This window comes from Pleurodeles waltl, chromosome 12 (genome assembly GCF_031143425.1).
Source record: "Pleurodeles waltl isolate 20211129_DDA chromosome 12, aPleWal1.hap1.20221129, whole genome shotgun sequence".
Lineage (NCBI taxonomy): Eukaryota > Metazoa > Chordata > Amphibia > Caudata > Salamandridae > Pleurodeles > Pleurodeles waltl.
Genome location: NC_090451.1, coordinates 715,315,991 through 715,460,169, shown reverse-complemented (window position 1 = coordinate 715,460,169; position 144,179 = coordinate 715,315,991). Strand labels below are relative to the sequence as shown.

At 47.0% G+C, this 144,179-nt stretch overlaps 2 protein-coding genes across 6 annotated transcripts in view; both read right to left on the bottom strand.

The window, feature by feature from the left end:
• LOC138266963 (zinc finger protein 398-like) overlaps positions 1-48,545 on the bottom strand; it is a 49,372-nt gene extending 827 nt beyond the window's left edge. The window contains exons 1-7 of one of the 2 annotated variants that reach the window (XM_069215771.1): positions 48,391-48,545; positions 27,027-27,153; positions 25,604-25,714; positions 25,011-25,106; positions 24,596-24,706; positions 14,984-15,088; positions 1-503 (exon numbers count right to left, since the gene is read on the bottom strand). The exon at positions 1-503 is cut by the window's left edge and continues 827 nt beyond it. In XM_069215771.1, coding sequence (XP_069071872.1) covers positions 1-503; positions 14,984-15,088; positions 24,596-24,706; positions 25,011-25,106; positions 25,604-25,714; positions 27,027-27,153; positions 48,391-48,414 — 1,077 coding nt within the window. In that variant the 5' untranslated portion in view covers positions 48,415-48,545. Of the gene's footprint in view, positions 504-14,983; positions 15,089-24,595; positions 24,707-25,010; positions 25,107-25,603; positions 25,715-27,026; positions 27,154-45,103; positions 46,224-48,390 lie in introns of those variants that run through there. The other variant, XM_069215770.1, reaches the window with a different exon arrangement.
• Positions 48,546-71,094: 22,549 nt separating this feature from the next.
• Positions 71,095-142,203, bottom strand: LOC138266961 (zinc finger protein 418-like). 4 transcript variants are annotated; one of them, XM_069215768.1, is made up of 7 exons: positions 142,035-142,203; positions 120,337-120,457; positions 117,912-118,022; positions 106,371-106,472; positions 99,761-99,847; positions 97,462-97,554; positions 71,095-73,398 (listed from the first exon to the last, which is right to left on the bottom strand). In XM_069215768.1, the coding sequence occupies exons 1-7, from the start codon at positions 142,056-142,058 to the stop codon at positions 72,728-72,730; spliced, it is 1,209 nt and encodes a 402-aa protein (XP_069071869.1). In that variant the 5' UTR covers positions 142,059-142,203; the 3' UTR covers positions 71,095-72,727. The 4 variants fall into 4 exon arrangements, with proteins under 4 accessions (XP_069071869.1, XP_069071868.1, XP_069071867.1 ...); XM_069215767.1 differs by having other exon boundaries at positions 71,095-73,395; positions 99,740-99,847; positions 142,035-142,202; XM_069215766.1 differs by having other exon boundaries at positions 99,740-99,847; positions 142,035-142,201.
• Between the last annotated feature and the right edge of the window lie 1,976 nt (positions 142,204-144,179).

The following is a 144,179-nucleotide window of genomic DNA, read 5'->3' as shown; positions in this document are numbered from 1 at the left end:
GTGTGTCCTATAGTGCTCTACGAGCCGTGACTTTTGAAAGAAACTTTTCTCACAGTCGGTACATGCATACGGTTTCAATTCTGCCTGAGCTTCCGAATGTATTGGCATGTGTCTAATGAGCTCTATCCTGTTGCTGTAGCTTTGAGAGCATTCAGGACAAGTGTATGATAACTTCTTCGTTGGTCCACTTCGCATACCATTAAAAAACTGCAAACTGTTCAAGTTACTCTCTTGCTCCTTATAATGTGATATCCTTACTTCGGCCATGCCTTGATGTTCATTCAAATGTTTTAAGATGCTAAAATCATTTTCATAAGGGCCGGAGCTTGCTCCATGCATTTCATGGCAAATTTCTGGCTGCAGCTGGATTACACAGTTAGGTTCCCCGTTAGCGCTCTGGAATGCCACAGTTTTCTCTTCTTCTGATAAATCTATAATTGTTTCTTCAGTACGATCTTGGGACTCCCCAAGCTTCTCTTGAATATTCATAATTCCATGACCTACTGGATTTAAATGAGAAGCAGCCATTAGAATCTCAATTGCAAGAAACTGCCAATACATTTTTTTTGTTGATTTTGTATTTCATAAACATGATACATTTCACACTATAACAATATTTGTTGATATACATTGCTGGATGGATGCACAAGACACAATCACATTCATAGCATAGCAGGGAATTGAGTTCCTTGCCAACTGAGAATACAGATAGCCACAATATATGTGCTATACTGATGGCTACATCATGATTTGCACCACTGTGGGAGAGGCCTCATATGGCAGCAGCCAATGGTATAACTAAACTGGAGGGCCCCCTCTGCAAAACACATGGTGGGGGCCACCCTCTGGATCCACTCAGGCCAGGTGCTGTGCTGAGGGGCCCCCTACAGCTTAGCCCCCGTACTGCAGGGCTGCAAGGGCATTGTTACACCACTAGTAGCAGCCTCAATGTCAAACTCGTTTACTCTGTAGGAAAGTACATATTCAGGACACCAACCGCAGAAACGGGCTCCAAATCACAGTAAATATCTGTAGGAAAGTACCCACTTTCTAACTTGGTTACCCCCATTTCCTGCCTGTTGTCATTGTGTTTGACTGTGTTCACTGGGATCCTGCTAACCAGGACCCCAGTGATAATGCTCTCTCCCTTCTAACTTGGTAACTTGTACCATTTACACCCAACATTTGGCATACTGCTGCCCCATGTGAGTCTCTAGAATATGGTACCCAGGTACCCAGGGCATTGGGGTACCAGGGGATCCCCATGGGCTGCAGCATGTATTATGCTACCCATGGGGAGCCCAGGCAAAGTGTTCTGCAGGCCTGCCATTGCAGCCTGCGTGAAAGGGTGCATGCACCCTTTTTCACCTTAGGTCACTGCACCAGGTCACTATAAGTCACCTCTATGGCACGCCCCGCTAGCCCACAGGGCAGGGTGCAAGTACCTGCGTGTGAGGACACCCCTGCACTAGCAGACGTGCCCAACAAACTCCAGTGCCATTTTCATGGACTTCGTGAGTGTGGGGGCGCCATTTTATGCGTGTACTGGACATAGGTCACTACCTATGTTCAGGTACATAATGGTAACTGCGAACCTAGGCGTGTTTGGTATCAAACATGTTGGAATCATACCCCAATACTGTTGCCAGTATTGGAAGTATGATTCCATGCACTCCGGGGGCTCCTTCGAGGACCCCCAGCATTGCTCCTAACAGCCTTCTAGGGTTTTCTGGGCAGCCCAAGCTGCTGCCACCCCCTCAGGCAGGTTTCTTCCCTCCTACTGCTTGAACAGCTCAAGCCCAGGAAAGAAGCACAAAGGATGTTCCACTGGTATGCTTCGAAGGGCACATTTGGTGCTCTCCGTCCATAAACCAGTCTACACCGGTTCAGGGACCTCCAGTCCAGCTCTGGCACGAACCTGGACAATGGAAAGGGGAGTGTCCACTCCCTGACCATCACCACTGCGGGGTTCGTGCCCAGAACCGACAATCTGCATCCACGATGAAGACTCTGCTTGCAACACTGTTTTCACGGCTCCTTCCAACTTCCACAACATTTCCCCAGCTGTGCATCCTCTGAGGGTGGCAAGTCTTGAATCTGCATGAGAAGGATGAAGGAATCGCCCTTGGAGTGAAGGAGTGATTCCCCTGCATCCACAGGGACCAACTGCAACGATGACTGGCTGCATGGATCTCCTTTCAGCCTAAGCTGCATGGATCCTGCATCATGGGTGGTGGTCCAGAGTAGGCCTCTTGGTCCTCTCTGCCAGCAGTCCAACATTGGTGGAGGTGAGCCCTTGCCTTCCCATGCAGGACAGTACCCCCATGCACTGTGTCTCTTGCAACTGCCAAGGCTTGTTTGCATCTCCTCCAAGGGATCTTCAGGCTCCTTGTAGCCCTAGCCCCTAGCACTCCTTCCTGCGACCCACAGCCCTCTGCATGCTTCTCCTGTGGTGTGGGGCCCTTTTCCAGTTGTGCTGCGTTGGATTCTCTGTGACTCCTGTTTCCTTGTCCAGTGGGTCTCATGTGGGGGCTGTCTCTTTATCTGTGGACTTTCTGTGTTGCTGAAGGTCCCCCTTGGACTCCTCTTGTGGGTGGAGTCCTCCTGGACCTTGCTGGTCCCCGGAAGCTCCACTTTTGCTTCATTGTGACTCCTGCCTTTGCCAAGGATTATTGGTGGCTTTTCCACACCACTGACAGCAATCTTCCATCTGGTGTGGGACATTAACTGCATCCTCCAAGAACTCTTCTTCTGCTCCAGGGCTACATTCCTGACCGTCTTTGTCTCACTGCTGACCAACTCCTGCATCCACAGCTGGGTGGGTAGTAGCTCCTACTCCTCCTGGACTCTTCTGTGACTTCGGAAATTGGTCCCTTTTTTCCACGGGGCTTCCTCTTCAGGATTCCACTACTGGTTTCTTGCAGTCTTTTCTGGGTGTTGCATTTTATCATTTTCTTCCTTTTCAGTGGTTTGGGGAAAATCCAGTAACTTACCCTTTCTTCCTGGTCGCTGGGGAGCACTGGTGTACTTACCTTTGGGGTTTCCTAGAACTCCCAGCTCCCTTCCACACATTCCACTTACCTCGATGGGGGTCCAATGTTCGCATTCCATTTGTTTTGTATGTGTTTGGGCTCCCCCTACGGTCTCTATTGTCTACCTGCATTTACACTGTTTCCTATCACTTTCTTTGCCTACTGCTGATTGCTAGTGTACATATCTAGTGTGTTACTTACCTCCTATGGGAGTGTTGCCTCTCTAATACATTTTGGTATTGTGTCATAAAAATAAAGTACCACAGTGAGGGCCTGATTACGACCTTGGCGGATGGAATTATCCGGTCCCAAACGTGACAGCTATCCCGTCTGCAGTATTACAAGTTCCATTATATTCTGTGGAACGTGTACAACGGCAGGCGGGATATCCATCAAGTTTGGGATGGTTAATCTCCTCCACCAAGGTCGTAATCAGGACCAGAGTGTTTTCTTTCATGTGTGTAAGTACTGTGTGACTACAGTGGTTTTGCATGAGCTTTGCGTGTCTCCTAGATAAGCCTTGGCTGCTCATCTACAGCTACCTCTAGAGAGCCTGGCTTCTAGATACGGACTACACTTCACTAAAGGAGACACCCGGACCTGGTGTAAAGTGTAAGTACCTTAGGTACCCACAACACACACCAGGCCAGCTTCCTATAACATCTAACAAATAAAGCGAGCAAGAAATCATGCCTGGAACGTACCCATACTGTTCAGCCAAGCTCAATGGTGCGGCTGGATATGCTTGAGACACAATGAAGTGCAGCAAATACATAAAAACCCTGATACTCAACTTTAAAAATCATGAACACTGACAAAGAATTGTGAACACTCAGAACCACAGGACAGCCGGGGTCCTGTGAGCAACCTCAAAGATGAACAAAACAGACACAAGGCCGTGCCTACCAGGGCCATACAACCTCTTCCGAGCAGAACGAATACCTGCAGGAAGCTGTCCCAAATATGCCCCTCTAGCCCTCTAACAGCCATCCCATTGCAAAGGAATTATGGTAGCAATTACATTTAGTAAGTGCTGAAGGAGATGTTTTAACAGAATTATTAATGATTATTCATGTATCCTGAGTGTTGAATTTGCATAGAAAATGAAATAACATAGGAAATATAATGCACACATTTGAAAATGTGTCCATGATGAGTGGCTGTCAGTGTTCACGAAGCGCACTTATTAATGGCTGATTAATGTGAAACAAGGAGCTTTTGCTTGATTAATGTAGTAATACATCATATTAACGATTATGCATTATGTATTAGCTCTATTAATTGAGAGCCTTAACTTAGCGGAGGTCCTGGCCTAGTTGCACGTCCTCATGTCAAGCTGTATTTCTAAACCGTTTAATAAAATGTTTGCTTCGAGAATTACACTGTGATTTTCCCACTGTATTGCCCATGTGCTCGTAGCTAAAAGTCTTTCTCATGAGAACTGCTTGCTAGAAGATTCTGTTCTTGCTAAATGTAACAATATAAGAGGTAATGTGTCTAAGACTGACTTTCTCAGGAATAGAACAATTGAGACATTGACTAGAGTACAAGCTGCAACAATATTGTTAGCTGACGAGCCGGATGGATGAGAACAGTACCAGATGAGCCAATCATCGACATGTGAACCGTGTACTAATAGAAATATAGATTTGATCTTTTAGTTTTATTGGACAAAGTGTGAACATGCGATCCCTCCACCAATAGGTACTTGGGAAGTAGTTTTCGGACTGCACAGAGGACTAACTTAGCCGGACTGCACAGAGGAGAAGTTGCCATTGTGTATTTACCTTTTGCCTAATGTATTTGCCTATTTTCTATCTTGCTGTAAGGCTAGTACTTTTCTTGTGCATCTTGAGAAGAGACGTGCTTATTTTAATGCTTAAAGACTTTGCCTTTTCTGAACTTTGCCTGAAGCCTTGCTGACCGAGCTGATGTCCTGAGGACGAAGACTGACACTGCTTGCTGATCCACACTGAGGGTTAGGTATACAGATGAAACGACCTTTGTCATTCATGTTTGTTTTTCTTTCTAGGTATCAACCGCACTGTTTTGATAGAGCCATAGTTAGAGGTTTTCCAAATTTGTGTTTACTAAATTGTTTTTCATGAAGCCCAACATGCTGATGCTAATCTGGTGTTAGTTAAGGGATCCTCACTAATGAAAGTCTGCTATAGGGAATAACGTTGGATGCCTTTTCTTTGCTGAATCTAAATGTGTAAGGAAAGGCCTCCTTGGCATGGTTACCCCCTGACTTTTTGCCTTTGCTGATGCTAAGTTTTGATTTGAAAGTGTGCTGAGGTCTGCTAACCAGGCCCCATCACCAATGTTCTTTCCCTAACCTGTACTTTTGTTTCCACAATTGGCACACCCTGGCATCCAGGTAAGTCCCTTGTAACTGGTACCCCTGGTACCATGGGCCCTGATGCCAGGGAAGGTCTCTAAGGGATGCAGCATATCTTATGCCACCCTGGGGACCCCTCACTCAGCACAGACACACTGCTTGCCAGCTTGTGTGTGCTGGTGAGGACAAAACGAGTACGTCGACATGGCACTCCCCTCAGTGGGCCATGCCAACCTCACACTGCTTATGCAGTATAGATAAGTCACCCCTCTAGCAGGCCTTACAGCCCTAAGGCAGGGTGCACTATACCATAGGTGAGGGCACAAGTGCATGAGCACTGTGCCCCTACAGTGTCTAAGCCAAACCTTAGACATTCTAAGTGCAGGGTAGCCATAAGAGTATATGGTCTGGGAGTCTGTCAAACACGAACTCCACAGCACCATAATGGCTACACTGAAAACTGGGAAGTTTGGTATCAAACTTCTCAGCACAATAAATGCGCACTGATGCCAGTGTACATTTTATTGTAACATACACCCCAGAGGGCACCTTAGAGGTGCCCCCTGAAACCTTAACCAACTACCCGTGTAGGCTGACTGGTTTTAGCAGCCTGCCACACTCGAGACATGTTGCTGGCCACATGGGGAGAGTGCCTTTGTCACTCTGTGGCTAGTAACAAAGCCTGCACTGGGTGGAGATGCTTATCACCTCCCCCTTGCAGGAGCTGTAACACCTGGCGGTGAGCCTCAAAGGCTCACCCCCTTTGTTACAGCACCACAGGGCATTCCAGCTAGTGGAGTTGCCCGCCCCCTCCGGCCACGGCCCCACTTTTAGCAGCAAGGCCGGAGGAGATAATAAGAAAAACAAGGAGTCGTCACTGGCCAGTGAGGACAGCTCCTAATGCAACCTGAGCTGAAGTGACTCTGACTTTTAGGAATCTTCCATCTTGCAGATGGAGGATCCCTCCAATAGGGATAGGAATGTGACCCCCTCCCCTTGGGAGGGGGCACAAAGAGGGTGTAGCCACCCTCAGGGCTAGTAGCCATTGGCTACTGCCCTCCCTGACCTAAACACACCCCTAAATTCTGTATTTAGGGGCTCCCCTGAACCTAGGAAAACAGATTCCTGCAACCTAAGAAGAAGAGGACTGCTAAGCTGAAAAACCCTGCAGAGAAGACGGAGACTCCAACTGCTTTGGCCCCAGCTCTACAGGCCTGTCTCCCCCCTTCTAAAGACACTGCTCCAGCGACGCTCTCCCCAGGACCAGCGACCACTGAATCCTCAGAGGACTACCCTGCTCTAGAAGGACCAAGAAACTCCTGAGGACAGCGGCTCTGTTCACCCAAGACTGCAACTTTGTTTCCAAAGAAGCAACTTCAAGACAACTGCATTTCCTGCCGGAAGCGTGAGACTTGCCACTCTGCACCCGACGCCCCCGGCTCGACTTGTGGAGAAACAACACTTCAGGGAGGACTCCCCGGTGACTACGAGACCGTGAGTAGCCAGAGTTGCCTCCCCTGAGCCCCCACAGCGACGCCTGCAGAGGGAATCCCGAGGCTCCCCCTGACCGCGACTGCCTGTCTCCCAGATCCCGACGCCTGGAAAAGACTCTGCACCCACAGCCCCCAGGACCTGAAAGGTCGGAACTCCAGTGCAGGAGTGACCCCCAGGAGGCCCTCTCCCTTGCCCAGGTGGTGGCTACCCCGAGGAGCCCCCCCCTTGCCTGCTTGCATCGCTGAAGAGACCCCTTGGTCTCACATTAAAACCTACTGAAAACCCGACGCGTGTTTGCACACCGCACCCGTGCTGCTGAGGGTGTACTTTCTGTGCTGACTTGTGTCCCCCCCGGTGCCCTACAAACCCCCCTGGTCTGCCCTCCGAAGACGCGGGTACTTACCTGCTGGCAGACTGGAACCGGGGCACCCCCTTCTCCATAGAAGCCTATGCGTTTTGGGCACCACTATGACCTCTGCACCTGACCGGCCCTGAGCTGCTGGTGTGGTAACTTTGGGGTTGCTCTGAACCCCCAACGGTGGGCTACCTTGGACCCCAACTTGAACCCCGTGGGTGGTTTACTTACCTGCAAAAACTAACAAACTCTTACCTTCCCCAGGAACTGTTGAAAATTGCACTGTCTGGTTTTAAAATAGCTATATGTGATTTATGTGAAAACTGTATATGCTATTTTGCTAATTCAAAGTTCCTAAAGTACCTACCTGCAATACCTTTCATTTGAAGTATTACATGTAAATCTTGAACCTGTGGTTCTTAAAATAAACTAAGAAAATATATTTTTCTATACAAAAACCTATTGGCCTGCAATTGTCTCTGAGTGTGTGTCCCTCATTTATTGCTTGTGTATGTACAACAAATGCTTATCACTACTCCTTTGATAAGCCTACTGCTCGACCACACTACCACAAAATAGAGCATTAGAATTATCTCTTTTTCCACTATCTTACCTCTAAGGGGAACCCTTGGACTCTGTGCAGACTATTCCTTACTTTGAAATAGTACATACAGAGCCAACTTCCTACAAAATGTATGTGATATTGTTTGCACGATGGTTCTTGTTATTAATTTGCACTGTAACTTTAGAATGTGTAGTGGCTCAAGCTTTGATTAGATTACGCTTGCTTCGTCGCTTTGGACGCCAGTGTTGTTTCTATATGTTTATCATTTGGTATTGAGATTATATTACGTGGCATTAGCATTAATACAGGGAAATAAATATACGTGCTTTTTCTGAAGGTTATTCGTGGCTGAAAGGTCGTGGTGCGTGACAATTACTGACTCCATTGGTTACTAGTGCTATTATCAATTGATTATTATGATTGACTGACTATTGATTTACATGTACTGAATCTATGGTGGGAACATGTTAAATGCAAGTCAAAAGGTTCATTGACCTATTTCCGTCCCCTTGTAACTTTACTTATTAAGGTCTGACACGCTAACATAAGCAAGCCATAACTAATGGGTCTATATCATATAAGTACAAGAGATGTTTAACCTGTCGGTACATTCACACTTCAGTTATAAACATGCTCCCCGTGGGATTTTAACATTCAGGGGAGGTTCTCATGTGCTTTAAAGAATGTGGTCCAATTAGTCATGAATAGAAATGCCCCAATGGTGGCCATAATGTAGGGGGAAATGGCCAAGAATCACTTGAACAAATGAACGTTCAACCCCAGAGCCTCACAAACCCCAGGAGCTGAACATTTTTCAAGAATGAACCACTGATTCCAAGAGCTACAGTTTGGAGTGTTAAAAAGGTAACCTCAAGACAGAAAGACTTGTGAGTATGGGTGCAGCCAGCTGGTAGCACATTGAAAGGTGGTTTGAGCAGTTATCACTGCTTCTGTAGTAAGTATCACAGCAACTAAACTTCCACTCTCTCCCCTCAGGTGCAGCCGCTGCAATATTTCCAGCCCCACCACCCTTGCTGAGGAACTCGACCAATAAGGGAGTGACTGGGTTTTAGCCTTTGCAGCCTATACGAGCAGGGTCCAAGCATGAGACAGTGGTACCGGCTGGGCGGGGAGCCCATTACCTCACAGCCACACTGAGCCTATCCAAGGCAGGTTACAAGCATGTGACAGTGGTACCGACTGGACGGGCAGCCCTTTACCCTGCAGCCACACTGAGCCTATCCGAGGAAGTGTCCAAGCATGTGACAGTGGTACCGGCTGGACGGCCAGCCCTTTACCCTGCAGCCACACTGAGCCTACCTGAGGCAGTATCCAAGCATGTGACAGTGGTACTAGCTGGATGGGCAGCCCTTTACCCTGCAGCCACACTGAGCCTATCCGAGGCAGTGTCCAAGCATGTGAGAGTGGTACCCGCAGGACAGCCAGCCCTTTACCCTGCAGCCACACAGATTATATCCGAGGCAGTGTCCAAGCACGTGACAGTGGTACCAGCTGGACGGCCAGCCCTTTACCCTGCAGCCACACTGAGCCTATCTGAGGCAGTGTCCAAGCAAGTGATAGTGGTACCGGCTGGACGGGCAGCCCTTTACCCTGCAGCCACACTGAGCCTATCCGAGGCAGTGTCCAAGCAAGTGACAGTGGTACCGGCTGGACGGCCAACCCTTTACCCTGCAGCCACACTGAGCCTACCCGAGGCAGGGTCCAAGCACGTGACAGTGGTACCAGCTGGACGGCCAGCCCTTTACCCTGCAGCCACACTGAGCCTATCTGAGGCAGTGTCCAAGCAAGTGACACTGGTACCGGCTGGACGGCCAGCCCTTTACCCTGCAGCTACACTGAGCCTATCCGAGGCAGTGTCCAAGCAAGTGACAGTGGTACCGGCTGGACGGGCAGCCCTTTACCCTGCAGCCACACTGAGCCTAACCGAGGCAGGGTCCAAGCACATGACAGTGGTACCGGCTGGACTGGGAGCCCATTACCCCGCAGCCACACTGAGCCTACCCGAGGCAGGGTCCAAGCATGTGACAGTGGTACGGACTGGACGGGCAGCCCATTACCCCGCAGCCACACTGAGCCTATCATAAGCAGTGTCCAAGCATGTGACAGTGGTACCGGCTGGATGGGCAGCCCTTTACCCTGCAGCCACACTGAGCCTATCCGAGGCAGTGCCCAAGCACTTGACAGTGGTACCCACTGGACAGCCAGCCCTTTACCCTGCAGCCACACTGAGCCTACCCGAGGCAGGGTCCAAGCATGTGACAGTGGTACGGGCTGGACGGGCAGCCCATTGCCCCGCAGCCACACTGAGCCTGTCCGAGGCAGTGTCCAAGCACGTGACAGTGGTACCGGCTGGACGGGCAGCCCTTTATCCTGCAGCCACACTGAGCCTATCCGAGGCAGTGTCCAAGCACGTGACAGTGGTACCGGCTGGACTGGGAGCCCATTACCCTGCAGCCACACTAACCCTCACGGATGTAAAAACCGACATTGTACTTGTTTAACAGTTTTGTATAACAGAGCTGTACCAAAGAAGTAGTGTCACCCGCAACACAGGAAACACAGATGCATTCACTAAAGGATGAACAGTGTGCTAAAGACTGGTCAGAACTGAAAGAAAGTCAGAGGAGGGAAGCTGAACACCGTTGGTGGGGAAAGGGTAAGGTATAAAAAACTTGCGTGCAGCACCATGGAAAGTGTGCAGACAGCTGACTGATGGTTCCCCAGCCCTGCTGGATATCGAGGGTCATCAACAAGGGATAGAACAATTTTTGATTCAGCGCTACCAGCCTTTCAGAGGCACAGACAGGGCATGTGAATGACTTCACTCAACCCTTCTGACCGGCCAAAGGCACCAGGCCACCTTGAAGGGACTAAGCCACAGGACTGCTAGCCCCGACAAACACTAACAACCCAATCATCTCTTAAGTTCAAGACACACTTGCTAGATATAGAAACTGTTTCCCTATAATCCCACATATAGTCAATTCCTAGAGGTGCTGTTCTTGTGTCTTTTTTAGGTCGAGCATAGCAGTGCTCAAGCTTTTCTTTTCTGACTTGTTGGTATCTATCTGGGCTTTTAACAACGTCCACCTCATGCCCATCACTACCACTCGTTCAGGGGCTTGCCCTTCAAAAATCCTTTGATGACATTGGTAAATGATTTACATTTGTTCCTCCTTGGGGAGGTTTTGTTGCCACCTTGGCCATCGCCCCTGTTACATGGCTAATTGCACTTTTGGCAATAAGTTTGACTGTGAGCAAACTTCTTTTTCTTTTTCTGTCTCTCCTTCATGCTGATGCACACAGCGGCTGTGGCACTGTGAATCAGCTTGCTTATGTGAAACTGTTTTACTTTTCATTTTCAAATTATGTAGCAAGGAAAGTCCGGTTAGGACTTTACAACATTAATAACTAATTAAATGCAAGACCCATTGCACCGCAAATGCTTGTTTTCTCAACTGCTGCTCTGGTGGCCTTTCAGAGACATCAGTGAGTCATCTGAGCAGATCTGGTCCCACAACATCAGAATTCATACTTGTGCATTTGAAATATCTCGCTCTACCCCAGATGAGACACCTCTTTGGAGGAGAGTCCATAAGTACCTCAGGTCGCTCTCTATTGTGCATAACTGTAATTGTGCACCCAACATGAACACCTGGTGAATGGTGTAGACACTCGGGGTTCTACTTTAGGATTTAGCAGATATGATCTGGATCCTTGGGAAAATGTGGGGAGGAGGTGTATGGGCAATACAGGCTCTACTGTACATTATGAAACCAGTGTAGGAAAGTCATGCTTTTTGGCACGGTTACCCTCACTTTTGCCTGTTATCAGTGTTCTTAGACTGCTTTCACTAGGATCCTGCTAACCATGACCCTCTAAATATGGTTGCTTTGGTACCCCTTTATAACCCCCAACTGGCAACCCATGTAAGTCCCTAGCATATGGTACTTCGGTACCCAGGGCATTGGTACACCAGGAGTCCCCCATGGACTGCAGCATGTATTATGCCACCCAATGGAGCCCATGCAAACTGTATCTGCAGGCCAGCTATTTGTAGTCTGTGGGAAAAGGTGCATGCACACTTTCCCTGCTGGTCACTGCACCAGGTCACTGTAACTCACCCCTATGGTAGGCTCTTTCAGCCCAAAGGGCAGTATGCAGGTCCCTGTGTGTGAGGGCACCCCTTCATGAGCAGAGGTGCCCCTATGAACTCCAGTTCCAATGCCCTGGACTTTGTAAGTGTGGGGAAGCCATTTTACCTGTGTACTGCCGCAGGTGGTCCAGCTACAAAATGGTACCTCCGAACCTAGGCATGTTTGGTACCAAACATGTCAGAACCATACCCCAATACTAATGCCAGTATTGGTGGCATGATTCCATGCACTCTGGGGGCTCCTTAGAGGACCCCCCAGTATTGCTCCTACCAGTCCTCCAGTGTCTGCAAGCAGCCCCTTAGACAGGTTTCTGCCCTCCTTGACCAGCTCAAGCAGGGGAGGCAGAACAAAGGATTTCATGTGGAAGAGGGGTTGTAACCGCCTCTTCCTTGGAAATAGGTGTCACAAGGCTGGGGAGGGGTAGCCTCCCGTACCACTGGCTTGCTTTGAAGGGCACATTTGGTGTCCTCCTTGCATAATCAGGTTTACACCAGTCCACGGGCTACCAGTCCCTGCTCTGGCATGAAACTACACAAAGGAAAAGGAGTGACCACTCCCCTGTCCACCACCACCTCGGGGGTGGTGCCCAGAGCTCCTCCAGGTGGCCACTTGATTCTACCATCCTGGAAACATAATGTACAGAGGCCCCTGAGGGCATCTGGTTGATCGGGACAGGTATCTGACATCAGTCACCCCACTCTGATCGGTGGCACCCTGCAGAGTGGCAAAGCCCCCTGTTAGGGCTATTTACAGACTCCCTTGCATGTGAGTCCCCAGATTTGGCGTGCAAGACCCACCAGGACTCTCTGCATCAACCACTTATGCTCCTGGCCACTGGAACCTCTGCTGGACTTCAAAGTAGCCAAACAAGCCTGCAACTCTCGAGACAACCTCACCTTGCAACATTGTTTCCCTGGCTCATTCCAGCAATTACAACATTTCCATGGATGTGCAACCTCTGGGGTCAGCAAGGCTTCAGCTGCACTAAAGAAGCAAGAAGAAATCTCCTTTGGAGTGAAGGAGTCACTCCTCTATATCCACTGGCAGCTAAGGCAACGATGTCTGGCTGCTGAGACCTTCTGTCCTCTGGACCTGCGAAGATTCTCCAACACAGGTGGTGTTTCTCAAAGGTCCCTGTGTCCTCTTTGCCTTCTGTCCAACTTGGGAGATGGTGAGCCCTTGCCACTCCCTCCAGGACAGAATTCCTGTACAGTGCGACTCTTGCAGCAACCAAGGCTTGTTGACTCATGCTCAGGGGGATCTTCAGCTCCAAGTAGCTCTGGCCTCTATCACTTCATCCTTGCAAGAACAATATCCTCTCTGCTGCTCCAGCGACGTGGGACTCCTCTCCAGCTGTGCTGACTGGGCCTCAATGCAACTTACTGTGCCTGCTGCCAGTGAGTTGGCTGTGAGGGTTACAATTGTTTTGCTGGCTCTCCTGACTGCTGAAAGTCAGCCCAGACTCCCATCCAAGGGCCGAGGTCCTTGGACCTTGCTGGTCCTTTTCAGCTCTGCAAATCCTCCTCTCCCTGGATTTGCATTTGCCAAGGCTTGTTGGTGGTTTTCCAGACCACTGACCTGCCCGCGTCCCAGGGACCAACGTGGGACAACTTCTGCATGACTTCAGGGACTCCTCTACAGCTCTTGTGCTCCACAGCAGACCTCCATGTCCATCGGTGACCCGGATCTTCTTCCACAGAAGGGTGGGCAGTGGCTCCTGCCCCACTTGACCACTCCAGCGTGGTCTGGACCAGGTCACCTTCTGTTGAAGGTCTTCTTCATCCAGAATCCACCACTGGGTTCCACAACTTGGTCCTGTTCTTGGAGACTTCCTTTTCCAAGTCCCCTTGTGAGTCTATGGGAAGATGAGGTAACTTATCTCCGCTCTCTTGGTCGCGGAGGGTCATCTAGGTACTCACCTCCAGGGGTTCCAAGTTCTTCCAGCTCCCTCTCAACTACTCCATATCTTTGGGTGGGGGACCCGACTTCACATTCGACTATTTTAGTACAAGGTTTGCCCCCCAACCCCATACAGCCTCAGCTATGTTCTGCTATTTTTTTCAAATGCTTGTTTTTCTATGGTAATTCCTAGTACTTACAGTGTGCATATATAAGCGTATACTCACCTCCAGTTGTGAGTCTGCCTATAGTAATCTAGTTTTGTGTTACTGTAATAAAGTACCTTTAGTTTTGCAAGACTGTGTGGTTCCGTTCAGGTGTGATAAGTTACTGTGTGACTACTGTAGTATTGCACGTGCTTTACACTCCCCCTAATATGTCTTGGATGCTCACCTCAGCTACCACTAGAGAGCCCTGGCTTCCTAGACACTGTTGAATAACTAACAGGGGTTTCCTGAACCTGGTATAAGATGCAAACACCATAGGTGCCCACCACACACCAGGCCAGCTTCCTACACCCAGCATTACACAAGGTCTAGCAGGATAGAGTGTCTGCTTCAAACAACACAAATCACAGGTGACTAGAGAAGCAGACCAGAGACATTTCACACTGGAAGACTCACATGCATTATTCCAATGCCTCATTCACACACCGCCTAACAAAGTAACCTATTGCTCACGAAAGCTTGCAAGTAAAATAAATTGTTGGTTCAATGAAGGTATCCCTTTGTTAGTATCGATTAGCAATTGCAACTTATGTTACGAGTAGGTAAATTGTACACTGAATCTTATAACTGCATAGACTTCTTTGTCGACTACTAAACCACTTATAGATACGCTTATAATTAAACATTAATACCATTCAAATTAAAACATAAACAGGCACAATTTATATGTATTTGGAACCAGGCACTGATCCCTTTCGTCGGGTGGTATTGCCACTTTCTAATGGCTGAGGTCAAACAAACCTATTCGACAGATTCAAATGATTCTTTTGGACAAGTGTCCAGGTCATGACTGGCACCCGACTTTCCAGCAGCACATCCTAAGCAGCTACGCCCCTAGCCTAGATCTCCTGATATTTATTTAATTTTAAACAAGTGGATAAAAACTCTTTACCTGCTGGATCAATGGTGCTTTCTATTATTTCACAGTCCGGGTGATCTGTGGAACAGGTGTCGTCCTCTTCTTTTATGTTGACTATGATAACATCAGGGATGTGGCCTGTTTATGAAAATAATCTACATTATTAAAAACGCACAACATGCAGACATTGAAGATAATAAAGGCGATAGTCCCCGTCACCCATATAGGTCCCATCAGGGCGTCACTCCTGGGGTAAATGTCAGATGCTTCTGTGCTTTTGGCTCAAGGAGGCATTGCACAAAGTGGGGTCCGTTTTGAGATCCCATCGCACAGTACCAGCCTATAGGATTGTTGCTGCGAGTGGAAGGAGAGGCGACTGCTCTGCACAAATGTGTGAAATGCTCTTAATAAGTTTGCTGTGGTTTTGCGCTTGCTGCCAACAGAGTGGATATTTCAATCAAAAAATTATTCCTCACCCCTAAATTTGAAACTAGCTCCCCAGGATGCTCCATCAGATTAGGAAAGGAGACCGTTTCTTCTGAGGCAAAGGTCACATAATGTCACAAAAAGATTTTCTGGATGACTGCAATAGTTTCGTACAGAGGGTGATAGACTGCACATCACTATTCCTAAGGTTAACAGTGGGAATTATTTAGAGATGTTTTTCATAGGTTGCCAAATATTGGTAAATGAAACTTCTTAGGAAAATTGAACAATCAAAGTAAATACAGCTGGTTTATGTGGGCCTTCGGAGGAGGGCTACAGGGCAGATTACAGCTAGCAGCTGTTTTACACAGATTTCCTGGGACCCATCATACTATGGCTTTGCAAATACACCCTTTTGGGACTTGACTCTCAGGGCGTGGAGATTGAGCAGTTAAAGGATTCCAAAACAGAGAATTAGAACTCAGTCTAACAACAGACACAGAAAATTAAGTGCTTGTCCTTTTAGTAGAACAAAGTACTTTAATATCATATCAGAACATAACACTTCAAACTTGGACCATAACTACCCACATAAGAGTTTTAAAACTTCTTGTTCGTAAAGGAGCAAGATTGGATTTTCAGACTCTGCCCTCGCCTAAAGGGATTAAATGAGGACATCGCCTGGACCAATCTAGCACTTTCCACATCAACATGATGATTGGAATTATGGTGAAAGCTTAATCAAGGAGTTGGGCTGAACTTCAACAAACAGGAGAATATCCAACATGAACAGATGAACCCTACAGGGCATGCATATGACAACACATGACTTCACATCTGAGGGCGAACCCAGCATTATCAAGATCCTGATGGAAAGGATGAGCTCCGTACAAGCAAGGAGCAGCATTTTACTACGAAAGAGATGAGACTATGCAATCTGGACAGACCTCCACTACAAGACACACGTTGAGAGGTAACTGGCTACATCCCACCAACGTTTATTGATTTGGAGTTTTTTTTATAATTTAAAAAACAAGGATGGACTTGCACACATATCCCGTCACATTCTGTGGTAGCCGGGTTGATATAACAAGACCACACTTCTCATGGCGCTCCTGTGACGCCATTACATGACGTTAAATGACAACTGTGGGCTCGTTTTGACAATCAGTGATAACTAACGACTAGATCTATAAAAAAAGGACTTTCGTATATATCCACTTATCGTATTCAGTGATAGCCGAAATAATGTAATAACAAGACTACTCTTCCCAGGGTGCACCCTTGACGGCACCAGAGGGTGTCAGGCACCAATCTTTCCCCAAGTCGGACTTTTAAATCAAGATGAGAACCAGTTGCTTCGTCCTTGAAGTGGCAAGCCTGTGGACGATAACCGCGAAGGTAAGGGAAATAAATGTAGCCATCCCTCCCAGCCGCTACCTCTGGGGTCTTGGCTGTTACAATGGTTCACGGCGACATGTTCAGGAAACAACACTTTGGCGCTTCCAGGCGACTCGATTCTGGTGATCCCCCCTTGTCCCATGGATTGTGAGGCACGTCTCCGGGTTGAACTGCACCCATACTGTGGTCAGCATGCACAGTAACCTCGTGGTAAGGGGGGGTATACGGACGTGTTGACAACTATGACAGGGAATGGTGTCCCCCTAGTCTGTTTTAACAATAACAAATATACTTTAGAATGTGACCTTTGGTAATGTTTCAGAGATTTGAGTACTGAAAGAAGGCTCCAGACACAGCATTTGTATTGCCGAGAGCAGGTTCTCAAATTTTTTATGAGCATTTTGCTAATCTCACAAGGCTAAATATATACTGGTCCTTGAAATCATTAGGTTGAACATTACATATCCACACCAAAGAGAGGAAGTAACATTCTAATGGACACCTCTCATACGCATGTCCATGTACATCACAAAGACTGATATCGCAACAGATGGGATTTTCTGTTATGTTGTCTTTTAGTGGCAGCCCTTTTAGAACTTGCCAAGAAGTCTAGAGTTGAGGCTCTTACACGACATCTTGAGGGTAACTGTGTAAATGAAACAAACCTGTACACATACTGGGGTGTATTTACAAGAATAATGGCGCAGGGCAGCAAGGGACCGTGCGTTGCGAAATGCACTGTATTTATGAAATGTGGTGCATTTCTGTCCTTCCCCTCTGCGATGGCAACATCTTGGCAGCCTAGCCCCAATACAGGCTCCCTTGCGCCATGGTGCAAGGAAGCTGCTGCTGCAGGCAGGATTGTTTTTGTGCAGGAAAGGACATCCATGAGGCGTTTTCCTCTTTGTAGACGAGCTGCACAATGCAGCACGCCTAGAAAGAGGAGAAAACTAGGAGAAATAAACATATTTCTCCTTGTTGCACCTGCCCTACGGAGGCATAATGTTTTGACACATTCCCAGGTTTACACATCCTTCTAAATATGGGAATTTGTCAAAACCCATGGGTGTTTCGTGGGAACACCCACCCCAACACCCATGGAAAACCTCCCTGATGCGGAGTAAGGCAACGCAGCGACTTGCCCTGCCTTACTCCATTTCTATGATGAGATGGAAGCCGCACAGAGGGACTGTGTGTGGCCTCATAGTGACGGGTCTGCACCGCCAGAGCGTAAAAAAAGTAAAACTCTGGAGGCTCCAGGGGCTTGGAAATATGCCACACTGCTCGCTGTGACGTTGCAGTTATCACAAGAAGCACCGTGCACTCTTTAGAGAGCGTGTGGGTTCCATTCCTTGTGTCACAAATGTATTCACAACTATGTAAGATTTATAAAAAGGATGTTGACTTTTAAATATTGTGCTTACTTTTCTCAATTACAGACAATGGTGGGTCTGCCCTTGAGTTCCTGGACCATTGGTTGTATCATTTTTTTACTTCACTGAAATTCTTCCCTTTTTATATGTTGCAGAAAGACTAGACCAGGCACTGATGAAAGACTAAACACCTATTTAAGGGTAACAACGGGCAGAAATGTGTTTATCCTTTGCACATATGTGGGTTGAAGAAATATCCTTAGTGTTTTCAATCCTACCCTGAAGACAAAATAAAGATACTTCTGGTTCCACAAAGAGGCAGTTTTCACCACACTCTGTACCCTGGAGCTACCATCTAAAGAGCTCCTCTCTTGTGGGGGAGTCACATCCCACACCATAAAGGGCGTAGGAGGAACCCTATGGTGAAGCAGCCACCTGATGGGGATGAGGGCTTTCGTCCTATCAGAAGTAAATTTATTGAGCAATAAAGACTTTGGGATAGATTTACAAACAGTTTGCGCTGGTTTAGCTTCACAAAAGGGGCGCTAACTAGCACCAAATGTTCTTTTCCTAATTTACTCTCCAGTGAAATACTTGTTTTGTGCTGGAAAGTCCCCTAAAGGTAACGAAAAGCAGTGCAAAGCACCGCTTGGTGTTACTTAGCACCAAGGGGGCGTTCCACGGGTGGTACAGGGGCATTCCCACGCGACCACCCATACCTTTTGATGCAAAACCCTATCTACGAACAATAGTCAACAGGGTTTAGCACCAAAAGTTAATGACATTGAAAGGCGACTTTAAATGTAGAAATGTTTTCATTTCTTCATTCTTTTACGACTTTGCTTGCGCGCTGCACTGTGCAGCATACATACAACGTAGGAAAAGTTTTAAAGTTTGTCTATTCATAGTACTTTGTACGGGTAGGTTACCCTTCCAGTACAAAACCTGTGCTAGACTCATGCACACTCCCTATAGCGCAAAGACAGCAGCTAAAATCAGCATTAGGGCGAGGGCAGGAGAACGATAGCTCTGTAGATATGGCACACTCCTTCTCTCTCCTTTTCATGCAGCGCATAATTTTTGGCTTCAAAGATCGATTTCTACTATTTAGGCCAACACTTCCAGTCAATCCTACCAGTGGTTATGCATGAGCCGGAGACTGACTATACCCACTACCAGCGCATAACTCCACAGTATTCCCCAATTTATTATATTTCTTGTTGCATGTGAAGAGCTCAGTTGCACATGCAACTAGCTCTGCATCACAAAACGAGTCAATAAAAAATAAACATAATTAAAAGTTGTGGTTCATCAAATTTTTGCCTAGGCTAATACGCGTTTATCTTTTCCACAGTGAAGACTTGCACTGGCTTAGAAGCATCGTTGGAATTTAATAATAATAATAAGAATGATATTTGCTATGGACAAGTTTAACAGGACTCAATTTACTAATCTTGAATCGATGGATGGCTGACTTGGCCTTGCCAATATTAATTCTTCTGATCTATAGATCGCAGCTGACTTCAGCACTGAGTTACTCTTTCCAACAACTTCTCAGACTCCGATGATCTGGAGCGCCAACATTTCCAGTCCCTGTGTGTGCTCCCAGTGCCTGACCACATCTCTCGGCCACATGTGCACTAACCCACATCTTCTACCTATGCGAGTATGTCTGCACCTGACCACTTGTATTGCTCACATATGTATCTGCATCAGGCCACATTTCCTGCTGGTGTGCTGGTCCACACAAGGCAACTTTTTCTGCCTGTGTATTCTTTTGTACACCACATCCCCATCTCATGTATGCCTGTCAGCATCGGTCTCACCTCCGTTCAACATGTGTGTGTCAGCACCTAAGCACACCTTCCGGAGGGGCGTTCTACAACAGACCACATCCCCAAGTCCAGAACACACAAACCACTTCTCAAAGATCTAGGGCTTAATTTACAAGGCCCTAGCGGCACACTGTGCCCTGAAGCGTAATTTGTTTTACGCTCCAGTGGCGCAGTGTGCTGGCCCATACTTACATGGCCACGCCAATCCAACTTCCGTGGCTTTTCATGGCCCTGTAAATATGTACCACTTTCACGCAGAATACTGTATGAAAGGGGAGTTCAATGCGTGTTGGTTTCGGTGTTTGCACACAAGCCCATGTAACCCGAGGAATCTAATACATTCCCCAATTTGCAAGTCTGGTAATATGTTAGATTCTTACGCCACCTCAGGGGTGGCATAAGATGCAGCGGGGACAAATATCTTAATTTCTCCTCATTTTTTCCTCTATGTGTGCTGCATTCTGCAGCACACACAGAACCTCAGGAGAACGTAATGAATCGGTTTGATGCGTCAGATTTCTTACTTTGCCTGGCAACTCCCTAACGACGCAATGGATGCGCTGTATTTACAATACAGAGATCCATGCAGTGGCTACTCACTAAGGGCAGAAGGGGCGGGGCGTCGCGCGGGTGGGGAGCAGGAAATAAAAAACAAATTAGTATAAAAAAGAAAATAATCTTACTTTTGCTGCTGCGCGTCGCTTTGCTCCTCTGCTTCGTCGCTGGCTGCAAACAGGTACAGGCTCCCAGCCTGCCCTGCGCCAATCCCGACGCTGCTCAGCAGTGTCAAGATTGGCTAGGAGCGCCCAATCAGGGCGCCCCCAGGCAGACTGGGAGCCTGTGCAGGCTGTCTACGGCCCAGCAACTGTGTTGCTGGGCTGAGAGAGCCCAGTACGCATGTATGACCCGAGAAGGCCAGCCAAATTTCGCAGTGAGCGGAGTGCTATGCACTCCCACTCCCTTCTTTTCACCCCATGGCCCCGTCCCTTTTAATGAAAAATAATAATAAACTTAGCATTATTATCGTTTTTCAGTAAAAGGATTGCAGCTGCCACTGCTGGTGGGGGGTGGGGGCAGGGGGGTGACGACGCTCCTCCACCCAAATGGAGGAGCCGCCCCTGGCTCCATGGTGCACCTTTCCACAGATGCGTCAGAAATGCTGGTGCATCTATGGCGCTAAACTGATGCTTTGTTGGACTAGCATCACAAAAACGACGCTACTCCTGTAATGCATAGTAGCTCCCACAGGAAAAAGCCCTGTGCCCTGCTCTGAGGTGGCATTACATTTTTGGTGCAGTGAAGTTGCAGAACGATGCAGTGAAATGTAAATTTCACTGCATCAGTTTGTGTGCCATTTTCCTTGGGCAAGCCTACCTTGCATATCAGTGCCGGTTGCGGGCGCCCAGGGGTGAAAAGTGACGCTAAAGGCACTTGCATCACTTTGTAGAATTGGAGTTGTTTTTGCTCTGCCGCAGCCTCAATATTTGTGGCATACGAGCCTTGTAAATGAGGCCCTAGGAAGAGGAAAGCACCTCATATGGCTGTTTTTGTGCAGGAAGGTGTCCCTTCCTGCACAAAAACAACCATCCTTCCAACACATGCTTCCTTGCACCATGGTGCTGGGGTGCCTGCGTTGGCACATGGCAGCTATTTGTGCACCTGCGCAGGGGGAGAGGACAGGAATGAGCCGAATCTTGTAGATACGGTGCATTTCTGCCCATTTCTCTGAGGTGTAGATGTAGGAAAGTACACTCTTTCTTGTCATGGTTACCCCCATTTTATGCATGTTGTCAGTGTGTTTAACTGTGTTCACTGGGATCCTGCTAACCAGGACCCCAGTGATTATGCTCTCTCCCTGCTAACTTGATACAATGTGCCATTTTCACCCCACATTTGGAATACTGGTGCTCCCATGTAAGTCCCTAGTATATGGTACTAATGTACCCAGGGCACTTGGATACCAGGTGATCCCCCATGGCCTGCAGCATGTATTATGCCACCCACGATCCCATGCAGAGTGTTCTGCAAGCCTGGAATTGCAGCCTGCGTGAAAGGGTGCATGGACCCTTTTTCACCGTAGGTCACTGCACCAGGTCACTGTATGTCACCCCTATGGCAGGCATTCCTACCCAGAGGGCAGGGCGCAAGTACCTGTGTGTGAGGGCACCCCTGCACTAGTAGGTGTGTCCTCACAAACTCCAGTGCCACTTTCATGGACTGGGTGAGTGCAGGGACGCCATTTTATGTGTGTATCCGACATAGGTCACTATCTATGTCCAGCTACATAATAATAACTCCTAACCTGGGCATGTTTGGTATCAAACATGTCAGAATCATACCCCACTACTGGTGCCAGTATTGGAAGTATGATTCAGTGCACTCTGGGGGCTCCTTGGAGGACCCCCAGCATTACTCCTACCAGACTCCTAGGGTTTTCCAGGCAGCCCAAGCTGCTGCCACCCCTCAGACAGGTTTCTGCCTTCCTGCTGCTTGAAAAGCTCAAGCCCAGAAAGGAAGAGCAAAGGATTTCCTTTGGGAGAGGGAGGTAAAACCCTCTCCTTTTGGAAATAGGTTTTACATGGCTTTGGAGGGGTAATATTTGATGCACTCCGTGCATAAACTAGTCTACACCCTTTCTGGGACCTCCAGTCGCTGCTGTGGCGCAAAATTGGACATTGGAAAGGGGAGTGACCACTCCCCTGTCAATTACCACCTCAGGGGTGGTGCCCAGAGCTCCTCCAGAGGGTCCCTGGGTTCTGCTATCTTGAATCCAAGGTTGGCAGGGACCTCTGGGAGCATCTGAGTGCCAGGCAGATGATGTTAGAGCCCCCCCCAGATAAGTGGTGACCTAGCTAGGTGGCCAATCCCCCTTTCAGGGCTATTTAGGGTCTCTCTCTTGGGTGGGTCCACAGATTCAGCTTGCAAAATTCCAGCAGGACTACTCTACAACCTTACTTCAACTTCTAACCACTGGAACCGCGACCGGACCCTCCAGGAACCGCCAATCTGCATCCACGACGAAGACTCTACTTGCAACATTGTTTCCACGGCGCCTTCCAGCTTCTGCAACATTTCCCTGGCTGTGCATCCTCTGAGGGCAGCAAGTCTTCAGCCTGCATGAGAAGGAAGAAGGAATCTCCCTTGGGGTGAAAGAGTCACTCCTCTGCATCCGCAGGCACCAACTGTGAAGACTGGCAGCATGGAGCTCCTCTCAACCTGAGCTGCGTGGATCCTTTATCACGGGTAGTGGTCCGGAGTAGTGCTCTTGGTCCTCTCTGCCAGCTGTCCAACTTTGGTGGAGGTAGGCTCTTGCCTTCCCATGCAGGATAGTACCCCAGTGCACCGCGTCTCTGGCAGCTACCAAGGGTTGTTGGCATCTCCTTCACGGGATCTTCAGGCTCTGGATAGCCCCAGCACTCTTCCCTGCAATGCACAGCCCTCTGCATGCATCTCCTGCGGCATGGGCCCCTTTTCAAGTTGTGGTGCTTGGGCTCCTCTGTGACTCCTGGTTCCTCGTCCAGAGGGTCACATGTGGGAGTAGCCTCTTCTTCTGTGGACTCCCTGTTTTGCTGAGGGTCCCACTTGGACTCCCCCCATGGCTTGAGTCCTCCTGGACCTTGCTTCACTTTCACTTCACTTCACTGCACCTTCTGCCTTTGCCAAGGCTTGTTGGTGTTTTTTCCACGCCACTGACCAACTGCAATCTTCTACCAGGCGTGGGAAGTCGACTGCATCCTCCTTGAACTTTTCACTTGCTCCAGGGCTGGAATCCTGACCATCTTCTTCTCACTGTCGACCAACTTCTGCATCCACAGCTGGGTGGGTAGTAGCCCCTACTCCTCATGGACCCTTCTGTGACTTCTGGACTTGGTCCCCTTCTTCCACAGGTCTTCTTCTTCAGGAATTCACCGCTGGTTTCTTGCAATTTTGCGTAGCTGTTGCATTTTCTTCCTTCTGTGTGGTTTTGGGAAAATCCAGTAACTTACTCCTTCCTGGTCACTTGGGGGGCACAGAGGTACTACCTTTGGGTTTTCCTAGAACCCCCAGCTCTCCTCTACACATTCCACTTACCTAGATGGGGGTCCTGTGTTTGCATTCCATTTTTTCAGTATATGGTTTTGGCTCCCCCTTTGGTCACTGTTGTTTATTTGCATTTGCACTGTTTTCTATCACTTTCTATGCCTATTACTGATTATTAGTTTATATATTTAGTGTGTGTACTTACCTCCTATTGGAGGGTTGCCTATCTAGCGTTTTGGTACTGTGTTACTGTGATAGAGACCCTTTATGTTAGTAAAACTGCGTGTTTTCTTTCATGTGTATAAGTGCTGTGTGACTACAGCGGTACTGCAAGAGCTTTGCATGCCTCCAAGATGAGCCTTGGCTGCTCAGCTACAGCTACCCCTAGACAGCCCTGGCTTCTAGACACTGCCTACACTACACTAATAGGGGGTACCTGGACCTGATATAAGGTGCAAGTATCTTAGGCACCCCACCACACACAAGGCCAGCTTCCTACAACGGCAGTGCAGCATGGTACTTTCTGTGCCGCCCTCTGCCTCGTAAATGAGCCCATAAATATCTTGTACCCTTCCTCAAGTTCCACTCACCTGGGGGATGATGGCCGATGTGGCTCTGCTCCAAGTCCTCTTGGCCATCAGGATACAACTGTGAGTTTTCTTCAGGTTGTAAGGAGAAGGCGGCAGGGCCAACAGGAAAACCTGTTTGAATGTAAACAGACTCCGGTAAACATGAGGCATGCTGCTGTTGGCTAGAGTCTGGGGCATGAGAGTGGAATGCGATATAATAACTAGCGATAGGATATTGAGTTAGAAAGGGTCGGGGACATGGGAAGGTATCTGTGTCAGTACATAAAGCTGCTAGTGCTTGGATGCAGCGATCCCAGCCGCCCGCTACCATGACTTTTACCGGAATAGGGAGGATGGATGGCTTGTGTGAACAGATGTCATCCCCTGCTATGACCTGAGTGAAGCCCAGACCCACATGGCTCAGAGCTGTGCCCACCTCCTGCTTCCAGCGAGCTTGGCTTGTCTTCGCAGTACAAGTCTTCCTCGCGTCGGATTCTGAATAATACGTCAGGAAGGACTGTGGGTCGAGGAGCTGCGGAGAGAGAGAGCTGGTGTTACACAGGATGCCAGGATGTCCCTGAGTTACAAACAGTGGCTTCAGCTCCAGAAGAGAACATGGATGACAGCAGGCCCTGACCCAGGGCACCAGTAGGTATCAGCACCGACAGGAGTCTTTTCCTTCCTTCTCTCCCTGGCCAGGGTCTTCCTAAGACAAACTAGATCTGACAATGCAATGCATCTTCCTTCAGCACCATCATGGGGGAGTCAGGATAAAGAGCAGAGAAGGTCTTGGGATAGAACTCAAGTGAACAGGGAAGTCTGTCCTGCTTCCATGTGTACAACGAGAAGTCAGAAGAACTTTAAGGGACATCAACAAAGCAGTAGATGGCTTGAACAAAGGGCACTTACCTAGGCGCGCTCTGTCTCTGCATATGATGAGTGCAGGTCACAGCAATGGAGCCATTTACAATGTGAGTGAGAACAGATTCACGCCCATCAATGAGTGCAGGGGAGGCAGGCCCTACTTACCCAGGGGGGGCTCCGTCGCGGCTGGGGTTGCTGCAGCCTGGTGATCCGTCCGGAACTCGTCTCTGCCTCTGTAGATCCGGAGTAAAGTCTCAGGGTTGAGAATCTGGTAGCCTGTGTTAGAGACAGAGATGCTGCCTTTTAAAATATGATCCTTAGAAGGAGGCAGAGAGAGGGAGGGAACAGGGCGAGGAAGAGAGAAGAGAGAAAGACAAAGAGAGGAGAAGAATGTCAGGTAAAGGAGGAAACCTGACAGGGCAGAGGGTGGACTGTGTGAATGAAGGATAATAAGTGACAGCTTGCATGGAAGAATGAAAGAGAAACAGAAAGAAACTGCAACAGAAAGGCAGAACGTGAGTGAGATGTAACAAAGACAGAGCACAGGAAAGGCGGGAAGAGAAGTTGGAACAAAGGAAAGACCGGCTCAGAAGAAATAAGAGGGAGGCAGACAGGGCAAGGGAAGGGGCAGAGAGAGAGAGAGAGAGAGGTAGATGCTTTCATCCTAGAGATCTGCTGGAACAGACACTTTACTGGTTGGTGTGGACAACAAAGGTGACCTGCTTGAAAGACTACAGGATGCTGGACAGTGCTGTCCTGCGCTTGTCGGATACCCTACAAACATCTCACATGGGTACATGTGAGGGTCTTGTTTAATTCGCCCTATTGTTGCTGCTCTCAGTAACAAGGAAGGGGTGCTTAGCTTGCTGCAGCTTCAGGTCCCACGTTTCTGCAGAGTGGGGGTCGTGTGATTTGTTCCAGTTCTTCCCAGGGGACCTCTGCGCCGTGTGGCCCTCGGAGTCCACTGCATCCCTTTGGGAAGCTCCACTCCATGCTCTGCTGTGAGATATGGAAGGCTGGCTAATCCATTTTGAGGTGCACATATCCTCTCCTGAGCTGAGGCCTCACACCACAGGTCCACGCTGGCATCCCCGGTCCACGCATGGACCTCATGACAACCTTAACACAAGCCCCGGTCTCCCAGCAGCGTCTTTCCTGCCTGTTCCATGTCCTTTCTCTTGTAGTCTGCAGTGAGAGGACACAGCATCATAGGATGTAACTCACAGCCCTCTTAGAAGCATACAGGTCCCGCTCACTGCCCTCTCTGTGGCACGCCTGCTTTCTTCTCACCAAACCCCACAGGTTGTCTGTCTCCACCAGCCCGACGTGTCTAGTGTCCATTCAGTGCCTGCCTGAAAAGAAGCATCAGTATCAGTTCCTCATCTTTATACAAGACGCCCGGGCATCCCATATAAAATCTGAATTGAAGGCTTGTAGACTAGTCAACCGTGTAGCGATGTTTGTGGTCTTGAGTGACCAGCGCCGATTGTGAGTTATCCAGCGTTATATCAGCGTGTCATGATTCAACTTTAGGAAACCTGAGACTTAAAACATAGACTGCGCACCTCGGTCAGCAGAAGATACTTACCCATCAGAATCAAGGCTTGGTGAATTTCCTTCATCACATTCTTGTAAAAATCCTTCTGCCATTCGTGTAAAAACATCCACTCTTCTTCAGAGAAACAGGCGGCAACATCCCAGAATTTAACCTGTTCCTGCAAAACAAAATGTTATCAGAAGGTCACTTAGCTTCTGTTACTTACACATAAATATAAAAGTGGCTGCGGGGATTAGGGACAGACCACTCATCTTGTACCAGACAGAAGGCGCGCCCATTAGCAAGAGGCTTTGTGTTTACTACTCACAAAAGGAAATACCAAGTCGAATACGGAAAGAGGGAAAACACGTGTTACAATGTGCTACGCTTGTGATGCATTATGTGCTCACCTCTCTGCTCAGCCAGGGCGTGTTGTCAGGTAATGTCAGTGAGTGAGAGAGTGGGCTGAGCAGAGAGGATACTGCTCCTGATGGGGTTTCCTCATTAAGTAACTTGTAACTTATTCTGTAACATTTTAAATAAATCTACAATCTGTATCCTGCATGAACTGGACACCTGAGTCCTACTTGCCAACTAGGAATCCTTGATTACAACACTGGCCACGATCTGGAAACAAATCTACACTTAAGGAAACTTAAGGAAAAGAGACGCATGAAGAGGAAAAACAGATGGATAGGTGGAAAAGTTGATGTGAACAAGAGGAAATTACGATTTATTTAGGAGAAGGAGCACTACACTTTTGGTCAGACTGCATTTTCCTGGCCTGACCATTGGTTTTGTCAGCCGATTAGCACATTTTACTGCAAAGTTTTTAAACATCTTTTTAAAATTGTATTGAATTTGTAATGAAGTTCGGTTTTTAAGGGGCAGCCATTTTTACCACACTGTAGAGGCCCACGGAGGTCCGCCATCTTGGGGGGTTGGCGGTCTAGTTGACCGCTTCCCAGCTTTAATAAAACCGGTCCCGGCGTCGGCGCGCCAAAGGCAAGCCCGTCCGCGCCAGGACAGGGCTAGGGGCCACCCCCGCATCAATTAAGTATGGCAAGTCGAGATACCTTTACCTATTCGTCAGGTGCGCTAAAGGACCTTAGGAAAAGAGTAGGAGAGGGCTGCTACATTTGTCCCAGCGATGCGAGGGAGACATGGTCCTGCCCTAGATGTGATTGGACTCTGGAAAAGCCTATGGGTCCTGACTCAGATCAGGCAGAACCCTCCAAATATAATGTGAGGATTCAGCTAATAAATTGCCGCTCTCTGCCAGCACACAAACTAGACATAAATCTCTTGCTGAGCGAGGGGGCACAAGATGCCCTCTTTTTGACAGAAACGTGGCTCCATGAGAGTTCAGGGCCGGATTTAGCTCTTGCAGTACCCAAAGGGTATGTGATAGCCAGAACCGATAGAGATAAAGGGAAAGGAGGGAGAATAGCAATTATTTTTAAACAAGATTTTCTTTTTAACTATAGTCCCCTTGACCTCGCAGGGTGTGAGGGAATGATTTTTTCCATTACCTTCAATCCTACGTTTACATTTACAGGAGTACTACTCTACCGCCCCCGGGGACTTATGATGAATTACTGAACCTATTACCAGAGCGGATGGCAAGTCTCATTTGCAATAGGCCGAATTTTACTTTATTAGGAGATTTTAATATCCAAGTTGATAACTTAGAACTGATGGCAACTAAGCGGTTAGTGAATGATCTGGAAGCGCTGGGATTACACCAACTGATCAGCGGCCCCAAACAGGAGAAAGGGCATACTTTAGACCTGGAGTTTAGTAATCTTTCATCGTTGGTCACACTACCCCCTACCCCTGTAGCATGGTCCGATCATTTTTTAATCACCTTAAAGGCTAATATAACTAATAGGTTTGGACACCACCATCACTCCAACAGTAAGATTAGGAAGTGGAATAAACTAAAGACAACAGAATGGGTCAATTCACTGAATAGAACTAAAAAATATTTTATGAGGGACCGGCAGATAGACCCTACCTCTTTTAATGAGTGGATCTCTGATAGTCTGGACAGAGTGCTGCCCTATACACCCCTCTCTGAGCAAAAGAAGGGAGGAAAGGCTCCCTGGTTCAATAACCACTTAATGACATTAAAGAGGAACTGTAGAAAGATTGAAAGGAAATGGAGGAAATCACTAAAGGAGGAGGACAGAGAAGAGTACAGAGGTTCAATTAGGTTGTACCAGAAGGAGATCAGATTAGCCCAAGCGACCTTTTATGGAGATAAAATTCAAAAGGCGGCAGGATCTCCTAAATAAATTTTTGGTGTGCTCAAGGAGCTATTGAATATTCCTGCATGCCCGGAAGCAATGGAAGCTTCAGAAGAACATAGTAACAATTTTGCCTCCTTCTTCTTAAAGAAGATTGAGGACATCTATGAAAACTTCTCAGGGGAAGTAGGGGGAGTTGCAGGGCATGAGATGGAGAAGAAGGAAGGTGACAATGTTTTACAGAGTTTTCTTCTCATCTCTGAGGAAGGAGCTTTGGAGCTCCTCAGTAAATTAAAATCAGGCTCTCCACTTGATCCCGCACCTCCCCACATTATTATGCAGGGAAGAGTAGCGCTAAATCCGGTAATAACCGAGATGTTAAACAGCTCGCTACAAAGTGGGATGGTGCCGGACTCCTGGAAACATGCCGTGGTCAAGCCCCTTCTAAAGAAGCCTAATCTAAATGGAGCGGTCTTTAAAAACTACAGGCCTATCTCGCTCCTTCCCATGATGGCAAAACTTATTGATAAGCACGTAAATATACAACTATCGCGCTTTCTGGAGGAACATAAGATTTTGCATATAACTCAAATAGGCTTTAGACCGGGCCACAGCACTGAATCTGCCATGATTGCAGTTACGGAAGAAGCGAGAAAATGAATGGACCATGGTCAGGCAACTGTAATAATAATGCTAGATTTGAGTGCGGCATTTGATACAGTCAATCATGATCTACTCATTCAAAGAATGGGAAATAGTGGGATAAAAGGAAGGGCGCTTAAATGGTTAAGCTCGTTCTTACAAAATAGAACCTTTCAAGTCCTGGATCGTTCTTTTTTCTCAGCCCAGTTGAAACTTTTATGCGGAGTTCCGCAGGGCTCATCTTTGAGTCCCACTCTGTTCAACATTTACATGTTCCCCCTAGCAGAAGTCATAGAACCCTTTGGGGTATCCCTGGTGTCATATGCGGATGACAAACAGCTGGTGGTTTCTTTCTCCCCCAATAAGGAGGCGGACAACTCTGCCTTGCCTGCCTGTCTCCAAGCGATTGCTGCCTAGATGACAGAAAGCAGGCTGCAACTCAACGAAGAAAAGACAGAAATTATGTTTTTAGGAAAACTGGCCAACCCTGCTAAAAATATAGGACCGGTAATACATTTAGATTACTTAACCCCCCCCCCCAAAATAAAACTCAGATTAAAGCCTTGGGAGTTTGGTTGGATCCCAAACTCACCACGGAACATCAAGCCAAGAGAACGTCAGCCACCTGTTTTGGGATTCTTAAGCTACTAAGGAAGATTATTGGTCTGCTTCCGCCATTGGCCAAAAGATTGGCCGTACAAGCCCTGATTTTATCCAGGTTAGATTATGGAAACAGCCTCTTTTTGGGATCTCCAGGTTATGTGGTTAACAAACTACGGGTGGTACAAAATGAAATGCTGCAGCACGTCTGCTCTTTAATCTGCTTAGGACCACATCAGCTAAAAAAGCTCTGATTGAACTGCACTGGCTTCCAGTGGCAAAAAGGATAACGTTTAAGGCTCTTTGCTTCTTCCACAGAGCTCTATATAAAAAGGATCCTCATTATCTAAAATCATTAATTTCACAATATACACCCACAAGAGTTTTGAGATCGGCCTCTAAAGCCCTGGTAGTGGTACCCAAAGTAAAGAGAACATCATGGGGAGGAAGATCCCTGAAGTACCAGGGAGCCAGACTTTGGAACTCCCTACCCACGAATATTCGCATGATGAATCAGGAGACTGAATTTAGGAAGGCCATTAAAACCTGGCTATTCTAAATTCTTCTAAGTTCCCCCTCTCCAGGGAAGTTTGAGATTCCTCCAGTATGTTCTAAACTTTTCAAACCGATCAGCGCTACGAGGCCTCCGGGTAGCTGGCGCTATATAAGTCTCAATAACATAACATAACATGCCCTGAACCCCACCAGCGTCTTTCCCACCAGACAGCCTGCAGACTGAGAGTGGTCTATTTAACTGTACATAGATGAGCAAAGGCGCTGTCAAGCACTCCCTGTTTTTGAGCCAGGCCTGCTGTGCCTGGTAGGAACTGTGTCAGATGCGGATTTAATTGGATCGATATTAAACGGACTACGAATACCGAAGAAGTGGCTGCTGAATTTAGAAAGCACACGTGGACTAAATACAGAGTTGATCTAATCTGTGGGGTGGAGTGGTCTGCGGTCAACATTTCTGATGGTGAGTGAACTGGCCACTGGTGAGTATAACAGTATAACAGAGGAGGGCAGCGCATGACACCTAATTTGGGAGGCTGAGTCGTGCAGCTCATTGTTCTTAGCACTATGACTGAATGTTTACAATTGATTTACTGTGAGCCCCGATGCGTGAGTGACTTGATGTACCGTTATTTGGAGGCGCGGATCGTTGCCTATATCTTTAAATCCATTACCACAGTAAGGTGGGTGCTCGCGCGCACGAAGAGAGAGCGATCAGCGCGTGTCGTCTGCTGAAGGCACCTGCGCAGCTAGTAATCTAGATTTACCTCTTGCTGTCATAGTGAGGCACGAGCACTTGCATATCAACTCTAATCCTTCCGTCATCAGTAAGATTCCAAGCGTGAGCGCCTAGGCTCGAGGGAACAAGAATCCTGAGCATGGCCATGTTGTGCTGCCTGGGAACACGTCAAAGCAACGTAGCAGCTAAACACTAGACCGCACTTACACTGCGAGTCCACGCAATGCAGGTATCATTGGCGTCAGCATCCTAGTTTTTGGAAACACATCAAAGCTGCGTGCAGCGTCGTTACTTGAAGCCAAACTGCACTGCAGAATTAATATGAGACCCACAATTTTGCTAATCTTCACTTGTTCTGCAGGGAAATGTGATGTATACATTTGTGACATTCACCTCAGCACTTAGGGAACTGTAATGTATCTTTTAGCATCGAATCTAGGGCCAGGGTATTGAGTGTAGTTCTGGTGTGATGGTGCTCAACGGAGTGGAGAACTTTGTGTTACCTTCCGCGGTTATTTTTTTATGCCATGCTGATTTTGCTGTCACATATATTGTGATGGGTTCTCTATGGCATATTCGGGTGAGATACCACTCACCATTGTGGAGTACTTTGGATTTGTCATTTTTTCTGAAACAAATATCATGCTGATTTTGCTGTGACAGTATGTTTTCACTTGTGCCACTCTGAGTGAAGTTGTCAGGAGAATGTTTTAAATATGTGCTGCATGCAATGTAATGCTGAATGGTTACATATTGCCTATGTGCTCCTGTAAGAGTGTGCAGGAGTTTTGTTGAGTAGAAGTGGCTGTGGTTGAGTCTGCATTTTGTGTCCCTGGTTCTGTGGATGGTTTTGCAGTGGTGTTTTGTGTCCCTGGTTGTGTGGATGGTTTTACAGTGGTGTTTTGTGTCCCTGGTTGTGTGGATGGTTACGCAGTAGAGGGTGAGTGTATAAAATGTGAACGCGGTCCTGCGGGAGTGCGCAGTACAAGATGTCCTGTATTTTGGAATGAGTGTCAGTTGAAAGAGCCCCTTAGCTAAGTTCACAATTTGCTTTGTTCTTTTGGATGAGTGTGGGTTGAAAGAGACCCGTTGATAAATTCACAAGATGCCCTGTTGTTTTGGCATGAGCGTGGTTTGAAAGAGACCTGTTGTTAAATTCACAAGCTGTCCTGGTGTTTTGGGATGAGTGTGGGGTGAAAGAGACCCATTGCTAAATTCCCAAGCTGCCCTGTTGTTCGTTACCTTTCTAGGTTTCGGGTATCCTAGATTCCCAATTCTTCTCTTTTCCTGTGTTTCAGAGGACCGACTCATAGGAGGTGTGCCTTATCGCCACAGTATAAGCATTTCCTTAATACCTTAAGTATGTATCTCTCTTCCTCAGTAATGGGGCCCTTCAAACTCCCAATCTGCATAGGTTCAATCTCGTCTGTCTTTTCAGGATCGGGCTTTCTCAAGCTTAGTATCAGGCCGCCCTCTGTCACGCCAGCACTCAGCGAGACGATGGTCTTGTTTTATCACCAGGTCTATTCGTTAACTAAAGTTTTCAGAGGGGTCGAGTACCTGCGACAGTGGATCTCTCAACTCGTCATGAAAACCCCTACAAAATAAAACACTCCTCTTGTTTTCTGGCAAGTCTACTTCAGCTAAAGCAGAAGAAACGAACAGAGCTCCTATCACATACCACTGTATAGATATATATAAAAACACATTAGGATGTAAATAAAATAAAAATATATAACATATGTCAAGCTCTCATTATCCTATCTGTCCCGTCTGAGGGTAACCAACACAGTACTGAAAATCTACCTGTTCAAAAAAATCATGTATCATAAGATCAATGACTTATTTCAACAATATTTTATTATATGTATGAAAACCAAAAACTTTAAATGAAACACAACATGTTACTCGAATAACTAAAGAGTATTTACACAATAATCATTGATGGGCCCACCCACACATAATAGACAAACCAATGACAATATACTGAATAATAGAAAATCTAAAAAACTCATATCCACAATACATAAAGATGTATACAGAAGAAAAATCCAATACATAGAACATCTCACATCAAATACATAACAACACATAATAACACATAAAATTAGGATATAGTAATGTGGAAACTGGCTAAGGAATCAATTTTATTATCCCCGAAGCCTGACCTCATCCTGTGATACTCAATGATGTATAGGCCTGAAAAACATATGCAGACGGTTGGATGACCTTTAGTACATTAACCCTGACAGGCAGCTTGTAAAGCAAGGCATGCTTAAAAGGGAAAGCTCATGCGACATGCATTTCATTCGCCCAGCAACAGACAGACATCTCGATGTCCACATAGGTCTGAGGAGAGGTTATGAGGAAGCTGGATTGGTGACGCCTTGGAAAGTCCCAATTGTCTGAGAAATGTGAAGGTCACGCTTGTGGTCATCTTGTATCATGCTGCCACCATGAAATGTTATTCTACTGTGATTGGATAGATGCCTACTATATGTGTAATACCATGCATCTCCTGATCAAAATCACACCATGTACTTGATGAAGAAATTATCTTTCAGTTGTTCTGATTGGATGATGTATTTTCACCCTTTTGTGGTTTTCATGTATAAAAGATTGTATTGGAGTTCCGCAATTCAGACTGCTTGGCCTTGGCCTTTCAAGCCACAGTCTCCGTGCACGTATTATTAAATATTTCTGCTTGTACCTTAAGGCTGGCTGGTCTCTGGTTTGTTCCAGAGGGTAGATAGAAAAGGAGGCTTCAACATATGGTGGAGAATGCGTGTCTCCTTCAGCGGATGACTCCCTTCAGCCCAGCTCCTGTTTCAGTCAGGGCGACTGCTGAACAATTGGACAGGGCCCCTCCTGCGACGGAGGCTGGGTCTGTCGTGAGTATCTATTGCTTGGTGGTCCTGCTCTCGCTGTTTGCCCCCTTGTATTTTCGGTGTAAATATTACGAAGCAGGAAGGTAACTGGGGTGTTTCGTTAATATGTTTCCTGCGTAGAATTGGTGATGTATTTATGGATAATATTTATATTATATTTACCGTACCCCTTAGCCTGCTCTTCTTTATAATAGCATTTTTTCTCTGTCTCCGGTGGCATGCCAAGGGCATTTTTTCCTCTGTTGCGGGCTCCTCTAATGTACCTCGTGAGAACGTTCCGATGGTTACCTATAGCTGTTCGCCGGCTGCTGGCATTCTGTGTTAATTTAGTTCTTTCCATTGTATTACACCATTTCCTTCCTCCCTGCGCTGCAACTGCATAATTAGATTAGCTTCCTGTGTTTCATGTAGCTTGTTATTGTTAAAAACGAAGTCCGAGGAAAAGAGGCAACTAGCGGTGTTGCTTCAGAACACAGCGCAAGTCGCTGTCTGCATTCTCTAGCCGGAGGGGCTGGAGCGGATAACTCTGGCCAGAGGGGGTGGTAGGCGCCAACCCCACAATTCAAGGGCAGGTGGTGCCCAGGTGTGGAATGGTAGTGGTCCATTTCAGAGGAGCTGGCAGGTGGTGCCAGGGTCCGTGTGTATGGGAAAGATAGTGGTTCATTCCAGTGGAGCGGGCAGGCGGTGCCAGGCTCTGTTTGTCATGTTATCCGATTGTCATGTTATCTGTTTCCTGTGATATTGCAGCTCTGTGCACTATGTCTATTACATTTTGAACTATCGGCTCTTCATGTACAATAGTGTGAAATATAGATGCTGATTGCATTACGTGTGTGTGAGAAAGTGGTTTTTGATTCCTGAGTGAAGGGTTCACCACAGGGTGGGGTAGTATGATTTACATTGACTGCTTGCATTTGCGCTTTATGAGGTGAAGCTTCAGAAAATAGAAGACTAGCTGGGTAGTTTTCCTGGTTGACATTATACCGACATGTATGATAATTGACTGACTTAAATTGCCAACATACCCAAACACCGATACCACTCTGCACTCGCCACATATCGACACAAGGGGTGGGAACAAGATAATTCCATAGGGCAAGTTGTACTGAGACCCCTTGCCTATGGTTGTACTGTTACATGTGGATGCCTGAGTTGTTCACCGCTATTGCATTATCTGTGTGTCACTGGCCACGGATCTGGTCCAGTTTCCAATATCATACAGCCGCACCCTGCCCCAGGGCAGGAAAGCAAGGGTGTGATATTCTTATCTTTCCCTCTTGACTGTGCTGTCATCTCTTGTTCACCCCAAAGGAAGCCAGTGTGGGCGACGCCACTAGCACCTGGGGAACTGTCTGTTTTCAACATTGTGTGCGCTCAAGGTGAACAGGGCTGGCTGAGTTGTGGTATAATTGCAGACCGGCGTTCTAATTTTACTAATAAATGATTGCTGTTGGCAGTGAGAAGCTGCGTGCGTGAATGCACCCACTGTTTTTCCCCTTTGTGTAAAAAGTGTATGAGCGGTGTAAAGAACACACCAACACCCTAGTGTTCCCAGAGTGGTTGTAATTGTATTTGTATTGCATCACCAGTCAGAAAAAGGGTAAGACAGCCATGGGGAACCCTCTCAGTAAAGACAAACTAGACACACATCAACCTAGCCCCCCTAAGGACAGTCTATCATACCAAATAGCGTCGAAAGAAGGCCTACATGCACTACTGTACTTAGAAAAATGGCATAAATTGACAGCTAAGAGACCGGATTTACAGTTTCCCACCACTGGCACCTATGACATGAATAAAATAACATACCTGAGACAAATGCTGACTCTCAAAGGACGGAAAACAAGAGGGTTAAAATGGGACGCTTTCTACGCGTGGAATGCCTGTCTCCAAGAATTGCGAATGACCAGTGATGTCAAAAATAAAGTACATAAAACATTGCTGGAGTGGAAGAATGGGGGATGTGAGGAGAAAAAGAGGAGTGATAAGAGTGAACAGTGGAGAGAGACAAGGGCAGGGAAGATTGGAGGATGAAACAATTAGAGATAATAGGGGCTTGCCAAGCTCTCGTCCTGTGTCGAGTGCACAGCCACGGGAACAAAACATCAATTTTACTTGAGGACATTTGGGAAATACACTACAGCCTGAGGGCACCACAACAGGGACCAAACACTCTGAGCTGCCTGCACAGCAGCAGGCAGAGACGGAACGTGAAAGCCACACCATAGCATGGCGTTTGATGGATGAGGAAGTGAAAAATAAAAGCAAAACGTAAGAGACCTTGTGAAAGAATTAGACAGTTATTCCATAGCCAGGGTAAAGAGGAAGTGGCTAACGCCATTAGAAAACATGAACAGAAGTACGAACAGATATCAAATGAAATGGAAAGGTGCATTGGCAAGGGGCGAGAGGGATCACACAATTTACTATGGGATATGTCCACGTATGCACATCACACAATCCATAACATCAAGATGTGGAAGGAGATGCTCAGCAATACAACCACACAGCTGGAGATCACAGGACACAGTTTCTCGACGTACATACAAATGTACAGAGTTAAACAGAATAATAGCCATGCCAAGGGCTGCTTTTGAAGGATCTGGATACATTGTTTAGCATTATTGTACCATGAGATTTGTGGGAGGATTGTAAGAAGGCGATACACTGGCCTGAAATATGTGGCCACTACTCCAATTACTACACTATCATTTGGCACTAGACTAAGTATGACACATTCCCAGGGGGTCCCCAGGCTTGGCTGGGAGGAAGTCACTTCTCTAGCTGGTGCCTCTACAGAAACATGCGTGTGAGTGTTTTTATATTTATTACTTCCTTTCTTCGGCAGGTTTAAAAGCACTGCAAAGATCATTGTACAGCTAAAATAAAAGCGTCAAGATAACTCTAGTGATTAATGTATCTGCTGGGGAGGAATGAGAGTTTTGGACAGTGGCTGTTTTGACTGAAAGGTAGTACAGATGGTTAATATGCCAGCTGCAAAGGATGTGTATCATGCAAAGAACAGTATTTTATGTGGATGGCACAGTGGGTCACTGCTTTTGTCACAGAGATTCTTTAGTTCATAATGGCAATATAGCACAGTGATCTATAAACTGCAATTAAGGATCTGCATGCCAACTGCATAGCACAAATTAAAAAGCTATTTTTTTCCCAGACTTTCATTTTCCTTATGCTGCTCAAAAGAACAAAAAGAAAAGGTTTGCCTGTGTAGAAATACATTCTTATTCTTAAAGACAACGCTAACGACTGTGTAATGTTCTGAAGGCTGAGTTTGTGCTTCTCCAGACCAAGAACTCTTAGCAAAATGTCTACCAGTGTGGGTGCCATGTGCATCCTACACCTTGTACTCCCCTGTAAAGTGCTCCGACACCCTACTCTGGTATGAGAGGTGCTATAATAAAAATGTATTACATGTGACAAAGAGGATAGGGGGAGATGAGAGGCACTTATGGTTTACTTCCTTTCCCCACCACATATTTATGTATAAACGCTTTCTTAGATCTTATGTACCTACAAAAATAATAACAGAAATAGCCCCAGAAATAATTAAAGAAATTGCCCAGATTCACCTTTCCTAACTAAAACTAAAACAAATTGAAAAGTTAGTTGCCGAGATGCAGCACCAATATTCCCAATAGAATGCTTTGATTTTTTGCATATGTTTTCAATATAAAAGAATGATATATTTAGTAATGTTAGTATGTCTTTGGTGTGTACTATTTATTGCGAATTACTGTTTTCGTGTTTAAAATTTTAATTGTGCAAATTGCTTAGGGGTCCCCGGCTTCCAGTAATGTTTCAATGGGGTCCCCAGGAGTCAAAAGGTTAGCAACCACAGGTGTACTACAAATAAGAACTTTATGTAGGGATTACATTTAAAAATATTTGACCCATGCAAAGGTTGCCAAAATTCTTAGAGTGAACAAATTTAGTCTTGAGGGAACAGATGATTCATTTGCAGCAGTTAACAATATGTTGTCAGGAGTGTGGAATTTTATAAAATGTCTACTTGTCCCTGGGACAGTTTGTGTCATCAGTCTACTTGTCCTGTAAAAACACATGCATATTTTCTCCTGCTAAAATGACGTTTACAAATATTGTATAGGAGTCCGATTTCCTGGTCTGCCTCGGTAAATGCTAGCTCATGCATAAAAGCTGTAAATCTGCACTAATGCAGGAACAGATACCATGGGTGCACTTGGTGATTTTCTTTAAGAATTCTGCCACAAACTGGTTATCACAGACCTTTTGTTATATGAATTCTGTCTCTCTGTTTATCGACTGGCTTAATTGGTAGCAACACCATTCTGCTCTTCCATACGAAGCATATTGGCACGAAGTAGTTTTGTTCATGCCAGGAACTACTGTGGCAATGTGTGCTTTTTAGAGGATGGGAAAAAGAAAAACATATTTTTGCTTTTGCCAACGCTTGTTTATTTTAATTTTGCCCATAACTTTGATGAAAAGGTTACATTGATTTTTCCATTATAAATATACATTTTGGAAATACCACCATGCATCCGCACATTTTACTAACTGATGCTTCAAAGAAATGGCACCTAAAATTTCATGGTAGTTTAGCAAAATGTTTCTATACTAGTTACATTGTTTGTGAAGATATTTTGAAAGCAAAGAATAGTACATTTTGCTTTCGCGCTTCTGCAAATATTTGCATGTGATGAGAGAGCATTCTGGAAGAATTGTGCTGGGCATTTGTTTACGGTAATTCCATACCCCTGGTTGTGTATTTCTTCATAGCTCTATAGAGTACATACAAATAATTTAGTCATGTTCAATGATGGAAGAGATCTAGAGATTAACAGAAGAGTTACTATGTGCTGAATTGTAAATAATATCAGGAAATAATAGATATAGAAACATTAGGGTTCTTGTTGGGATGTAGAGTGAGTTAGTTATGTGATAAAATAATTCTACTAAGGTGTATTGATATTTAATATAAACATATTAGTGCAGTAATAATAATGACACATGACGTGTTAGTGACAGTGATCGATTTCACTTAATAAGAGGCTAAAAGAAAATAACACAAGTGGATGTTTAACCACCTCCAGTACATGTAGTATGTTGAAGTCATGTGAGCGCAACTAAAGTATCAACAGGTTATGTCTCCTCCACAGGTAAAAGAAGAGTGCATGGTTTTTTTATCCCACGTGTATCCACTGACTGGATGGTATTGATCCAATGTTTTTACTGTAATTTTATCTGTGGCATTAACTGATAAACTCTGGGCACAAATTTACCATTTATCTGCGAGGTTCTTACATTAGTTGTGGCAGTTAAGATTACCTTCCCCATTTCTGAAAACCACAGACTCTGGGCATGGCTCCAAGGGCAAAGGAACGGATTGTTGCAATATGTCGCCATGACGGACAAAGTAGAGGTGTGGTGCACACGATGATGGGATAGTGTGCTGGATTTAGCATGATTCTTTGAAGTATGGAATAAAGAATAAATGTACAGCTGAATGTTGATGCGTAATAAGTATTTGGATACTGTTCATTTTAAAGTTTATATGATTATATTATACACCCTGGACGCAGGGATGTATGTATCTACGTATTTATATGTGCATATAATTGGCTGCTGGAGCAGTATTTTTATGTCCGTGTTTTTTCCTAGGTATCAGAACATTGTCGAGAAGATGTGTTTTCTGTATCCATCTGTCTATGTTCCGTTTTATGTTTTCATAATTAATGGGAGTCTTCCGGGGTACATCTTAATGTGCACAGTGACATGGATTGCCTTCATGTGTTGGTAGATTGCAACTATATATTTTCCATACTGGTTTTGAGTATTGAACAGACCTATATAAGGATAGAGTTATTCCTACCTTAAGATGTGCTATGTAGTACTGCAATACAGCTATTAGTATTATACTTCTGATGATGAGGGTGCCAAATATAAATTACATCCTGTTTGTGTTTTTGCACTATGAAAGAGTTTAGCGAAAAGACAACAAACAGATTGAAGGCACCCAGTAAGGTGTGTGTCCCATGCCCACATTTTATTTTAAAGGAACATCTGCATTTCACAACATCACACTTGTACGAGAAAGGGGAAGTGACTTCTGATGGCGGAGATGCCTGCAAGGTCCCAACCCCTCTAGCATTGATGCAAACATTCTGTGTGTTGAAGGAGAATAATAGGATGCAATGCTGTGTTCCACAAATACTGGCTGTATGCAGGTGTAACGCTTGTTTATTCCTGACCTTTGGATTAACATTTGTTTGGTGAAATAGTTTGTGTGAATATTCTAATGTTACTGAGTGTCATTGTCATTTATTTTTTTAGAGCTGATTTCCGTGTAAGAGTGTACTAGTATATGTGATTATAAGGGCTATCCAATAAGATCTATTTGTTCATACTTATTAAATGCCTCAGTGATGGGACTTTAGATACAGGGACAGTAACAAAATATTAATATAATGTTATCAGTATATCTACAATGTCACTTCTGAGTGTATGTCCTGTGTTACACTTACTCTATAAGAAAAGGATTTGATGCATTGATTACTCTTGACTATATAATGATGGTTGGCTATTGCTATTAATATATGTTTTCCAAATTTATAACTGCATATTATTTTTTTGAAAGTATAATTAGAGAAGTTTATGTTGCGAGTGTGGGGCAGTGATAAGAGGGAGAGAAATTGTATTTCTCTGTACAGATTTATGTCATGTTTCAAGTGGTTACACACAGAGTAGAGAGCTTTTCCCCCCACGTACCTCGATTGGGGTTTCCTTTCCAGTTTTTGATATGAGTAACAGCTGACAGGCGGTACAATAGAATGTGGGATTAGGTGTGCGCAAAGAGGAGGGGGTGAAATAATTTATTTAATTTAGTTACCCCATAAACCAGTCAGATATTCCCCTTTATAAGATTTTGTGCATCTGCTGAGCGGTTCTGGGTTGATGCACTACCACTTGCTTCATTGGTCAAGAGAGGCACCCTTGACAAAGTTGTCAAACTGAGCACCGACTGAAATACTGTTTGACTGGCCTATGAACATGTCTGGTGCTGAGAAGTTATTATCTGATAAGACATTTTGACAGCAGTTTGCTTTGCCTTCAGCATTAGGTGCTGCAGGCCCTTCCTGGCTAGACAAGACTACCTGGACATGATCTCCAACAGGGAGATTGGGCTTGGGTCACCTGTAAAGTAGGAAGGACTGACCTCCTGGATCCACAGCTATTACACCAAGAAGGTAGCGGAACATGGACATCCGCAGCAGCAGAAACGAGTGGAACAACTGGTGGACCCACCATCACGGTAGAGTCTCCGCTCAACAAGGGCTGCTCGTGCTGCACGCCTCCAAGAGACCGAGGGTGTAAGCGGGCCCTGTTTGTTTCTAATACAAAGTAATCGAGTTATCCTTTGATGCCACACTGAGGGGGTACCACCGACTGTGGCACAGCTGATTGCCTTTCCATGGTACTGTAACTGCAGGCTGTTGGCTCTGGGAATAGGGGCCCGCTACAACTGCAACATTTAAGGAACTCTTCGCCTCCTCCAAAGAGTATAACTGCAAGGACTATGGGCACCGTCAACCTCACCAACTGTCAACTTCACAACCTTCATCTCCTGCAGTTATGGCTGAAAGACCTCAGTAAACCTTCAGTTCTAGAGTACCTGGCCTCCATTCTACAATACCTTTTGCCTCAAGTACTGGTGACCTCTGGGGCAAAATATAAGGTATAGGAAATTGATCATTTTGAAATTCTCTTATGAAATTCAATAAGGCAACCATGTCCGACACCTCTTCAAGGCTGACCAAGAAATAGCCCTGGGCACTAGATTTTTGTTGTTGTTTGATACTTCTCATGGAGTCTGCTGATTTCCCACGGATCACCCTTACTTCGAATAGGAGCATTAAATGACAATGAGACTTTGAACATTAAAACTTTGAACTTCTTTCCCAAATTATCAGTAGAAGTAAGCGCCACAGAGATGAGCAAACATGCTTTGAGGGACAAAGAAGAATGTTAAAAGAATGTTAAATTGAAAGTGAAGTATGATGCAAAGCTAAATATATTGTGTCATTTGATGTTTGCGCACACCTGCTCCAACAGTGCTTAGTAAAAAAAAAAAAAAAAAAAATACAGAGTAGTACCGTACATCACCTTTACTAATTATAGCCGTGAAAGACATAGAACAGAATCAACATTCCATTTCCTGTCAAATAAGAGTTGTCATTGATAATAATGCATACTATCAAGTACAGGTGTAGTTATCATATAGGAGTAATGGGTTGTTGTTAGGTTAAGACTAGATTAGTAAGTAGTGGCCCGACACACACACACACACACACACACACACACACACAAAAGATAACAACTAAGGTTAATGTCCCATGTGCAACATTGCTTACAAAAAAAAACCACACATATAGTGATATATCAGGTATCCACTGAAGTTTGAACAAAAGGTACAAAAGATGACAAAAGACAGCAATAGTAATGATTCCCAAGTTAGCAACAGCATGCATACCAGACACAATATCTAGACCTAAACACTGATGGGTGGGAGACAGTTCCAGGAGGATTAGGAAAACCATTTCCTCATTGATTATCAGAGGACGGAATGTGGAAACTGACTAAGGAATCCATTTTATTATCCCCCAGGCCTGACATCATCCTGTGATACTCAATGATGTACAGACCTGAAAAACATATGCAGAAGGTTGGATGACTTTAGTACATTAACCCTGACAGGCAGCTTATAATGCAAGGCATGCTTAGAAGGGAAAGCTCATGCGACATGCATTGCTTCATTCGCCCAGCAACAGACAGACATCTCGATGTCCACATAGGTCTGAGGAGAGGTTATGAGGATGCTGGATTGGTGACGCCTTGGAAAGTCCCAACTGTCTGAGAAATGTGAAGGTCACGCTTGTGGTCATCTTGTATCACACTGCCACCATGAAATGTTATTCTACTGTGATTGGATAGATGCCTACTATATGTGTAATACCATGCATCTCCTGATCAACATCACACCATGTACTTGATGAAGAAATTATCTTTCAGTTGTTCCGATTGGATGATGTATTTTCACCCTTTTGTGGTTTTCATGCATAAAAGATTGTATTGAAGTTCTGCAATTCAGACTGCTTGGCCTTGGCCTTTCAAGCCACAGTCTCCGTGCACGTATTATTAAATATTTCTGCTTGTACCTTAAGGCTGGCTGGTCTCTGGTTTGTTCCAGAGGGTAGATAGAAAAGGAGACTTCAACAGTAACAAATTCACTGATCATATATGATAAAACACAAGATATAAAACACTACATTAGTGTAAATCAATCCAAAGGACTGTAGGACCTGGAGCCTACGCACGTTTCGGTATTCCTCTCATTTGGAGGCCCCCTTCATCAGGGCGGTTCCAAACCCAAAGTTTATGTGTGGACACAAAAACCACAGCAGGGACAGGCGCACAGAGCCATACGCCAATTTTTTAGGATACCACCATATCAATAGAAGGCATCTAATATGAAAAAGTCACAAAAATTCAAAAAACGTCTTTGAGACAAAAGAATCCACAAGTCCAGAAATGCTACACAATCTATTACCACAGCGTGAAACACTAAAGCCATGTATACATGTATGTGGATATAAATACAAATCAAAACCCAGAGACACATGCACCATGCAGAAGAATAATACACGACAAGGAAAAGAAAAAGAAAAAAAGATCAGCAAAAGAAAAAGAAAGAGAGAAGGATATAAGATATAAAAAGTACCAGTGATATAGATAGCCACTAATAGTGCGTGAGGATACATACCACAAACATAAGACACCCAAAAAGAGACCCCAGTAACCTCCCAGATAGGGTGAACTTTTGTGAGCCTGCTTCAGCTGCCAAATGACTAAACACAGATATACACGTCAGGAGGTCCCTACTTCCCCGCCACAGATTAAGCAACTCGGTATCCACTGATGGCATAGCGGTAGGACAGTCAAATAGTCGTTTTAAATCTGCTTTGGACGCCGTGTAATTATACTGTAAAGGATCATTTAGATCACCTAGATGGATGGACCAAGTCACTGCTGTGTCGTCAAATAAGCTTTGATTGTTCGTTAGAACAGGCTGGCTCATACATGAAGAGTAGTAGACATTGGTTTCTAAAGGTAGCACCACATTTCTTAGGGTCCCCCTTAAAGCCTTCGGTCGGCGCTAAAGGAATAGTAGAAAGTAGTTATGCGAATTAGAGAGGCAGTCGTACTCTGACTAGGACCAGCAACATCAAACTGAGTAAAGGCGTCTTCTGGAGGCTTCCCTCCCTGGTCTACACCCTGAGTACAGGGACTCGCAGTCGCTGCCCCTGCAGAGCATTCACCCTCCGTGCTAAGGCTTGTGTTACCAATCATATGTGCCAAATCAGTCAAGGAACTTTTGTGCGCCTCTATTTCACTCTGGCGAAAATTTAACGCAAGCTCTTCATTCTGTCAGACTCTCACCTGGATCTTTCTGCAGGAGTGAAATAGGTCACCCATCAGTGCTGGAGATCGAGGCATCAACCCATCCCAAGGTCAGCCATCAGTACAGGAGAACTGGCGTCAGCCCACCCCAAGGTCAGCCATCAGTGCTGGAGAAGAAAGCATCAACTCATCCAAAGATCAACAATCAGTGCTGGAGAACAGGTGTCAGCCCACCCCGAAGTCAACCATCAGTGCTTGAAATCAAGCACTGAACTCATCCCAAGGTCAGCCATCAGTGCTGGAGCTTAAGGCATCAACTCATCCCAAGGTCCACCATTGGTGCTGGAGAACAAGCTATCAACCCATCCCAAGGTCACCCATCAGTGCTCGAGAACAGGAGCCAACTCATCCCAAAGTCACCCACCTCAAAGTCAGTCATTAGTATTCTAGAACAAGGCACTGACCTACCCCAAGGTCAGCCATCAGTGGTGGAGATCAAGGCATCAACCCATCCCAAATTCAGCCCTCAGTGCTTCAGTGGTGGAGAACAAGGCATCAACCATTGCAAGGTCAGCCATCAGTGGTGGAAAAGAAGGCATCAGCCCGCACCAAGGTCAGCCATCAGTGGTGGAAAAGAAGGCATCAGCCCGCACCAAGGTCAGGTGTCAGTGCGGGAGATCAAAGCATCAACCCATCCCAAGGTCAGCCATCAGTGGTGGAGATCAAGGCATCCACCCATCCCAAGGTCAGCCATCAGTGGTGGAGATCAAGGCATTGACCCAACACAAGGTCAGTCATCAGGGTTCTAGAACAAGGTGTCAACCTACCCCAAGGTCAGCAATCAGTGGTGGAAATCAAGGCATCAACCCATCCCAAGTTCAGCCATAAGTGCTTCAGTGCTGGAGAACAAGGCATAAACCATATAAAGGTCAGCCATCACTGTGGGAGATCAAGGCATCAACCCATCCCAAGGTCAGCCGTTGGTGCTGGAGATCAGGGCATCCACCCATCCCAAGGTCAGCCATCAGTGGTAGAGATCAAGGCATTCCCCCCACCCCAAGGTCACCCATCAGTCCCGGAGAATAAGACATTAATTCATCCCAAGGTCAGCCATCAGTGCTGGAGAAGAAGGCATCAACTGGTCCTAAGTTCATCCATCTCTGATGGAGATCAAGGCATCAACCTATCCCAAGGTCAGCCATCAGTGCTGGAGATGAAGGCATCAACTGGTCCTAAGTTCATCCATCTCTGATGGAGATCAAGGCATCAACCTATCCCACGGTCAGTCGTCAGTGCTGGAAATCAAGGTTTCAGCCCATTTCAAGGTCAGTCGTCAGTGCTGGCGAACAAGTCATCAACCCACCCCAAGGTCAGCCATCAATGTGGGAGATCAAGGCCTCAAATCATCCCAAGGTCATCCATCAATGTGGGAGATCAAGGCATCAACTCATCCCTAGGTCAGCCATCAATGTTGGTGAAAAAGGCATCAACCCATCCCACATAACATCAGTGTTGGAGAACAAGACATCAACCCACCCAGGGTCAGGCATCAGTGCTGGAGAACAAGGCATCAACCCAACCAGGGTCAGCCATCAGTGTTGGAGATAAGGGCATCCACCTATCCTAAGGTCAGCCATCAGTAGTGGAGATCAAGGCATCCACCCACCCCAAGGTCACGCACGAGAACCGGAGAATAAGACATCAACCTATCCCACGGTTGGCTATCAGTGCTGGAGAACAAGGCATCAAACCATGCCAAGCATCAGTATTGGAGAAGAGGGCATCATCTCATCCCAATGTCAGGCATATGTGACGGAGATCACAGCGTTAAACCAACCAAGAGTACTATGCCTCCAGGAGAGATTAATTCAGACATTTCTGGACACTGGACCATCCAAGACACGTGTGCATAGTGAGCTTCTGAAGGACCTCACACTTTACGGGTGGTCCTGGTCAATTACCGTCCAACATCCAGCCTACCGTTTCCAAGTCAGATGCTGTGAGGCAAGAGAGGGTACCATGCAGCTGCAAGGATCTGTGGGGACCACCCGTCTGCTCTGCACCCTGATGAGGAATGAAAAGGCACAGACCTCTGTGGACGGTCAGTCAGTCGCCCTAGTCCAGGGCTTCGGCCTGGTGGAGTGCCAGATTCCCGCCGGAGTGTCCTGGCTTCCAGACCCAGATGTGTAGGGACGGAATAGGCATGGGAGGCCTCTGCAGGGGTCATGGATGAGTGACCCTGGGCAGAGTGAGGCTGAATGAGGCAGAGTAAGGTAGGGTACGGCAGAATGAGGCAGAGAGCAGCAGTGTGTGTATGGCAGAGTGAGGTAGAATGAGGCAGAGTGAGGCGTAATGATGAACACTACAGCACAATGAGGCGCAATGAGGCTGAGTGAGGCAGAGACGTTTTAAGGGGGGGGGGGTGGGGGAGAGTGGGCCCTCGCCCTGGACCCCCGCCTTTCAGGGGCCCTGATGGAGCCGGCTCTGTTCTCCACACAGTCGTGCCCTGATGGACCTGAATAACTCATTTGTTGATTGTTTGAGGTACTGTTTATTTTTCATGAGGTGAGGTGTGAGAGACTGTTCAGGAGATGTTGCAGATAAATGTGTTTGTTTCAAAGCAGGAGCTGGCGTGGAGCCCGGGGTCCGAGGGGGGCTGCAGTGATATGTGGGGGCTGCTGCTGACGCGTCACTGCCCATGAGCATCAGATGGAGACATGTAGCGCTTGGACCAGGGCCCTGTGCAGCGCCAGAGGCCGGACAAAGAGGCATGAAAGGGATGAAACGGGGTCATTCAAAGCGGGTCCGAAGAGGCCCCACAAGTACACCTGGTTCGGGGCCGCCAGAGAGCTTCAGATGTCTCTGGGGTGTGGCAGCGAGAGGTGAGTGAGGCTGAGGGGGGTAGAGTGAGGTGCTGTTACCCCATCCCGGGTCACTGGGGTGTTGGGGTGCCAGGCTGGGGCAGTACAGGGGCCGCTTCCATGTGGAGCCCCCGGTGCACCATGCCCCCCCCCCAGGGCTGCGGTAACAACCACGGTGGCTACAGCGCCAAGCAGAGGGCACCAGTGCGCTATACAGCCGAGCCTTCTGGTGAAACAAGAACCCTGCAGGGGAGCGCCTCGAAGCGCAGAGGGTTAACCAGGAGCTAGGGCCGAGGCTGCTGAAAGGAGGAGCCACCTTCTCTCCCCCTCCAGGCGCTACCTCCGCGGACAGATGCCGGTGACTGGCCTGGGGTCCGGATGATGAAAGGAGGAGCTGGTACCCGGGTGAAAGGAGGAGCTACACCCCCCCCCCCTCCCCCTCCCCCTCCCCCTCCAGGGCCTCACCTCCACGGGTCCCTCTCCAGACATCTCTGTCCAGTTGTGTCCGGTGACTGGGCTGCGGCGAGTCCGATGATGAAAGGAGGAGCCACCGAGGCAGGACAACAAAGCGGCCTCCCCCGAGGCAGCCCGTCACTGCGCATGCTCAGAGCCCAATATAGCGCAGAGAAAAGACACTTCTCAGCACGGATGACACTGACCATCCACACATGCGCAAATATAGCGCCGAGAAGGAGGCTTCACACCAACCGTGTTTGTCCCGCGCGACATCAATGGTGCAGCGGCACCGGGGCCCGTGTCCCACTTGCAGGAGCCTTCCTAGTCCACTCCGGGAGATGTCTAGGGAGCCACCGCACACAGCCAAAGACCACGTCCCGCAGTTTAAGAGGCCCTTTGTGGCACCACCCCGGTGCCAAAGGCGCCCGGACCCAAGAAGCATTTACAAAAAATAAAAAATCGCATCGGTAGATAGCAGATTAATTGTAATAAGCACTTTTCATACATAAAATGGACAACTGCACACTGAATATTGTCACGAGTGTTTGTTGTACATGTACATATCACACGTCTCTACGGCCCAGATGCTGCAAGCCCCCAGGCAGCGCAGCAGCCAAAAATGCCAAAATAACATAGATGTGTGCCTCGTCCCCTCGCCATAGCGCCTGCGCTGCTCTCAGCTGCCCTGCCCCACTCACACCTTAGCGCTTCGAGCGAGGGTGCGTGACTCTAGCATAGGTTTTGTGCAGGAACGGTGCCCTTCCTTTACAAAATACTTCGCCTAGACAGGTGCAAATGATTTCCCCACTTCTATGTAGGGTGACCACCTGCCATTGAGGCAAATTCTGAACACGACTGTAAAAAAATTAAGGCCAAAGGGTCAAAATTCAGGACAAAAATTCAAGATCAAACGTCAGTTTTATAGACACACGCAAGAGAGGCCACGCCTCACTATGTTGTCAGTGCATTTATGTATTCTTTTTTAACATAGCACTATTTATTCACTGTGGTCCTTTTGTGATTGCCTCCTGGTGTGCTACATTCAGGTGTCACATTACGTCCTTGTTCAGTAGTAAATTAATGCCCTTCAGTACTGTGCCAAGGCCATCACCCCTACCCAAATCTACCCGATCTTTCTTGAAGAGAAAGTAACAGCAAACTTTTAATTATGTTTCTGTACATTTTAAAACCCCTGGCAAACAGTTTGGGAAACATTAAGGTAACTTCCCTTATGGTAGTTTAAACAAATTGAACAAAATCATCTGGCTGCCCCAACTGCCCGTGGACTTTCAACCTAAAAAAAATAATAATGAGTCAGGTCACATGGTGTGGGCAACCGTCTCACACCTAAGGTCAGAATGTGAGGTACCCACAAGTTGTCTGTAGTCTCACATCACTAGAGTGTACGTCTGGGACTCTACATTTTTCTCAGAAATGGGAGCCCGGACTACCAAAGATAATAAAAGAGGAGGATGAAATCGAGATCATATGGGAGATCCACGGCAAGTGGTTCAAAGGGTTGTTGGTAAGAACTGGATAAATAAGGAAGAGAAGAACAAGGTGGGACAATTCCTAAAATCAGACAAGAGGGTTGCACCAAGACTATCGTAAGGTATTGGGTACCTGGGGAGTTGTCTGCACACAGGAGCGAAACAGAAGGGGCGCTGTCAAGCGGTTGAATAAGCAACACCCATCCACCTTGGCAAACTCTTCTGGTGCAATGGTTCGCTGTTCGTGCTTGTGAAGGGTGAGCAGGGGCCAGACCCCTTGCAAGGTTGTGCAAGGCAATTGCCCGCTTAGTCCATGTCTTAAAATGGTTTTGAAATTGAGCAAAAGCCAAACTAGTGATCTGTGTTATCCCTAAGTGTCAAGTGCACACAGAATCTTCAAAATATTTGGGATGTAAATTGCACAAACAAAATGTTAATATGTACTTAGTGGTCCTTTAACATATGTACATCACTCTAATCTACTCTGCATCTCAATCTACACCACTTTACTCTATGCCACCACACTCCACGGCACTCTACCCTACACCTCACCGCTCCAAGCCACTTCACTCTACTGTGAAATAATCTACTTTATGCCACCGCACTCTATGCCACTGCACTGTGCATCACTCCACTCTCTGCACTCTTCAGCACTACACTCTACTCTGCACCACTCTACACCACTTTACTCTATGCCACCACACTCCACGGCACTCTACCCTACACCTCACCGCTCCAAGCCACTTCACTCTACTGTGAAATAATCTACTTTATGCTACTGCACTCTATGCCACTGCACTGTGCATCACTCCACTCTCTGCACTCTTCAGCACTACACTCTACTCTACTCTGCACCACTCTACACTACTCCACTCTACACCACTTTACGCTATGCCACCACACTCCACGGCACTCTACCCTACACCTCACCGCTCCAAGCCACTTCACTCTACTGTGAAATAATCTACTTTATGCCACCGCACTCTATGCCACTGCACTGTGCATCACTCCACTCTCTGCACTCTTCAGCACTACACTCTACTCTGCACCACTCTACACCACTTTACTCTATGCCACCACACTCCACGGCACTCTACCCTACACCTCACCGCTCCAAGCCACTTCACTCTACTGTGAAATAATCTACTTTATGCTACTGCACTCTATGCCACTGCACTGTGCATCACTCCACTCTCTGCACTCTTCAGCACTACACTCTACTCTGCACCACTCTACACTACTCCACTCTACACCACTTTACTCTATGCCACCACACTCCACGGCACTCTACCCTACACCTCACCGCTCCAAGCCACTTCACTCTACTGTGAAATAATCTACTTTATGCTACTGCACTCTATGCCACTGCACTGTGCATCACTCCACTCTCTGCAACTGCACTCTTCAGCACTACACTCTACTCTGCACCACTCTACACTACTCCACTCTACACCACTTTACTCTATGCCACCACACTCCACGGCACTCTACCCTACACCTCACCGCTCCAAGCCACTTCACTCTACTGTGAAATAATCTACTTTATGCTACTGCACTCTATGCCACTGCACTGTGCATCACTCCACTCTCTGCACTCTTCAGCACTACACTCTACTCTGCACCACTCTACACTACTCCACTCTACACCACTTTACTCTATGCCACCACACTCCACGGCACTCTACCCTACACCTCACCGCTCCAAGCCACTTCACTCTACTGTGAAATAATCTACTTTATGCTACTGCACTCTATGCCACTGCACTGTGCATCACTCCACTCTCTGCACTCTTCAGCACTACACTCTACTCTGCACCACTCTACACTACTCCACTCTACACCACTTTACGCTATGCCACCACACTCTATGGCACTCTACCCTACACCTCACCGCTCCAAGCCACTTCACTCTACTGTGAAATAATCTACTTTATGCTACTGCACTCTATGCCACTGCACTGTGCATCACTCCACTCTCTGCACTCTTCAGCACTACACTCTACTCTGCACCACTCTACACCACTTTACTCTATGCCACCACACTCCACGGCACTCTACCCTACACCTCACCGCTCCAAGCCACTTCACTCTACTGTGAAATAATCTACTTTATGCTACTGCACTCTATGCCACTGCACTGTGCATCACTCCACTCTCTGCACTCTTCAGCACTACACTCTACTCTGCACCACTCTACACTACTCCACTCTACACCACTTTACTCTATGCCACCACACTCCACGGCACTCTACCCTACACCTCACCGCTCCAAGCCACTTCACTCTACTGTGAAATAATCTACTTTATGCTACTGCACTCTATGCCACTGCACTGTGCATCACTCCACTCTCTGCAACTGCACTCTTCAGCACTACACTCTACTCTGCACCACTCTACACTACTCCACTCTACACCACTTTACTCTATGCCACCACACTCCACGGCACTCTACCCTACACCTCACCGCTCCAAGCCACTTCACTCTACTGTGAAATAATCTACTTTATGCTACTGCACTCTATGCCACTGCACTGTGCATCACTCCACTCTCTGCACTCTTCAGCACTACACTCTACTCTGCACCACTCTACACTACTCCACTCTACACCACTTTACTCTATGCCACCACACTCCACGGCACTCTACCCTACACCTCACCGCTCCAAGCCACTTCACTCTACTGTGAAATAATCTACTTTATGCTACTGCACTCTATGCCACTGCACTGTGCATCACTCCACTCTCTGCACTCTTCAGCACTACACTCTACTCTGCACCACTCTACACTACTCCACTCTACACCACTTTACGCTATGCCACCACACTCTATGGCACTCTACCCTACACCTCACCGCTCCAAGCCACTTCACTCTACTGTGAAATAATCTACTTTATGCTACTGCACTCTATGCCACTGCACTGTGCATCACTCCACTCTCTGCAACGGCACTCTTCAGCACTACACTCTACTCTGCACCACTCTACACTACTCCACTCTACACCACTTTACTCTATGCCACCGCACTCTATGGCACTCTACCCTACACCTCACCGCTCCAAGCCACTTCACTCTACTGTGAAATAATCTACTTTATGCTACTGCACTCTATGCCACTGCACTGTGCATCACTCCACTCTCTGCAACTGCACTCTTCAGCACTACACTCTACTCTGCACCACTCTACACTACTCCACTCTACACCACTTTACTCTATGCCACCACACTCCACGGCACTCTACCCTACACCTCACCGCTCCAAGCCACTTCACTCTACTGTGAAATAATCTACTCTATGCCACCGCACTCTATGCCACTGCACTGTGCATCACTCCACTCTCTGCACTCTTCAGCACTACACTCTACTCTGCACCACTCTACACTACTCCACTCTACACCACTTTACTCTATGCCACCACACTCCACGGCACTCTACCCTACACCTCACCGCTCCAAGCCACTTCACTCTACTGTGAAATAATCTACTTTATGCTACTGCACTCTATGCCACTGCACTGTGCATCACTCCACTCTCTGCACTCTTCAGCACTACACTCTACTCTGCACCACTCTACACTACTCCACTCTACACCACTTTACTCTATGCCACCGCACTCTATGGCACTCTACCCTACACCTCACCGCTCCAAGCCACTTCACTCTACTGTGAAATAATCTACTTTATGCTACTGCACTCTATGCCACTGCACTGTGCATCACTCCACTCTCTGCAACTGCACTCTTCAGCACTACACTCTACTCTGCACCACTCTACACTACTCCACTCTACACCACTTTACTCTATGCCACCACACTCCACGGCACTCTACCCTACACCTCACCGCTCCAAGCCACTTCACTCTACTGTGAAATAATCTACTCTATGCCACCGCACTCTATGCCACTGCACTGTGCATCACTCCACTCTCTGCACTCTTCAGCACTACACTCTACTCTGCACCACTCTACACTACTCCACTCTACACCACTTTACTCTATGCCACCACACTCCACGGCACTCTACCCTACACCTCACCGCTCCAAGCCACTTCACTCTACTGTGAAATAATCTACTTTATGCTACTGCACTCTATGCCACTGCACTGTGCATCACTCCACTCTCTGCACTCTTCAGCACTACACTCTACTCTGCACCACTCTACACTACTCCACTCTACACCACTTTACTCTATGCCACCACACTCCACGGCACTCTACCCTACACCTCACCGCTCCAAGCCACTTCACTCTACTGTGAAATAATCTACTTTATGCTACTGCACTCTATGCCACTGCACTGTGCATCACTCCACTCTCTGCAACTGCACTCTTCAGCACTACACTCTACTCTGCACCACTCTACACTACTCCACTCTACACCACTTTACTCTATGCCACCACACTCCACGGCACTCTACCCTACACCTCACCGCTCCAAGCCACTTCACTCTACTGTGAAATAATCTACTCTATGCCACCGCACTCTATGCCACTGCACTGTGCATCACTCCACTCTCTGCACTCTTCAGCACTACACTCTACTCTGCACCACTCTACACTACTCCACTCTACACCACTTTACTCTATGCCACCACACTCCACGGCACTCTACCCTACACCTCACCGCTCCAAGCCACTTCACTCTACTGTGAAATAATCTACTTTATGCTACTGCACTCTATGCCACTGCACTGTGCATCACTCCACTCTCTGCACTCTTCAGCACTACACTCTACTCTGCACCACTCTACAGTACTCCACTCTACACCACTTTACTCTATGCCACCACACTCCACGGCACTCTACCCTACACCTCACCGCTCCAAGCCACTTCACTCTACTGTGAAATAATCTACTTTATGCTACTGCACTCTATGCCACTGCACTGTGCATCACTCCACTCTCTGCAACTGCACTCTTCAGCACTACACTCTACTCTGCACCACTCTACACTACTCCACTCTACACCACTTTACTCTATGCCACCACACTCCACGGCACTCTACCCTACACCTCACCGCTCCAAGCCACTTCACTCTACTGTGAAATAATCTACTCTATGCCACCGCACTCTATGCCACTGCACTGTGCATCACTCCACTCTCTGCACTCTTCAGCACTACACTCTACTCTGCACCACTCTACACTACTCCACTCTACACCACTTTACTCTATGCCACCACACTCCACGGCACTCTACCCTACACCTCACCGCTCCAAGCCACTTCACTCTACTGTGAAATAATCTACTTTATGCTACTGCACTCTATGCCACTGCACTGTGCATCACTCCACTCTTCAGCACTACACTCTACTCTGCACCACTCTACACTACTCCACTCTACACCACTTTACTCTATGCCACCACACTCCACGGCACTCTACCCTACACCTCGCCGCTCCAAGCCACTTCACTCTACTGTGAAATAATCTACTTTATGCTACTGCACTCTATGCCACTGCACTGTGCATCACTCCACTCTCTGCACTCTTCAGCACTACACTCTACTCTGCACCACTCTACACTACTCCACTCTACACCACTTTACGCTATGCCACCACACTCTATGGCACTCTACCCTACACCTCACCGCTCCAAGCCACTTCACTCTACTGTGAAATAATCTACTTTATGCTACTGCACTCTATGCCACTGCACTGTGCATCACTCCACTCTCTGCAACTGCACTCTTCAGCACTACACTCTACTCTGCACCACTCTACACTACTCCACTCTACACCACTTTACTCTATGCCACCGCACTCTATGGCACTCTACCCTACACCTCACCGCTCCAAGCCACTTCACTCTACTGTGAAATAATCTACTTTATGCTACTGCACTCTATGCCACTGCACTGTGCATCACTCCACTCTCTGCAACTGCACTCTTCAGCACTACACTCTACTCTGCACCACTCTACACTACTCCACTCTACACCACTTTACTCTATGCCACCACACTCCACGGCACTCTACCCTACACCTCACCGCTCCAAGCCACTTCACTCTACTGTGAAATAATCTACTCTATGCCACCGCACTCTATGCCACTGCACTGTGCATCACTCCACTCTCTGCACTCTTCAGCACTACACTCTACTCTGCACCACTCTACACTACTCCACTCTACACCACTTTACTCTATGCCACCACACTCCACGGCACTCTACCCTACACCTCACCGCTCCAAGCCACTTCACTCTACTGTGAAATAATCTACTTTATGCTACTGCACTCTATGCCACTGCACTGTGCATCACTCCACTCTCTGCACTCTTCAGCACTACACTCTACTCTGCACCACTCTACACTACTCCACTCTACACCACTTTACTCTATGCCACCGCACTCTATGGCACTCTACCCTACACCTCACCGCTCCAAGCCACTTCACTCTACTGTGAAATAATCTACTTTATGCTACTGCACTCTATGCCACTGCACTGTGCATCACTCCACTCTCTGCAACTGCACTCTTCAGCACTACACTCTACTCTGCACCACTCTACACTACTCCACTCTACACCACTTTACTCTATGCCACCACACTCCACGGCACTCTACCCTACACCTCACCGCTCCAAGCCACTTCACTCTACTGTGAAATAATCTACTCTATGCCACCGCACTCTATGCCACTGCACTGTGCATCACTCCACTCTCTGCACTCTTCAGCACTACACTCTACTCTGCACCACTCTACACTACTCCACTCTACACCACTTTACTCTATGCCACCACACTCCACGGCACTCTACCCTACACCTCACCGCTCCAAGCCACTTCACTCTACTGTGAAATAATCTACTTTATGCTACTGCACTCTATGCCACTGCACTGTGCATCACTCCACTCTCTGCACTCTTCAGCACTACACTCTACTCTGCACCACTCTACACTACTCCACTCTACACCACTTTACTCTATGCCACCACACTCCACGGCACTCTACCCTACACCTCACCGCTCCAAGCCACTTCACTCTACTGTGAAATAATCTACTTTATGCTACTGCACTCTATGCCACTGCACTGTGCATCACTCCACTCTCTGCAACTGCACTCTTCAGCACTACACTCTACTCTGCACCACTCTACACTACTCCACTCTACACCACTTTACTCTATGCCACCGCAGTCTATGGCACTCTACCCTACACCTCACCGCTCCAAGCCACTTCACTCTACTGTGAAATAATCTACTTTATGCTACTGCACTCTATGCCACTGCACTGTGCATCACTCCACTCTCTGCAACTGCACTCTTCAGCACTACACTCTACTCTGCACCACTCTACACTACTCCACTCTACACCACTTTACTCTATGCCACCACACTCCACGGCACTCTACCCTACACCTCGCCGCTCCAAGCCACTTCACTCTACTGTGAAATAATCTACTTTATGCTACTGCACTCTATGCCACTGCACTGTGCATCACTCCACTCTCTGCACTCTTCAGCACTACACTCTACTCTGCACCACTCTACACTACTCCACTCTACACCACTTTACTCTATGCCACCGCACTCTATGGCACTCTACCCTACACCTCACCGCTCCAAGCCACTTCACTCTACTGTGAAATAATCTACTTTATGCTACTGCACTCTATGCCACTGCACTGTGCATCACTCGACTCTCTGCAACTGCACTCTTCAGCACTACACTCTACTCTGCACCACTCTACACTACTCCACTGTACACCACTTTACTCTATGCCACCACACTCCACGGCACTCTACCCTACACCTCACCGCTCCAAGCCACTTCACTCTACTGTGAAATAATCTACTTTATGCTACTGCACTCTATGCCACTGCACTGTGCATCACTCCACTCTCTGCAACTGCACTCTTCAGCACTACACTCTACTCTGCACCACTCTACACTACTCCACTCTACACCACTTTACTCTATGCCACCACACTCCACGGCACTCTACCCTACACCTCGCCGCTCCAAGCCACTTCACTCTACTGTGAAATAATCTACTTTATGCTACTGCACTCTATGCCACTGCACTGTGCATCACTCCACTCTCTGCACTCTTCAGCACTACACTCTACTCTGCACCACTCTACACTACTCCACTCTACACCACTTTACTCTATGCCACCACACTCCACGGCACTCTACCCTACACCTCACCGCTCCAAGCCACTTCACTCTACTGTGAAATAATCTACTTTATGCTACTGCACTCTATGCCACTGCACTGTGCATCACTCCACTCTCTGCACTCTTCAGCACTACACTCTACTCTGCACCACTCTACACTACTCCACTCTACACCACGTTACTCTATGCCACCACACTCCACGGCACTCTACCCTACACCTCACCGCTCCAAGCCACTTCACTCTACTGTGAAATAATCTACTTTATGCTACTCCACTCTATGCCACTGCACTGTGCATCACTCCACTCTCTGCAACTGCACTCTTCAGCACTACACTCTACTCTGCACCACTCTACACTACTCCACTCTACACCACTTTACTCTATGCCTCCACACTCCACGGCACTCTACCCTACACCTCACCGCTCCAAGCCACTTCACTCTACTGTGAAATAATCTACTTTATGCTACTGCACTCTATGCCACTGCACTGTGCATCACTCCACTCTCTGCAACTGCACTCTTCAGCACTACACTCTACTCTGCACCACTCTACACCACTTTACTCTATGCCACCACACTCCACGGCACTCTACCCTACACCTCGCCGCTCCAAGCCACTTCACTCTACTGTGAAATAATCTACTTTATGCTACTGCACTCTATGCCACTGCACTGTGCATCACTCCACTCTCTGCACTCTTCAGCACTACACTCTACTCTGCACCACTCTACACCACTTTACTCTATGCCACCACACTCCACGGCACTCTACCCTACACCTCGCCGCTCCAAGCCACGTCACTCTACTGTGAAATAATCTACTTTATGCTACTGCACTCTATGCCACTGCACTGTGCATCACTCCACTCTCTGCAACTGCACTCTTCAGCACTACACTCTACTCTGCACCACTCTACACTACTCCACTCTACACCACTTTACTCTATGCCACTACACTCCACGGCACTCTACCCTACACCTCACCGCTCCAAGCCACTTCACTCTACTGTGAAATAATCTACTTTATGCTACTGCACTCTATGCCACTGCACTGTGCATCACTCCACTCTCTGCAACTGCACTCTTCAGCACTACACTCTACTCTGCACCACTCTACACCACTTTACTCTATGCCACCACACTCCACGGCACTCTACCCTACACCTCGCCGCTCCAAGCCACTTCACTCTACTGTGAAATAATCTACTTTATGCTACTGCACTCTATGCCACTGCACTGTGCATCACTCTACTCTCTGCAACTGCACTCTTCAGCACTACACTCTACTCTGCACCACTCTACACCACTTTACTCTATGCCACCACACTCCACGGCACTCTACCCTACACCTCACCGCTCCATGCCACTTCACTCTACTGTGAAATAATCTACTTTATGCTACTGCACTCTATGCCACTGCACTGTGCATCACTCCACTCTCTGCAACTGCACTCTTCAGCACTACACTCTACTCTGCACCACTCTACACCACTTTACTCTATGCCACCACACTCTATGGCACTCTACCCTACACCTCACCGCTCCAAGCCACTTCACTCTACTGTGAAATAATCTACTTTATGCTACTGCACTCTATGCCACTGCACTGTGCATCACTCCACTCTCTGCAACTGCACTCTTCAGCACTACACTCTACTCTGCACCACTCTACACCACTTTACTCTATGCCACCACACTCCACGGCACTCTACCCTACACCTCACCGCTCCAAGCCACTTCACTCTACTGTGAAATAATCTACTTTATGCTACTGCACTCTATGCCACTGCACTGTGCATCACTCCACTCTCTGCACTCTTCAGCACTACACTCTACTCTGCACCACTCTACACTACTCCACTCTACACCACTTTACTCTATGCCACCACACTCTATGGCACTCTACCCTACACCTCACCGCTCCAAGCCACTTCACTCTACTGTGAAATAATCTACTTTATGCTACTGCACTCTATGCCACTGCACTGTGCATCACTCCACTCTCTGCAACTGCACTCTTCAGCACTACACTCTACTCTGCACCACTCTACACCACTTTACTCTATGCCACCACACTCCACGGCACTCTACCCTACACCTCACCGCTCCAAGCCACTTCACTCTACTGTGAAATAATCTACTTTATGCTACTGCACTCTATGCCACTGCACTGTGCATCACTCCACTCTCTGCAACTGCACTCTTCAGCACTACACTCTACTCTGCACCACTCTACACCACTTTACTCTATGCCACCACACTCTATGGCACTCTACCCTACACCTCACCGCTCCAAGCCACTTCACTCTACTGTGAAATAATCTACTTTATGCTACTGCACTCTATGCCACTGCACTGTGCATCACTCCACTCTCTGCAACTGCACTCTTCAGCACTACACTCTACTCTGCACCACTCTACACCACTTTACTCTATGCCACCACACTCCACGGCACTCTACCCTACACCTCACCGCTCCAAGCCACTTCACTCTACTGTGAAATAATCTACTTTATGCTACTGCACTCTATGCCACTGCACTGTGCATCACTCCACTCTCTGCACTCTTCAGCACTACACTCTACTCTGCACCACTCTACACTACTCCACTCTACACCACTTTACTCTATGCCACCACACTCCACGGCACTCTACCCTACACCTCGCCGCTCCAAGCCACTTCACTCTACTGTGAAATAATCTACTCTATGCCACCGCACTCTATGCCACTGCACTGTGCATCACTCCACTCTCTGCACTCTTCAGCACTACACTCTACTCTGCACCACTCTACACTACTCCACTCTACACCACTTTACTCTATGCCACCGCACTCTATGGCACTCTACCATACACCTCACCGCTCCAAGCCACTTCACTCTACTGTGAAATAATCTACTTTATGCTACTGCACTCTATGCCACTGCACTGTGCATCACTCCACTCTCTGCACTCTTCAGCACTACACTCTACTCTGCACCACTCTACACTACTCCACTCTACACCACTTTACTCTATGCCACCGCACTCTATGGCACTCTACCCTACACCTCGCCGCTCCAAGCCACTTCACTCTACTGTGAAATAATCTACTCTATGCCACCGCACTCTATGGCACTCTACCCTACACCTCACCGCTCCAAGCCACTTCACTCTACTGTGAAATAATCTACTTTATGCTACTGCACTCTATGCCACTGCACTGTGCATCACTCCACTCTCTGCAACTGCACTCTTCAGCACTACACTCTACTCTGCACCACTCTACACTACTCCACTCTACACCACTTTACTCTATGCCACCACACTCTATGGCACTCTACCCTACACCTCACCGCTCCAAGCCACTTCACTCTACTGTGAAATAATCTACTTTATGCTACTGCACTCTATGCCACTGCACTGTGCATCACTCCACTCTCTGCAACTGCACTCTTCAGCACTACACTCTACTCTGCACCACTCTACACTACTCCACTCTACACCACTTTACTCTATGCCACCGCACTCTATGGCACTCTACCCTACACCTCACCGCTCCAAGCCACTTCACTCTACTGTGAAATAATCTACTTTATGCTACTGCACTCTATGCCACTGCACTGTGCATCACTCCACTCTCTGCACTCTTCAGCACTACACTCTACTCTGCACCACTCTACACCACTTTACTCTATGCCACCACACTCCATGGCACTCTACCCTACACCTCGCCGCTCCAAGCCACTTCACTCTACTGTGAAATAATCTACTTTATGCTACTGCACTCTATGCCACTGCACTGTGCATCACTCCACTCTCTGCAACTGCACTCTTCAGCACTACACTCTACTCTGCACCACTCTACACCACTTTACTCTATGCCACCACACTCTATGGCACTCTAACCTACACCTCACCGCTCCAAGCCACTTCACTCTACTGTGAAATAATCTACTTTATGCTACTGCACTCTATGCCACTGCACTGTGCATCACTCCACTCTCTGCACTCTTCAGCACTACACTCTACTCTGCACCACTCTACACCACTTTACTCTATGCCACCACACTCCATGGCACTCTACCCTACACCTCGCCGCTCCAAGCCACTTCACTCTACTGTGAAATAATCTACTTTATGCTACTGCACTCTATGCCACTGCACTGTGCATCGCTCCACTCTCTGCAACTGCACTCTTCAGCACTACACTCTACTCTGCACCACTCTACACTACTCCACTCTACACCACTTTACGCTATGCCACCACACTCTATGGCACTCTACCCTACACCTCACCGCTCCAAGCCACTTCACTCTACTGTGAAATAATCTACTTTATGCTACTGCACTCTATGCCACTGCACTGTGCATCACTCCACTCTCTGCAACTGCACTCTTCAGCACTACACTCTACTCTGCACCACTCTACACTACTCCACTCTACACCACTTTACTCTATGCCACCGCACTCTATGGCACTCTACCCTACACCTCACCGCTCCAAGCCACTTCACTCTACTGTGAAATAATCTACTTTATGCTACTGCACTCTATGCCACTGCACTGTGCATCACTCCACTCTCTGCACTCTTCAGCACTACACTCTACTCTGCACCACTCTACACCACTTTACTCTATGCCACCACACTCCATGGCACTCTACCCTACACCTCGCCGCTCCAAGCCACTTCACTCTACTGTGAAATAATCTACTTTATGCTACTGCACTCTATGCCACTGCACTGTGCATCACTCCACTCTCTGCAACTGCACTCTTCAGCACTACACTCTACTCTGCACCACTCTACACCACTTTACTCTATGCCACCACACTCTATGGCACTCTATCCTACACCTCACCGCTCCAAGCCACTTCACTCTACTGTGAAATAATCTACTTTATGCTACTGCACTCTATGCCACTGCACTTTGCATCACTCCACTCTCTGCACTCTTCAGCACTACACTCTACTCTGCACCACTCTACACCACTTTACTCTATGCCACCACACTCTATGGCACTCTACCCTACACCTCACCGCTCCAAGCCACTTCACTCTACTGTGAAATAATCTACTTTATGCTACTGCACTCTATGCCACTGCACTGTGCATCACTCCACTCTCTGCAACTGCACTCTTCAGCACTACACTCTACTCTGCACCACTCTACACTACTCCACTCTACACCACTGCACTCTCTGTCACGCAAGTCTACTCTGCACTCTATGCCAGTGGTTCCCAACCTTTTGATTTCTGTGGACCCCCACTTTAACATTAATGGAACCCAGGGACCCCCACTGAATCATCATTGGAATCCGGGGACCCCCGCCTGAGTCATTACTGGAAGCTGGGGACCCAATTTGTCAATATTGTTAATATATTTTAATTTTCTAAGCTCTCGCGCACCCCCTGAGAAGGCTTTGCGGACCCCCAGGGGTCCCCGGACCACAGGTTGGGAACCACTGCTCTATGCCACTGCACAACTCTACACTACTGCACTCTATTGTATGCAACTTTACTCCACTGCACTCTATGCCACTCTACTCTGCCCAACGCCACTCCATGCCACTGCACTCTATGCCAATGCACTCTACACCACTATACTCTACTCTGCACTGCACCACTCTACACTTCTCCGAGCCGGGAAGCAGCCTTAACCACAACTCATGGACAACGAAAGCTGAACAACGCTTTCGTTAACCACAACTTCCTTGTTCAGTGCCTTAACCATGCATGTGCTTAACCACGCACATGCGTGGTTAAGGCACAGAAGGGAGTCAGTTGAGGAGGACAATGTGATCAGGTAAGTGGGGTGGGACTGGGGTTGTTTTAGGGGCAGGGGTGGGGTTGGGGTATTTTTAGTTTTAGGGGTAGGGGGTCGGATATTTTTAGTTTTAGGAGCGGGGTGGGAGGGTGGGGGTATTTTTAGTTCTAGGTGCGGGGTGGGGGGGTTTGGGGTATTTTTACTTTTTCGGGTGGGGGGATTGGGGTAGTTTAGGTTTTAGGGGTGGGTGGGGGGTTGTGGTGGTTTTAGGGGCAGGGTGTGGGGGTTGGGGTGGTTTTAGGTTTCAGGGGTGGAGTCGGGTAATGTTTAGGGTTGGGGGGGGGGTCCAGGGGAGTCGCATGCAGGAACCATGCATGCCGTTTACTAATGCATTTACCAGGAATGCCTTTACAATGAAAAATCTTTGTTAAGGCATTCGTGGTAAAGGCATTAGTGGTAACAATGCGGTCGTTGTTCCGACCGCGTTGTTTAGGCATGCGTGGTTCCAGCATGCGTTGTAGGGACATCCATTCCACTATGCCACTGCACTCTATGCCATGCGAGCCTACTCTGCACTCAGTGCTACTGCACGACTCTACACTACTGCACTCTCTGCCACTGTACTCTGCCCAACGCCACTGCACTCTAAACCACTGCACTCTACGCCAATGCACTCTAAACAACTGCACTGTACCACTGCATAGTACTCTGCACCACTGGGCTCTACGCCACTGCTCCTATGCCACTCTACTCAACTCCACACCATTATGCCACTAACTTTAGCCATGCTGAACTTTGCCAATGCTTCTTAGTACTATGAGGTACCGAGGTCCCTGAAAGAACTGAATGTGTAAGTCCTTATTATAAACATGAATTTGATGCCTTGTTAGAGGTAGTAAGCACTATATAAATACAATTACATCATAATGTAGGCTGCTACAAAATGTGCAAATACATTTTGGTTAAATAAAAAAAAGTCCTTCTAAAATACAGATTTGAATAATATACAGTTTATACCTAGTACTAACATTTTTTTTAGAACAGTCCATTAAAACCACACACTCCATAGCTCACCTTGGAACACCCTTACAGTACCTCTCTAAAAGAAAATATCTTTGTCATCAGAAAGCTTCAAGTGACTCCTTTGATTAAAGTCAATGCAGGTTTTCAAGCCCCTTTGCATTTGCAGATTTACCAGTTGCACACATTTGCACTTCTTTAGGGAAGGAGACCCCCTGGCAAGAAGGTCTGATTCTTATCTGTCTGCCCCTCCCTCAGAGCACAGGAGACCCCCTGCCTTTCAATCCAGCTGGGGAGACTGATCTGCCCATAATTTCGTCCTGCCTCCGTTGTCTTTTAGGTGAAAGGCTAAAATTACAGACAAATGCCATCCGTTAAGCCTTTCATCACGGACAACGGACGGCAGGGCGAAATTACGGGCAGTCCGTGAAATTTATGGACGGTTGGTCACTCTACTTCTATGTGTGCGGTACAGTGCATCACACATGTAAAGCCGAAAAAGCACCAAACAATGAAAACATTTAGGCCTGCTTTTGAAAACGCGCTAATTTTTGGTGCTAAACCCTTTCCGTTGATGTTTCAGAATAGGGTTTACCTTCACAGCACTGGTGGGAGCACAGGTACACTCGTGTACCACCCATGTAGCGCCTCCTTGACGCGCTGCTTTCCATTACTTTGCCACACAAATGAAAACAAATACCTATTTGTGTTGGATTGTGAATGAGAAAAAAAGTTTAGCATCGGTTTAGCTTTAAAAAAGCAACGCTAAACCTTTGCGAATCTGAGCCTATATATTCTAGGCCAAATTAGCTCTTCACACTTGTCCACAGATGCACTCACACAAACGGAGTGAACACACACACACACTTTAAGGGTATACACATACTGTACAATAAGTGGGTTCTTCTCCACCCTCGAAACGGTTCCATAGCAACTCAACTAATTTCTGGGGTAGAAAAGTGCAGGGTAGATCCTCATTACCAGACAAAAAAAGAAATTCATTACCACTGCACGACAGTTAAATTACACATTCTAACTATAGTTACACTTCATGGTGTAGAAATAAATGTCAGTACTTCATAAAACTCAACTAATGCTGATATAGTCGCAGTTTTCTAGAAGGGCTCCTGTGAGACTCTTGGCCCCCTAAGACTACCCTTTACACAACGTACAATTAACCCTCCGAGAGCAAACCTCTAACATACTTTATAAACCTGACCGCATGTTAAATAGAAAACTAACAAAGCACTGTTCAACATAAAACCTCAACACTTCATTCATGCGTAAGGGTGGATTTTCCTCATTTCTTTTACATAGGCGGAAGTCCAGTCCCCTTTCTGGGAACATATATTTATAGTAGGCCCGGTGGGACACTGGCACCCTGTTGCAGTCACCCCCCCTTTTTGCCTGGTTTCTGATGCAACTTGGACTGGAGCGCACTGGATCCTGCTAACCAGGTCCCCAGTGCCAGTGTTCTTTCCCTAAAAATTACAAAGGTATTGATACAAGTGGCAACACCTTTAGCTGCCACTAGAAGTCCCTACTAAATGGTACTTAGGTACCCAGGGCATGAGGGCAGCAGCACTGAGTGTTCCACCCTCCAGGGCCATGCATCCAGATGCACCCAAGCACCTCCATAGCAGGCTAAGTGTCCTGGCGCACTCCTAAAATACAAACTCAGCATCACACACAGCTGTCCACTACACACTGCATGCAATATAGGTAAGTCACTCCTTTGGCAAGCCTCCAGCCCTAAAGTAGAGTACACTTTACTGTGTGTCTAGGCATAGACGCATGATCAATATGCCCGTACTGTTTTCTTGCCAAACCTGGGACATAGTAAGTGAACAGAGCAGCCTTTTTAATGCATATGCTGAACACTGGTCAGTTCAAGTTTCACAGCTACATGATGGCTACTCTGAACCCTGGGCTGTTTGGAATCAAACAACTCAGAATGATAAATCCAAACTGGTACCAGTACTGGATTTATTACAAAATTTACCCAGGGGTCACCTTAGAGGTGCCCCCTGCAAATGCTAACTACCCTGCAATGGTTGCTGACTGGGACTGACCAGCCTGCCAAGGCCAGACAGGATTCCAGAACCCTGGCATGAGAGATCCTGCTCTCTGGGTCCCAGAACAAAGCCCTTCCTGGGTGGAGGTGCAAACGCTCCCTTCCTCAGGAATGTGCACTGCCCTGCTAGCAAGCTTCAAAGGGCTTACCGCCCCTGAAACTTGACCCCCAAGCCTACTACTAGCAGCAGATGGCCGCCCCCATTTCAAACCCCCACTTTTGGCAGGAAACACATAAAGGATAGGATCAGTTGTCAGTCCCATTTTGCAGCACCTCTAAGGTGTTGCATGCAAAGTGAACCTTCAGTTTCATTTGCCTCCATTTTGCATGGAAGGATAATAGCCAATCAGGTGTAGGGAAGTGAACTCTGCCCACAGGAATTGGACACTTAGGCCCTCATTACAATTTCGGCGGTCTTTGCAAAAGACCACAGAAGCTGTGGGCGCCAGTATACCGCCAGTGCTGGTGGTATATCTGGCTCCCTATTATAACTTTTCCGCTGGGCCAGCGGATGGTAACAGTGTTTCCGTCTGCTGGCCCAGCGGAAAAGTCACATCAACATTGCACCGGCTCGTAACAGATGTTGATGTGCAGCGGGTGGAGCAGCACCCGTCACGCATTTCACTGCCCGAAATTCGGGCAGTGAAATGCGCGATGAGGCTTTGCCTGGGGACTCTTGCACTACCCATGCCAAGTGCATGGGCAGTGCAGGGGCTCCCAGGGGCATCCCGAGTCCCCCTTACTGCCAGCCTTTTTATGGCGGTGTTTACCACCGTGGACAGGCTGGCGGTCGGGGACTCATAATCCCCAGGGCAGAGGTGCTTGCACCGCTGCCCTGGAGATTATGTATGTTGGAGGAGCCGGCGGTATGGCCGTGGCTATTGCGCCACGGTCATAATAGCTGGCGGAACATTGCCAGCCTGTTGGTGGTGTTACCACCAGCTTACCGCCGGCCGCCAGGGTCGTAATGAGGCCCTTAGTGGGTGCAGCCACACTAAGGTACCTGACCTTTTGGTCACTAGCAGTTACTCCCCTAAGTGCTCACTAAATACAGTATTTAGTGGACACTCCTAGACCAAGAAAATTAGTGGCATATTCATACTCTGTTTGCCCCGGATTAGCGTAATTTTTTGTTTTTTTCGGAAATCCGGCGCAAACTTAACTCCATATTTATACTTTGGCGCTAGACCCGTCTAGCGCCAAATTTATGGAGTTTGACTCATTTTTTTTACCGTGGAAACCTACCTTGCGTTAATGAGATGCAAGGTAGGCGTTCCAGGGCAACAAATGACTCTAAGGCCTTTGCACCTTATTTATACTCCCATGCAAAAATGACGCACGGGAGGGAGAGGGCCTTAAAAAATGACTCTATACCAGTTTAGAGTCATTTTTTAACACTTGAGTCAGGGCAGCCAATAAGGGACCTGAGGGCTCATTTCCATGGTCTCCGACCATAGAAGCAGTCCACAGGTGCCCTTCCCTGCCCCCCCAGGGACACCCCATGGCCACCCTCGCCCACCCCTGGAAGACAACCATAGATGGGGGGGGGACCCATCTACAGTAAGTAGAAGTAAGTATTTTTATTTTATTTTTTAAAGTGGCATGGGGGGCCTAAGTTGGGCCCCCTATATGGCATTGTGCTCAAGAAGTCCCCTGGCATGGCCATTGGGCAGGGGGGCATGAGTCCTGTCTTTGCTAAGACAGGAGTCATTTCCATGGGGGTTGTGTGTCAAAAAATGATGCTAGTCAGGTTTGAGTCAATATTTTTTTCGCCGCACAATCCCCATTCTTCCCTACGCCTCCGTTGCCCGGTTAGAGTCATTTATTTTGACACTAACCAGGCCGCAGCGCCGGCTAACGTCATTCCATAAATAAGGCATCCGGCTGGCGCGCTGGAATGGCATTAACCGGATGTAAACTTTTTGACGCAAACCTGCGCTAGCGGCGATTATCATCAAAAAGTATAAATATGGGCCTCAGTTTCCAATGACATAAGAAGACCAGCAACAAAGAAGACCCCAGGCTCGAGACTGAAGTCCTGCTGCATCAAAAAACATCGCCACGCCCTGCCTGCTGCACCCAGGACTCGACAATCATCACCGAGGGGCTGCTTTAACACTGGACGGATGCCACAAACCCCCAGAGGACCTCCACTCATCAAAAATACATTTGGTGCCCTCCTTGTGTAAACTAGTCCTCATTGGTTCAGGGACCTCCAGTCCCTGCTCTGGGGTGAAACTGCACAACGGTCAGTGGATGAGCTGCCTCTTCCTTGTGCACTGCTAGCCTTGGAACAGCCATTGCCAAGGGACGTTTCTTTTTCAATCTGTCCTTTCTGCTGGCCTACTGCTCTCGGGAGAGGGAGGACTGTAGGGGCTGGTATGGTGCCGAGCACCACTGGTCCCTCACGTGGGGCCGGTCTCCGCGTTACGAAAGGCTGTTCTTTGTTGTTGGTGCTGGAGGGCACCAATTGCCTTTTCTGATTCAATATCATTATTTTTCCTGACAAGTCATCAATCCGAGATTTGAAGAGATGTTTATTGTAAACCCTAGATCTACTAGTGCTGCTGGGCTTCAGACCACAAACCACACATTTGCAACTAAACATGGAGCCTTTACAGTACGCCTGCATTAACCTGCCTGGAGGCCTTGTTAGCTGCACTCCACGTGCACTGGATGTTAGCACTGGGAGGAAGTCCCCTGTCTTCTATGACTTATTAGCCCTCTTTTTGTAGGCATTGTGGAAATGTTTCATTAGCTGTTCAACTTCTTTCCAGTGGCTTTGGCCGCACCCGGCGAGGGGGCCAAGGAATTAACAATGTGCTGCTGTGCTGCTGCCCCTCTTGCCTAAAGCGCCACTACTACATGTCAAGGGGCGCGGTGTCTGCGTGAGCTCGATAAGCCCTCATTTCCCAGTGTCATGAACTCCGAATGAATCTGGAGGCTCCTGTCCGTGTCTGGTCTGAACGCGCAGGCTGGAAACATTGCTCAACTTGTTGCATCACCACACTGAATTTAATTAGGTCTTTAAAGTTTTCTGTGGAGCATTTTATTTTCAATTTCCTCTAGCGCGAGGTCTTCAAACTGGGGGGCGGGCCCCTTAGAGGGGCCTCAAGTGATCGCAGGGGCCGGGAGAGGGGGGAGCGCGTCAGACTCTGGCCAAAAGAAGCATTACACAGGTAACAGGCCTTTGTTTTAACTAGAAGCATGTTACTGCATCTTTAAAAAGGTAACAGTACTTAACTGCAATGTTTAAATAGGTCTAGACATATTTAAATATCGCCATCTTTATACAATAATTGTGAAAAATTCTGAGGGGGCCCAATGATTTTTATTTTCCAGCTGGGTGGGGCGCCCAGCATTAAAACGTTTGCAGACCTCTGCTCTAGCGACATGTGCTGCAAATAATGAAATTATTTCTTTAATACTAACTATGCTAAATACCTCAATTTTAAATACAGATGTTCTTAAACAAAAAAGATGTACTTAGCTTTGATATTATGTCACGTGAACTTACTGTGATATTCTGTTCCAAGGATATTTCCAATTCGATAATCAGGTACCATACCAAGAAAGCTAGATGGAGCTTCCTGGCACAGTCATAATGTGTAACTGGGCGTAATGGACCACACCAACCCCTAGCGAGGAACCTTATATCACAAAGCTGCAAGGTGCTTTGCTGCGCGAACACACCTACAGTGTAAGGCACTCACCTGCGACCCAAGAAGGGACCTTAGGTTGAATCTGACGCACACCCGAGTGAAGATTGATTATAATGGACTCACAGTTGTCTACAGAGAGCCGCAGACTGCATGAGCTAAAGGGAAACTCTAATGACTAAATACTCAACCGGCCTTCATGATCATGTGCTTGCGTCCTCTACAACCTCAGGGCACTGGACACAGGTTATTCATGGCCGATAAGGCTGTGTTCATTTGTTGATGCCACCCAAATTCATTATACATGAGTACCGTCCGCCTGGTTCTTCAAATATCTCTTTCCTTTAGGACATGTCCAGGGAGACACCAAACTGGTCATCACTTCTTGCTTTTTTTATTTACTTTTTTCTGTTCAGTAATCAGTTCATTCTAAGCTAATTCATCCCTGGAAAAAAACACACCCCTTTGCCAAAGACTAGCCTTTATGTTTTAACTTTCAATTTCAGAAGCCACTTGTGTTAACTCACAAAAATAGAGTCTCACCTCCCATGTTACACATCACTATTCAAAAGAAAAAAAACAGTACTGCCTGAAGTCTTGATAAGTCAAGTTTATTTTGCTGTCACTTTTAAAAGCAGTTCAAGATCTTTACACATCATTCTAAACTCTGCCCATCACCACTCAATACTATTGTTCAGAGGGGATCACTCTTCACCCTCCAGGCACAGGCAGGTCACAGGGGTGAGTTATACAATCTTACAATTCTTTAAAGCACAACACACTCCAGGGAATAGATCTCTTTGCAGCGTAAAAAAAATACAGTGTGGTTGCTAAAAAAAAAGCTACAGACATTTCAGGCGTTCAATACCTTGTACAATTTTAGAAGCTGGGGTTCCTTCTTGACTGGAAAAACAATTTCACTCCATTCCGTAGTACCCTGCCTCCCAAAAGCTTTAGCACTTCACATATCAGATGTAGAACACCTGCTCTGTTTTCTGTAACCATTTTTGGCCAAGTTTGTCGAAAAGTCCAGTATAATTTTTTGAGCTTCTTGTGCCAAGGACGCTACACTGTCGATGTGAGAGGACCGGAAGGAGGGTAATGCCCAGCTCGCTGATCGTCAATTCTACTCTGCTAACTCCTTTCCAGAATGCTTGTTTTGGGGTCCACATGTCATCACCTTTGACTTATTCAAACTCTTTTTGGTTTACAGTAGCAACGCTTTGCAAGCTCTGGAGGGAGTTTGCCATTTCTGGCTAGCATTATACAGCCATCGGAAAAGGATAAAAATACAATAGTGTCAGTTTCTTCGCACGAGAGCACCTGGTGTTTTGTAAGTGTTAGTCTCCGGATTCCAGCAATAATTAAGTGGGGGCCAAAAAAGTCACACGGTTAAGAACCAGCACTTAGATCAATCACGCTGGAGAAGTTGATAAAGGCTGGTTTGAGGAATTATTGAAATTTGTAAGACTTGCTCTCTAACTTGGACTATAAATGTATACCTTTAACATTTGTATTTAATAGGCTCCTGCAAATCATCAAATCCCCACAAATAATATACAAAAATATAAACACAATAGTTTTAACACATCCGACTGATTCTGATAAGCGTCTAGCACTTTCAAGCTTCTTTCTAACTAATGACTTTCAAAACCTTTTAGAATTTATCTACAAATTGATTTCAAGTAAATTTTCATACATGCGCATATACTTTGTGTTCAAAGTGCCACACCATGACCACCTACCGAAAGCATTTGTTATTTCCACTGCTTTTCTATAATTTACACTAAACCTTTCTGCAAACAAGAACAAATTATTTTTTTAACTATCAAATATTACAAAAAAATGCAAGGTGCTTTACATTTTTTATGTTGTAAAATGTTTGTGAGTTTTTACCATTACTTCGCTGTATATTAATAATTCTGTGTGTCTTTTGTTTTAATTATTTATGTTCGATTTCAGCTGCTGATACCTCAAGCAGATCTGTTCACTGTTTTCATTGTGCATTACTGAGCCAGGTACAGAGTTTCCATGTTGGACAGTTTCCCACTTAAAAAGTTTCTACCTTGTGAAGCCAAAGCTCTAAACTATCATTTCATGTCTGATTATCTTTTATCAGATATCAACTGATCGAGTAATCAGCCGCCAACAGTAGGCTGCATGCAAGACTGACCAGTGATGTTACTGTGGCGTAAAACAGACAGTGAATACGAATGTCACTAGAATACTTACTTCTTGGAGGAACATCTGTTGTTGTTATGCGTTTTCATGTGCTTAATAAGATTTCCCTTCTGACTGAATCTTTTATCGCACTCAGGACACTGATGTGGCCGTTCTTGTGTGTGGGTTCGATGGTGTCTAATGAGAACTCCCTTCTGAGTGAAGCTTTTCCCGCAGATACTGCAATTATAAGGTCTTACTCCGGAGTGAGTTCTCTTGTGCACAATGAGATGCTCCTTCCTACTGAAGCTCTTGTCACATTCAGTGCATTCATACGGCTTTATTCCTGTATGTATTCTTGAGTGTTTAATCAGACTTTCCCTTCTGCTGAAGCTTTTCTCACATTCAGTGCATGTGTACAGTCTCCAGTTGTGTTGTATTTCGGGTTGATAAGCAGTATAATCTGTTTGTTCCTGCACACTCTCCCAGTCGTTATATCGTTCACAACTTGGTGTCAGCCGGGGTTCCTGGAACGTACTAGGAGGAGCTGTAGTACTGAAAGCACTTCCGTGTAACACAGTCTGATCTCTCCCTTTTTTCTCAGATACGTCTGACGGCATTTGGCAGTTGTAGCTTGCTGTATTCTCAAGGCTTGGAAAAAAAGGCACAATCTCTTTTCGTGATGCTGTTTTTCCAGAGAGTTCTGTTTTTATTTTCCTGTTTTTGATTCTCTCACCTGCTGATTAAACAAATAAGTGAAATTTCTTAATATGACTGAAGATTCTGTCATATTTGTTAATAATCTTTTCAAGCATGCTACAAAATCCACATTAAAAGCAATAACACTACCACATGCGTTTTAAAATCTAGTTTCAGCTTTACATATAGAGAAATCAATACTAAACAAGTATTGGCAAGGCCAATACGTCCCAACTTTAAACAAACATTGCCAAAGCCAACAGGGCTTCCTTGTAACTAGTAGTTTAAGTACATAATCTCGGGTCGACAATCTGCACACTGTTCTTCGGGCAATTCTGAGAGACAGCACAAATCCAGTCCGACTAGTTGCTTTTCAAAAGGGATTTATTATTTCATTCAATAAAGTGCAAGGTGCCACAAAGAAAACCTGGCCTACGCGTTTCGGCAAAAAGCTTTCGACTATATATACACACACACACACACACACACACACAGATACTTGCATACGTACAAACATACATACGCTAGCGGAGGTTTACTCAAGTAGGTGCGAAGGCTTATATGGTTGCTAACAGTAGTCTGCTTTCACTTCACCTCAATAATATTCCTGTCTTCCATTGTGAATTCCAAAAAAACTGTGTGTATTTGTCGGGCAGCAGATGGGAGTAATAAAGTCAAATTAAATGCTGGTATTAACAGCCAACGGCCATTGCCACCTTTGGCTCGATTCATAGTGGACCAGCGAAATAGGAAATAATCCAACCTCAGGATCTAGGAGTCAACGTGGCTCCCAGCTGTGTTGGTCTGACATTGAATAGTTGACAAATCTTCAAAAAAGTACAATTTTCAGACAAAGTGGGGTCATCCAATCACAAGTTCAGGTCGCCAAGGATCAATAAACCCAGACTTTACAACAATAAAAAAGAAACACAACCCGATGTCAAGAGGACGCAAAATCAAGAGAGAGATGAAAGAATTCACAGACAGCTCAATAGTGCCTGGGGTTGTGGGCGCTGATTTGATTTCAAGCCTAAGGCCATTCTGAGTAATGTGGTACAACACATACAGTGCCATGTTTCAGCTGCAAACCTGTGATAAAGCCGCCTGATTAGAGGTATCTAGGCAATATTACCACACAAAACAAGCATCTGTTGCAAAATCACATTGTAAAACTGCGTCTGCTAATTTAAATGCAATAAAACTCTCCAATCCCAAGCATTAAGGCCAAAAGATGAATAGGGAGTGTCAGTACAGAAAGCCCACACCCATCCCAAAGAAGGGCTTGGCAGACTGTTCCAATTGGTTGATGCCCTAAACTGAAACTTAGATACTTTTGTTCATTTCTGTGTTTTGATCACCATATATGTATGCTTTGTCGTTTTGAATGGCATAACATTTTGACTGGATGAGTTTATGTCTCCAATACAATATAAATAAGAGACTTTGTTTTGACCCAGAGCCATAATCAAAACACTGCCAGATCCCCGACCTGACTCCAGAGGGTGCACTCAGTCCAACAAACAGAAACGTTCAAGAGGAAGAGTGCAGTGGCATCAACTCCGAGGTCGTTATATTGTCGCACAAGTATGAGGATTTTTAGTAGGGTTACAGGCCCGAGTACCTGCCCTTCCCTCAGCACTCGATACGCACAATCCGCAAGCTCTTCTTCCTCAGAGCGCAGCGCACAAGCGACTATAAGTAGAGAATGAGCTACAGAAGCACTCCAGCCCAAGAGAAGTGCGATAAGACTTCTCCAAAGGGGTGCGAATGAAGATCTATCCACAGCTCCTCTTCTCTGCTCCACTCTCCTTTCAAAGGAAGGACTGTCCATGTGCACATTCCAGGGTATCAGGAAGAGCCCTGGTATCGTCCTGAGGGTCTGGGGCTTCACAAAGGTCTCAGATATCGAAGCATTAACTGACCCTTGCTGAGGGGACACACAACACCTCCTCTGCCAAGGTGTTATCACCAGCTTAATCTAGCAGGCTTTTAAATACAGTTTGAAGGTGGCAGAAGGGGAAGACTCTTTAAAGTACATGGAGCCTGCGGCGCAGCGCATACATCAGACGAGCAGTGTGCAGGGTATCGCCGGCGTGCTGTCGGCTCCAAAGGCCCCAACTGAGACGCCTGCTACTTTTATGAGCATTACTTTTACATTTCTAATATTGTGACTAAATGTGCAAAAGGGGGAAGAAGAGAAGCGGGAGATCAGCTAAGTCCTACAGCCAAGGGCGGGCGCTTTAATCAATAAGAATTATCCGCAATCAACTATTACACTGGGTAATTCAGAGCAATTTAATAGGCAGTATAGAAGCAAGGGGACATGAAAGGACTTCACAACAAAGACATGCCATTTTGATTATTTTTGAGGCAAACGTACATGAACCCCTTATAATCAATATAGCTTTTACGATTAATTCTCATATATAGCTGTCTGACCAGAAAGATACAACTGCAATTGAGAGAGCAACATTAAAAAAACGACTCCCACATTGGAAGAAATAAGTGGGGCACACTGTATTGCTACATGCACTACGTGCAAGGTGAACAGTGGTGCAGGGTAAGGGCAATGAAATATACTATATGGACCATTGGCCTCTGCTTCCATTTTACATTGGTTCACAACTCCATTTTGTTGAGCATGGTTCTGTGCGTAAAGCACTGTTCTGTGTTTTTCCACAAGCTTCTGCAAGCTGCAGGGTGGGGTGTTTTTCTGCTCAACTTCACTCCATCTGCCTGGTACGAAGGGCGCTATTTACATTCCACGAGCTATCAGTTAGGACAACAGGGGGATGCGCCTGTACTCAAGGAGGAATGCAAGCTTCACCTTGGAGCCCTCTTCTGGGAACTTGGCCTGTTCCGAGGAGATGTCTCGAAGGGTGAACAAGGTACCGCCGATTGCACAATTTGTAAAGGAGGGGGTCTTTTTCTAGAAAAGACTCCTGGGCGTTGGTAAATACTATAAAGGTCAGGAGCCTTGATGGACTGGTTTTAGGAACTCTCTTCTGGGTTGGACGCAACGCCAGGAGGACTGATTGTCCCGAAGGAGACTCCCTGTGCCAGTCGATTTGGGTTCCCCGGCTTTGTGTGCGGCGGAGGGATGCAGAATCTCTTTTCGGTGAACCTTTCAATTTCTAGGCATTGAAGCATAATGTGTGTGCGTGTGTAATATGCACTTATTCTTGCAGTTATTTTTGTGTTATTTTTCATGATATCACAGAGTGTTTATATTCTCACAGTTATTCTCAAGTTATTTTTCATGATATATTAGTATGGTCAGTTTTGCTATATGAGAACTTGCCCCATAAATAAACTTGATTATTCTACTTACTAAGGTGTGTTAGAGTGATTGTTTCACATTGTGCCCTAAACTATCCTGAAGTGCATAGTTCTGTTATTCTGAAGAGTGAAGCAACACAATTTGGCATAGTCGTTTGCAGGATAAAAAAAAAAAGAAAATGTTTAATAAGATCAAAGCGAGTTCAAAAGCAAGTTCTCATGTATCAAATCCGGACATAGAAATACCGGGGTGGGAAACTGCCCTGTATAAACTTTTAGCTCAGGAATGGTCACGTTGTGCTGGTTTGTGTGAAAATTGGAATGCGTGTATGTTAAATGCAGAACCTGAAAATGTTTTAACATGTTTACAAAAAGTGTCAATGGACAACGGAAAAGAGATTTGTACGTTAGGGAGGCGAGGCTGGATCTTGCTCTCTGCGTACAGAAAGTTGCATGAAAAATGTTTACAGTTACAGAAAGACCACAAGCAGCTGGAGAAGGAGTTAGTAGAAGCCCGAAATTCCTCTACCATGTTAGCTTGTCAAAATAAATTGTTAAGTGATAAGCTTGAAATGTACCAGCTGGTTGCAGAGAGGACGGCAGTTAGCGTCGCTCAATATAAACACAAAAAACAAAGAGGGAAAGTTAATAAAAAGAAGGTACATTTAGCTATCTCTCAGGCAGGGTTAGCCTTTGACCCTGAATTTTGGGATGGAAACATCTGGGATACGTCTGATTTTTCAGATGAGTCCGGGGGTGATAACTGTCAAGATGTTAGTCAGGAAAAGACAGAGCGCAGGAATGTTGTCCGTGCGCAGCCAATATATAGGCGAAAGTTACAGCATAGCCCAGCTAACCCTGGAGGGGTGATGCTGGATGCTCTGGAGGATTACACACAGCAAGAACTAAGTGATGTGATAGACAGATTTCGACAGAGGTCCGGGGAAACATTGCTTACGTGGATGGTGCGAGTGCATGATATGGGGGGCCAGGGGGTCCAATTAGATCAAGGCGACGGCCCGAGGCTTTGTATCTTAAGTACGGACCCAGTTATCCAAAATGAGTTTAGAACTTATCCAGGGAATGGTCCCATGACCAATCTGTTGGAGTTAGCGGCGCAAGGGTGTGCTCAGAAGTATCCGACAGTGTCAGACTGGCCGCCTAATGATAAACCTTGGTATACTTTGAGAGATGCAGTACAGAGATTGAAGGAGGAAGGGATGAAAACACCTATCTTTCTGGGTAATGCTCATAATTTAATGAATGAAATTTTAAATGTGTCTGTGCGAAACCGGCTGATTAGGTCTGCTCCTCCTGCATACAAGCATGTCATCATTACTTTGTTAATTAGTCAAACTGGTAACCCACTATCTCAGGTGGTAGAAGCCATGCGTGAGTTAAGTGATTTAGGGGAGTGGTCTAGGCCAAAGAGGAATTCAAGGTCTGAGAATCGTACTGATAACAACAGGGTGTCAAGGCGGGACATGTTTCTGGCCTTGCTGAAAGATGGGGTGGCCAGGGATGACATTGATGGGATAACCACCAAGGACATATGGGAGATGTACCGCAAACGCGGTTTGGATAAGAAGGAGGGGAGCAGGAAAGGGAACAAGAAAGATAAACTAGTGAACCAGAGAAAGGCAGGATGGGAGGAGCGCGAGGATGAAAAGGGAGAGAGAGGGAGAGAGCCCTGCAGTAGAGAGAGATCCCCAGATGATGGAGATTGGGAGCAAGAGCACCGAGGCTCAGAGGGAACCCAGAGCAGGGAGAGAGACCGGGAACTGACAGGTCCCGAGAGAACTTGAGGAAGAGAGTGGGAGAGGGAGCTAGTAAGCTCAGAGAGATTGCGAGGCAGAGACAGGGAGGAGGAGTTCACTGAGAATTACCGCAGACTGTATCCAGATCTGACTTGGGCAGACTCCGATGTGCGCAGAGTGAAAATAGACTAGGAAATAGGTCAAACTCCAGTGCAGGGATGGGCTCGCAAAGATAACAGACCACATGTTAAAGTAGAAATTTTTTTGAAACGTGGAAATGTTCAGAAAGTTCGAGCCCTTGTTGACACCGGAGCAGTGGCCTCTTCAATTCATGGAAACCCAAGAAAATTCAAGGGACAGTACTTCACCATTACGGGATTGGGCGGAAAAGAAACCCCGGCAGTGCAGATAATGGTTCCCATGAAAATAGGGGCACTCCCAAAGAGAGAATACACTGTCTTGATTGTGCCCATTCCAGAGGACATTTTTGGGATTGACATTTTGAAAGGGATGACCCTACATTTGGAAGATGGATGTTATCAATTTGGTTCCAAATGATTTATATCAATAGCCTCCGCGAGAGTGGGGTTGTTGAAGATTCCTCCATTGACACTTCCCCAAGCCACTAAGGTGATTCAAATGAAACAATACCGATAACCAGGAGGACATGAAGAGATTAGCCAGACTGTACATGACTTACTAGAGGCCGGGGTAATAATTCCCATCACTGCTGCGTGGAATTATGCCATCCCGGCTGTACGCAAAAGTGATAACCGTTGGTGGATTTGCATTGATTATCGCCAGTTGAATAAATATACCACTCCTCTGACTGCGGCGGTCCCAGACACCATTACCTTGATTGAAAACATACAGAAACACAGTGGGACTTGGTATGCCACAACTGACATTGCCAATGTGTTCTTCACCATACCAATAGCCACTGAGAGCCAGCCCCAGCTGGCATTCCACTTGGCGGGGGGCCAGGACACCTTCTGTAGATTGCCTATGGGGTATTTACATAGCCCCACTATCTGTCACCGGCTGGTGGCAGAACATTTGGATGAAGTACCAGTGGTTCCCGGAGTGCAATTTTCCCACTACATAGATGACGTGATGATGCAGGGAGAGACACAAGAACAGGTGCAGATTCAGCTAGACAGGGTGGTGGAACATTTGCAGAATAAAGGGTGGGAGATTAACCCCGAGAAAGTGCAGGGACCGTCTCAGAGCGTGACATTTTTGGGCATTCATTGGAATCAGGGACACAGAGAAGTGTTGCCAAAAGTGAAACAAAAGATTAAAGAATTTGCAGTGCTGCGAAATCGAAAGGAAGCCCAGAATTTTATTGGACTAGTTGGGAATTGGAGACAGCACATACCCCATTTGTCTCAGATTTTGGCCCCATTGTACAAAGTTACACAAAAGAAGAATGTGTTTGAATGGGGAGAGCAGGAGCAGCGCGCGTTTGAATTGGCGAAAGATGCCACTCAGCATGCTTTGGATTTGTGGCCGATTCGGGAGGGAGATATCGAGCTGAATGTGACAGTCCAGGGGCAGCATGCTAATTGAAGTTTATGGCAAAAACAAGGAAGAAAGAGGGTGCCCCTGGAATTTTGGACAAAGAAGTTACCCGAGGCAGGAGAGCGGTAGACTCCCTTTGAGAAGCAGCTGCTGGCTTGCTATTGGGCTCTGGTTGATACTGAGCAAATTACATTGGGACATAATGTGATTTTAAGACCTGAAATCCCCATTATGCACTGGGTGATGAGTTCTCCTAAGACTCACAGAATTGGGCATGCGCAGGAAGCCAGCATTATAAAATGGAAATGGTATGTCCAGGACAGGGCACGAGAGGGTCCAAAAGGAACCGCCGTTTTGCATGAGCAGGTAGTGCAGGCTCCCCTGGAGAATTCAGAAATGTTGCACGATGTACCTCCGGTGTGTGAATCTCCGGTAGGATGGGGCCAGCCGTTCGCAGACTTGTCTGCAGATGATAAAAAACATGTGTGGTTCACAGATGGCTCAGCAAAATATGTGGGAGCGAAAAGGCACTGGAAAGCAGTGTTGTATAATCCTGTTACAAAGAAGCTTTTAATAACTACAGGACAGGGAATAAGTAGCCAGTTTGCAGAGCTTTATGCTGTGTATCAGGCTTTGAAACAAGAGCTACCCGGAAAATGTCACATTTATACAGATTCCTGGTCTACCGCCAATGGGTTAGCTACTTGGCTTCCCACGTGGCTTGCACATCAGTACAAAATCCATAACAAAGAGGTATGGGGGAAGGAGTTATGGCATGGGATCTGGGAAATGTTACCTCAAAGCACCGTGACTGTCTATCATGTGGACGCTCACTGTCCAACTGATTCATTAGACCGATGGTTCAATTGTCTTGCAGACGATCGAGCCAAGATTCAAGAGGCTGAAGTGGAGGCGCAGAGTTCTGATTTGGTGGGAATGGCTAAATGGGCACACCAGAAATGCGGACATCTTGGAGAAAAGGCTACTCACAGGTGGGCCGAGATTGGAGGGATGCATCTTCCCCTAGATTTGATTAAAACAGCAATCATTGAATGTCCCATTTGTCAGCATGCACAGCACAGACCGGTCCCACAGGTGGTGAGAGGCCAGCTAGGCAGAGGTAAATTGCCAGGACAGATTTGGCAGATTGATTACATTGGACCAATGCCAGTGAGCAGAGGGTGTCAGTATGCCTGAACAGTGGTGGATACTTACTCTGGTTATCTCACAGCCTTTCCCTGCAAGCGCCCAACTCAGCATAGCACCCTGAAAACATTAGATCTGTTGATTCTGTACTATGGAGTGCCGCTCCAAATTCAAAGTGATAACGCCAGCCACTTCAAGGGCAGACTAGTGCAGGACTATTGTGCACAACACAACATTGAGTGGATTTTTCACATACCTTACTACCCACAAGCAGCGGGACTGATTGAGAGAATGAATGGGTTGTTGAAAGAACAATTGCGCAAACTGTCTGATAGGACACTGAAGGGGTGGAGCGATAATTTGTACGATGCCTTGCAAATTTTGAACAACCGACCCCTTATGAATGCTGAAACCCCTCTCTTGAGAATGCTCACGCCTGCTTTACAGATCAATCCATTTACAGCAAGCAATACCATTGCGTATTGGGAAACAGCTCCCGGAACTTTGGCCCCCTATCGAGCTACACCAGAATCTGCAGGACTTGACCTGCATGCTTTACACATGCATCGATTGAAGCCTAGAGACATCACTCTGATTGAAACTGGGGTTGGAATTCAGATTCCCGCTGAGCATTATGGTCTAATTGCACCTCGGTCTGGGCTCGCCCTTAGAGGCATCCAAATTTTAGGAGGCGTGATAGATGCAGACTACCAGGGCGAGTTGAAAGTCATTCTCCTGAACAATGGTGACAAAGACCTAGTGGTGCAACCCGGTGATCACGTTGCCCAAATTGTCATCGTGCCGGTTTATGGAGGTGTTGTCAAGAAGGGGAGTGCCCCAGCCATTCTTACTGTAAGAGGCAAAGGAGGGTTCGGATCTACTGACCAGAACCCAGGGGCCAAAGTGTGGATTGAATCCCCAAATAACCCTCCTCAACCCGCTGATGTCATTGCCACTGGACCAGACAATGTCCTGGTAGTTATACGACCTGGTCAAGACAAATGGGAACATGTTCCCGCTGACATATGCTATTTGCAAGAATGATAATACGTGTTTTGTCTTTTGTTCTTTTCAGATCATCCTGCGGGGTGCCTGTGCGATGAGTGTGGTGTATGGAGCCCTTTCGGGAGGCTCCACCGGGGAGCGGGAGGGGCTCATAGCCCAAAGATTCAATTGTCAGCCGCAGATGCCGACACTATCACATCAACCGAACAATGTTTGGATACATCTGGCGCAGGAAGTGCTGAATGTATCTCACTTCTGTATGAGTAACACACGAAGCGTTCAAGATCTGATGACCACTTGTCTAGTGGCGGTGCCCACTCCTGCTGTGGTATTATTGCACATCTTTAACAATACCAACAAGGATGGAATGGTGGATGTGAGTGACGTTCGCTCCCATCTTTCACTCTATGAGTACTGCCGTCATTGCCCGGAGGTGGGCAGGCGGTTGTGGAGGAACAGGACATCCATACTCACGTTTAACATCTCAAATGGGGATGTGTGCTATTCATTGACCTGTGATCCTATAAAAATAGGTAAATGTGCTCAGCTTAAACTGGAGAAAAGAGACAACATTTTTACTGCTGCACAACAGACATTGTGCCACTCACGAAATGACCTGACCTGACCTGTTTGAATGTAAATAATTCAATGTTCTGCCATAATGTGGTGCCTGCTGCCAGCCATATTCGAAACGTTAAGTTGCCTAAAGGTTGGCTCTTTTTGTGTGGTAACATCTCTTTTACCTATATCCCAGCCAATCTAACCGGAGGGCCTTGTGCCTGGACACGCTTAGGTTTTCTCATGTTTCCTATGGATACTGCTCTACACCCTCGCTATGTCAGAGATACTATTCAATTGCCTACAGACTGTGATTCTGAAATTTCATTGCTTTCCAGAACGGAATATGTCAGTTTAGCTGGTTCTATCGTAAGGGTGCCAGGGCTCGCTGTGTATAATACCAGAGTTATTAATAAACTTACATGTTTAGAAGTTAAGAATATTAATTATACATCAGATGCTTTAGCTGAGCTGTTATTAGATGTACAGGGAACTAGAAAAGCTGCTTTGCAGAATCGTGCAGCTATTGATTACTTGCTGCTCAAACACAACCATGGCTGCAGCGATTTTGAAGGGTTGTGTTGTTTTAATTTATCCGACCACTCCATATCAATCAACTCCCACATAGAGGCCCTGCGTAAGTTAGTGAAGGGGATGCAGCAGGATGTTGACAAGGGGTGGTGGGACTGGGTTTTTGGATGGCTGCCTGATTTAGGCCAACTGCGTTATACCCTTGGTGTAATCATTATCATAACAGTTATTTTAATTTTGTTATGTTGTTGTATTCAGTGTGTGCCTAACCTATCTCAGTGTTGCCCAAGAGCATTGCCATTTCAGCTTTTAGGATATACTTAGTTGTAAGTTGGCCAAATGGTCCAAGGGTGGAATGTATTGCTACATGCACTACGTGCAAGGTGAACAGTGGTGCAGGGTAAGGGCAATGAAATATACTATATGGACCATTGTCCTCTGCTTACATTTTACATTGGTTCACAACTCCATTTTGTCGAGCCTGGTTCTGTGCGTAAAGCACTGTTCTGTGTTTTTCCACAAGCTTCGGCAAGCTGAAGGGTGGGGTTTTATTCTGCTCAACTTCGCTCCATCTGCCTGATACGAAGGGCGCTATTTACATTCCACGAGCTATCAGTTAGGACAACAGGGGGATGCGCCTGTACACAAGGAGGAATGCAAGCTTCACCTTGGAGCCCTCTCCTGGGAACTTGGCCCGTTCTGAGGAGATGTCTCGAAGGGTGAACAAGGTACCGCCGATTGCACAATTTGTAAAGGAGGGGGTCTTTTTCTAGAAAAGACTCCTGGGAGTTGGTAAATACTATAAAGGTCAGGAGCCTTGATGGACTGGTTTTAGGAACTCTCTTCTGGGTTGGACGCAACGCCAGGAGGACTGATTGTCCCGAAGGAGACTCCCTGTGCCAGTCGATTTGGGTTCCCCGGCTTTGTGTGCGGAGGAGGGATGCAGAATCTCTTTTCGGTGAAGCCTTTCAATTTCTAAGCATTGAAGCATAATGTGTATGCGTGTGTAATATGCACTTATTCTTGCAGTTATTTTCGTGTTATTTTTCATGATATCACAGAGTGTTTATATTCTCACAGTTATTCTCGTGTTATTTTTCATGATATATTAGTATGGTCAGTTTTGCTATATGAGAACTTGCCCCATAAATAAACTTGATTATTCTACTTACTAAGGTGTGAGAGTGATTGTTTCACATTGTGCCCTAAACTATCCTGAAGTGCATAGTTCTGTTATTCTGAAGAGTGAAGCAACACACACACACATTTTCAAAGGAACCGGGAGGAGAGATGTGGTTATCCAAAGGTGGATGGAGAGGCCAACGGTACATGGCACGTAATGGTGGCTTCGCTAAGCTACACCTCGGAGGCCACATAACCCGCATCCTTCGTTGCTGCAGTTCATGGCAGGTTGGGGTCCTTCGCGCCCTTTTCACAGAAGAATCTAATATTGCCTAGTTTACTTGCATTTGCTTTCCTTTGATTGATGGTCTTACTGTTCTGAAAGGGGTCCTACAAAGCAGATACAAGTCTATATCCAGCTTCTCTACGCTCTAAACAGCCCAGTGAGCAAGAATCAAAGAAGGTGGCAAGATCACTGGCTTTCTGTGTTGTAGGAAGTTGGCTCTGTATGTGCTATTTCAAAGTAAGGAATAGCATGCACAGAGTCCAAGGGTTCCCCTTAGAGGTAAAATAGTGGTAAAAATAGATAATACTAATGCTCTATTTTGTGGTAGTGTGGTCGAGCAGTAGGCTTATCCAAGGAGTAGTGTTAAGCATTTGTTGTACATACACATAGACAATAAATGAGGTACACACACTCAGAGACAAATCCAGCCAATAGGTTTTTGTATAGAAAAATATCTTTTCTTAGTTTATTTTAAGAACCACAGGTTCAAATTCTACATGTAATATCTCTTTCGAAAGGTATTGCAGGTAAGTACTTTAGGAACTTCAAATCATCAAAATTGCATGTATACTTTTCAAGTTATTCACAAATAGCTGTTTTAAAAGTGGACACTTAGTGCAATTTTCACAGTTCCTAGGGGAGGTAAGTATTTGTTAGGTTAACCAGGTAAGTAAGACACTTACAGGGCTTAGTTCTTGGTCCAAGGTAGCCCACCGTTGGGGGTTCAGAGCAACCCCAAAGACACCACACCAGCAGCTCAGGGCCGGTCAGGTGCAGAGTTCAAAGTGGTGCCCAAAACACATAGGCTAGAATGGAGAGAAGGGGGTGCCCCGGTTCCGGTCTGCTTGCAGGTAAGTACCCGCGTCTTCGGAGGGCAGACCAGGGGGGTTTTGTAGGGCACCGGGGGGGACACAAGCCCACACAGAAATTTCACCCTCAGCAGCGCGGGGGCGGCCGGGTGCAGTGTAGAAACAGGCGTCGGGTTCGCAATGTTAGTCTATGAGAGATCTCGGGATCTCTTCAGCGCTGCAGGCAGGCAAGGGGGGGGTTCCTCGGGGAAACCTCCACTTGGGCAAGGGAGAGGGACTCCTGGGGGTCACTTCTCCAGTGAAAGTCCGGTCCTTCAGGTCCTGGGGGCTGCGGGTGCAGGGTCTCTCCCAGGCGTCGGGACTTAGGATTCAAAGAGTCGCGGTCAGGGGAAGCCTCGGGATTCCCTCTGCAGGCGGCGCTGTGGGGGCTCAGGGGGGACAGGTTTTGGTACTCACAGTATCAGAGTAGTCCTGGGGTCCCTCCTGAGGTGTTGGATCTCCACCAGCCGAGTCGGGGTCGCCGGGTGCAGTGTTGCAAGTCTCACGCTTCTTGCGGGGAGCTTGCAGGGTTCTTTAAAGCTGCTGGAAACAAAGTTGCAGCTTTTCTTGGAGCAGGTCCGCTGTCCTCGGGAGTTTCTTGTCTTTTCGAAGTAGGGGCAGTCCTCAGAGGATGTCGAGGTCGCTGGTCCCTTTGGAAGGCGTCGCTGGAGCAGGATCTTTGGAAGGCAGGAGACAGGCCGGTGAGTTTCTGGAGCCAAGGCAGTTGTCGTCTTCTGGTCTTCCGCTGCAGGGGTTTTCAGCTAGGCAGTCCTTCTTCTTGTAGTTGCAGGAATCTAATTTTCTAGGGTTCAGGGTAGCCCTTAAATACTAAATTTAAGGGCGTGTTTAGGTCTGGGGGGGTTAGTAGCCAATGGCTACTAGCCCTGAGGGTGGGTACACCCTCTTTGTGCCTCCTCCCAAGGGGAGGGGGTCACAATCCTAACCCTATTGGGGGAATCCTCCATCTGCAAGATGGAGGATTTCTAAAAGTCAGAGTCACCTCAGCTCAGGACACCTTAGGGGCTGTCCTGACTGGCCAGTGACTCCTCCTTGTTGCTTTCTTTGTTCCCTCCAGCCTTGCCGCCAAAAGTGGGGGCCGTGGCCGGAGGGGGCGGGCAACTCCACTAAGCTGGAGTGCCCTGCTGGGCTGTGACAAAGGGGTGAACCTCTCGAGGCTCACCGCCAGGTGTCACAGCTCCTGCCTGGGGGAGGTGTTAGCATCTCCACCCAGTGCAGGCTTTGTTACTGGCCTCAGAGTGACAAAGGCACTCTCCCCATGGGGCCAGCAACATGTCTCTGGTGTGGCAGGCTGCTGGAACTAGTCAGCCTACACAGACAGTCGGTTAAGTTTCAGGGGGCACCTCTAAGGTGCCCTCTGGGGTGTATTTTACAATAAAATGTACACTGGCATCAGTGTGCATTTATTGTGCTGAGAAGTTTGATACCAAACTTCCCAGTTTTCAGTGTAGCCATTATGGTGCTGTGGAGTTCGTGTTTGACAGACTCTCAGACCATATACTCTTATGGCTACCCTGCACTTACAATGTCTAAGGTTTTGTTTAGACACTGTAGGGGTACCATGCTCATGCACTGGTACCCTCACCTATGGTATAGTGCACCCTGCCTTAGGGCTGTAAGGCCTGCTAGAGGGGTGTCTTACCTATACTGCATAGGCAGTGAGAGGCTGGCATGGCACCCTGAGGGGAGTGCCATGTCGACTTACTCGTTTTGTCCTCACTAGCACACACAAGCTGGCAAGCAGTGTGTCGGTGCTGAGTGAGAGGTCTCCAGGGTGGCATAAGACATGCTGCAGCCCTTAGAGACCTTCCTTGGCATCAGGGCCCTTGGTACTAGAAGTACCAGTTACAAGGGACTTATCTGAATGCCAGGGTGTGCCAATTGTGGATACAATGGTACATTTTAGGTGAAGGAACACTGGTGCTGGGGCCTGGTTAGCAGGGTCCCAGCACACTTCTCAGTCAAGTCAGCATCAGTATCAGGCAAAAAGTGGGGGGTAACTGCAACAGGGAGCCATTTCTTTACACAAGCCCCCCCCAGCCCACAGGCCAGGAGACTCAGCCAACGCTGGAAGAGTCTTCCTAGTCTGTCAGGCGAGGAAGAGTAGAGGAAATGGCTGGTTTGTTGCAGGGCCTACTCTGCCTTACATCCTCCTGTTCAGGTCATTCCCTCTGGGGAACTGACCCACTTCCACAGTGATAGGACCTAGTCTGAACTGCCTCTTGTCTGTGCTTTTTATGTCTTTACCCATTCTCTCTATTTTGAGGTCAGAGGTATCCACCTCTGCTAATCTTATCTTAGCCAGGGTCACCCCTAGCTTACCCAAAGAGGTTACCCAGAGCTGGAGTAACCCCACCATGACCAACAGGGTCAGGGGGCCTAACTTGCTATTTGGCATGGGGTCAGACCACCATGCCAAGGATAGTGCAGCCATAAAGGCTAACACCCAGCAGAGGCTACTGACAGCTGTCAGTGCCCAGAACCACCCCTTTAGCTCTTCACCTACAAGGGAAGGGGCTAAGTTACAGGCTTCTTTGGGTTCAGGGTGCCTGTCTGCTGTATTAGAGTGGGGGGTTACCACATCTTGTAGTAAACACCCTTCTTCCACTCTTTCTTCTGTTAGCTGAGGAGCCACCCACTCAGGCTTAACAGTTGCCTGACTAGCCAGGACTTCTTGTGGGTCAGGTTGGACTTTATCAGAGCCATTTTTGGAGTTCTCCCCTACTGGAGCAGAATCTCCTTGGCTTGCTGGAACCTTGGCTAAAGGTTGTCCACCTTTCCTACTCTGTTTCCTTTTCTTTTTCTTCTGGGGCCTACTTGCATTTACTGCAGAGGCAGGCACTCCAGAATCCTTGGGAGAGGACTGGCACTGGACCAGTTCCTCTCTTGGGCTCTGACTAACCTCTGGGTAGTCATTTCCAAGGAGACAATCAAGGGGGAGGTCTGTACTGACTACTACCCTTCTCCAGCTAAGAGTGCCACCCACTTCTATGGGTACTAAAGCCACAGGCCTCTTAGTGACCCTGTCTAGGCTAACTCTTACCCTGGCAGTCTCACCTGGGATGTACTGGTTTGAGAGCACCAGCCTGTCATGCACAATAGTGTGACTGGCACAAGTGTCTCTCAGGGCAGTGGTTGGGATTCCATTCACCAGTAGGTGGTGGAAGTGTCTACTTCCCTCTGGAATCTCCAACTCACCTGTTGGGCCCTGTTTCCAGTTGAAGGCTATGAAGACCTCCTCATCTGAGGAGTCATCTCCCATGGCTACACTGGTTACCCCTGGAATTTTGTTCTGGGGTTTGTTTTTGGGACAAGAAGTGTCCTTGGTGTGGTGCCCAGACTGTTTACAGTTGTGGCACCATGCCTTAGTGGCATCCCAGTTCTTACCCTGGTACCCACCTTTGTTTTGGGTTGTGTCTTGGGGCCCACCCACCTGTTCTGGTTTTTGGGGGCCTACAGAGGACTCTTTTTCTTTGTTTCTAGTGTCACCCACTTTCTCCTGGGGAGTTTTTGTAACCCCTTTCTTTTGGTCACCCCCAGTGGAAGTTTTGGTTACCCTAGTCTTGACCCAGTGGTCTGCCTTCTTTCCCAATTCTTGGGGAGAAATTGGACCTAGGTCTACCAGATACTGATGCAACTTTTCATTGAAGCAGTTACTTAAAATGTGTTCTTTCATAAACAAATTATAAAGCCCAACATAGTCACACACTTCATTTCCAGTTAACCAACCATCTAGTGTTTTTACTGAGTAGTCTACAAAATCAACCCAGGTCTGGCTCGAGGATTTTTGAGCCCCCCTGAATCTAATTCTATACTCCTCAGTGGAGAATCCAAAGCCCTCAATCAGGGTACCCTTCATGAGGTCATAAGATTCTGCATCTTTTCCAGAGAGTGTGAGGAGTCTATCCCTACACTTTCCAGTGAACATTTCCCAAAGGAGAGCACCCCAGTGAGATCTGTTTACTTTTCTGGTTACACAAGCCCTCTCAAAAGCTGTGAACCATTTGGTGATGTCATCACCATCTTCATATTTTGTTACAATCCCTTTGGGGATTTTTAGGATGTCAGGAGAATCTCTGACCCTATTTAAGTTGCTGCCACCATCGATGGGACCTAGGCCCATCTCTTTTCTTTCCCTTTCTATGGCTAGGAGCTGCTTTTCCAAAGCCAATCTTTTGACCATCCTGGCTAACAGGGGGTCATCTTCACTGGAGTTATCCTCAGTGATTTCAGAGGTGTTGGTCTCTCCTGTGAGGGAACCAGCATCTCTGACTATTATTTTTGGGGTCAGGGTTTGAGGGACCCTGTTCTCCCTAGATAGGACTGGTAGGGGGGAATTTTCCTCCCAGTCACTATCCTCTTCCTCTGAGTTGCCACCCTCAGAGGGGTTGGCCTTTTCAAACTCTGCCAAAAGCTCCTGGAGCTGTATTTTGGTAGGTTTGGGGCCCATTGTTATTTTCTTTATTTTACAGAGTGACCTTAGCTCCCTCATCTTAAGATGGAGGTAAGGTGTGGTGTCGAGTTCCACCACAGTCACATCTGTGCTAGACATTTTGCTTCTAAAAGTTGGAATACTTTTTAAGAATCTACAACTAGTTCTAGGTTCTAATTCAAACTTTTACAAACTTTTAAACTCTAAAAGAAATGCTAAACAGGATCTAACACAAGGCCCTAGCAGGTCTTTTAAGAATTTAGAAAACTTTTCAAATTGCAAAAATCAATTTCTAATGACAATTTTGGAATTTGTCGTGTGATCAGGTATTGGCTGAGTAGTCCAGCAAATGCAAAGTCTTGTACCCCACCGCTGATCCACCAATGTAGGAAGTTGGCTCTGTATGTGCTATTTCAAAGTAAGGAATAGCATGCACAGAGTCCAAGGGTTCCCCTTAGAGGTAAAATAGTGGTAAAAATAGATAATACTAATGCTCTATTTTGTGGTAGTGTGGTCGAGCAGTAGGCTTATCCAAGGAGTAGTGTTAAGCATTTGTTGTACATACACATAGACAATAAATGAGGTACACACACTCAGAGACAAATCCAGCCAATAGGTTTTTGTATAGAAAAATATCTTTTCTTAGTTTATTTTAAGAACCACAGGTTCAAATTCTACATGTAATATCTCTTTCGAAAGGTATTGCAGGTAAGTACTTTAGGAACTTCAAATCATCAAAATTGCATGTATACTTTTCAAGTTATTCACAAATAGCTGTTTTAAAAGTGGACACTTAGTGCAATTTTCACAGTTCCTAGGGGAGGTAAGTATTTGTTAGGTTAACCAGGTAAGTAAGACACTTACAGGGCTTAGTTCTTGGTCCAAGGTAGCCCACCGTTGGGGGTTCAGAGCAACCCCAAAGACACCACACCAGCAGCTCAGGGCCGGTCAGGTGCAGAGTTCAAAGTGGTGCCCAAAACACATAGGCTAGAATGGAGAGAAGGGGGTGCCCCGGTTCCGGTCTGCTTGCAGGTAAGTACCCGCGTCTTCGGAGGGCAGACCAGGGGGGTTTTGTAGGGCACCGGGGGGGACACAAGCCCACACAGAAATTTCACCCTCAGCAGCGCGGGGGCGGCCGGGTGCAGTGTAGAAACAGGCGTCGGGTTCGCAATGTTAGTCTATGAGAGATCTCGGGATCTCTTCAGCGCTGCAGGCAGGCAAGGGGGGGGTTCCTCGGGGAAACCTCCACTTGGGCAAGGGAGAGGGACTCCTGGGGGTCACTTCTCCAGTGAAAGTCCGGTCCTTCAGGTCCTGGGGGCTGCGGGTGCAGGGTCTCTCCCAGGCGTCGGGACTTAGGATTCAAAGAGTCGCGGTCAGGGGAAGCCTCGGGATTCCCTCTGCAGGCGGCGCTGTGGGGGCTCAGGGGGGACAGGTTTTGGTACTCACAGTATCAGAGTAGTCCTGGGGTCCCTCCTGAGGTGTTGGATCTCCACCAGCCGAGTCGGGGTCGCCGGGTGCAGTGTTGCAAGTCTCACGCTTCTTGCGGGGAGCTTGCAGGGTTCTTTAAAGCTGCTGGAAACAAAGTTGCAGCTTTTCTTGGAGCAGGTCCGCTGTCCTCGGGAGTTTCTTGTCTTTTCGAAGTAGGGGCAGTCCTCAGAGGATGTCGAGGTCGCTGGTCCCTTTGGAAGGCGTCGCTGGAGCAGGATCTTTGGAAGGCAGGAGACAGGCCGGTGAGTTTCTGGAGCCAAGGCAGTTGTCGTCTTCTGGTCTTCCGCTGCAGGGGTTTTCAGCTAGGCAGTCCTTCTTCTTGTAGTTGCAGGAATCTAATTTTCTAGGGTTCAGGGTAGCCCTTAAATACTAAATTTAAGGGCGTGTTTAGGTCTGGGGGGGTTAGTAGCCAATGGCTACTAGCCCTGAGGGTGGGTACACCCTCTTTGTGCCTCCTCCCAAGGGGAGGGGGTCACAATCCTAACCCTATTGGGGGAATCCTCCATCTGCAAGATGGAGGATTTCTAAAAGTCAGAGTCACCTCAGCTCAGGACACCTTAGGGGCTGTCCTGACTGGCCAGTGACTCCTCCTTGTTGCTTTCTTTGTTCCCTCCAGCCTTGCCGCCAAAAGTGGGGGCCGTGGCCGGAGGGGGCGGGCAACTCCACTAAGCTGGAGTGCCCTGCTGGGCTGTGACAAAGGGGTGAGCCTTTGAGGCTCACCGCCAGGTGTCACAGCTCCTGCCTGGGGGAGGTGTTAGCATCTCCACCCAGTGCAGGCTTTGTTACTGGCCTCAGAGTGACAAAGGCACTCTCCCCATGGGGCCAGCAACATGTCTCTGGTGTGGCAGGCTGCTGGAACTAGTCAGCCTACACAGACAGTCGGTTAAGTTTCAGGGGGCACCTTTAAGGTGCCCTCTGTGGTGTATTTTACAATAAAATGTACACTGGCATCAGTGTGCATTTATTGTGCTGAGAAGTTTGATACCAAACTTCCCAGTTTTCAGTGTAGCCATTATGGTGCTGTGGAGTTCGTGTTTGACAGACTCCCAGACCATATACTCTTATGGCTACCCTGCACTTACAATGTCTAAGGTTTTGTTTAGACACTGTAGGGGTACCATGCTCATGCACTGGTACCCTCACCTATGGTATAGTGCACCCTGCCTTAGGGCTGTAAGGCCTGCTAGAGGGGTGTCTTACCTATACTGCATAGGCAGTGAGAGGCTGGCATGGCACCCTGAGGGGAGTGCCATGTCGACTTACTCGTTTTGTCCTCACTAGCACACACAAGCTGGCAAGCAGTGTGTCTGTGCTGAGTGAGAGGTCTCCAGGGTGGCATAATACATGCTGCAGCCCTTAGAGACCTTCCTTGGCATCAGGGCCCTTGGTACTGGAAGTACCAGTTACAAGGGACTTATCTGAATGCCAGGGTGTGCCAATTGTGGATACAATGGTACATTTTAGGTGAAGGAACACATGCTGGGGCCTGGTTAGCAGGGTCCCAGCACACTTCTCAGTCAAGTCAGCATCAGTATCAGGCAAAAAGTGGGGGGTAACTGCAACAGGGAGCCATTTCTTTACATGTGTATTCTTGTAGTTTTTACAAAAACTGCCTTTTTCTTACCTGTGTCTGTTTACATTTGGCTCTTGGGTTTTCTGCAAACTTGGTACCTTTAAACTGCTGTTTTTGTTCAACCCGTGACTGTATGACTTTCCCTCCTAATTTTCACAAAGAATACTAAGCCTCACACCCCATACAAGGTTTAGAAAAGGCTAAATACGCCCCAGTGGCTAACCAGAGGGTGTTTCGGACACCGCTTAATACGCGCTGTGGTTTAAACTGTGCTTGGTAAGTGTATGCAGCACACGTTTTTGGCTTGAAATTGTGATTAGTATAAGTACGCAAAAAACAGTATTTCAGTCGTTTCAAAATTGTCCCTCTAAAGGTCTGAGATCCAAGACGGACCTTAAAGACCAGTCCAGTTTTGGGGATTAGGAAGAGCAGAGTATACGGATGAGCCCAGATATTTAAGAAGAACAAGCTCTAAACCCCCTCTGTGGAGAAGCATTTTGATTTCCTGCTTGAGCAATGTTTGATGTTCCTGCATTAGCCCTTGGGTGCGAGGTGGAATATTGAGCGGTGTGGTAACGAGCTCTAGACAATAGCCATGTTGAATAATAGCTAATATCCACTTGTCTGTTGTGATGGAATGCCAGTTTGGAAGGAAATGCTGATGTCTGTCCCCACAGGTGATCGAGGTTTGGGATTGGGTCGTCACTGCATGGCAGAGGGTGTGGCTCAACAGGGGAGACACCGCTACCTCTACTTTTGACGTTACTGCCTCTGAAGGAGCCACGGTAGTAGGCCTTCGAATAGGAACCTCAAGTACAGTTTTGTTGGGAGGTGAATGCCTCTAAAGAGGGAGATTTGTAGGATCCATGGTAAGCTGGGCAACAAAAAGTCCCACGCCAAGCAGGTGTTTTAAGCGCTCCCATGGCTTTCTCAGTCTCTGTGTCTGTGTCGTTCTTTTTTTTCTCTAAAGTAGGGTCCACGAGAGGATTGAAAAGGTGATCCTAGTAAAAAGGCATGCTTAAGACAGCCTGCTGAACCCTGGGTTTAAACTCAGAGATCCTCAGCCAGGCGTGCCGCCAAGTAAAACACTAGTATTTACTCCCCTTGCTGCGGAGTCTGGTGCATCTAGTGCACACTGGTGGAAGGTTTTTGCAATGAGTTGTCCCTCTGAAGCTAATTGCTGACCGCGTTTTCTAAGTTCCTCTAAGAGGTACTGAAGTAATTCTTCCATTTTGTCCCAGTAGGCTCAATCACAGTGTGCTAAGAGCGCTTCGAATATGCCAGTGGGTGGCAGCCTGAGCTGCAACCCTTTTTACCGGCAGCACCTATTCTTTTGCTCTCCTTGTCTGGAGGCAGAGTGTCTCCTGTGGCTTGTGAGTTGTCTCTCTTGTGAGCTGCGGTGGCAACTAGGGAGTCTGGTGGTAGCTGTGCTTTCATAAAAATAGGGTCAGATGGCGCAGATTTATATTTTTATCTACTCTAGGTGTCACAACCCTAGCTCTAAAGGGTCTTTCAATATGTCATTGGTATCTCGAAGCAAACCCTTTAACATGGGTAGATATTATGCAGCCCTGTGTGTTGTGGACAGCGTATCAAAGAGGAAGTCTTCCTCTAATGGCTCTTTGTGTTCAGCCGCAGCCCCAGCCCCAGCTAGGACCTCCTGATAAGAAGTAGCATCCTCCAGGGATGAAGGACGAGCATGATAAAGGCCAGGGTCCGTATCTGCATGGGGATCTCTACCATGAGTGTCACTGGGATCATCTCCTTTTGGCCCCCCCCACCTCCCAGTATCTGAGTGTGGTGACCCCTGTGGGGATATGTCTATGGGGTCTTCTGAAGGAGAAGGGGGATGGAGGAGAATGTGGTAATGGAGTCGATCTTGTGTGATTGTTCACCGTAGTGCAGATGGAAGAAATGCGTATGGTAAAAATACAGACGAAAGGGATAGGAAAAAACTGAAGCTCAAACTGTAACGGAGTGGAACCCGTTGGCGGAGAGAAAACAATGGAGTTGATGCCCATAAGCCATTTCACCGAGAAGAGGAGTCACTCGACCTTGTGACTCGAAAGACTTAAAAAAAGATAGAACTTGCCTAATACTAGATGGCAGGAGTATGCAAGGCATGTTTATCTGGAGTTTAAAATATAACTCCAGAATGTAGCAAATTATAGCCATTTCGGGTGTATACCATCCACAACTATTTTACATGTTATACGCATTTGAAAGTACTTGGATCTGCAGAGACTATTATGGATAAGCCAACATTTATGAAATCGGGTATCAGGACCACTTGTGATTCCATCAACTTTGTTTTAATAATTGTTGCAGGTTCATCCCCAGACGTTTTGCCTCCTTTCTCCTATTTTTTCTGACCTCTTCTTGTTGGCTCTAGGACTCTGAGCACTTTATCACTGCTGATCAGTGCTATGGTGCAGGTGCTCTCCCTTCTAAAGGTGGTATGATTGGATTATACTTAATTGGCACATTTAATTTACCTGTAGGTCCCTTGTACAATGGTATCCCTTATACCCAGGGCCTGTAAATTAAATGTTACTAGTGGGCCCACAGCGCTATCCACTGAAATAGCCTTTCAAACCCGTCTCAGGCCTGCTGGTGCAGGGCCTGCATGTTCAGTTTGCTCCCACAGGGACCTGGCATCTACATTTTCTTACCGGGCCCACAACTCCCGTTTTACTACATGTAAGCCACCCCTAAGGTAGGCCCTATCTAGCCCTATGGGCAGGGTGCCATGAATGTAAAAGGCAGGAAATGTGCCTGGTTCGTGGCCTGTCCTGGTAGTGACAAACTGCCCATTTGGTTTCTCACTGCTGTGAGTGCTGCCCTCTCATAGGATTGCATTAGAGATGCCCTGCCTTAAGCCTAGAGGGTATTGTCTGATCCATGAGGGGTAGCGCAGGTATGTTTGCTATGGTTGTATTGGTAGTGAGAAATGCTGCTTACTAGTTAAGGTGGATTTTTTATTACCATTATAGAAATGGCACTTCTGAAGTGTGATCATTTCTCTGTGCTTATGACTCTTGTGTTTTGCAGCTTGACTCCAATCCACGTCTGCGGCAGACTATTCTGCGGCAGGCTATGTTTCAGACAGCCTGTACACAGAGTGGCATCTGCATTTTGAATGGTCTTCCTGGAATGAGAGAAGGGGAGGCGGGGGACACTCGATTCTGTAAAGGCTGTGCCCTGGCTTCACACAAAGAGCTTGTTTACCCCCATCTGATGTCCGGAGCCTGTGCTGGAGGAGAGAGGGGGCAATCCTCGAACCAGTTGTAACTGGTTGGTACCTCCTCTCCCCCTCTTTGTTAAACCTTTGCAAAGCTGAGTAGAAGTATAGGGGATTTTTCCCCACAATGAGAGACACTGATACACAAGAAACGTACTTGGAACTGGACACAGAATGCAGCTGGAGGGACTCCCCAGGAACCTCCTTGGACTGCTGCGCTGACCTGTGACCTGCTGGGTCACCAGGAGGGACCGCCACTGACTGCAGGGCCTGAGGAGCATGTCTCACTGGAGCGCCTTGAGTATTTTGCAATGGTTTTAATAAATCAAGCCATAACGTGTTACTTGTATACTTTTAGATGATCAGAATTAACTCAAGTTGTACCAAGAGGACACCCAGAAATACCTTCTAGTTACAGGAACCCGCTGATCTTGAATCCTCCATGACAAAAGAGCGATGAGCAGCTACGTTCTGACCAAGTGCATCATTCACATTCTTTAAAGTCTCAGTGATTTTTTGCTCTCAAATAATCAGTAAAAAACCTTGGAGTTAGTCCAGGAGACTGGACACTCTTTGGCATAACAACATGTCAAGGGATGGATTGAGGGTTCTGTCCTTAAGCTTTCAGAGTAAGGGGAAGGGGACTACTCCGAAAAGTCACTCTGTTTATCCTAACGGTTTCACAGAAGAATACAAGATGCTGTGCCGGAGTCAAGAGATTGCATGTACAACGCAGTAGCTCAATAAAACACACCACTACACAGGAATATTGAGATTTTTAAAAAAAAGAAACGCGGATACCTTTTGCCCTTCCAACCAGGTGGAGAGTTAATACTTTTTGTAATTAGACTTCTGCAGAGTCTCTGCCTGGCAGTATAATTTACAGACTGCCTTGGTAAGTAGGCAATAATAGATAATACGGGATGCGATTTTAACCTTGGCCACTATGTGCAACCAATGAAGGTTTTAAAAAAATGGATGTAAGGACATCGTCAAATTTCAGGTGTCGGGAGCATTATAGACGGTTGGGAACAGGGAACACGGAGATAATAAAAGGAAAGTCTAGAGCAATAACTCCCAACCGTGTTTTGTTTCACTGCATTTACTGTGAAAACATCAAGTCCCTTCCCTTCCTGTGACAGAGCTGGATGTACAGAAGTGTGTAAAGTGCACCGAGAGGAGGAGCAGGACTGGCCCTCAGAGACTGATGAGAGCAGACAAGGCTGACATCTGGGAATGCACAGATTTTATGACGCAACAGAGACCTCTGCCAACAAGCAGTAGATTTGATAACTCACCAGTGGCCCTGCCGGTGTCCTCTATTGTCGTACTTTCCTCATAGTCCAAGCAAGAGGTCTCATCTTTTATGCGAACAGTAACCATCTCGTGCACTGTAATAAATAAAAAAAACAGTGACATTACAACATGTAGAAATACACAGTATTCCCTAGCAGATTATTCAACTAGTATTATTCTATGAGCGTGAAGGAGTCTAAGGAGATACACAATCAACCATTCAAAAAAATGGAAAAGGGCCTTTAAGGAGCTGCTTTTACTTCGAGGAGATCTTACTAAGGCGCATTACTTGCAAGGGAGGGTTTGTGCAAGAATGAGGACAACTGTGATAAGTTTGTTTTGGCCTGTGCAATTTTCTTACCAAGGATTGTTCTCTGTGTACTGAGCTTGTTTTCAGGTCAAAGGAACCCAGCCAAAGCAAGCATGCCCCATGGCGAGCAATTTTGAGTATTTACCTACTCGCAGCATTATACTATGCAGGTAAAGGTATAAAGGGGTTTGTTTATGTACAGAATGGCCATAGGAAGGGAAATTACTTACTATTTATAATGCAGAACCACTTATTTAGCATCAAACAAAGAAATGTATGTAAAAATCACAATGTTCACATGGATATACTGATGCGAAAACCTTCATTAAAGTCAGTATTCTGCACACCTTTGCAAAGCTTGTAAACAAAAATAAATCAGAAACTTCACATACCATTATTAAAGATATTTTATGTGTACACTTGAAATTTAAGGGGACCTTGGCCTTTCTCCAGGCCGACAGCAGGATGCTGAATCACATGTCTAGTAAGGAAACATGGGCCAGCTGTGCTATTTACAGTTGCAAAGAACTGGCTGCAATTTGTGACCATAAGTTTTTGGGACAACTAAAGAATATTAACCCCTTAACTGCTGGGAATCCCAACCAGAGCCCTGGCTATTTAGGGACGTTCAAGCTTTTGTCCACATAAGGTATTCACGCAAAATGTGTTCTTTTTTTCCAACATCCCGGGGATTCTAAAGGCTAAAGTTACCATCTTCCCACCTTTCAGGAACATGCAGAGCTGAACCCCAAAACCTATTTTTCCTATCACATTTTTACAATTTTGCAAAGAGGTGGCCCAGTTTTCATATTTTTAGTGCTTTTCAACCTACTTCCAGTTTCTGGTGGAAACCAGTGAAAAACCCATGGGTCATCCAGGAAAGCTATATATTGCTAAAATGTTGACAAAATTCTGAATTCATTCATATGTGTAGATCCCTCAAGGGCTTCTCAAAGAAACTAAGTGCCTCATTATGACCCTGCCGCTCATGAGACCGCCAGGGCTGCAGTGGAAGTCGGACCGCTGCCAAAGCAGCGATCCGGCCTCTATTTTACGACCCTGGAGGAGCCGCCACGGTCCGACCGCCGACACTGCCAGGCTGCCACCAGTCTGGCGATGCCGGCGGTCTCAATCCACCAGGGCAGCTCTGCCCTGGGGATTACAAGTCCCCTTTCCTGCCAGCCTTTGCATGGGGGTAGCAATGCCAGGCAAAGGCTGGCGGAAAGGGGGTGCCAGAGGTCCCATGGGGGCACCTGCACTGCCCATGCACTTGGCATGGGCAGTGCAGGGGCCCCCATGGGCAGCCCATCACGCTTTTCACTGCCCTAATCATAATGGGGGCCTAAGTGTTGAAATAAAGAAATAGTGAAAAGAGCCATTTGTGACAATGTTTTCATCTGTAACATTTGTCACGATGGCCGATTTACAACAGCAACACATCAATACCTTTGCTGGGGCCTTTTGGGCATGATGAAATATAGGGTTTGTATGTTCTCCAAGAACTCGAGATACCCAGAGGCAACAACTGGGCTGCATCGTACAATGGTTCTTCATTGAGTACTGAGTATAGACCAATTCATATGGTGACATATATAGAGTGAATATAGGTATCAAATAAACCTGTATATTTCTGAAATGGGCACAAGATATGAAGTTTAGGAGAAATGGTTACTTGTACATCTATCAATTTGTGGGTACCACATTAATATGTGAATTAAAGGGTATTTGTCAAAATGTCTTCTTTCGTATACACTGCCTTGCATTTGGAAGGCACATATGCAGCAATGAAAATAGTCCTTCACTGGTGTGGGTAGGCCTAGTGCCCGCCACAGGAATTGGCCCAAAACGCAACATGGATACGATACGTTTTTCCACTCAAAACTGTTTTTTTTGCAAGCTGTGGATTTTGGGCCCTAGCTCAGTGTCACTCAGGGAAACATTGTATAAATTCTCAAACATTACCAAGTTACCTGAGTCAAGCTCAGCTCTACCTTTCTCGATTTCTGCTCCCATGTGGTCAATAAAAATGGTTGCTGATTCTTCGTCATTTCTCATATGAACGTCTGTATTCATAAAGCCTGCAAAACAAGCAAAAATGTATTTTTGGGGAGGAATTTGTGAGTTTTTACCAATGCAATAAATCAAATGATTGATTCTCTTCATGAAAGATTTACACACACATATCACCTGAACATCCTACATTTGTTTTGTTTTGATTAGAAGATGGGATATGTCAGTAATTTTAGTTTATTGTGAAAATAAAGGACAGAGCTTTAACCCTTTCAGTGCCATGCATTTCTTTGTTTACATGCCGGATAATAAATTAATAGCTATAACATAACCAATGCATTAACAACTGAAATAAAAATGCCAGCGTAATAAAAAACAGCATGTAATGGATTGGAGAAGGGTTTGCATCTGGGTCTGTCTTTAACCTTATGTTGGTGTAGCACATACCCAGCCAAAAGGCAGTACAGCACTGTTATTTAAGCGTATCCCCCCCAACCAGGGCAGATTAGTGCATAAGCAATACTGAGGATGGCATCTTGTTCGACTAGTGCCTCTCATTTTACCCTGTACATTTTTCATTTACTAATGACACTGGTGTCTAAGAATGCTTCACAGAGTAACAGTGCTTGGTACAAATAGGCTTAGGATGTGACTGCGTATGACTGTAGACCCGGATGAAGAGTATTGTAAGAAGTCCATCTTTACTCACCCATAATGGTTGAGTAGGAGGTGTAGACATTCACACCCTCGACTACTGAAGACAAGTGTATGCACGGAAGAGGTTATACCAGGAAAGACATTCTTAAGAAGGGAACGGTAAATACTGCAATTATTTAAGGGCCGTCCAGGAAAGCAAATAATATGAAAGCACATAAGTGTAGGAAGATGGGCCCTGGTTGGAGGGCATATATGCATGTCTTTGTCCATTCTTAGACATGTTAAGCAAACATTTTAAATATATGTGCTGGACACTGGTCACTACGAGTTCCCCAGCTACATAATGGCTTCTCTGAATCCTGGGGTGTCTGGTGTCAAACATCTTGTATTACTAAACCCTCACTGATTCCAGTGATGGATCTATTAATACATGCATTCCAGGGTGCCCCCCGAAAAACTTATCAGCTGCTTCAAGAAGCCCACCGCCTTTGGTATACAGAACTGGCTTTCCTCAGAGGACGATGCCGACTCCTCCTTCCTCAGGGGTCCATCTGGTACATGGACAGGCAGGAAATTAGCAATACAGGCACTGTGTTGCCCTCCAGGGGAAAAACACTCCTAGAGTGACCAGTCTGATGTGGACTTAAGACAGGACATTCTGTCATCTTATGTGTGTTGGAATTTAGGAACTCTGGACAAGGTGATGCCCAATCCCCACAGGAAGTGGTCATCTAGGGTGTGTAGTGACCCAAAGGGAAAGTGGCTCAGTGGCTACTATCTTCTCTCCCCTTAATGTCCCCTAAATTTAGTATTTCGGAGACCCCCTCATAGCAGGACTTCAGATCTTCACTGGACACAAAAGAAGGAGCGGCCAAGAAGCCTGCTAAAACCGAGAAGAACGAAACCCGAAGCCGGACAGCCCCACTGCACCCGAGCTGCCTAGCCCATGTGGAAGTGGGCCAACTGTATCCGTGTGGTCTCCAGGCCCTCCAGAGACGAAGCCCACCTGGAGTGTGCCCACTGTAGGCTTCCTGACAGCATCTGCAGCCTGTTTCTGCAGAATGCCCTGCAACTGCGATTGACCAAGAGATAATGACCCAACACCTCAGGATACCTCTGCACCAGTCTGCCTCAGACCGAGGAGAAGTGAACCGAAGGGTCCCCACGTGTCCCAGCCTCATGAGACTTGAGCCCCATTGTTTACGTGGTCCGACTCCAACCACGAGGAACTTGAGCACCGCCCCAGCTGCCAAAATACACCACTGCACCAAGCCCAACAGCCCGAGGAGGAATGCACCAATGGTGTCCCCATGTGCCCAAGGACCTCGAGGGTTGAGCCCCACCAGTGGGTTCCCCCAGATTGATCTTCCAGTCCCAGCTTACAGCAACTTCCAGACTGCAGCAGGAAGCCCTAACGCTTCTGAGGTGACCTGTTGGTGTGGCTTTGGATCCTGCCCCAAACTTACCTTAAGTCTCGTAGAACAGTCCTTGAAGTCGCTGTGAAGTGTCCGAATGCAGTACGTGTTTTTTCGTTATAGGATAACATTATTGCACCCAAAGATGTCACTAAGTGCCAACTTTTAGAAATTCTAAAAACCTATGTCTCAAAATGTACTCAGCAGATTCCGATGATCTTGGTATCAAAGTTTATATAAAAGTATGTGTTATGTTTATAATATGGTGCTGGATTTCTTTATGGAGTGTCTCACTTACTGCATGAGTGTGTGACTTACATGCTGAGCACTACACTCTGACATCCCCGAACTCCCTACCCAAATGCAGAGTATCTGTGATACCTCCGGGGATTGCCTGGACTCTGCACAGTGCACCTCACTTTGGACCACTATTTAAAGAGTTGGCTTCCTACACCAAGTAGGTGAGTGAGTTAGGATTTTACTAAATGTGTAAATATTGAGGTTGGAAAGAATGATTAGGATCTGGTGGATTATTAGATTTTCTTTTAGTGTCGATTACAGATTATCAGTGTGAATATGTTGGAGAAGGAATTGATTTGAAGAAATAATCCTAAATATTAAGTAAAGAATGTTTGACTTTAAAATTGTGGCACTTTATTGTTATAATATCCGAAACAAACATTATGCCATAAATGGGACAACAGATTCTAATGCCCAATATTTGTACACATGAACATTCTTCAGTTATGTTTAAAATGTGCATCCAGGGGCCACAGTGCACCTTCACTCCGAAAAACCTCACCATATTCCCTGCCTGCCACACATGCACAGTTTGTGAGCAAAAGAGAGCGGAGATTTTCAGAATCCACTCACCTGGCACATCAGTCGGGACTGATTACTCCAGCGGATGTAGACTTACGTTTTGCGATTATTTCTCACATCTTTGGGATTCAGAGAAGCTTCCATGAGTAATGTGGATAAGATGTAATGTTCACAATTTCCCAGACGTAGGTCTGGATTGTGTTGTGAATGGCAGCTTAATACATTTCACAAATGTAAATGTAGCACGTGCTTGTACCTATGTGTGAGGTAACCCCATCTCCTTAGACCGTACACTCCACCAATGCTGGGAATGTTTCCTCGATACACCCACCTTTACAACGCATTTACTTTTCATACTCACAGGAGTAAATGTTTGATCATATTCAGGGTTGGAACATGAATCCCAAAAGTTTGTGAATTTGCAGAAACTGGCTTGCCTGTGGGTGCTCAACTTTTCAGGCAGGCACTCGCACTCTGCAAAGCTGCACTGTAGGAAGTTGGCTCTGTATGCACTATTTCAAAGTAAGGAATAGTATGCACAGAGTCCAAGGGTTCCCCTTAGAGGTAAGATAGTGGCAAAAAGAGATAATACTAATGCTCTATTTTGTGGTAGTGTGGTCGAGCAGTAGGCTTATCCAAGGAGTAGTGTTAAGCATTTGTTGTACATACACACAGGCAATAAATGAGGAACACACACTCAGAGACAAATCCAGCCAATAGGTTTTGTTATAGAAAAATATATTTTCTTAGTTTATTTTAAGAACCACAGGTTCAAATTCTACATGTAATATCTCATTTGAAAGGTATTGCAGGTAAGTACTTTAGGAACTTTGAATAATTACAGTAGCATATATACTTTTCACATAAAACACAAATAGCTGTTTTAAAAGTGGACACAGTGCAATTTTCACAGTTCCTGGGGGAGGTAAAGTATTGTTATTTTTAGCAGGTAAGTAAATCACTTACAGGTCACAGTTTTGGGTCCAAGGTAGCCCACCGTTGGGGGTTCAGATTAACCCCAAAGTTACCACACCAGCAGCTCAGGGCCGGTCAGGTGCAGAGGTCAAAGAGGTGCCCAAAACACATAGGCTTCAATGGAGAGAAGGGGGTGCCCCGGTTCCAGTCTGCCAGCAGGTAAGTACCCGCGTCTTCGGAGGGCAGACCAGGGGGGTTTTTGTAGGGCACCGGGGGGGACACAAGTCAGCACAAAAAGTACACCCTCAGCAGCGCGGGGGCGGCCGGGTGCAGTGTGTAAACAAGCGTCGGGTTCTCTGTAGGTTTCAATGGGAGACCAAGGGGTCTCTTCAGCGATGCAGGCAGGCAAGGGGGGGGGCTCCTCGGGGTAGCCACCACCTGGGCAAGGGAGAGGGCCTCCTGCGGGTCACTCCTGCACAGAAGTTCCGTTCCTTCAGGTGCTGGGGGCTGCGGGTGCAGGGTCTTTTCCAGCCGTCGGGACTTTAGGTTCAGGCAGTCACGGTCAGGGGAAGCCTCGGGATTCCCTCTGCAGGCGTCGCTGTGGGGGCTCAGGGGGGACAACTTTGGTTACTCACGGTCTCGGAGTCGCCGGAGGGTCCTCCCTGAGGTGTTGGTTCTCCACCAGTCGAGTCGGGGTCGCCGGGTGCAGTGTTGCAAGTCTCACGCTTCTTGCGGGGATTTGCAGGGGTCTTTAAATCTGCTCCTCTGTAACAAAGTTGCAGTTCTTTTGGAGCAGTGCTGCTGTCCTCTGGAGTTTCTTGTCTTTCTTGAAGCAGGGCAGTCCTCTGAGGATTCAGAGGTCGCTGGTCCTTGGGAAAGCGTCGCTGGAGCAGGTTTCTTTGGAAGGCAGGAGACAGGCCGGTAGGACTGGGGCCAAAGCAGTTGGTGTCTTCTTTTCTTCCTCTGCAGGGGTCTTTCAGCTCAGCAGTCCTCTTCTTCTTGTAAGTTGCAGGAATCTAAATTCTTAGGTTCAGGGAAGCCCTTAAATACTAAATTTAAGGGCGTGTTTAGGTCGGGGGGTTAGTAGCCAATGGCTACTAGCCCTGAGGGTGGGTACACCCTCTTTGTGCCTCCTCCCAAGGGGAGGGGGTCACATCCCTAATCCTATTGGGGGAATCCTCCATCTGCACGATGGAGGATTTCTAAAAGTTAGAGTCACTTCAGCTCAGGACACCTTAGGGGCTGTCCTGACTGGCCAGTGACTCCTCCTTGTTATTCTCATTATTTCCTCCGGCCTTGCTGCCAAAAGTGGGGGCCGTGGCCGGAATTGCCGGGCAACTCCACTAGCTGGAGTGTCCTGCGGGGCTGGAACAAAGGGGTGAGCCTTTGAGGCTCACCGCCAGGTGTTACAGCTCCTGCCTGGGGGAGGTGTTAGCATCTCCACCCAGTGCAGGCTTTGTTACTGGCCTCAGAGTGACAAAGGCACTCTCCCCATGGGGCCAGCAACATGTCTCTAGTGTGGCAGGCTGCTGGAACCAGTCAGCCTACACAGATAGTTGGATACAGTTTCAGGGGGCACCTCTAAGGTGCCCTCTGGGGTGTGTTTCACAATAAAATGTACACTGGCATCAGTGTGCATTTATTGTGCTGAGAAGTTTGATACCAAACTTCTCAGTTTTCAGTGTAGCCATTATGGTGCTGTGGAGTTCGTGTTTGACAAACTCCCAGACCATATACTCTTATGGCTACCCTGCACTTACAATGTCTAAGGTTTGGCTTAGACACTGTAGGGGCACAGTGCTCATGCACTGGTGCCCTCACTTATGGTATAGTGCACCCTGCCTTAGGGCTGTAAGGCCTGCTAGAGGGGTGACTTATCTATACTTGCATAGGCAGTGAGAGGCTGGCATGGCACCCTGAGGGGAGTGCCATGTCGACTTACTCATTTTGTTCTCACCAGCACACACAAGCTGGCAAGCAGTGTGTCTGTGCTGAGTGAGGGGTCCCCAGGGTGGCATAAGACATGCTGCAGCCCTTAGAGACCTTCCCTGGCATCAGGGCCCTTGGTACCAGAGGTACCAGTTACAAGGGGCTTACCTGGATGCCAGGGTGTGCCAATTGTGGATACAAAAGTACAGGTTAGGGAAAGAACACTGGTGCTGGGGCCTGGTTAGCAGGCCTCAGCACACTTTCAATTCAAAACATAGCATCAGCAAAGGCAAAAAGTCAGGGGGTAACCATGCCAAGGAGGCATTTCCTTACATGCACCCACCCTGGAGGGACATTTTCTCACATATTACATTATATCACACTAGTGCAATGTTACATGTGAGTAAATCTATTTTGGAGTGCCACCTTTGAATATAAATTGTGCTTTTACACTTGTAAATTCAGGTATCTGTGTTGTGTCGACTGTTATGAATATACAGATGGCAACGGCTGAGCATCAAGCTAGATTTGAAAAAAGTGGCAGTAATAGTTATCACAGTGACAGCAAACACCGGCTAAGAACTGTCAGAGGCTGCCAGAGAATGGTTTCATTTTCAAGGACGTCCAGGGCAGACATTGTATCGGCCTTGCAATGATGAAATGTTGAGTGGGAGTCCAACCTACAAGTCTCCGGTTTCACCAGATCTCTACAGTGACGTATTACTTCAGTGAGCTCCATCGCTTATCTGTTTTTAATGAGGGTGTAGAGGTTTGCTTCCGTATTACTGTGGTGGGCACCAGAATGGATCACATGTGTTAATAACAAGGGCATGTTCCACACCACTGGTCTCACCTGTGCTGAGAGAGTCGCTCCTTTTCCTTCTTTTCGAGTGTTGAGGAATTATCATCTCTAGAGGGTTCCGGTCCTTCACACCAAGGTCAGCAGCGGGAGCACCTGGGAAGCGGAAAAGGACCACTATGAATTCTATGTGCAAAAGGAGGGACTAACTTTTAAGTCTACAGTCAGAGTCGTCTCTCTCTCTTTTTTCTGCCTGAATAGGAACAAAATAATATGTTGAGGAACCCTCACAGCTACTACTACAACTGCTGCATTCCTCGCCCCAGTCCTAACACACAAGAACGTAGCACTTGGTTAAATGTGGCAGGGATTACACTGCATGCACCGCAGTTAGGCAATACCGAAACACCTTTGCATCGTTCAGAGTTCGCTGCTACACAGTTTAAGGTTACGTTCTCTGGTTCAAGTGTGGAACCTGCCTTCAGTTCTACATGTTTTGCAGTAATTTACATTTAACCTCAATGTGAGTTTACAGCATCATCTCTCATGGAAGTAATATTAGTCTGCAGCAAAGCAAAATTGTGAGCTCATCCCAGTAATGGTCTTAAAAATTCCTTCTGGAAAAAGATATTCTACGCTTGGCAAATACTTCTTTCCAAATGTATGTTCTAACTTGTATGTAAAGGAAATGAAAATGTCACTTACCCAGTGTACATCTGTTCGTGGCATCAGTCGCAGTAGATTCGCATGTTTTGCAATAGCTCGCCATCTGGTGTTGGGCTGGAGTGTTACAAGTTGTTTTTCTTCGAAGAAGTCTTTCGAGTCACGGGACCGAGTGACTCCTCCTTTTGTCTCCATTGCGCATGGGCGTCGACTCCATCTTCGATTGTTTTTCCCCGCAGAGGGTGAGGTAGGAGTTGAATTATAGTAATAGTGCCCATGCAATGGAGTGACTAAGTATGCACCTATTTAAGGTTGAGATGATACATATATAAATAATTGAAGGTAACTTCCAAACTGCTACAGGCTCCCGGGGAGGCGGGTGGGCACATGCGAATCTACTGCGACTGATGCCACGAACAGATGTACACTGGGTAAGTGACATTTTCAGTTCGATGGCATCTGTCGCTGTAGATACGCATGTTTTGCATAGACTAGTAAGCAGTTATCTCCCCAAAAGCGGTGGATCAGCCTGTAGGAGTGGAAGTAGTCTGAAATAATGTTCTTAGTACGGCTTGACCTACTGTGGCTTGTTGTGCGGATAACACGTCTACACAGTAGTGCTTGGTGAATGTGTGAGGCGTAGACCATGTGGCTGCCTTACATATTTCTTGCATTGGGATGTTTCCTAGAAAGGCCATGGTAGCACCTTTCTTTCTGGTTGAGTGTGCCCTTGGTGTAATGGGCAGCTGTCGTTTAGCTTTAAGGTAGCAGATTTGGATGCATTTAACTATCCATCTGGCTATACCTTGTTTTGATATTGGGTTTCCTGCATGAGGTTTTTGAAATGCAATAAATAGTTGTTTAGTCTTTCTGATGTTTTTTGTTCTGTCAATGTAAAATATCAATGCTCTTTTGACATCTAATGTATGTAGTGCCCTTTCAGCTACGGTATCTGGCTGTGGAAAGAACACTGGAAGTTCCACTGTTTGATTTAGATGGAACGGTGAAATAACCTTTGGCAAAAATTTAGGATTGGTCCTTAGGACGACCTTATTCTTGTGTAGTTGTATAAAAGGTTCCTGTATTGTAAACGCTTGAATCTCGCTTACTCTTCTTAGGGAAGTAATGGCGATGAGAAATGCCACCTTCCAGGTTAGGAACTGTATGTCGCAGGAGTGCATGGGTTCAAAAGGTGGACCCATAAGTCTAGTTAGGACAACATTTAGGTTCCATGAAGGAACAGGAGGTGTTCTTGGTGGTATAATTCTCCTAAGGCCCTCCATGAATGCTTTAATGACTGGTATCTTATATAGGGAAGTTGAATAGGTAGTCTGCAGGTATGCAGATATTGCTGCAAGGTGTATTTTAATGGAAGAGAAAGCCAGTTTAGATTTTTGTAAGTGAAGCAAGTAACCCACTACATGTTCTGGAGTTGTGTGTAATGGTTGTATTTGATTAATATGGCAGTAGCAAACAAACCTCTTCCATTTACTTGCATAGCAGTGCCTGGTGGATGGCCTTCTGGCTTGTTTTATGACTTCTATACATTCTTGGGTAAGTTGTAAGTGCCCGAATTCTAGGATTTCAGGAGCCAGATTGCTAGATTCAGCGATGCTGGATCTGGGTGTCTGATCTTTTGGTTGTGCTGTGTCAACAGATCTGGCCTGTTGGGCAATTTGATGCAGGGTACTACTGATAGGTCTAGCAGCGTTGTGTACCAGGGTTGCCTTGCCCAAGTTGGTGCTATCAATATGAGTTTGAGTTTGTTTTGACTGAGTTTGTTTACCAGGTAAGGAAGGAGAGGGAGAGGAGGAAAAGCGTAAGCAAATATCCCTGACCAGTTCATCCATAGGGCATTGCCTTGGGACTGTTTGTGTGGGTATCTGGATGCGAAGTGTTGGCATTTTGCGTTCTCCCTTGTCGCAAACAAGTCTATCTGAGGTGTTCCCCAGAGTTTGAAATAAGTGTTCAGGATTTGGGGGTGAATTTCCCATTCGTGGACCTGTTGGTGATCTCGAGAGAGATTGTCTGCGAGTTGATTTTGGATCCCTGGTATAAATTGTGCTATTAGGCGAATTTGGTTGTGAATTGCCCAACGCCAAATCTTTTGTGCTAGCAGGCTTAACTGCGTGGAGTGCGTCCCCCCTTGCTTGTTTAGATAATACATTGTTGTCATGTTGTCTGTTTTGACGAGAATGTATTTGTGAACTATGATTGGTTGGAAAGCTTTTAGTGCTTGAAAAACTGCTAGAAGTTCTAGGTGATTTATATGCAGTTTTGTTTGATGTACGTTCCATTGTCCTTGTATGCTGTGTTGATCGAGGTGTGCTCCCCACCCTGTCATGGAAGCATCTGTTGTTATTACGTATTGTGGCACTGGGTCTTGGAAAGGCCGCCCTTTGTTTAAATTTATGTTGTTCCACCACAGAAGCGAGAGGTAAGTTTGGCGGTCTATTAACACCAGATCTAGAAGGTGACCCTGTGCTTGTGACCATTGTGATGCTAGGCACTGTTGTAAGGGCCTCATGTGCAGTCTTGCGTTTGGGACAATGGCTATGCATGAAGACATCATGCCTAGGAGTTGTAGTACCATCTTTGCGTGTATTCTTTGTGTTGGATACATGCGTTGTATGATGGTGTTGAAATTTCGAATTCTTTGTGGACTTGGAGTGGCTACTCCTTTTGATGTGTCTATTATGGCTCCTAGGTATTGTTGTACCTTGCGCGGCAGAATTTTGGATTTTGTGAAATTGACGGTGAACCCTAGTTTGAAGAGGGTTTGTATGATATGATTTGTGTGATTTGAGCACTGTATTAACGAATGGGCCTTGATTAGCCAGTCGTCTAGATATGGGAACACATGTATTTGCTGCCTTCTTATGTGTGCAGCGACTACCGCTAGACACTTGGTAAAGACTCTTGGTGCGGTAGTTAATCCGAAAGGCAGTACCTTGAATTGGTAATGTATTCCCTTGAATACAAACCTTAGGTATTTCCTGTGCGATGGGTGTATTGGTATATGGAAATAAGCATCCTTGAGGTCTAAAGTTGCCATGTAGTCGTGTAGTTTTAGCAATGGCAATACTTCTTGTAGTGTGACCATGTGAAAGTGGTCTGATTTGATGAAAGTGTTCACTACTCTGAGGTCTAGGATTGGTCTCAGCGTTTTGTCCTTCTTTGGTATCAGAAAGTACAGTGAGTAAACTCCTGTGTTTATTTGTGTGTTTGGCACTAATTCGATTGCATTCTTTTGCAATAGTGCCTGCACTTCTATCTCCAGGAGATTGGAATGGTGTGTTGTTAAATTTTGTGCTTTTGGTGGTATGTTTGGAGGGAATTGTAGAAATTCTATGCAATAACCATGTTGGATAATTGCTAGAACCCAAGTGTCTGTAGTGATTTCCTCCCATGCTTTGTAATAATGACTTATTCTTCCCCCCACTGGTGTTGTGTGGAGGGGGTGAGTGACATGTGAGTCACTGTTTAGTAGTAGGGGTTTTGGGGCTCTGAAATCTTCCTCTATTTCTAGGGAATTGCCCTCCTCTATATTGTCCCCGAAAACCTCCTCTATACTGTCCCTGGTAACTGGACGGTGTTGCTTGTGAGGTGCTGGCTTGTGTGCTCTGACCCCGAAACCCCCCTCGAAAGGGTGTTTTACGGAATGTGCTGTAATTCCCTCTGCTCTGCGGGGAGTAGAGTGCGCCCATGGCTTTGGCAGTGTCCGTATCTTTTTTGAGTTTCTCAATCGCTGTGTCCACTTCTGGACCGAACAGTTCTTTTTCATTAAAAGGCATATTGAGAACTGCTTGTTGAATCTCTGGTTTAAATCCAGACGTTCGGAGCCATGCATGCCTTCTGATAGTTACAGATGTATTAATTGTCCGTGCAGCTGTATCTGCTGCGTCCATGGAGGAGCGGATCTGGTTGTTGGAAATGGTCTGTCCCTCCTCAACCACTTGTTTTGCCCTATTTTGTAAGTCCTTGGGCAGATGTTCAATGAGATGTTGCATCTCGTCCCAGTGGGCTCTGTCATAGCGCGCAAGTAGTGCCTGGGAGTTCGCGATGCGCCACTGGTTTGCAGCTTGTGCTGCGACTCTTTTACCCGCTGCATCGAACTTGCGGCTTTCTTTATCTGGGGGTGGTGCATCTCCAGATGTGTGAGAGTTGGCCCTTTTCCTAGCTGCTCCTACAACGACAGAGTCTGGTGGCAGCTGTGTAGTGATGAAAACTGGGTCTGTAGGAGGCGCCTTATACTTTTTTTCCACCCTTGGTGTGATTGCCCTACTTTTGACCGGCTCCTTAAAGATTTCTTTTGCGTGCCGGAGCATACCAGGGAGCATAGGCAGGCTTTGGTAGGAGCTGTGGGTGGAGGAGAGTGTGTTGAATAAAAAATCATCCTCGACCTGTTCTGAGTGGAGGCTTACGTTGTGAAATTGTGCTGCTCTAGCCACCACTTGAGAATACGCGGTGCTGTCCTCTGGTGGAGATGGCTTCGTAGGGTATGCCTCCGGACTGTTATCTGACACTGGGGCGTCGTATAGGTCCCATGCGTCTTGATCTTGGTCACCCTGGCTTATGGTGGTGTGAGCTGGGGAGTGTGATGGAGTTCGTGCTGGTGAGACGTTAAGCACGGGCGGAGGAGAGGGTGGTGGGGTAACTCTTTTCACCACTTTTGGTTGTGGTGTCTGTTCAGTTTGGAACTCCAACCTTCTCTTTCTTCTAATGGGGGGAAGGGTGCTTATTTTTCCTGTCCCCTGCTGTATGAAGATACGCTTTTGCGTATGGTCCACATCAGTTGATTGTAGCTCTTCCTCAAACCTATGCTTTTGCATTTGGGAGGTTAGCGAGTGCTCTTCTGTATAAGAGCCTGAAGCTGGGTCGCTTGCAGTTTGTTTCGGCACCGAAACCTTGTCTGCGTGTTTTTTCGGCTCCGAGGTGACTTTTTTCTTTTTCGGGGCCGAAACCTCTCGGCGTCGATCTTCTTCGGTGCCGCTGTCTCGGCGTCGAGCCGTGTCCACACCGGCATCTCGGTGTCGAGGCTTGTCTCCAGCACTTTCTCGGTCCCGAGAAGGCTGCGTGCCAGTGTCTCGACCGGAGTCGGACGATCTCGGCACTGTTTGGGCCTTTTTCGGTGCCGACGGTCGGTCACCGAATTTATGGGTGGAGCCATGGCCTGATGGCAGTGGCGTCCCCTGGGCCTTGTAAATTTTCCTCTGTGTGGTTTTCGACGTCTTACTCACGGTTTGTGTATCGTCGAATCCTTCGGAGTCCGATTCTTGGATCGAGAAGGTACCTTCCTCTTCCTGCTCCTCGAACTCTCGGTGGACTGTCGGCACGGACGCCATCTGAAGTCTTCTGGCTCGACGGTCTCGGAGTGTCTTTCGGGACCGGAACGCACGACAGGCCTCACAGGTGTCTTCACTGTGCTCAGGTGACAGGCACAGGTTACAGACCAAGTGTTGGTCTGTATAGGGGTATTTATTGTGGCATTTGGGGCAGAAACGGAACGGGGTCCGTTCCATCGGCGTTCTTCAGCACGCGGTCGGGCCGACCAGGCCCCGACGGGGGATCGAAAAACTACCCCGAAGGGCACCGGAGCTCTTCGATCTTCGATGCGGTGTTGAATCTAAGTACGCCGATCCCGAACGCAACAATACCGACGAAAATCTTCCGAAATTAGCTAATTTTCCGTTCCGAAACTCGGAGCGACAGGAACACGTCCGAACCCGATGGCGGAAAAAAAACAATCGAAGATGGAGTCGACGCCCATGCGCAATGGAGACAAAAGGAGGAGTCACTCGGTCCCGTGACTCGAAAGACTTCTTCGAAGAAAAACAACTTGTAACACTCCAGCCCAACACCAGATGGCGAGCTATTGCAAAACATGCGTATCTACAGCGACAGATGCCATCGAACATATTGTTTAATCCTCATGTTTTCTAAGAATCCAAGCTTGGCAGAAGAGCCAAGATGGCATCACTAGATCTGTAACAAGCGTTTGCATATTTTCCCCTGAGAGAAGCAATGTTCCTTTATTCCGGGCATATTAGTTCCTGCTACTGTGCTTTTTCAGTAAAGCAAAAATGATCTTCTGGCAACCTTCAGGCTAGCCTAAGTTGGTGATTGTGGCAGCCTACAAACCCATGATAGCGTTGATGCTTTTGAGACTACTTGTGCTTTGGACTCAAGGATTGCTTCATCTATGACCTAAAAGAAAAGACGTGCCATTGAGAGACATACGCAATGCAGCAACATGGGCCTGTGCGTGTAGTTATGCATCACTGGGTGACTGCACAAGCACTTCTGTTTTTTTAATACACGTGTTAATTTACAAGTTAGTTACCTTTTGTTAACGAATTATCTGGTAGAGACATGTTCTAGTTGCAGATTCCGTACCTAAACATTTCCCAGGCGTCAAACTGGATCTGGAGATTTTTCTTTGAGCAGTACCCATGCACGCCGTCAGGTGGTGTCGGTCGACTCAGCATCAGTCATTGGCGTTGTGGTCGCTGTGATGATGTTCGTTCTTACATAAGTGCCACCAAGGCGCGCTGAAGTCAGTTTCTTTTCACGACTTTCCACACCATCAGTGCGGAGCCCTGAAAAACACTGAAAATGGTGCGCCCGAGCTGAAGGCCTGGAAGGGGAATCCCTGTCTGTAGTAATCAGCTCGCATCTGAGGAGGATGGGTGGGTCAGTAAGGAATCTACAACTAGAACATGTCTCTACCAGATAAATCATTACCAAAGGTAAGCAACTTGTTCATCTGATAGAGACTTCTATTAACAGATGCCTTACCTTAGAAAAGCTACCCAAGCAATACCATCCTCGGAAATGGGCTGCGAACTAAGATCATACTATAAAGTCCTGCTGGACCTAGCAACCAAAGTAGCTGTCTCTGTGGATCTGACTGTCCAGGCAGTAATGACTTGAGAACGTGTGCAGGGATGCCCAGGACAGGAACTCTGCATGCCAACGCAGTGGTAACAGCAGTTGCTCTAGTGGAGTGACCACGCAAGCCCTCAGGGGGTTGCTTCTTTGCCAAAGCGTAGCACATTTTGATCGCAAGACGGTACGCTTCTGCACTGCCTTCTCTTTCTTCGCACCCACATATCCAACAAAAAGGTGATCGTCCACCCGGAACTCTCTAGTACGATTAAGGTAGAACGCCAACACACTCCAGACAGTGAAGTCTCTCCTCTTTATGAGAGGGATGTGGGGGTGTATAAAAAGTAGGCAAAGTGATGGACTGGCCTACGTGAAAAGGTGTAACAAACCTTAGGAAGGCAGGATGCCTTTGTACGGAGCACCACTTTGTCAGGGTGGACAGACAAAAATGGTGGCTTGGAAGAAAGAACTTGAAGCGCACTTACTCTGTGAGCAGAGGTAATGGCAATAAGAAAAGCAGTCTTGATTGTTAGAAGCCGTAGGAGATAATTGTGTAGCGGCTCAAAAGGGGCACACGTAAGGTAAGTTAGGACCAGGTTCAAGTCCCACTGGGGTATAATGGACAGAGGTTGGAGGAAACAAATGGGTGAGTCCCTTAAGGAACCTTCAAACAATCGGAGACTTGAGCAAGGAAGGTTGGTCTGGCAATCTAAGAATGGCTGAAATGGCCGATAAGTAACCTTTAAGGGTGCCCAAAGGTGAGCCCTGCTGGGCCAAAGAAAGGATGAACAAGAGAACCTCAGAGAGAGTGGTGCAGAAAGGGGATCAACAGACTTGTTGGTACACCATACCACAAATTCATGCCAACAATAGGTGTATATTGTTTTGGTGGAGGAACATCACAGACTTCAGTCAAAAGCTGTCAACTGCTGAAGCACAATCTCCACTGATAAAGGCGAAGATTGGACAGGTTTGGGTGGAGAACAGTCCTCTGCTGCTTCCCCAGAAGATCCTCCCGAGGGGGCAGTCTGGTCGGACAATCCGTAGCCAGGCTCAGTAACTCTGGATACCATACTCTCCGTGCCCAGTCCGGAGCCACAAGGATTAATTGGGCTTGCGCTTTTGATGTTCTTCAGAACTCTGGACAGAAGAGGTATTGGCGGGAAGGCATAAAGGAGGCCTGAGTTCCACTCGAGTCGAAAAGCGTCAGAGAGAGAGTGCCGCCTTGGAAACTCCAATACACAAAACAGCTGACATTTAGAGTTCGCTGAGGAGGTGAACAGATCTAACCAAGGCTCTCCCCACTGCTGAAAGAGGCCTTGCACCACCTCCAGATGGAGATGCCATTCGTGATCAGCTATGCATCAACGCCTAAGTTGGCCTGCTCTGGCGTTCAGATGGCCCACCAGATGTTGAACCACCAGGATTATGCCCTGATGTTCCAGCCATGTCGAGAGGCACAGAGCCTCTTGACAAAGAGTCGACGACCCCACTACGTCCTGCTTGTTGCAGTTCCACATGGTGGTGGTGTTGTCTGTGAACAGTTGCACCACTTTTCCTTTCAGAGAGGGAAGGAATACTTTCAACGCAAGCCTGATCATTCAGAACTCCAAAAGGTTGATGTGGAGTTCGGATTCCACCGGAGACCATAGGCCTCTGATCCCTGCCACTCCTATGTGGCTGCCCTATCCCAGGAGTGACGAATCTGTCACTACTGTAAGATCTGGTTGGGGAAGAGAGAGGGATCTGCTGTTGACCCGATCGCAATTCATTAGCCATCACTGCAGGTTCTTTGCACTTTCCTCTGAGATCTGGACCATGTCGGAGCGATTCCTCTGATGCTCCGTCCACTGGAACTTCGCGTCTCACTACAGATCCCACATATGCCATTTGGCATGTGTCACGAGCAGGATGCAGGAGGCGATGAGGCCAAGCAGCCTCAGAGTCATTCTCTCTGAAATCCAGGATAGAGGCCAAAACATCAGAATTATAGCCTGAATATCCTGGATTCGCTTTTCAGGAGGATAGGCCCGAAACTGCACTGTGTTCAGAACAGCTCCAATAAAAGGGAGCATCTGAAAAGGAGTCAGGTGTGACTTAAGCATGTTTATAATGTACCCCAGTGAGTGCAGAAGGTTCGCCGTAGTTTGAACGTAGAAGACAACTTTCAGGGACGTGTTCGCCTGCAACGACCAGTTGTCAGGGCAGGGGAAGACTGAAACCTCTAGCCTGCGCAGATAAGCTGCAACCATCGGCATCACTTTTGCAAACACGGAGGGGCGCTGGTAAGGCCGAAGGGGAGCACGGTAAATTGAAAGTGCTTGTGACCTACCACAAATCACGAGTAGCGCCTGTAGGCAGGCAAGATGGGTATATGGAAGTAAGCGTCCTGCAAGTCCAATGCTACCTTCCAGATTTCTGGGTCCAAGACAGACAGGACCTGAGCCAGAGTGAGCATTCTGAACTTCTCCTTCTTGAGGAAGAGATTGAGGGTCCGAAGGTCTAGGATAAGGCGGAGGTCCTTGTCCTTTATGGGCACCAGAAAGTAGCAGGAATAACAACCACAACCTACCTCTCTATGACTCCGTTGGCCAAGTGAGCCACGACTTCCTCTCGGAGAAGTGCCACATGATCCTCCGATAAGCATGTGTAGGATGGAGGCATAGTCAGAGGGGCAATCTCAAAGGGGAGGGAGTAGCCCCTTCGGAGTATTTGTAAAACCCACCTGTGCGGTTTTTGGATTCCCAGTTGGGAGGTGATGACAGATCCTGCCCACAATTGGGCCACGATGGTGGAACGGATTAGGATGTTTTGGAAGATGCGGCAGGGGCAGTGTGGTGGACTGTCAGACATCTGGTTCCTTGTCCCACGAGCCAGTGGGATTCTTCTTCCCCGGCCATGTAGTGGCTGAGTAGTATGTACCGCACAGTGGCTGGGTGATTGGTCTGCCGCAGTGGGGATCAGTTTGCCCAAAGATGAGGGGCATAGCCTCATAAAATTCTTTTAGCTGGACAGGGGTGGTTCCAGCTCCCAGAAACTCAGGGAGGCGCGGAGCGGACCCAGAAGTAGGCTCCATGGACAGAAGCCTTGAGCGTCAACGCTCATTCCGCGTTATATCGACCAAGAGACAGGGGTGAAGTCGAAGAACGTTTAGCTTGATTCAACTTCTCCTTTTTGTTACCTGAATGTCCCGAAGCTCATGAATGGGACGAGGAGGAGTGGTGATGACTCTGCAAGCGGTCTTGAGATCTTCCTCTCAAGTGAGACCAGGGTGATGCAGAGTCAAGCGCTGTGCTGCCTTGGGCTTTAGGAACGCTCCCTCAAAGCCTTCGGGTTCATGGCCCAGCACTTGGAGCACGACTTTGGGTCAGGGTCGATCTCCAGACACCACAAAAACACCAGGTGCGGCGTGGTCACCGACATCATGCAGTGACAGTCATTGCAAGTTTTGAAGCTGGTCTTTCAAGACTTTCCTCGACACACCACAGAAGTAAAAAAACAAAAAGACGACAAAAAGTTCGAATTTGGTCAAAAAAATGACCAGGGTAGCTCTCTCCGGAACTGTGCGTGGCACGTAAAGAAAAAAACTGACGTCAGCGTGCCTGGGTGGTGCCTATGTATGACCGCAATGTCATCACGGCAACCACGACTCTAACGATAGACGAGGAGTCGAGCGACGCCATCCTATGGCGCACAAAAGGTACTGCTCGAAGAAAATCTCCGGATCCAGTCTGACGCCTGGGGTAAATTCTAAGGTAAGGAATCTGCAAATAGAAATCTCTATCAGATAAATGCCCATGTGTGTGTGTCGACGAGTGAGTCACTATACTGTCCTGAATTTGTTCATTACTCTGCCTGCACCTGTTAGTATCTGTGTGGGTGTGGGGCTGTGCACTTGTGTATTGTGATAAAGATGCATCCACACGTGTGTATGAAAGTGAGCCTGCCTGTATCTGGAAAGGTTTTCATACAGCTTTTGGTACATGTATTCTGATAGGGGTGTCTTTGCATTATTATCAGGTTGCAGCTGATGTTCTCACTTACACAGAGAAGGACCGATCTCTTGCCTCCTCTCAGAGTACGGATCTTGCGCCGAGCATAGATCTTCATTTTCTTTTGCTCTTAATGATGAGACAGTGGTGGCAATAAGAGGCCCTGTTATTAAAAAGCAACACAAAACATTTACATAGATGGATCATGCGAGATAGGAATTCCCAACAGGTTTGCTACATGCAAGACATGGGTTCACTGATCATTACAGTAACTCATTCAGTGATGCCCGAGGCACGCCACTAGTGTGACACTGGTCAGAGGAAGTGATACAAAGAACAGTGGTTAAATCATGGGTTACAAATGTCTCTCACTGCTCTCTGCTCATTCGCTGCTCACTTATGAAGCACTGTTTCTACTGCGCACTGGCCCGTCTCACGTCTGTCTTTTCTTTCTTTATCCCTTCCCATTAGTTCAGTCTCTCTGGTGACGTGCAAGAGCCTCTCTGGGTCTGCATATTCCTTAGTTTGTGGATTCCTTTAGTCTGTCTCTGCTTCTTACTCAGACCTATCCTGGTGCCAAAGGGGACGACAGGAGTTGAAATTGAGCCCTGACCTCCTGGTAGGTGCATCAGTCTCTAGACCTTCAGCAGCACTGTGGGTCTGACGTTTGTAAAGTTAATGTGATCTCAATTCTTACATAAAGTGAGTCTGGAGGGCCAATTACAGCTGGCTGATGTCAGCTTCACCGAGGAGAATTACTATGAGAAGGAGATTGAGGATCAGCAGAGGTGGGTTCACTTGGACCTTCTGGTTCTCCATGGGTCCGCGGCCACCGTGTTCTGCGCGGATTCAACATGCTTCACACAACAGTCACCCAACAAAGACAAGTTGTATGGACTGTCCAGGCACGCCATGCTCAGCGGATCATCAGTCACCATACAATGACAAGTTATACTGACTGTACAGACACAGCATGCTCAGTGGATCATCAGTCACCAGACAATAACAAGTTATACTGACTATACAGAAATGCCGTGCTCAGCGGATCATCAGTCACTGGACAAAGATGAGTTACACTGACTGTCCAGAGAAGCTGCGCTCAGTAGATCTCCAGTCACCAGACAAAGACAAGTTATATTGACTGTCCAGACGCCATACTCAGCAGATCATCAGTCAGAGACTGGACTGAAGGAAATGGAAGAAGAGCGGTTTGTTTTGGTACTCAAGGGGAGACGCACATGGAAACACCTTTCTTGACACGTTTTGAGACTGCGAACCAGGTGGCTTCATAGCCTAATGCATCTACTTCAGGAGTCAGTGTTTGACTTCATGGTCACAAGATCAAATCCTAACAGGTCCACTCAGTAGTCATTTTTTCGACCTCTGAAGGGAGAACCGCTAACAAGCTGGGTAACAACAAAATATATTTTATTCAGGGCCAAGATGCCCCAGCCAATGAATGTGTGATTTACAAATACACATGCTATCCACGAATGCATTTGTTTTTTATAAGACAGGGACAAGCACAAACACCAACTGGTTTGTGAACGAGAACACAATTTGTGATGTGGCCTTTGTACTAACCAGCTGCAGTGCAAATTGCCCATTCACAGAGGATTGGAAAACAAACTACCCAATGAATACCAAGAAGGCAAGTTTCAATTTGCGATCCCAATTTGATTGAGAGCCGAGCCACGGATGGAGGCCAGGACTGCACAAGCAGGCCTCAGTCCTTACTTTTCCAAAATGGTGAACACTTTTAAACCATGTGCTCATTAAAGGCACAGGAGCTGCTTTAAAACATGTATCCCATTTGGGAAAACATAGGAGGGCGCAGACAGTAGTTCTCTCATTCAAAAGGGAGACTTGTGAATCTAGTGCCTGGAAGCAAATCATTTTTCTAACCATTTAATGGAATCCACAACAATCTCAATGAAAAAATGGCATTCGATTAGGAAGTCTTTGGATGGGTTTCCTCAATATTTTGAGGGGTGGAATATTTATCTTACAACCCTTGTAGGTTTATCATGTTTATCTCTCGTCCATCCTCTAGTTCTCATGGACTTCTAGCTGACTCCATCAAACCAGGAGAGATAGTAACATATGAGTGGACTAGTGGTTTAAGCTTTTTTTACCTGGGTGCTTCCAATCTCACCACACTGAATGCCCCTCAAAAACCTTTCAGAAATAAGTATTATTGTCGCCCCCTAGTCAGATGTCTCCCTCACAACCCATCCAACGTCACTGGTAATGCTGGTTCCTTCTTCCTGGAGCTCATTTGTAACACTACATTACTATGCAGAGCCCGCAACAGATCAACACAAACTCAAATACTTAGCATTATGGGAGTGACTGTAACACCAATTCAGCATTATTTAGGAAAAACTCAATTCTGTCTGAAAATCCTGAAACGGGAAGGCAGCATTTCATAGAATATGAAAATTAAAATGTAACTAAAGATAAACCATATCATTTACCAAGCGAGATCAGAGCCTGGTGAATTTCCTTCATCACATTCCTGTAAAGTTCCTTCTGCCAGTCGTGTAAAAGCCGCCACTCCTCTTCGGAGAAGTAGACAGCGGCATCGTAGGAGGTGACCTGTGCAAGGACAAAAAAAGAGCAATCATTTTCCCAGTAATGTCAATCAGAGAAAACAATGACTCACAGAGCAAGAAACCATTCAGCAAAGATTGTTCGTTCTCAGGGGCTTGAATTCACAAACTCTGCTCTGTTCATCGCTGCTACAGGTCAGTTGTGGTCAGGATCTTCCAGAAGAGAGAAACACAACAGGAGAGCAGATGCAGAGACATTGAAACTACTTGAGAATAGAGAAAGAAAGAGATACGCAATGAGTGAGAGACAGAAGTGGAGAGCCAGAGAGTTAGTGACAGAGAGAAGCAGAGAAACAGTGAAGTGAGAAACTGAGATGTGGAGTGAGACGGCTCTTTGAAAAAGATAGAAGCACAGGAGATGCTGCAAGCAAGGTTGAGTTGTTCTGGAGCGAGAGTGGACGCTACTGTGCAGCACTCACACTGGGATTTGAGAAGTTTTGGTAAATATAACAGAAGATGGTGCCTGGTGTCTTACACCCAGGCCAACTCCCAGTTCCAAGTTTGAACCAACAGAAGGTTTCGGAGTGCCACAACCCTGCCTGTTGTGTGGTGCACTGAAAAAGATTAATTTCTCAGCTCCAACGAACTTGACACTGCCAGGTGGTGGGGAAATCCTACAGGAAAAGCAACAACAGCACCAGGGGTGATGTGGGACACTTGCAGTTCAGTCTGGAGATCACAATGCTTCCTCACGCCTCCCATAGCTAAGAATGAATTACCCTTCAATGCAAAAGGTGGAGCAGCGGGCAACACACCATTTGCACAAGTCAGTGTTCACTGAGACGGACTACGGTCACGTCAGGGTACTAGCGCCTTATTTAGGAAGGGCCGAAGAGGAAAGCAAGTAATAAAAAGGGCTGCTGTTAAGGGTTAACGGTGGGTTGGCATTTCAGCACATCGATTGTATTCCTAATATTTCTCTTTCCCCCATCACTCATATTTGGAGGACCTGCATAGTGACACTTTGGTGTCTTTGGGATATTTATCAAGGAGGTAACATCCATGAGGTATGTCTGAGGGGGGCAGTGGAGTTGGGAGTGTGGACTGAGGCCTGAAATGGTGTGGATGAGAAGTTGAGTACGTAAGGAAGGTTTAAGCATTACACGCCATATGCCCCAAAGATGTCAATATGCACAGGCCATTCCGATACCCAGCACAATCATAGAAAATAAATCATTGCAGGCCACCTGCTATGAGATCCAGCGATACCATCAAGAGTAAGTCCTTAGCCCAATAACCAATCAAAACTCCTGCGATAACTCTAGTGGTGATGTCAGTACCTGGGTGCCTGTACCACCTGATGTCATAAACACAACATCCACAACTCAACCACCCACTCAAGCATTCAACACAGACGGGTGGTTTAACCACAGAGAAAAGCAAGAAACGTAGAGGAAGTGGTCCAGGGTACAAGGACTCCAGCTGTGCGATGGGCAAAGACTTCAGAAAAAATTGGAAAAAGCAAAAGGTTTATTCGTGCGGTCTTCAGAAGCGTCAGCGTGAATTTTTGAACAAGGCGAACCGAGGATTTAGGGCCTGATGACAACTTTGGAGGAGGTGATAATCCGTCCCAAAAGTGACGGTAAAGTGACGGATATACCACCAGCCGTATTACGAGTCCATTATATCCTATGGAACTCGTAATACGGCTGGTGGTATATCCGTCACATTTGGGACGGATTAACACATCCTCCAAAGTTGTAATCAGGCCCTTAATCTTTATTGGAAAAGCAGGAGAAAAGAGCCTCTGGTGGTTAATCTTCAAACCCCACCAACACCCTACCTCTATCTCACAAGGCCTTCCTCAACTACCCCAGGAAGGTTCTCCTCTCACCAACTACATGGGAATAATGAAGCAGTGGTCACTGAAAAGTCACTGCGAGACCCTAGATAAATCACAAGAACCATCAAGGTGCGAGTGCAGCATCATCAGTACTTCACTCTGTTGTCCCCCATAAACACCCACCAATTGATCCCCATGATCCTACTCAATAAAGCTTCTTCACCCGCACTCTAGTCCCAAAATGATCGGACCACCGGTTCATTCTTTAAGAAGAGCACAGGAAGCTCTAATTCCTTTAATGCTGAGGAGCAAGTGGGAATATGGGTACACCCTCTATGCCGGGATCACCAAGAAACTCACCAGAAGACTACAGACCATCGGCAGCCAGACTCATCCTGACCCTCCCACGCAGAACTCACATCACACAACACCTTCTGGAATTACACCGGCTTCCAGTACACAACAGTACTCAATTCAAATTCTCACACACACACATTCAAGGCACAACACAACTCAGGCCCTACCTAACTGAACACAACACATCTTCCACCAACCATTAAGGTACAACCACGCTGCAGCACTCCTACTCGCACACATCCCACTCATACATAGAACCAGATCGGGAGGACGGGCATTCTCTTACATCGCTCCTAAAGCGTGGAACGACCTCGCTCTCCACATCACAGCCTCCTCCTCTCTTCTTGAATTCTGCAAGAAGCCCAACACCTGACTTTTCAATTAACCAATTTACCATAAGCAGGGCCTGCCACCCACATCTTCTCAGCGTCATAATACTCTTGCAGGTGAGAGAGCACTTTACAAATACGCATAGCAAAGCTTAACAATGCATAAAATAAAACATTACATAAGATAAATCCCAGAAATAAACATCCATGAATTACAGAAGGAGAAAACAAATAATCAGACATTGGACCGGATTGGATAAAGACACCGACTATAAGAAACCTGAAATAAATGACCCATATTACAAACAACAACAAAAAGACATTTACAGATGTTGAGGACAGCAAGCTACAAACTATATGGCGCAGCAGCTGTGAGCGAAAGAAAACCTGCTCCTTGAAGATTGCCCTGGGCAGTTACACCTCTACCAGTAAGTTAGGAGGACGCCAAAGTCATTGGTAAGAAGAGAAGACCTGTACTTCTGTTCCACCTTGTCTCCCAACAGCTGAGCAAAGTCCCCGTTATGTGTTCACATGACTTCTGTTGCACAAGTGGTGGAAATGTTATTGTAGAACTGCTTCTATCCAGCTTGGAGAAGAGGCAGATCAGGGAAGGGAAAAGACAGAAGAGAGCACAGAAGGGAGTTTGAAAGGAAGTGCACGTGTGTGCAGATATTTATGGGAACAAGACTGTTAAAGTGCCGTCTAATTAATGTATAGGTACCAAATACATAGGCACCCTGCAATCCTTTGCTATCTCTCAAACTATACGTCAAGGTTTACACGGGTGTTCAGAATGCAGTGACATTCTCGATCTGTGCACAAGAGGTCTACAGTGTTTCTTTTCCAACTGAGGCGAGTAGAAGAGGTTGGACTAAGTGAGGAAGTGATGGGCAGGAATGGTGGTGGAAGATGCAATAAAAAGGCAGGTGACCAAAAGGTCCTACAAGAAGTCTTTAGCTCTCCCATTGGTAGCTGAGGCTGAATCTAAGAGGTGCTGCAAATGCTGGAAACAACCACAATGCAAAGCAGTTAAAGAGATGCCTCATGTAAGGTACCACCATGAGCCTACTGGGTTGCAATCCCAACCGGCTCATGCTTTCATCAAAGGCAGGACTCCTTATTGCAGGGGAAAAAAATGGAAAAAAACAAGATAGACGCAGTCCCCAGAAAACACTTTTTCAAACACAGGGGAAGAGAGACAAATGCATGCACAACCCTTAAATGTCACCCTGCAATCAAGTGTATGTTGAGTCCCTTAAAAGTGCCTTCCAGAAGTTGCTAGCAACAAAAAGTTTAGAAGGTTTCATCCTATCCACCTCTTACTGGTCTCCTTAGATGAAAAACTTGGAAAAAGAAAGCTTCCTGAAGCATGTTGATGCTTGAGCTGAAGCAAGTCACAGACAGCCTTCAAACACAGCTTGTGACCTAAACTGGTAGATGGCTCCCAGTAAAAACCGGTGTTTTCTCCTGACAAGGCAATGACAATAAATCAACGTCCAGAACAGTGTGTGTTCCAATAAAAACATGGTTTCTGCTGACAGCTCTGCTGGTATCCCCTTCAAACTTCTTGTTCTACCTGCTGTCTCTCATGAGTTGGAAGGTTACCACACCTCAGATACCAGACCTTCATTCTCGAGGCTTCCAGCAGACAGACCGGTTGATAACTCCACAGTGAGGTGGATAAAAGGAGAAGTCCTGCCCTAGAAGCTCCTGTTCCCAGGATTAATTACTTCATTGGGTATGTGTTGGGCACCATGCAAGTGCTGCTTGTAGCCCAGCTCAGGAGGTCTCTGGGAGAAATGGGGAAACAGAGGAGGGGAGAAGGGTGACAGTGGAAGATGAGTGCAGGAAACATTTACAGCTGCCCTGAATAAGCATTGAAGTTGCTCTTATGAACAAGAGCAGTGTAGCATCCTTTGAGCAGTCTATCTACACGAAAGCTTAATTCACCCCATGTTGATATCAGAGGTTAATTCCAGCTGGAATAAATAAATGATCGAAGCGAGCAGCCAGATGGTTCCAGGGTGCCTAGTGGGAAAGCTGGACGCAACAGCCTAGGCTTCAGCTCCCTTCAAAGATGGGATGTCTTAGTGTTGTGTCAGTGCTGGGGTCAGGCTGTTCCAAGCTTTGGACCACCTATACTTCACTCTGGCATCCTTGTTGGAAGGTGCAGAAGTGATATTCTTGTAGAATGATGATCTCATGACAAAATGTCAAAGTATGTGGCTGTAAACAGCAGATTTCCTGTTCACACCACGTACAGCCATCACAGAACAGCAATTCAGGCTGATTTTAACCTCAAAGAACAAAGAGTGATGTGTGTCACTCAAGGATTTTGCTACTAAGGTTGCAGAATTTGAAAGCCAGCACAACCTAACCCCGATAGGTGCAGCTAGAGGTGAGGTGAGTTTAGTCAGGAGTCTGAAGAGGTCTAGTCCTAGGGTGTTGGGTGGATTTCTATTTCTAGTTATTGCTGTACATTGTTCCCTAATGGCTTGCAGATAGATTGCTTTTCTATTTGTCCTAGTTTGGTTATCTCCTTTCCGGAGGAAACATTTAATAGAGCTCTTAATGAAGCATGTGGTAAACGGGTTGTCAGAGGCTGTGTGACTGGGCTACACAGACACACAGAGCACAGACAATGGTTCTTTAACGGGTGCATTTTTTTAATAATGGGGGAGGATGGGATGGGCGTCAGCAAGTGACCGGTCATGGAACAGAATTTAGGCAATGTCATCAAACTCAGATGGTGAAACCATGACACTGCTCCCACTTTATGCCGGGCTCATCAGAGTCTGTCCAGTGGGAGATGCTCATGGTCACTGACTTTGCCCAGATTACAACTGACATCACCATCCGCAAACCCAAATGGTTTCTTAGAGGGAAAGCACAAACTAGCAATACAGTTACACATTTACCAAGATCACCAACTTAGCAAAGTTACGACTGCTCTTTGCATGAAAGAACAACTGTCAATGTACTTAAAACCTGGATTTCATATATATTTATAATAATATACATGGTAGACTTTCCATCCTGATTCAATTAGAACGATTTATTTCAGAGACTGATCATGTTTGCCTGACAATACTTCCTAATTTAATCAACATCTAAACATGCAGCCTTTCCCGACGATGCTCCTTGGTAACAAGAGAACACAGGAAACGTTATATAACCTAGCATTATCTATGAAGTCAGAAGATAAAAAAAATCTTCACAGTGGTATAGCTCCACGGCTATCAGAGGACGGCGCTCTCTCCTCAGACACTCCTGCAGTCATGTCCCTCTGAACTTCTCCCTTCTCAGAAACTTTTTTTTAAAAATGTTCGAAGTTTGAAGGTAAGCGGTGACTGGGCCTAATCCGCGCTTTATCGCAGTCCGTCTTAACTTTTGATTTTGCCCCAGTCTAGCGCGACCAGATGTCCGCATCGGCTCTCTTTGCTTGTACGTGCTATTTGAATCTTAAACCTTAAAAGTTCATAACTCTGGTTATACCAATTGGATTTTGATGGTTTTAGTGTCAAATAATTTATTAACATTGTCTCTATTGTTCTAAATTGGTTTGGGAGTTTTTGTGCTTTCACTTTAATACTGTTTGTGTACTACATAAATACTTTACACATAGCCTCTAAATTAAGCCTGACTGCTTTTTGAGCAAAGCTACCCAGAGTTAAGCACAGGTTAATTTAGTGACTTTTTTGGTTCACCCTGCAAGAGATTGCGGCTGTTGCTTGACCAGGGCTCACACCCCAGGTAACCAACAACCCAGTTCCTCACATTATGGTATATATTTTTATTTACTGAAGCCCTGTGTTAGACCGAGCACTCTGCACTGAAGAATATTCCAGGGGCAAACTCACCAGTCCACAATTTGTAAGATGTTAGGACGAACGGCTTCTGCATTCAGAGGGAAAACTATATCTCCCTTTCCTGTTCTTTTCGGATCTGAGCTACATTTTCAGTTGACCCCCACAATGTCAAAGTACACTAGCGGTGTTGTACATCAGCCTGCGCTCTTCAGCAGCAAAGCTTGCTGAAAGACTCATACAAAGTGAAATCTCAACTCAAGTGAGTGAAAGTACTGTCCCCTCATCCCAGGTTAAGATGAGGCTATGAATGTGGTGTAGTTTAGGGGCAAAGGATTTTTTTTTTTACCTGCACGCCTTGAGACTACTTACTTGCTCTTGTGTAATAGTCCATCAGGTTCCATTTCATTGACCCCCTTACTTATTTTCAGGTGTAGGACATATGTGGCTAGTGTATGTGTATATGTTCCACTATAAGCAAAGTGAAAAGTGGTGGCCATTCCAGGCCACTCCACAGTCTGCGATTTGTCTGTGGTGTACAAAGGCGTATGGCCGTTCCCCGGATCTAGTCTTATATGCTAGATGGGGATATTCTTCACTTTCACTTGTGTGCTGAAGATGTCCCCTGCTCCAGTGACATTCATCCTTTCCCTGTAGGTGGGTGTTGTCTATCACTGGTAGTCTTCTCTTGGTTACTGTTTGGTTTGCAGAGCCACATCTTAACCAGCTCTGAGTGGTGGGGCCTGTAACTCTTTACTACAGACGTCTGCAACAAGATATTGAGGAAAATTACGCATTTACAAAACAAAACAAACGAGAAGCACAGACAAGCGTTTCGGGCTGCAATGCAACCTACAGAGACTGCACTGTTCTCGATCCATCCTGCACATCTGGTGCCTCTGTCTCCACTTCCAGAGAATCACAAGGTCCCCAAGAGGGCAGAGAATCTGCTGGATGTCCATGTGGGGGTCCAAAAAGGACCCTCCTTTAGGATAACATATATATATATATATATATATAATGCCCTTCAGTACTGCGGCAAGGCCATCACCCCTACCCACATCTACCCAATCTTTCTTGAAGAGAAATGAACAGCAATATTTTGATTATGTTTCTGAACATTTTAAAACCCCTGGCAAACAGTTTGAGAAACATTAAGGTAATTAAACGTATGCTAGTTTAAGCAAATTGAACAAAAACATCTGGCTTACCCCAACCGCCCATAGACTTTCACTCTAAAACAAAAATTGAAGAGGCAGGGCAGATGGTGTGGATGACAGTTCAACACCTAATGTCAGGATGTGAGGTACTCACAACTTGTCTGTAGTCTCAAAGCACTCAAGTGTGTGTCTGGGACTCTACATTTATCTCAGAAATGGAAGCCCGGACTACCAATCAAAGATCATAAAAGATAATGAATTTCCACACATCATCGTCTGTGCACAGTATAGTTTGATTTGAAAAACTGTATATCTGTGCAAATGTAATGGTTATTTCAATCAAAAATGTGTTGTCTGTATTGGCAGTGTGTTACCACACCATGCGTACTCCACTCCACTTTGCTCTGCACCACGCCATGCCACTGTACCGTACTCTGTGTCACTCCAATTTACGCCACTCCATGCAACTGCACTGAACTCTTCTCCATTCTGAATCACTCCACATTATGCCTCTGCACTCTATGCTACTTCCCGCTATGCCTCTGTACTCTAATCTGTACCACTCTACTCTAAGCCACCGCACTTTGCACCTCTCTACACCACTGCCCTCTGCTCGTCTGCACGCCATACCACTCCAGTCTAGGCAACACCAATCTAGTCCACACAACTCCACTCTATGCCACTCTGCAACGCTGCACTGTACGCCACTGCACTATAAGCTGATACACTCTATGCTTGTGCACTTTAATCTAACACAACTCTATGCCCCTGCACTCTACATCAATACACTGTACATCACTCTAATCTACTCTGCACTCTATGCCACGGCAGTGTACACCACTTTACTCTATGCCAGAGGTCTTCAAACTGGGGGGCGGGCCCCCCTAGGGGGGCCTCAAGTGATCCCAGGGGGGACGCCAGACTCTGGCTAAAGAAGAATTATACAGATAACAGGCCATTGTTTTCAGCAGAAGCATGTTATTGCATTTTTAAAAAAGTTACCATACTTAAATGCAATGTTTAAATAGGTCTAGACATATTTAAACAGTGCCATCCTTATAAAATAATTGTGAGAAAATTCTGAAGGGGGCCCAGTGATTTTTATTTTTCAAATGGGGGGGCGCGGCATTAAAAAGTTTGGAGACCACTGCTCTATGCCATCACACTCTATGCCACTCTATGCAACTCCACTCTACCCTGCACCTCTCCACTCTAAGCCACTTCACTCTACTGTGAAACAATCTACTTTACGCCACTGCACTCTATGCCACTGCACTCTAGTTTAATGCACTTTACACCACTGCACACTGACACTCTACTCTGTAACACTGCACTGGCCGCCACTATATTCTACACCACTCTACTCTGTACTACTACTTTCTGCACCAATACACTCTGTACCACTGCACTCCATGCCACTCTACTCTGCCCCATGCCACTCTAAGCCACTGCACTCTACACCAGTACACTCTAAACAACTGCACTGTATGCCACTGCCCTTTACTCTGCACCACTGTACTCTAAGCCACTGTTTTTTGTACCACTCTACACCACTGCACTGACACTCTACTCTGCAACACTGCATGCTACACCACTCTTCTCTGTACTACTGCATTCTATGCCACTGCGCTCTATGCCACTGCACTCTAGGCACTATATTCTACTCTGCACTGCACCACTCTACAATACTCGCACTCTGCACCACTCTGCATTACTGCACTCTCTGCCACTCTATTGTATGTCACTCTACTCCACTGCACTCTATGCCACTCTACTCTGTCCCACGCCACACCATGCCACTGCACTCTAAACCACGGCACTCAATGCCAATGCACTCTAAACAACTGCACTGTACCCCACTGCACTGTACTCTGCACCACTGTACTCTCCGCCAATGCTCTCTGTGCCACTCTACATCACTGCACTGACACTTACTCTGCAACATTGCACTCTCCGCCACTGTACTGTACACCAATCTACTCTGTACTTCTGCATTCTACGCCACAGCACTCTATGCCACTGCACTCTATATCACTCCACTCTACGTGACTACACTGCACTATTCTACACTTCCACTGCACTCTCTGCCATGCGACTCTACTCTGCACTCTGTCACTGTACCACTCTACAATACTGCACTCTCTGCCACTCTATTGTATGCCACTCTACTCCACTGCACCCTATGCCACTCTACTCTGTCCCATGCCACACCATGCCACTGCACTCTAAACCACTGCACTCAATGCCAATGCACTCTAAACAACTGCACTGTACCCCACTGCACTGTACTCTGCACCACTCGGATCTACACCACTGCTCCTAGGACACTCTACTCCACCCCACACCACTAACTTTTAGCCATGCTGAACAGCAGCCACTCTGGTGTATAACATGGCTAAAACACATTGGCAAAGCCAATAACTCTTGCGTAGATGAGACCTATTGGCTTTGCCAATGTTTGGTAGTACTATGAGGTACCGAGGTCCCTGAAAGAACTGTGAATGTGTAAGTCCTTATTTTAAACATGCATTTGACGCCACATCAGGGGTAGTAAGCGCTATATAAATACAATTACATCATGATATAGGCTGCTACAAAATGCGCAAATACATTTAGGTTAAATAAAAAAAGTGCTTCTCAAACACAGATTTGAATAATATACAGTTTATACCTAGTACTAACATTTTTTCTAACACTCCATTAAAACCACACACTCCACAGCTCACCTTGGAACACCATTACAGTACCTCTCTAAAAGAAAATATCTTTGCCATCAGAAAGCTCAATTGACTCCTTTGGTTAAAGTCAATGCAGGTTTTCAAGCTCCTTTGTATTTGCAGATGTACCAGTTGCGCACATTTGTATTTCTTTAGGGAAGGAGACACCCTGGCAAGAAGGCCTTTTGTTATCTGTCTACCACTCTCTCCCTCAGAGGACAGTAGACTCCCTGCCTTTCAATCAAGCTGGGGAAACTCATCTGCCCATAATTTCGCCCTGCCTCCGTTGTCCTTTTGGGGAAAGGCTAAAATCACGGACAACGGACGGATGGGCGAAATTACGGCCAGTCCGTGAAATTTACGGACGGGTGGTCTCCCTAGAAAGAGGAGACCCATCAAGAACTCCACAGCTGCTGTAGCGGCGTGTTCCGTCACAAAGTGAGACATGGGAGGCCCAGTGCAAGGACAGAAATGGAGGTGGCCTGAGGCTGCATGAAAGCTCACGGGGACATTAAGGAGCTTTAATGTAAGCACTGGATGAGATAAGATAAAGTCAGGGCTGTCAGAGAGGGGCAGAGGCACGCGGGGTTTTGCAGATAAAGGCACTTGGTGAGACATAAGGTGTACAGGAAAGGCAAGTGGGGGGTACACGAGCTGCATGAGAAAGGAAAGCAAGGCGCTTTACTGTAGGCTCCTGAGGCGAGGGTGAGGATGGAGTATGAGGCCCAAGGGTGGAATACAGAATACAAGGCCAGGATCACAAGGTTCACGTCAGATCAGGGGCCGAGAGCCAGATAAGCCGGCCTCTTACACGCCGGTGTAGTGGGTGTTCTGGGGCTGCAGAAGCTCGATGTTCACCTCGAAGTAAATGAAAGGACCAGGGAAGGGCCCAGAAACCACACTAGAGCCTCGGGAGAAGGCAAAAAGGCTCTTACCTGACAGTGCTGTGGATGCTCAATGTTGAGCTGCAACTTCGAGCTCCGCTCTATCATGTTGCTCTCCTGCTCTGGGGAAATGACAGTGCAGCCCTAGTTTTAACACTGACCCTTTCATTGCCAACAATCTGCTCAGAGTTACTTATTTACTGGCTATGACCAACAGGGTGAATAGCTGTGTAGAGGATTACCGTAAGTCTTTGACTACTTGTCCTTTGGACAAAATAGAAATTAAAACATCTTGCCTGTGTAAGACATCCAGATGTCTTGGGCATAGGGAGATACAAACTGCCCATCTCTGGACCCTTTTAAATCAATGGAGGATGGTTTTCAGTTTCCAAAGTTTCTAGAAAACATGGAGAAGCAAGTTGAGTTCTTTTTTGACCTTTCTTTCAATGCAGTTCGAACTTCTGCATTATCTTGTAGTACATTGGTAGTAGCTCAACCGAATCTCTTCAAGCAGGATTGGAGCACTGATTCAGCACAAAATCTACTGCTTTCCGAAAACTGGAAAATTAAGTTTTTGCAAAGAATCGAATTCAGAGGGAACCTTAGGAAGAAAGACAGGATCTGGTTTAAGCCTCATCGCATCCTCCAGAGATGTCAAGATGGGAAAATGGCAAAGTAAAGCAGAGATTTCCCCCAAATGTCTACCAAGAAGAGAACCTTGAAAGTCAATAACTTAAGACCTACCGAGGTTAAAAGGTTCAACAGGAGGACCTTGTAACACCTTCAAAACCAAGAGCAAACAATAGGTTTGGAAATAGAAAATCCTTTGAACATCCTGATCACCAAAGGCAACGCTTCTTCATTCATAACACTGCCAACAAGTCAAACCTTATTGGTAAGCCACTTATATTTCAAAAGTAAGAAGAGAGTGGTCTTTCTCAAAGCCATCCAGCAGACACTGAGGGATAAGAGAAAACAAAAAACCGGCAGAAGACCATCCTCATGGACAACGCAGAGAAAAAGAGGTTTCCAATGTCTATAATAACCTAGAAGAGTGGAAGATCTTCTAAATTTTTCTACCACTTCAATGAAATGTGACGGTAAACCTTGTTTCTCTAAACTCGTCCTCTCAACTCCCAAACTAAGAGAGTAAGATTAAGAGGCAGGTGAGGACCGCAATACCTCAGAGGAGGGGCTGGTATGCCAATTGTTCCAGAAGGAACCACTACCCAAGCTCTCTGCTGTTGAATCTTGCCAAATAGTTTTTGAATGAGAGGAAAGGGTGGAAATGCAAAAAGGTGTCTCTGCGACCATTTCAATTTCGGAGCATTCACTGTGCAAGCCTCTTGTTCTGGGCACCTGGAGCAAAATCTTGGTGGGGGGGATGGGGGACGGTTCTTGGAAGCAAGCAGGTTCAGAAAAGGATCCCTGAACCTCCTGTAATGTCAATGAAAGTTCATTTGGCCAATGTCAATTTCTGAGATGAAGGAAACTTTTGGCCCAAGAGGTCTTCCTTCATATTGTCCAGACCCTTGATGTGAACAGCTGGAAAAGCAAGGGGATGAGCCCTCTGAGCTAGATGGCAGTCCACTTCATTCAGGAACTGGCAATGGGTGTTCCGCTGCTGATTTATGTAAGCTACAGTCACTGTGTTGCCTGATCTCACTAACACATTGAGGTGAATTAGTTGTTGCTTGAAATGCTGGAGAGCTCGGAAGACTGCCATCAATTCCCTCCAATCTGAGGATCTCCAAGTGGTTCATATCGCTGGTTGACAAGGCACTATGGCCCATATTAATACTTTTTTAGCTCCGCATATGCGTCATTTTTTGACGCAAAAGCGCCACTAACTTACAAAACACTTGTATTTTGTAAGGTTGCGCCGCTTTTGCGTCAAAAAGTGGCGTTAAAAAAGTGTAAATATGGGCCTATGTTTCTGTAGATTACACAATAATAGCCTTAAATGCAGTCTTGCCGCTGCATTGTGAATACTGAACAATTTTTGAACAAGGTTGCTTTTTGCTTAGATCCAGGGCTCTCAACAGAGTTTACAGGTTGACAGTTACAGCTACTGGAAGGAAAAATCTGCTTAGCCGAGTTTGGAACCTTGGTCTGATAAATTCCACATCTGAAAATGACATTTCAGTAGATTTTTAAAAAGCCCATCCCGGTTTAGCGTATGTGTTGGAAATGGCCCATTTTGCATGGTTATCCCCAAACTTTTTGCCTTCTTCCTCCTATTTTTTAAGGTCTGTTTTTGCTGATTTATTGTCTCTGCGCACTTTACAACTGCTAATCAGTGCTAAAGTGCAAGTATTCCCTATAGAAATTGTATTGTTGATTTGTTTATCCATGATTGCATATTTGATTTACTAGTAAAGTGCACTAGAGGTGCCCAGGGCCTGTAAATCAAATGCTACTAGAGGGCCTGCAGCACTGGTTATGCCACTCACATTAGTAGCCCTGTAAACATGGCTCAGACCTGCCACTGCAGTGTCTGTGTGTGCAGGTTTAAACTGCCAATTCGACTTGGCAAGTGTACCCACTTGTCCGGCCTCAACCTACCCTTTTACTACATGTAAGGCACCCCTAAGTTAGGCCCTAGGTAACCCCATGGGCAGGGTGCAGTGTATGTTTTAAGGTAGGACATATACTAGTGTGTTTTATATGTCCTAACAGTGAAATACTGACAAATTCGGTTTTCACTGTGCAAGGCCTATCTCTCTGATAGGTTAACATGGGGGCTGCCTTTAAATATTCTTAAAGCGCAGATTCCCTTTGAGAGCAGATAAAAATGTGGAGTTTAGGGTCTCTGAACTCACAATTTAAAAAGACATCTTTTAGTGAAGTTGGTTTTTAAATTGTCTGTTTGAAAATGCCACTTTTAGAAAGTAGGCATTTTCTTGCTTATACCATTCTGTGACTCTGCCTGTTTGTGGATTGTCTGTCTAGACAGTGGCATACAGGGGGCTTGGGTGTAGCCTGCATATCTTGATTAACCATCTGTGCTGGAGGGGAGGGGAGGAGTGGTCACTCACACCTTTAAAGACTGTGCCTGCCCTCACACAATGCCTTCTCTGACCCCCTGGTGAGTGTCTGGGGCCTGGCCTGGACAAAGAAGGATCTTGCAAACACTTGAGACTTTGCTTTGAAGTTTGCCAACTTGAAAGGCAGAACTGGGTATAAGAATAATCCCCAAAACCCCAGACTTTTAGAATCTTTCTGGAATCAAGAGGAACCTCTACCCAGGAGAAGAGCTGAAGGAGGAGTACTGTCCCTTTGCTGTGTTGCTTTGCTAGGCTGACCTGCAGTTGCTGCTTCTGCCTGAACAGAGTGCAAAGGGTGAACTTTGCTGTGTGTCCTGCTTGAGAAAATTCTTCAAGGGCTTGGAGTAGAGCTTGTCTCCTGTTGGAAGTCTCAGGGACACCTAAGACTTCAGTTTCCTCGACCTGCAGCACTGGGAACTGTGTGTTTTGTGCTGTTGAAGAGGAGAAACCACCATGACGCCGCCTATGATGCCGCTGGCCTGCACCGTGACCTGCCGACGCCACATGGAGCCCCATTGCCCCGCTTCGCACCGCGACCCAGGGCTCACCGACGCTGTCAACGGACGACACAACCAAGCCACTGCTCGCACCACGACCTGTGGGCCCCGCACACCGGCATCGCCTGCTCACACCGCAGCCTGGGCATCCTAGACGCCGCCGCTCCTGCTGACACCGGTGCCGCTGCCTGCACCGTGGCCTGTGGACACTGCTCATGAGGTATACGAAGCCCTGTCCTATCCCGCACCACAGCCCCGGTCCACCGACGCCAGCACCATCTACTCCTGTGTCGTCACTAGGCATCCTGCCTACACCGTGGCCTGTGGACACCGCTCGTGAGGGTCACAAAGCACCGTCGCGCCCGCACCGCTGGCTTGGGCCTACCAACGACAGCGCTTCAGCAGCGACGACGACGCTGCCTGCACTGTGACCTGTGGACACAGCATGTTGCACCGCCCTGCTTCACACCGCAGCCCTGGTCTCACCGACGCCACTGGACGCCGTCACTGAGCCGCTGCCTGAGCAGTGACCTGTGGGCACCGCACGTCGCATCGTCCCGCTTCTCACTGCAGCCCCGACGACATCCACGCCGGCACACCTGACTTCATCAGCCTGGAGTTCGATCTGCAACACGTGTGACCTCCAGGGCCCAACGACTCCTGCACCAACTCCGGAACCGACACTGCAACGTCAGTGACACCGCTCTCCAGAGCTCACCACGAGGATCACGATGCCCTGCAAATCCAAGGTACTGTTTGCGAGTCTTCCCGACACCGTAGCTGGCCCGCAATGCCGCGGTCGGCCTGAACTGTTGGTTTTGTTGATCACGACGCCGTCATAGCCCCAGGTGGAGCTATTGACTTCAAGGAACTGTAGTTTGAGTAAATCTTGCAAAATTCATATTTTTCTTCCTGCATGTTGGATTTTTATCGTATTTGGTCTTGTTTTATATAGATAAATATTGGCTATTTTTCTAAACCTGGTGTGGTGTCCTTTTGTAGTGTTTTCACTGTATTACTGTGTGTTATGTGCAAATGCTTTACACATTGCTTCTGAGATAAGCCTGACTGCTTGTGCCAAGCTACCAAGGGGGTGAGCAGGGGTTATCTGAGCAGGTATTTCCCTTATCCTGACTAGAGTGAGGGTCCCTACTTGGACATGGTGCAAACCGACTGCCAACTAGAGACCCCATTTCTAACAGTAGGCAAGGTTAACGACAGATGTAGATTTAAAATTGGAATTGAAGGAGCCTAAACCAGTCATCGAAGTATGAAAAGAGTGAAGCCCTCTGGAGATGAAGATGGGCAAACAGTGGGGCTACCACCTTTGGGAAAACCCTCTGGAATGATTGGAGACAAAATGGGACAACTCTCTACTGCCAGTAGGGACCCAAGACACAAAACCACAGGAATTTCTGATATGGTTTGTAGGCAGTAATTATGTTCAATGTGGCCAGAAAGGAATTTGATTCTCTCAGATGAATGATGCTTTAAAGGGTTGCCAACTTTGAAAGGCGTCTTCTGTACTGATCTGTTCAAATCTATCACAATCCAGAAAACTCCCTGAATGCTGGGAACCAGAAACACAACTGAATATGTTTCGGTCCCCTCCTTCTCCTTCAGGACCAGACTAAATTACTTCTTCCAAACCAATAATAGAGTGCCTTCCTGAGGGTCACGTTTCAGCTTCATTTGAAACTAGAAGGAAGAAGATTTGCCCTGGAATCATGAAACTGGATCAGATACTCTGCTGCTTCTTAAAGGACTATCTAAAAGATTTACCTTTTCGTTGAAAATAATTTTTAGGTTGGATCTGTTTATAAAATGAATAAGAATGCTTTCTTTCCATGACGATTCTATGCAATTTGCTCTTCAACTTCACATCTAACAGTCTGGACCCTTGAAAAGGCATTCTAAAAGCAGTAGATTTTTGTGCCGAATCAGCACTCCAATACTTATTGAAGATATTCCTTTGAGCCACTACCGATGTACCACAAGATAATACAGAACCATGAACTACATAGAAAGAAAGGTACGATAAGAACTCAACATGCTTCTCCATGTTTTCTAGCAAATTCGGGCATTGAGAACCATCCTCCATTGATTTAAAAATGTCCTTAAAATCTGATAAAGACTGAGAAGTACAGGCACAATAAATCCCAGATCTAAGAGCCACATAAAACGTTTTTCAGGGACTAATTCACTTTCTTGTCTGCAAGATCTTCTAGGAAATTTTCTTTCACCATAGATGATCTACCCAATAACTAGCCACCACCGAATCCACATTGACAGGATCCGGCAATATTTCTTCCATTTCCTCCAAAGGAGTCTAGGCATGAACCTGGAATGCTGATTGTATCTAGGTCCTTCCATTAATTCAGAATCACTTCAAGAACATACTGAAGAATTGGAACTCCAGCGCTAACAGGCTTCTGTAATTGTCTAAAAAAGGCGCCCTTTTGGGTTTCAGCTACCTCGCTAACTGGAAAACACATAATACCTAATAATATATGCCAGCAACTCCAGTAGCATATCCACTCTTTATGATACGGTGGAGTAGGAGAGGAACCATCAGAGATACCAGAGTCTGACATGTCAGAATAAATACTCTCATGACCTGCTCCAGCATCCTTCTTTTTCTTATTCAGAAAAAAGAAGGTCTCCAAAATAAGATTCCTCAGCCTGTCATAGTCAGGAGAGGCTCTACAACTCTTGGGAAGTGAAGGAGACACCAATCTGCTGGAAGAAGACCCTGGAGAAAGCGAGAAATGTTTCTTCTTATGGGACTGCTTCCCCATAACGTTCACTTCCATAAATAGAAACCACGACAGATAAAGAACTCATTAAGTTGCACTTAGCTCTTGCTCCCAGAGTCTAAAAATGAAATGCCAAACTTCAGAGAAACACAACCCAGAGGAGTCCAATTTACTTTACTGCACATGTGCAGAAGCAAAAACACTATGAAATGAAAGTGTGCATGCACGGAAGAAGTAAAAACAATTCAAAACGTGCATGAGTGAAGAGATGACAAATCCATCAACTGCACATGCGCTGGAACTTTCCAGAATCCGGAAAGTCGGTCCAGTAAGAAATAAACTATTGCAGAATTGTTCCTCATATCTCAGTACTCCTAGGGCGGAACTTGATGTGCTCCCCAAAGTATAAGGTGCACTCACTCAGCAACCTTTACAAGTCAGTGTAAAATTAAGCTGAATCGGAGCATGATTCCATAACACGACTACGAGCTTACAGGTATCATGAAGTGCCCACAGATCAGTTCCCACTCTCCTCATATAATGGAGACATCATATATAGTGCCAGAATTAACATCCAGATTTATTGGCCTATCTGTGGCTCCACTGAATCCTTCTGCTTTCAATTCCCTGATTCTAGATTGACTAGATCTTTCTATACTGTGTTCCAGTCCTGTCCTTTTCTGTCAAAACTTCAGAAGATCATGCATGCTCTGCTCTGAGTAGCTGCAGGCCTGTGACATGCAACCTAGCTGTCCTTCACAGCGGACACAAATGAGATTCCTTTTTATTTATTTATTTTTTAAAAGCCAATCAAGAGAACTGATTTTCCATCAATCACATGCACAGGAAATTACATTAGTGGTTTCTCACCAAAAAACTGTCTTCACCCTTTGGAGGATGCAGTGCGGACTTTCAGAGGGGGCACAGCCGGTGCTCTAAAGGCAAGCCTGTCTCCATCTGTCCAAGCACTGACTGTGCCCAACACCAGGAATGCGGATCCTCCTCCCACCTAACTCACCCCATCACTACTCCACTGTGACTGTCTGCGCCCTGCACTCCAGTCACATCTCACATCACTGCTGCCGTGCCTGGACAAGCAACACCGAAGGTGCATTCTCCTGTACCACCTGCCAATTCAATTGTATTGTACCCGCCCGCACCCACCTTACTACCGCCACACACTTAACACACACAACGGAAGACCATGCACACCCCACTACCACACCACTCTCTATCCTGCATACTCCTCAACACTCGCTCCCTCACTAAACATGGCACCGAAATTTGGTCATCAAATATGCTCTTCCTGCCCAAATCCTGGCTGACTCCTTTGTCAGCCCCTGTCAAAGCTATGGCAACCCCACCCCCTCCCCCAGACACAACACTGTAAGATAGTACAGGACAAACAGACCTACAGATGGAATCGCTATCAACTTCAAAAAATCCATCCAATGCTTCACCACCTTGGAAAGCACCATCAGCAACATGTAACACATGGACTTCAAACTCCTCACCACTGCCAACTATACCCTGAGCAACACCCATTTCTACCATCTACCCAGACTACATGCCAACTTCGGCAGCATAACTGCACACCTTGTCACCTCCATTCCTCTACTCCTGTGCATTCATCCTCCTCTGAACCTCAACTATCACCTGGAAAACCTAACCGATCCCAAAAGGACTAACCTCCTTGAGGACCTGTCCTACCCTGGACTCACCCATTGAGTTGATGGCCCCATACATGCTGTCGGACACCTACGGGACCCCCCCTTCAACAACCTCACTATAGACAAGCCAATACTGTTAACTTGGTTCAATCACACCCTCATCATCTTCAGCATACCTATCCCACACCCCCACAAAAACCACCAAGAAGTTTGACAACAGATCTGGAACAATATCTCAGAAGCATCCTAGTGTTCTGACCTCCTTCACTACTGGCCTCAACACAACACAGAGTACCTACAAATCGGCCTGCAGACAGTAGCATCAGCAAATCATACCCACCAGGGCACCACTCTCACCAACCTCATCCAAAGCAGTACCACAGGGCCAAGGAAATCTTTGCCTTTGTGTAAAATGCCATCTCTTCAGCAGCAAGCGCCACCAGCCTAGCCCCCTCTCAAGACCTCCGCACCCAGCTGTCCCAATTCTTCAGTAAAAAGATCACCAGCACCTACAAAAACTTTGAGCCCCAACTGGATCCTTCCACCCGCCCAGACATCCTGTCCATCTCCACCAACACCCAGAGGATCACCCTGATCACCTGGCCCCCAATCACCACTCAGGAGACCCATGGACCATGCAATCCATACACTCCAGAGCACCCTCTCACCCCTGCTTTCATCACATGTTAATCAAAGGACTGGACACCATCAGCACAGCCCTCACCATGATCCTATATGAATCGATCATCACAGCCACCTACCTGGAAGCCTGGAAACATGCCACTGTACTCCCCATCCTCAAGAAAAACTCAGCAGACACAAAGACACTAGCCAACTACCGGCTTAGCTTCCTGTACCCTACTTGCTAAAAGCATACCTCAGTAGCATCTACCTTCTCGATACCACTCAATATTGATTCAGGCCCAACCGCAGTACAGAGATCACCCTCATTGTCGCCACAGACGACATCCCGATGATCAATTTTAGAGGTAATTCCACAGGCGCCATCCTAATGGAGCTTTCCGCAGCTTTCAACACTGTCTCCCACCTTGAGCCTTATCCAAAGACTGCACGAAGCAGGCATCCAGGGTCACGCATTCACTGGATTTGATCCTGCCTGACAGGCTGCACCCAGTAAGTCAGCCTGGCCATGTTTCTCTTGAATGCAGTTAACCTCATCTGCAGTGTTCCGCCAGGATCCCCACTGAGCCCCACACTGTTCAACGGCTGCGTGAGCACTCTCATCTGTATCACCCTATGCTCATGGAATCAATAGCATTTCCTACACTGACCAAACCAAGTCCATTGTCAGTCCGATAAGAGCCAAATACTTAGAGCAACTTTTCCACCTGCATGAACAAAGGTGTGAGATGGATGAAAAACGACTGCCTGAAGCTCAACACAGACAAGACAGGAGTTGTAATCTTCAGCAAAGGCACCTCACTTTGGGACTCCACCTGGTGACCTGCTGAACACGGACCCATACCCCTACAGGCAACTGACGCCAAGAGCCCTGGAATAGTAATCACCAACCAACTCACCATGACAGGTCAAGTGAACACAGTCTCTGTCTCCTTCTTCCACACTCTCAAGATGCTCAAAAAGATGGTCAAAAGGACTCCCTTACAACACTCATAAAAACATAACCCCAGCCTTCGTCAACAGCAAGCTGGACTACGGCAAAGCACTCTATGCTGGAATCAACACTTAATTGATCTGAAGACTTCAGACCATACAAAACTCTGTGGCGAGGTCACCCTCAACCTCCCAACCCACGACCACATTACGCTTCAAAGAGCTCCGCTGGCTTCCAATCCACAAAGAAGCACTAGTCCAACTTTTCATAACCAGGTACGAAGCCTTATACAGCTTTGGCACTACGTACCTCAACAAGTGCATAAGCTTCCACGAACCTACCAGACACCTCCGCGCAGCCAAACTCCTATTCACACACGCGCAGCTTGGATCCACTCCTCCTGGAGTGACCTTCCCCTGCACAGCAAAGCCGCCTCCTGAGTTCTTCTATTCGGCAAAAAAACAGAAGCCCTGGCTCTTCACTAGGACCGACCCCGGCTCGGTCCGTACAGCTCCTGCCACAGCACCAAGATACCCTTCCGGGTGAACTCTGCGGTGTGTGAATGCCCATAATCATCTCACCACTGCTAGGCCACCCCTCTGTCGGCGCAGGGCAGCGGTGCACGGCTGGCAGGGGCTGACCAGGCGCTATAATGAACAAATCATTTAATAAAAAGGGTGCCGCGGTTATGTCTGGTAGATGAGGATCGGTGGGCGGGCGGGCGGGCGCCCTGCGGGGCCCGAGGGGGGCGCGGCCGCTGAGGGCCACTCCAGGGCCCTGCTGCGGAAGAGACACGCGGGGGGCTGCACCCACGCCTGCACTGCTCTGCCTGCGCTCAATGATGTTCGGGCGGCTCTGGGCTGTCACGCACGTACACGCTGGAGCCACTGCGACGTCACGCGCGTGCACGCAGAAGCCGGCGAGATGTCACGCATGAGTAAACTCAGCCTGACAGCTCGGAATCCCGGCACAGCCCCTCACCTCAGAGGGCTGCTTCAGAGACATCGCTCCGGGGCTCGTGCGGGTGTCGCCGCCCCCAGTAAAGACCAAGCTCTGCACGGGGACCGGCGGGGCGGCTCCGGGAAGAGAGCAAACGAACCTCACGCTGCACAAAACTGGCCTAACAACTACTGCGCATGCGCGGAGCCGGCACACTCGCCAACACACATGCGCAGAGAGCTGCTGCTACAAAAGGCCATAAACAGTGAAGGAGGACGAGTTCTCACGGCAGGAGGCGTAGCGGAAGTGACGTCTGCACACAGTTACTGCGGACCAGGGCTGCCGCTCTCCTGGCAGTAGACGCGGCGTAGGGGACACTGATCCCTTGCGCATGCGTGGCGCCTGCCAGACACCGCGGGGCTCCTCGCGGGGGGGAGAGCCGGGACCCCCACCCTCTTCTGCCGGGACCGGGGATCCTTGTTAGTTTCTGCAGCTTTATAGCGTGAGCTCGACCCGAGCCATCGGAGCGCTTTACACGGGCATCAGTTGCATTACACTAGGAGAGATTTGTTGTGTTTTTTGAGGGTGGGGGAGGGGAAGGGGGGCGTTGATGTGCCCAGGGTCACAGGGTGTTGAGCCGGCGCCGAGAGCCAAGCCTGGTTCCCAGCTCCAAAGCCGCAGCTCTGGCCCTGCCCCCTCTCCCCCCACCGCCAGACTCCATGGCGCCCGGCAGCGCCTAGAGGCAGAAACAGCCTCGAGGCGCAGGGCAGGTGGACACGGCACAGACACCGGCCCCCGCAGCCCTCCTGGGGCACAGACCCTGCGGCCCATCACCGGCCGCGCACTCACACGGGCGGGGTCTACGAGGTTCAAGGGCGAGTAGCGGATCCAAGCGGTTCTGTCCTTGCTGGCGGTTCTGACTTGAAGACGTGAAAACAGGACTACAAGTCCCAGAATTCAAAGGAAAAATTGACTGGACGACCTTTTCACATTCTGTTTATGAATACTTGAAACCGCATACATTCTACACAGGCATGGGGTCGCAGACCTGCTGGGGCCTCTTCCAAAGAGATCAAAAGACACAGCAGCTGCCCAGTGTACGAGTCAAGAAACCGGGACGTGCTGCAGGGAGTTATAACTACCGCTACATACCTCCTCACCCAGTTATTAACCGTGAGCATTGTCACTATTAGAAATAGGGGTCTCTAGTTGGCAGTTGCTTGCACCCTGCCCAAGTAGGGACACTTTTCCTAGTCAGGGTGAGGAAGCCACACACCTAAGATGACCCCTGCTCACCCCCTTCGTACATTGGCAAAACAGTCAGGCTTATCTCAGAGGCAATGTGTAAAGCAAATGTACATAACACACAATATTTATCTGTGTAAAACAAAAGCAAAACAAGAAAAATCCAACATACATTAATAAAGATATGATTTTTGCAAGGATTAACTTAAAAATACAGTTCCTTGGAGTCAATATCTCTGTCTGGAGCTAGCTCGGCGTTGTGAACAACAAATCCAACAGTTCAGGTCGGTCTCGGGCCAGCTACAGTGTTCAGAAGACCCGCAAACAGTACCTTGGAAATGTGGGGTGTTGCGATCCCTGCGATGAGATCTGAAGTGCGGTGTCACTTGCATCGCCGGCACCGGTTCCAGAGGTCAGTGAAAGAGTCCGTGGGCCCTTGAAGACACACGCACTGCAGATCGAACGCCATGATAAAGACAAAGTCAGGAGCGCTGGTGTTGATGGCATCAGGGATGTGCTGTGAAGCGGGACGATGCGACGTGTGGTGCCCACAGGTCACGGAGTAGGCAGTGGCTCGGTGACGGCATACTGTGCGTGAAGCGGGGTGATGCGACGTGCGGTGTCTAGAGATTGCTGTGTTGGCAGCAGCATCCTCGTCACGGAAGCACTGTCGTCGGTAGGCCAAAGGCTGCCGTGCAACACAGGGCGGTCTTCGGGCAGCGCCCATGGGTCGTGGTGCAAGCAGTAGCATCTGTTGATGCTGGAGTCAATGGTGCTGGCGGACCAGGGCTGCGGTGCAGAACGGGGCGAGGCCTCATGTACCCCACAAGCAGTGCCCATAGGCCGCGGTGCAGGCAGCGGCGGCAGTATCAGCGTAGAGCGTTATCCTCGGGGATACCAGGGCTGCGGTGTGAAGCGAGGCAATGCAATGTGCGGGGGCCA

What these genes read in the sequence shown, in the direction of transcription:
- LOC138266961 (XM_069215766.1), bottom strand. Translation starts at nt 142,058, where the DNA reads ATGTCTCTGAAGCAGCCCTCTGAG. An exon ending in CTCTGAAGCAGCCCTCTGAG is followed by an intron (nt 120,458 to 142,034) that starts GTGAGGGGCTGT and finishes GTCCTTGCACAG; the next exon opens with GTCACCTCCTACGATGCCGC. An exon ending in GGACACCGGCAGGGCCACTG is followed by an intron (nt 73,399 to 97,461) that starts GTGAGTTATCAA and finishes TTGTTTAATCAG; the next exon opens with CAGGTGAGAGAATCAAAAAC.